Below are 109,966 nucleotides of genomic sequence, written 5' to 3' on the forward strand. Positions count from 1 at the left end.
GGAATGGGGGCAGGGCCGGGGGTGGGGTGGGGGGGGTTGAGCACGCACCGGCGCTGGCAAAAGTTGGCGCCTATGGGAGGAGGGTGGTTTCGAACCTCTCCCTGTGCTGGAGTGCTAGCCGCGGGAGAAAGCCCTGGTGGGCTAGTTCTGGGAGTCTCCCAGGGAAACTGAGGCTGGAGCTGCTGTGGCGCCTTCCCTGGCTATGAGAGGGTAGTGACTCTGTTACAGGGCCCATCTAGGCTTGGACCCCTCCGGTCACACCACTGGAGAATACAGGGGCAGGAAATATATTTGTCTGCTGCCCAGGAAGGCTGAGCTGCTCATGACACTGTGTCCCGAACACTGAGCTAGGAACCGTCTTGCAGGTCGGCTGCCATGTGGGGCTGGGAGGGGGTGGAGGGAACACTGTAGCATCACAGCTCCTCTGCCAAACATGGGGCTTGGGGAGCGGGACACATCTGGCTTCAGGGCCCCTTGCCACACGCTGCGTCCTAGCCGCCAGCCAGCCAATGTCAGGGGGCGCTGGATGGGTCTCTCAGAGCAATGCTTAGAGATACAGAGAGACACCTATGTACCTGTTGTGACGAAGTGGGACTGTTCTTAATGTTTCCTTTGAATAGTGTGGGGTGCCTCAGTTTCCCCTATACAGTCCTTGAGTGTCTGGGTGGTGGGGTAAGGGTGTATGATCATTGCAGAGCCCTAAAGGGCAGGTGTGTGCAGGGGTCTGGACACAGAGAATGGCCAACACCCTGTTTCCTGGCCACTGATGGCCTGGGCCCTTCCCCCCTGCAAGGTGAGAGCTAAAGCGTTGGAGAACAAAGGAATCCGGTGACCTCCTGGCCCGGGAAACGGTCAAAGCCCAGAGGAGGAGGGGCTGGGGGAGGTTTCAGTTTGGGGCTAGCTGGGACATGGAGTGAAGTACAGACCTGGTTGTCTGGCTCACTCTCCCCCAAAATGGACCCAGCTGATGGGTCCTGTTCTCTGCACCTGCAAGCTCTGTGTTAGACCATGTTCCTGTCGTCTAATAAACCTCTGTTTTACTGGCTGGCTGAGAGTCACGTCTGACTGCGAAGTTGGGGGGCAGGACCCTCTGGCTTCCCCAGGAGCCCCACCTGAGTGGACTCGCTGTGGGAAGCGCACGGAAGGGAGAGGATGCTGAATGCCCCGAGATCAGACCCAGGGAGGTGGAAGCTGGGTGAGCTGTGTGTCCTGAAGACAGGCTGCTCACAGAAAGGCGACTGCCCCAGAGTCCAGACTGGCTTCATGGGGAGCAGTTCCAGAGCATCGCCCAGGGACTCCGTGACCACTGGTGGCAGCGGTGGGATCTACTGCACCCCATGGACTTCCTGCAGTAAGTGACTGGGGAGCAGTAAAATGAAGGGGGATTGACGGGGACCAGGCGTGCTGAAGATTCAGAGAGAGATGGTTTCAGGGGGCGGTTAACCCCTGGGAGTGTGTGACCAGAGAGAAGGACTTTTGCAGTAACAGGGTCCCCTGGGGGATTGCAGCGAGCAGTCCCAGGGGCGGAGGAGTCTGCAGCTTGACCCTGGCAAAGAGGTGGTGACCTTGAGAAGGGCTGGCACACTAGGGGTTCTCCCTGGAAAGCGTGGGGAGCTGAGAGCACACAGGCCTGTGAGTCCACAACAACTTGGGAAGAGCGGAGTGATGGCCTGTGACCGTCTCCTGAAGAAGGACGTTGTAACCCTGTGCAGGAAGAGGGGATTGAGCATTGGAAAGTTCACCAAAGCACAGTTAATCGTGCAGCTGGAGGAGGATGACCGCACTAAGGAACAAATTCCTGACCCCAACTGGGGCTATAGCAGGATCTGGGAGCAGCTGGAGTGGGAGCCAGGCATCGCCAAGACTCCTGTCCCCGACCAGACGAGGGTCTTCACGATCGGGTTCCCCATCGGGGGATTGGAGTCGGACGGGATTGGAGCTGAGTCCGAGAGAGCAAGAGGACCGTGGGAGACAGCGAGAGCCCGAGAAAGAGCTGCAGAAGCAGCAGCAGCATGAACTGGCGATGGTGGGGCAGAGAGGCCTAGGGGACCTCCCGGGGGTGCGTGGGGATAGACCCTGGGGGCCAGTTCCGCAGGGAACCTCGAGACTAAATTGCTGCCCCTGGTTAAGGAGCAGGGGGATGTGGATGGCCACCTCACTGCCTTTGAGCAGGCTGGAGATTTGAACCAGGGGGACCCTGCGAAAAAGCCCCGGCGTCTAGCTCCCTTGCTGGGTCCCAAGCCATAGACTCCATCAGCCAGATGGGTGGGGAGGTGGACAGGCTCATACTCCTGACCCCAACCGATATGTCTGTGTGGAGTTTCCTGGGGCCAGGCCCCTCGGACCTCCAGTGGGAGCGGAAGGTGATGGTCAATGGGGAGACATTCCTGGGGTGGCGAGATCCTAGGACAGGGAGAACTGTTGCCAGGCCCCGGGTGGTGCAGCCTCAGATGCTGAGGGGCTGTGTGAGGGTCCCAGGGACGAAGCCCCTCACCCTGCCTATGGCCCAGATCCCTGTGCAGACCCAGGAGGGGTCGGGCTGTCTGGTTGTTGGGGTTTTCCAGGACACCAGCTGCGAGACCCTGTTGTGGGGTGACTGTGTCTCTTTGGGACAGGATCCAGGCCCTGCTCCTGTAACTCCCAAGGGTTTGAATTTGAATCCAGAGAACCAATCGGCAGACAGGGAAATAGTCAGTGAAAATGCAGATGACCTGGCTGGCAGCAGGGAGGAGCTGCTAGGCTCAGGCTACCTGCCTGCCTGTAACTAGGCCCCTGGGGCTCCCCGCCCCCCTGCACACCCGAGAGGGGGCTCACGCTGGCTCTGATGCAGTGAGGAAAGCAGCGAGCTCGCTGCCTACCCCCACTGGGACAGCCAGGGCAGTGCTGAGCACAATGGGAGCTGAGACCCCAGCTGAGTGGGGGGAGACACAGGCAGGGCAGGGGATCTGTTGGGAGTGGCAAGGTGCTGGGTAAGGAAAGTCTGGATGAGCCTAGGCAGCCTTGTGAGCTGATGGCTCTGTCTAGTCAGCAGGGTGGGAAGGCGAGGAGAGTGGAAGATGAGTGTTCCTGGACCTTACCTGTTAGCTGGGTGGAGAAGTGGGACAGTGAAGGAAACATGCCTGTGTCTGTCAGGGGTATTGACTGGCCTATGGAGGGAGCTACCCTGGTCTCCAAGCAGTTGTCTGTGTCTCCAAGCCTTGTGTGCTGGGACCAGGGGAATGAGCTCCCAAGCTGTGGGTCTGGGAAAGGAGAAAGTGTGTCCGGCTCTTCTTTGTCTGTGGGGCGAAAGAAGGGGCCTTTCAGCCTGTGATGGTTGAGGGTCGTGCAGTTGTCTCAGAGCTGGTTCTGGATTCAGCTAAAGCCCAGGAAGGGAAGGGTCCTAAGTTTGTGTCTGCTCGGGAGAATGGCCCTGTAACTAGGTTGCATCCAGTTAGTGTCTATGTAAAATCCCGAGACCAGACAATTCTGGTGCTTGTATTTTGCCTGTTGCTAGTGTGTTGTTGGGAAAGGGTGTAGCAACTCTGACTAATCAGGGTGAGATCCTAGCCAGGACACAAGGAGAGCATGAAGGTGTGTGATTGTGTTACCTACTGAGGGTGTGGAAACCTGTAGCAAGAAGGAAAAGATTCCTGAACTTGTGTGTGGCAAAAGGAAGGAGAATGCTTCTGACTTTTTATCTAGGAAGTCTGTGAGTTTGCCTGAAAGGGGATTGTGTAGGAAACCGCTGGATGGGCCAGAGGTAATTCTGGATGTAAGGGAGACCCAGAAAGAGTCTGTTGTTGCTCAGGAAAGTGTTCCTCTAGAGAAAGCCCTAGGTAAAGAGGGTAAGAGCAGAATTTCTGTGAGGGGTGAATTGTTGCATAGACAAGCCCTAGGGAAAGGAATCCTCATGGAGTCTTTGCAAGCAGTTTACTGCAACTGAAGGGTGTGAAAGTGATTTAATCAAGAAAGTTTCAGTTCCTAACAGCCAGAAATTTTCTGTTGTGAATGGATCCACTGACTTCCCTGTTGAAAGATCCAGTGTGGAGAGCTTTGAGAAGGTCTCAGATGAAGTGAAAGCTGTTAAGAAAGTTAAACAGTCTGATAACCAAGTGGCTGTGTTTGGCCAGCTTGTTGGGGAGAAGACCCAATCCCAGTTTGACCCCCTGGGGTTTTGGGGGTGGCCAAAGGGCACGGGCTGCATAAACCTTCCCACATGCGGCCTGCGAGTGCTATTGACCACCCCCGACCTAAGGGAAGGCGTGAAACTGGAAGGGCCTGGTGTAACTCCTACCAAGGAATGGGAGAGATGCTGGGGCATCCATGGGAACGCTGGTGGCTTCGAACTTCTCCAGGTCACAGGCTAAAGTGACCCCGCTCAGTTCGATCTCGAAGTGGGGAGAGATGTGACGAAGTGGGACTGTTCTTAATGTTTCCTCTGAATAGTGTGGGGTGCCTCAGTTTCCCCTATACAGTTCTTGAGTGTCTGGGTGGTGGGTTAAGGGTGTATGATCACTGCAGAGCCCATAGAGGGCAGGTATGTGCAGGAGTCTGGACACAGAGAATGGCCGACACCCTGTTTCCTGGCCACTGATGGCCTGGCCTTTCCCCCCTGCAAGGTGAGAGCTAAAGGGTTGGAGAACAAAGGAATCCGGTGACCTCCTGGCCGGGGAAAGGGACAAAGCCCAGAGGAGGTGGGGATGGACGGAGTTTCAGTTTGGGGCTAGCTGGGACATGGAGTGAAGTACAGACGTGGTTGTCTGGCTCACTGCCCCCCAAAATGGACCCAGCTAAGGGGTCCTGTTCTCTGCACCTACAAACTCTGTGTTAGACCATGTCCCTGTCGTCTAATAAACCTTCTGTTTTACTGGCTGGCTGAGAGTCCCGTCTGACTGCGGAGTTGGGGGGCAGGACCCTCTGGCTTCCCCAGGACCCCGCCTGAGCGGACTCGCGCACAGAGGGGCAGAGGATGCTGAATGCGCCAAGGTCCGACCCAGGAAGATGGAAGCTGGGTGAGCTGTGTGTCCTGCAGACAGGAAGGCAACTGCCCCAGAGTCCTGCCTGGCTTCATGGGGAGCAGTTCCAGAGCATCGCCCGGGGACTCCGTGACATCTGTACACACACACACACACACGTCTCTCACAACGTGTGCCGGTCTTCATCCAGGGCACTCACTGCCCCGCTAGCAACTCTTGGGGTGGCTGGGGGGGAGACGGGACGATCGCTGAACGAACTCGCACAGAAAAACAACACCCTATCACCCATGGGCGGACACGTCCCACAGCGCGATCACTCCATTGCTCCCCTCTCAGTCCTCATCCTGCCACGAAACCTGCCCCACCCCAGCAAAAGACACGCCCGGGAGCTTAAATTCAGAACTTTGCTAGACACTAAAAATCAGGGACTGAGCAGAGACCCTGGATTTACGGCTTAGTGCAACAATCTGCAACCCACTAAATCAGCGGCTCTCAACCTTCCCAGATGCCTGTGCCCCGTGCAGGAATCATAGAATATCAGGGTTGGAAGGGACCTCAGGAGGTATCTAGTCCAACCCCCTGCTCAAAAGCAGGACAAAAGGAGTCGGATTGGTCTCACGTACCCCAAGTTTCACCTCACTCAAAACCTACTTGCTCATACAATCAGACATAAAAATACCAGAGTGCCGCAGCCCACGATTACTGAACAAATGCTGACTTCCTCATTCTTACCGTATCATTATAAAATAAATCGATCGGAATGGAAATATTGCATTTCTATTTCTGCGTATGGTCTATAGAGTGGTAGAAACAAGTCACTGTCGGGGATTTTAGTGTGTGCTGACTGGGCTAGTGATTGTTATGTCACTGGTTGTAAAACGAGGCAAATCTCTAGATCAGCTGATGGACCCCTGGCAGGCCCGTGGGTTCCCCTGGTTGAGAACCGCTGCACTAAACCCCATAAACTGGGCCTGGACGACAGGGGATGGATCACTCACTAATTGCCCTGTTCTGCTCATTCCCTCTGGGGCACCTGGCATTGGCCACTGTCTGAAGACAGGTTTCAGAGGAACAGCCGTGTTAGTCTGTATTCGCAAAAAGAAAAGGAGTACTTCTATTCAGGGGACACCATCACAGGGCCTAATAACATCAGCCACACTATCAGAGGCTCGTTCACCTGCACATCCACCAATGTGATATATGCCATCATGTGCCAGCAATGCCCCTCTGCCATGTACATTGGTCAAACTGGACAGTCTCTACGTAAAAGAATAAATGGACACAAATCAGAGGTCAAGAATTATAACATTCATAAACCAGTCGGAGAACACTTCAATCTCTCTGGTCACGCAATCACAGACATGAAGGTCGCTATCTTAAAACAAAAAAACTTCAAATCCAGACTCCAGCGAGAAACTGCTGAATTGGAATTCATTTGCAAATTGGATACTATTAATTTAGGCTTAAATAGAGACTGGGAGTGGCTAAGTCATTATGCAAGGTAGCCTGTTTCCTCTTGTTTTTTCCTACCCCCCCCCCCCAGATGTTCTGGTTTAACTTGGATTTAAACTTGGAGAGTGGTCAGTTTAGATGAGCTATTACCAGCAGGAGAGTGAGTTTGTGTGTGTATGGGGGTGGGGGGGATGTGAGAAAACCTTGATCTATGCAGGAAATAGCCCGACTTGATTATGTAAAGAGTTGTCACTTTGGATGGGCTAGCACCAGCAGGAGAGTGAATTTGTGTGGGGGGGTGGAGGGTGAGAAAACCTGGATTTGTGCTGGAAATGGCCCACCTGTTGATCATTTTAGATAAGCTATTACCAGCAGGACAGTGGGGTGGGAGGGGGTATTGTTTCATGATCTCTGTGTGTATATAGACAGGTTTCAGAGGAACAGCCGTGTTAGTCTGTATTCGCAAAAAGAAAAGGAGTACTTGTGGCACCTTAGAGACTAACGAATTTATTTGAGCATGAGCTTTCGTGAGCTACAGCTCACTTCATCAGATGTTTACCGTGGAAACTGCAGCAGACTTTATATACACACAGAGAATATGAAACAATACCTCCTCCCACCCCACTGTCCTGCTGGTAATAGCTTATCTAAAGTGATCAACAGGTGGGCCATTTCCAGCACAAATCCAGGTTTTCTCACCCTCCACCCCCCACACAAATTCACTCTCCTGCTGGTGCTAGCCCATCCAAAGTGACAACTCTTTGCATAATCAAGTCGGGCTATTTCCTGCATAGATCAAGGTTTTCTCACATCCCCCCCACCCCCATACACACACAAACTCACTCTCCTGCTGGTAATAGCTCATCTAAACTGACCACTCTCCAAGTTTAAATCCAAGTTAAACCAGAACATCTGGGGGGGGGTGGGTAGGAAAAACAAGAAGAAACAGGCTACCTTGCATAATGACTTAGCCACTCCCAGTCTCTATTTAAGCCTAAATTAATAGTATCCAATTTGCAAATGAATTCCAATTCAGCAGTTTCTCGCTGGAGTCTGGATTTGAAGTTTTTTTGTTTTAAGATAGCGACCTTCATGTCTGTGATTGCGTGACCAGAGAGATTGAAGTGTTCTCCGACTGGTTTATGAATGTTATAATTCTTGACATCTGATTTGTGTCCATTTATTCTTTTACGTAGAGACTGTCCAGTTTGACCGATGTACATGGCAGAGGGGCATTGCTGGCACATGATGGCATATATCACATTGGTGGATGTGCAGGTGAACGAGCCTCTGATAGTGTGGCTGATGTTATTAGGCCCTGTGATGGTGTCCCCTGAATAGATATGTGGGCACAATTGGCAACGGGCTTTGTTGCAAGGATAAGTTCCTGGGTTAGTGGTTCTGTTGTGTGGTATGTGGTTGTTGGTGAGTATTTGCTTCAGATTGCGGGGCTGTCTGTAGGCAAGGACTGGCCTGTCTCCCAAGACTTGTGAGAGTGTTGGGTCATCCTTTAGGATAGGTTGTAGATCCTTAATAATGCGTTGGAGGGGTTTTAGTTGGGGGCTGAAGGTGACCGCTAGTGGCGTTCTGTTATTTTCTTTATTAGGCCTGTCCTGTAGTAGGTAACTTCTGGGAACTCTTCTGGCTCTATCAATCTGTTTCTTTACTTCTGCAGGTGGGTATTGTAGTTGTAAGAAAGCTTGACAGAGATCTTGTAGGTGTTTGTCTCTGTCTGAGGGGTTGGAGCAAATGCGGTTGTATCGCAGAGCTTGGCTGTAGACGATGGATCGTGTGGTGTGGTCAGGGTGAAAGCTGGAGGCATGCAGGTAGGAATAGCGGTCAGTAGGTTTCCGGTATAGGGTGGTGTTTATGTGGCCATTGTTTATTAGCACTGTAGTGTCCAGGAAGTGGATCTCTTGTGTGGACTGGACCAGGCTGAGGTTGGTGGTGGGATGGAAATTGTTGAAATCGTGGTGGAATTCCTCAAGAGCTTCTTTTCCATGGGTCCAGATGATGAAGATGTCATCAATATAGCGCAAGTAGAGTAGGGGCTTTAGGGGACGAGAGCTGAGGAAGCGTTGTTCTAAATCAGCCATAAAAATGTTGGCATACTGTGGGGCCATGCGGGTACCCATAGCAGTGCCGCTGATCTGAAGGTATACATTGTCCCCAAATGTGAAATAGTTATGGGTAAGGACAAAGTCACAAAGTTCAGCCACCAGGTTAGCCGTGACATTATCGGGGATAGTGTTCTTGACGGCTTGTAGTCCATCTTTGTGTGGAATGTTGGTGTAGAGGGCTTCTACATCCATAGTAGCCAGGATGGTGTTTTCAGGAAGATCACCGATGGATTGAAGTTTCCTCAGGAAGTCAGTGGTGTCTCGAAGGTAGCTGGGAGTGCTGGTAGCGTAGGGCCTGAGGAGGGAGTCTACATAGCCAGACAATCCTGCTGTCAGGGTGCCAATGCCTGAGATGATGGGGCGCCCAGGATTTCCAGGTTTATGGATCTTGGGTAGTAGATAGAATATCCCAGGTCGGGGTTCCAGGGGTGTGTCTGTGCGGATTTGATCTTGTGCTTTTTCAGGAAGTTTCTTGAGCAAATGCTGTAGTTGCTTTTGGTAACTCTCAGTGGGATCATAGGGTAATGGCTTGTAGAAACTCGTGTTGGAGAGCTGCCGAGCAGCCTCTTGTTCATATTCCGACCTATTCATGATGACAACAGCACCTCCTTTGTCAGCCTTTTTGATTATGATGTCAGAGTTGTTTCTGAGGCTGTGGATGGCATTGCGTTCCGCATGGCTGAGGTTATGGGGCAAGTGATGCTGCTTTTCCACAATTTCAGCTCGTGCACGTCGGCGGAAGCACTCTATGTAGAAGTCCAGTCTGCTGTTTCGACCTTCAGGAGGAGTCCATCTAGAATCCCTCTTTCTGTAGTGTTGGCAGGGAGACCTCTGTGGATTAGTATGTTGTTCAGAGGTATTTTGGAAATATTCCTTGAGACGGAGACGTCGAAAATAGGATTCTAGGTCACCACAGAACTGTATCATGTTCGTGGGGGTGGAGGGGCAGAAGGAGAGGCCCCGAGATAGAACAGCTGCTTCTGCTGGGCTGAGAGCATAGTTGGATAGGTTAACAATATTGCTAGGTGGGGTGAGGGAACCATTGCTGTGGCCCCTTGTAGCATGTAGTAGTTTAGAAAGTTTAGTGTCTTTTTTCTTTTGTAGAGAAGCAAAGTGTGCGTTGTAAATGGCTTGTCTAGTTTTAGTAAAATCCAGCCACGAGGAAGTTTGTGTGGAAGGTTGGTTCTTTATGAGAGTATCCATTTTTGAGAGCTCATTCTTAATCTTTCCCTGTTTGCTGTAGAGGATCTTGATCAGGTGATTCCGCAGTTTCTTTGAGAGCGTGAGGCACAAGCTGTCAGCATAGTCTGTGTGGTATGTAGATTGTAATGGATTTTTGACCTTCAGTCCTTTTGGTACGATGTCCATCTGTTTGCATTTGGAAAGGAAGATGATGTCTGTCTGTATCTGTACAAGTTTCTTCATGCAGTTGATAGATTTCCACTCCATACGGCTAAATGCAGTGCCTTGCATAATGACAGGTTTCAGAGGAACAGCCGTGTTAGTCTGTATTCGCAAAAAGAAAAGGAGTACTTGTGGCACCTTAGAGACTAACGAATTTATTTGAGCATGAGCTTTCGTGAGCTACAGCTCACTTCATCAGATGTTTACCGTGGAAACTGCAGCAGACTTTATATACACACAGAGAATATGAAACAATACCTCCTCCCACCCCACTGTCCTGCTGGTAATAGCTTATCTAAAGTGATCAACAGGTGGGCCATTTCCAGCACAAATCCAGGTTTTCTCACCCTCCACCCCCCACACAAATTCACTCTCCTGCTGGTGCTAGCCCATCCAAAGTGACAACTCTTTGCATAATCAAGTCGGGCTATTTCCTGCATAGATCAAGGTTTTCTCACATCCCCCCCACCCCCATACACACACAAACTCACTCTCCTGCTGGTAATAGCTCATCTAAACTGACCACTCTCCAAGTTTAAATCCAAGTTAAACCAGAACATCTGGGGGGGGGTGGGTAGGAAAAACAAGAAGAAACAGGCTACCTTGCATAATGACTTAGCCACTCCCAGTCTCTATTTAAGCCTAAATTAATAGTATCCAATTTGCAAATGAATTCCAATTCAGCAGTTTCTCGCTGGAGTCTGGATTTCACATTTGGGGACAATGTATACCTTCAGATCAGCGGCACTGCTATGGGTACCCGCATGGCCCCACAGTATGCCAACATTTTTATGGCTGATTTAGAACAACGCTTCCTCAGCTCTCGTCCCCTAAAGCCCCTACTCTACTTGCGCTATATTGATGACATCTTCATCATCTGGACCCATGGAAAAGAAGCTCTTGAGGAATTCCACCACGATTTCAACAATTTCCATCCCACCACCAACCTCAGCCTGGTCCAGTCCACACAAGAGATCCACTTCCTGGACACTACAGTGCTAATAAACAATGGCCACATAAACACCACCCTATACCGGAAACCTACTGACCGCTATTCCTACCTGCATGCCTCCAGCTTTCACCCTGACCACACCACACGATCCATCGTCTACAGCCAAGCTCTGCGATACAACCGCATTTGCTCCAACCCCTCAGACAGAGACAAACACCTACAAGATCTCTGTCAAGCTTTCTTACAACTACAATACCCACCTGCAGAAGTAAAGAAACAGATTGATAGAGCCAGAAGAGTTCCCAGAAGTTACCTACTACAGGACAGGCCTAATAAAGAAAATAACAGAACGCCACTAGCGGTCACCTTCAGCCCCCAACTAAAACCCCTCCAACGCATTATTAAGGATCTACAACCTATCCTAAAGGATGACCCAACACTCTCACAAGTCTTGGGAGACAGGCCAGTCCTTGCCTACAGACAGCCCCGCAATCTGAAGCAAATACTCACCAACAACCACATACCACACAACAGAACCACTAACCCAGGAACTTATCCTTGCAACAAAGCCCGTTGCCAATTGTGCCCACATATCTATTCAGGGGACACCATCACAGGGCCTAATAACATCAGCCACACTATCAGAGGCTCGTTCACCTGCACATCCACCAATGTGATATATGCCATCATGTGCCAGCAATGCCCCTCTGCCATGTACATCGGTCAAACTGGACAGTCTCTACGTAAAAGAATAAATGGACACAAATCAGATGTCAAGAATTATAACATTCATAAACCAGTCGGAGAACACTTCAATCTCTCTGGTCACGCAATCACAGACATGAAGGTCGCTATCTTAAAACAAAAAAACTTCAAATCCAGACTCCAGCGAGAAACTGCTGAATTGGAATTCATTTGCAAATTGGATACTATTAATTTAGGCTTAAATAGAGACTGGGAGTGGCTAAGTCATTATGCAAGGTAGCCTGTTTCTTCTTGTTTTTCCTACCCACCCCCCCCCAGATGTTCTGGTTTAACTTGGATTTAAACTTGGAGAGTGGTCAGTTTAGATGAGCTATTACCAGCAGGAGAGTGAGTTTGTGTGTGTATGGGGGTGGGGGGGATGTGAGAAAACCTTGATCTATGCAGGAAATAGCCCGACTTGATTATGCAAAGAGTTGTCACTTTGGATGGGCTAGCACCAGCAGGAGAGTGAATTTGTGTGGGGGGTGGAGGGTGAGAAAACCTGGATTTGTGCTGGAAATGGCCCACCTGTTGATCACTTTAGATAAGCTATTACCAGCAGGACAGTGGGGTGGGAGGAGGTATTGTTTCATATTCTCTGTGTGTATATAAAGTCTGCTGCAGTTTCCACGGTAAACATCTGATGAAGTGAGCTGTAGCTCACGAAAGCTCATGCTCAAATAAATTCGTTAGTCTCTAAGGTGCCACAAGTACTCCTTTTCTTTTTGTGTGTATATAAAGTCTGCTGCAGTTTCCACGGTAAACATCTGATGAAGTGAGCTGTAGCTCACGAAAGCTCATGCTCAAATAAATTGGTTAGTCTCTAAGGTGCCACAAGTCCTCCTTTTCTTTTTGTCTGAAGACAGGGCACTGGGCTCGACGGACTGTTGCTCTGCCCCAGTTTGGCCCTTCTTATCTTCACAAAACTCCCCGCCCCCGCCCCCCCCCCCCGCGCTCCCTTCCCCCCCCCCCCCCGCGCTCCCTTTCCCCCCTAGGACTGGAGAGCTGTTAATGGCCAATCACCTTGAATGATCCCTTGGAATGTTTTGTTCCAGAGGAGTCTGTATCCACAGAAAGAACAGGAGGACTTGTGGCACCTTAGAGACTAACCAATTTATTTGAGCATGAGCTTTCGTGAGCTACAGCTCACTTCATCGGATGCATACCGTGGAAACTGCAGCAGACTTTATATACACACAGAGAATATGAAACAATACCTCCTCCCACCCCACTGTGTATTGTTTCATATTCTCTGTGTGTATATAAAGTCTGCTGCAGTTTCCACGGTATGCATCTGATGAAGTGAGCTGTAGCTCACGAAAGCTCATGCTCAAATAAATTGGTTAGTTACAGACTAACACGGCTGTTCCTCTGAAACCTGTATCCACAGAAAGAACAGGAGGACTCGTGGCACCTTAGAGACTAACCAGTTTATTTGAGCAGAAGCTTTTGTGAGCTACAGCATCCGATGCATCCGATGAAGTGAGCTGGAGCTCCCGAAAGCTTCTGCTCAAATACATTGGTTAGTCTCTAAGGTGCCACGAGTCCTCCTGTTCTTTCTTGGAATGTGTGGGACCCACTTCTGCTAAACAAGCTGTTCCACGTTCTCTGAGCTGCCGTGCTCTGAGCTGGAGAAGAGCTCGGTGACAGCTTGTGTCCCTCCCCGAAGGTATTTATCTCACCCACCTTGTGTGTCTAACAGCCTGGAACCAACTACTCCCCACCTACGCACTCTTTCACCCTGCTGCCACTAGGTGGTGCCCAATTAGACTTTTGCTCCCCACCTTCAGGAAAACCTCCCAGTGTGTTTTCATTCAGCAAGGCGGACGCTGGACGCTTGGGTCCTTTTCTGCCCATCTGCACTGGGAAGTGGTGGGGCCCGAGCGCACAGGGGCCATGGTCCTAATGAACCGGGCACTGGACTCAGCTTCCCTCTAAGACAAGGAAGCTTTTGTCCAGGCCCAGGATCAGTCCCGGAGCCCACTTCCCCAATGCTTGTGACAATGCCACTTCCCTGCACCTCTTTCCTTGGCAGGGCAGGGAGCAAATGCAAAGCGCTCAAAGGAAATGCTCCTTCATGCCCTCTGCAAGGAGCCTGTGGAATTCCCTCCCACGGGACGGTGTGGGGCTGGAGAATCCAACAGGGGTTGGAAGTTTATACTGCTAAGGAGAAGGCCCAGAAGTAGAGCAGTTTGTGCTAACAAAGAGATTTGAAAGAGTTAAAAATACCATGTGCTTCGGGGGTTTAAGGCAGGGGTGTGAGGAGGAGACCTTGATGGGGGCAGATTATCCCATGCCTGCCTGCTTCCGGGGGACACACCCCTATCCCTGAAGAACCTGGCTTTGGCTAAGCCGGGGAGGATGCTAAGCTTGGCTCTGTGTGTGGGCATTCCCGTGTGCCCGGAGACTGAGCCACTCAGAGCTGAAAGCTCAGAGACCCCTAAAACCCGCCTGGATGCTTTCACCTTCAGCCCTGCAGTGCCTGGGTTCTGGTCCCAGCTCCGGGAGGGGGCTGGGGGCTGTTTGTTAGAGACAGGGGGAGGCCTAGGAGCCAGGACACCTGGGTTCTATTCCCCGCTTTGACTCTCCCGTGCTCCAGCTGACCTTGGGCTGCCTTCCCATCTTGTTGTTGCTCCCCTTCCCCACGGTGATTGCGATCTCTCATGGCTGGCAAGGGCAGGCTGGCATGTCCCATGCCCCCCGCGGCCCTGTGTGCCGATCCTGTTTGCTCCGGCCCCGGGGATTTCGACACCCACAAAATGAGAGGCGACCGTACAGATCCCAAACCCTGGGGCTATGCCAGTGACTGTGCCAGGCCCTGCCCGTCCCCCCTCCTTCCTTCAGCTCAGCAGCTGGATCCGGTCCCTGCCAGGCAGCCGAGAGGTTGTGCAAAGCCTTTGAGCCTGATCTGAATTAGCTGAGTCCTTGAGTGTCCTCTAATCCTGTGTAAACAGCTGGGGGGGGAGTACTTAGCACTGATGACCCCACCACCACCACTCCATCCTGGCCCGGCTGCTGTGCCAGGCTAGACTCCAGCTCCAATCCCTCCCCCCACACCTGGATCACATGCCCGGCTGGGTACGCACCTGCCCAAAGTCAGCAGCAAGGTGACTGGAGCCAGGAGGTGCCTTCCCTGGGGTGGGGAAACAGGGGTGTTAAAAGGGAGGGGATACATCGACAATCTGCCTTAGAGGGCTCCCAGTATTCCAAAGGGCACACCCCATATTCCCTGGGGGACCCCAAAGTTAGCCACTCCCCTTTTATGCTCTCCCCCCCACTTAGTGGGATCCCTGACAAACCTCTCCCCGGCCCCCACCATTTCCATTCCCAGCAGCGACCTTTCCATTTTTCTCTTAGGGGGCAATGGGGGAACCCATCAACCTGGGTGGGTTTGGGGTCTCTACCTGCCCCGCTGGCTGAGATGCAGCATCCTTGTTTGACTGGCATGGGTGACCCAGTCCCATCCCGTAACAGTAATGGCCAGAGGCCCCTAACCAAGAGCAAGACCTCCATTGTGATGCCAGGGCGCTGCCCAGACCCCACCCGAAATCAGGGCCCTGTTGTGCCGAGCGCTGCCCAGACCCCAACTGAGATCAAGGCCCCGTTGCGCCGAGTGCTGCCCAGACCCTGACCGAGATCAAGGCCCCGTCGCGCCGGACACTGCCCAGACTCCACCCAAGATCAGGGCCCCGTCGCGCTGGGCCCTGTCCAGACCCCAGCCAAGATCAGGGCCCCGTCGCGCCAGGCACTGCCCAGACCCCAACCAAGATCAAGGCCCCATCGCGCCGGACACTGCCCAGACTCCACCCAAGATCAGGGCCCCGTCGCGCTGGGCCCTGCCCAGACCCCAACCGAGATCAAGGCCCCGTCGCGCCGGACACTGCCCAGACCCCAACCGAGATCAGGGCCCCATCGCACCGGGCGCTGCCCAGGCATTCAGTGAGAACTGGTGCTGCAGAGCTAACAATCCAAACTGACGTGGCGGATGAAGGCAGGATTGTTCTCCCCACAGTAAAGATGGGGAAACTGAGGCCCAGAACTGAGATGTGACATACACCATGTCACGCAGAACTGGAAATAGAACCCAGGTATCCTGCATCCCAGCTGAGCTCCATAACCACAGAATGAACCATCCGCCTTCACCAGGCAGTCCCCCTCCCAGAGCAGCCTTTGCCTCTGTGTGCCATCCATGAGTCAAGAACCCCATACTGCAGTCATCTCCCAACCGCCAAGGCATCTCCCTGTGCCTGGGTGACGGGGAGGGTGATTGGAAAGCTGCTCCAGGAGTGAGAGCTTGTGACTCCCCTGCCCCCCAGGCTGAGACCAGACAACTTGGTACATGTAACCCACACTCAGAACTACACAGCCAGGTGAGCCAAGGGGTGACACCCGCCCCCCGGGGACCAGAAGTGGCATTTTCAGAGGGGGGCAGCTACTCAGAGGTCCTCCCAGAAGTGCTGAGAATGAAGGGAGCTCCTGGGGACTCCAGCCCCGAGCTCTGCCAGCAGGGGGCGCTGCGGGGCGCGGGGCAGGTGCGCTGGCTGGGGGTGGCTCCCGGCTGCTCCCAGCAGGGGGCGCTGCGGGGCGCGGGGCAGGTGCTCTGGCTGGGGGTGGCTCCCGGCTGCTCCCAGCAGGGGGCGCTGCGGGGCGCGGGGCAGGTGCGCTGGCTGGGGGTGGCTCCCGGTTGCTCCCAGCAGGGGGCGCTGCGGGGCGCGGGGCAGGTGCGCTGGCTGGGGGTGGCTCCCGGTTGCTCCCAGCAGGGGGCGCTGCGGGGCGCGGGGCAGGTGCGCTGGCTGGGGGTGGCTCCCGGCTCCTCCCGGCAGGGGGCGCTGCGGGGCGCGGGGCAGGTGCGCTGCCTGGGGGTGGCTCCCGGCTGCTCCCAGCAGGGGGCGCTGCGGGGCGCGGGGCAGGTGCGCTGGCTGGGGGTGGCTCCCGGCTCCTCCCGGCAGGGGGCGCTGCGGGGCGCGGGGCAGGTGCGCTGGCTGGGGGTGGCTCCCGGCTCCTCCCGGCAGGGGGCGCTGCGGGGCGCGGGGCAGGAGCCCTGGCTGGGGGTGGCTCCCGGCTGCTCCCAGCAGGGGGCGCTGCGGGGCGCGGGGCAGGTGCGCTGGCTGGGGGTGGCTCCCGGTTGCTCCCGGCAGGGGGCGCTGCGGGGCGCGGGGCAGGTGCGCTGGCTGGGGGTGGCTCCCGGCTCCTCCCGGCAGGGGGCGCTGCGGGGCGCGGGGCAGGAGCCCTGGCTGGGGGTGGCTCCCGGCTGCTCCCAGCAGGGGGCGCTGCGGGGCGCGGGGCAGGTGCGCTGGCTGGGGGTGGCTCCCGGTTGCTCCCAGCAGGGGGCGCTGCCGGGCGCGGGGCAGGTGCGCTGGCTGGGGGTGGCTCCCGGCTCCTCCCGGCAGGGGGCGCTGCGGGGCGCGGGGCAGGTGCGCTGCCTGGGGGTGGCTCCCGGCTGCTCCCAGCAGGGGGCGCTGCGGGGCGCGGGGCAGGTGCGCTCCCACCTTTCCAGGCTGCCGGTCCCTGCGCATCCCGGCGCGGCGCTGGCCCGGGGCTAATGTTTAATAGCCCCGTGTGTGCTCAGGGCCGGGGAGGGGCGCCGGGGGCCGCGCTCGCCACGGGCAGCTCCCGGCCCTTGGCCGTCCCGGGCTGCGCCGGCTGGAGATTAGCGCAGCGCGTGTCATTGGCTCAGCGGCCGGGGATAAATCGCAGGGACCGCGGGGCACCGCGACCTTCCTGGTGCAGCCGCCCAGGGGTGCGCGGCTGGGGCCAGGTGGGCAGCGAGCGGCTGGCACCGGGAAACGGGGACCCCCCCCCCAACGCCCGCAGAAACGTGAGTGAGGGTCGCGGCTCCAGCTGGGGGGGTCAGCCAAGGAGGGAGGGGCCAGCAGTTAATCTTCTGTGCCGGGGGGCTGGGCAGGCGGACACGTATGTGGGGGGGCCCCTGTGCCAGCAGTAAAGGGGGAGGACGCTGCTGGTGCCCCGGGGCTGCCCTGGTCTGGGAAGCATTTAAGCTCCCTGCGCATCTGTCATGTGTTTGGGGGCCAGACCCCTTTTTTCCCCTGGCCCCCCCACCACCCTGTAGCCCCCCAGGAGCGGGTGCCCAGGTGGGTGCAGAGGGGGAGGGGAAAGCCTGTTGCCTCTCATTGCCCAGAAGCGATTGCCTGCAGGGGGCAATCGGGGCAGGGGGTGGCGATGGGGTGGGGGGAGTGTGAGGTGGCGGGGACCATCCTGGGCTGGGCCTGCGGTGATCAGAGCTCGCCAGCCACCCCGACACCACTGTAGATGGGCGCAGGGATCCTGTTCTGCCCCCGTGACGAGGAGCTGGGGTCTGTGCCCTGTCCCCCCAGGTCCTCTTGCCCTTCCGGGTGCCTGGTAATTAAAGCTAGAAGGAGCCCCCCCTCCCCCCCCTCCGTGATGCCTGGGGGAGCCCTTCACATTGGTGCCAGGCAGGCACCAGCAGCGGGCGCCCTCACGTCATGAGCCTCCGTCCTCAGGGTGACCCTGGCAAGGTGGAAAATCACCCAGGAGAAGGAGTAGTTTGACAGCCTCAGGTTTCTCACGGCACCCACCGGGTTTATGCCCCTCCCAGGCTCCACTCCCCTCTGACCCCAAACCCCTGAGGCTACCCCTGAAATCTAATCCCCCCTCTCCCTCCCTGGTGTGCACTGGCGAGGGGCAGCCCCAGGCACTCACCCTGGCATCTCTTCCTGCCCTAGGTTTCGCTGGAGAGCCCTGGCCTGGCCCTGATGGCAACGGAGGCTGCATCCCTGCCACCCTCTTCCCCAGAGGGGTGCCAGGGGGGTGCCCCCGCTGGCCTGTGCCCAGCTGGAGAGGGCATGGATGTCCCCGGGAAGGGGCACAGGCCAGGGGAAGGTGGCATTGACCCCGTCATTGCACAAGAGAGGGAGCCTGGGGCACCCAAGCCCCCTGGCACCACTGGCCAGGACGAGGCCCCAACACACGGACAGTCCCCTGCTGCCTCAGGGGAGGGGGGCAACCAGGCCGATCACCGCGGCGCCTGCCCCGCTCCCCCGGCGCAGCCAGACCCTGCTGATGCCTCAGGCCGGCCAGCCTGTGGAGGGGAGGGCAGCAAGGATGTCTTTGGTGACCCCCCCGATGCCACCCCCTCCTCGGAGCCACCTCAAGCTGCCAACGCCCACGGCCAAGCGAGCCCTGGGGAGCCAAAGCTGAGTGCCAGCTCCGAGCAGGGCTGCCAGGAGAGCACCGAGGCAGTGGGCACAGAGACGGGCGAGGAGAAGGCCCCCGGCCCGCATGGGGACGAGTCACCAGCCACCGGCCCGGGGTCAGAGCAGCCGGCGGAGGAGTCTGAAAAGGATCCCCGGCTGGCTGGGGAACAGGGACCCCATGCGCTGGGTAGCGCTGGTGCCAAGGGGGGCCAGGATGCCAGCTGCCCACTCAAGCCGGATGGCACGCCGGTGCCAGGGGGACCCTTGCTGGCACCGGGGGACCTTGCCCCTTGCAGCCAGCAGGGGGCAGCAGGCGCCAGGCCTGAGACGGCAGTGCCAAGGTCTCCCGTGGCAACTGGTGACTCCTCTGGGCCTGCCCACCTGGCGCGCGATAGCAGCTGGGAGCCGGGGGGCGGGGAAGGCCAGAGGGAGGGACCAGCTGGCAGCTCAGCAGGTGGAGCCGGTGACAACAATAAACCCCGGGGTGAGGTCGGAGCCGGGGCTGTGGTGGAATCTGAGCCAAACGAGGTGCCACCCAGCGCTGCCGGGCCCCGAGAGACCTTGCCCGGGGGAGACGGTGCCAGGGAGCCAGATGGTGCTGAAGATCTGGGCGATGCCGCAGGTCCAGCGGGTACCAGGGATCTGACTGGTACCAAAGATCCAGCCGGTCCGCCGGAGACAGCCGGTGCCACAGATCTGGCCAGTGAAGATCCAGCTGCTCCCAGCGATTGGGGCAGTGCGGCAGCTCCAGCCGGTGCCGACGGGCAGACCAGTGCCGGGGACCCAGCTGGGGCCAAAGACCCGGGAGCTGCCTTGGAGCAGAAGGGGGAGAGCATGGAGAACGGGGACCCCTCCAGTGACGGCGAAGCCTCTCCAGCCCTGAAGCCGGGCGGCGAGACCCCCATCGAGCGGGAGATCCGCCTGCACCAGGAGAGGGAGGAGACCCTGAGGCGGCAGCGGGGCCTGGCCAGCTCACGGGACACCCAGCAGTACGTGGAGGTGCGGATGAAGCCCATCTTGAGCCAGGCCCAGCCACCCGCCCAGCTGCCCAAGGAGAAGGAGCGCCAGTGGGCCGGGGCCCAGATGCAGCGGGAGATCCAGCGGGAGAGGCTCCGTGAGGAAGACCTAGTGCAGCTGGGCAAGGTGCGGGGCACCTACGACCGGGGCACCGCCCAGGAGCTGCAGGAGAAGAAGATGCTCTTCGAGCAGCAGCCCAGCCCCGAGCCCCCTTTCCCCAGGAAGCCGGTGAGGGTCACCTGCAGCAGCAGTGCCGAGACCCCCCGAGATCAGGGCCCCCGGGGACCATCCTTCGCCAAGGCCAACAGCCGGGCCAACATGGTCATCCTGGAGCCCAGCACCCTGCTGCGCCCCAGCCCTGGCCGCCAGGCCCCCCTGGAGTGGAGCTCCTCGGCCCAGGGCAACCCCTTCTTCAGACTGCGCTCCAGGAGCCCCCAGTCCCGGCTGGAGTTGGAGGTGCAGGAGGCCCAGAAGAGGGAACAGGAGCTGCAGAAACAGAGGCACAGTCTGTACGGCTGGGACCTGCCCGGCGATGCCCAGGGGGCGGCCGATGGGGAGGAGCTGCGCCGCAGTCAGCCAGGTAAGGGGGGCGCAGCGGGGGCTGCACAAACCGGGTCTAGGGGCAGCTGGAGGAAGGCAGTGCTGATGAAAGGTTAGAGCACTGGGCCTAAGAGGCAGGACTCCTAGGTTCTTTCCCTGGAACCAGGTGGGAGCATTGCTTAATACCTAGAACTGGGGTCTGGGAGTCAGGGCGCCTGGGTTCTCTTTCCAACTCCAAGAAGGAACAGGGCCTGAGAGCCTGTGATGGAGGCCTGAGAGCCAGGACTGGGGTCGATGGCCAGCTGTCACTGACTCCCTGTGCGACCTGCACTCTGTGCCTCGGTTTCCCCATCCGTAACATGGAGCTAATGACACTGACCATCTCTGAGGGCCACTGGGAGAGACCATTCCAGCCCAGCCGCCGGCTGTGACAGGGAGCTGTTCCCATGGGATGAGTGCAGTGGGACTCCCTTCCTGGCTGCCTCATGACTGGCATCCCACTCGTGCCCAGTGGGTGTTGCCAACGGGCCAGCAGGGTGTGTCCGGATAGTGGGGGTAACGGGCACCCAGATTTGCCCTCCTGCTGCTCCCCACAAGGGTCCAATGGCGCAGACACGGGGCTGGCAAAGACCGCGACTCCTGGGGCAAGACACCCTGGTTCCGGAGCCGGGCGAGGCCTGGAAGAAGCAGGTGATAGATGTCAGCATGGTGGGGGCGGGAGAGAGGATCTAGGGGTACAGGAGGCAGGGGGCCTCCAGGGGGCCCTGGAGGGCTGTAGAGAGACAGGTGCATCCCACACGGAGATGGGGGCTTTATCTCCCCTAAAAGGCTCTCTGCCTGTCTCAGCAGCACCTCCGTGAGTGCACCAACGTGCCATGTTCTTGGCATGTGTGGGGCACGTCCCAGGGCCAGGGCTGAGAAGTCTCTAGCTGTCCCCAGGGAGAGAGGGAGGGGATCCCAGCAGCCCCTCTCCCCCCTGACCCGAGGCCAGGCCAGGCCAGAGGCTGGGTTCCCAGCCCCAGCCAAGCCGGGAGCTGCTGGCCCTGAGCTGCCCCTGGGGAGCCGGTGTGTGTACCCAGGGGGCGGTGGCTGCATCAGGGCGGGGCGCGGTGCCGACCTTTGGCTAGAACGAAAGGGAAAGCCACTCAGCGGTGGTGGGAAGGGGGCAGGCTGGCGGGGCTGTGCCCGGGGCCCAGGGGGAGCCAGGAGCAGGGCCAGCCTGTGGTTTCAGAGCCAGGGTTCGCCCTGTTTCTGGGGATCACGGCCCTGCTGCAGAGTCGGGAGCTGAATGATCAGTATTTCAAGAGCGCCCGGATGCCACAATCAAGATCAGGACCCCACCACCCACCCCATTGTGCTAGCTGGGTGCTGCACGGACCCCCCTGAACTGACATTGGGCCCCCTTTGTCCCAGGTGCTGCATGGATCCTGACCCAGAACAGGGTCGCATTGCACCCAGTGCCACACAGACACCCCCCCCCCCGCATCCTGAGACTGGGCCCCATTGTGCCAGGGACTGTGCAGACACCTAATGAGAGCCAGCCCCTGCCCCATGGGGCTTGGTCTAAAGAGACACAGGGAGGGAGGGGAAACCGAGGCCCAGAGGGCAGAAGTGGGTCACTGGCAGAGCCGGGAACAGAACCCAGGCATCCCGGGAATTCGGGTCCAGTGCCCTAGCCACTAGGTCACCCTATCTAGATGCATCCTCCACCAGCCCCCGGGGCAGGGTGAATTCCCCTAACCCAGCTGCTAGGGGGGCGTGAGGTGGGGCACAGGGAAACTGAGGCTGAATCTCAGGGGGGCAGGCAGTGTTTCTTGCGGAGGAAGAGGTATTAGGGTACAGAATCTGGGGGGGGCGCGTGGGAGCCCCATTGCTCAGCCTGGCAAAGCCCCAGGAAGGAGGCGGAAGGAGCCTGCAGACCCTGAGCCACTTTCCTCCCCCTTGTTGCAGAGAGACCATCCTGCGGGAAGCTCGATGTGACCTGGCCTCCCCGCGCCCTGTCGGAGAGCCCCCAGGAGAATGGGCTGGACCAGGTAACTGCCCCCCTGGCCCCCCTGCCCCGCCTTGCACCGCTGACCCAGGTCACTGCCAGGCCTGGCCCTGCGCCAGGCAATGAGCCCTGGGAGCCGTGCTCTGCCACTGACAGGCATCAACCCCCATGAACACACGTGTGAGCGTGGACACGTGTGAAGGCGGCAACATGGGGAAGCGCCCACGGAACCTGCCTGGCCACAGACACATGCTCCAACACACAGTCACACGCCAGAGCCCAGAGCCGTTGCTATTCCTTGAGGAGCCCTGTTGGTTGGGGGGGGACATTCAGTCCTAGTGTCCCGACTCCTGGCAGATGCATGCATGTAGCCACACACGGGCTGACATACGGTAACGGCCGTGAGCCCCCTCCTGCGTGCTCACTGCTTTGGGAACAATTGCACACACGCGTACAATGTGCAGTGCGGGCATTCGTGCATCCGCAGAAACACAGCCACCTGAGCCCCCGTACACATACAGACACGCGCGGCCTCCCCACACAAACACGCACGAATCCCCCCGGGAGCGCTGCGCCCATACACAGAACACAGAGACGCACAAAACCACACGGACTCAAACACACACGAGCCTGCACCTGCTCCTCCTCACACGGGCGCCTGCCCACGATCACGCAATAGTCACAACAGACATGTCTGGGCACACGCAACCGTCATCCCCTCTCCTGGGGCCCGGGGCCCTTTCATCCTCTAGTGGCTGGTTCAGGACCTACCACAGCCTGGGACCCCCAGCAGTGGGTGTCATGGCAGCAGCCCCTTATGGTGGAAGGTCAAGGGTTCGATCCCCACCATGGGCATGCAATCCTTGTTCATTCCAGAGCTGCCCCTGCAGTGGGCACATGGACACGTGGCCTGCCTCGCTGCAGGGAAAGGCCTCTCCCCCTTTGCCACGTATTTGCTAGATCTCTGCCTTTGTTGTCCTCAGTGGCTTACGCTGTCCCATCCCCACCACAGGTGGAGAAAAGCCCCCGGAGCCTTCGCCAGAAAAGTGCCTTAATCCAGCGCTGGGAGTCGGGAGCTGTCAGCAACCCGGAGAGCCAGGAGTAGGGAGCAGCACCGCGGAGGGAAGGGAGAGACTATGTGGAGGGTGGGGAACGTCCTAGCACCTCCCATCCTGCTCCAGAACCTACCCCCCACTTGATCCTTCCAGGATCCCACTGCTGGAACCACCATGTGCCCTTCCCACCTACCTGATTGGACAAAGCTTTAATGCATGTGACCACCCAGGCTGGTTTGATTGGGTGATGAACTACTTCGCTTCACCTCCTCCCACCCCAGCTTTCTCCATGGACCAATCAGGAGAGACCTAGGTGAAACGCATTGTAGTTGATTATTTTTTAGAGCAAGCCAAATCCCAAATTTAAGGGATTTTGGAATCCACGGCAGGATGAGGCCTTTAACACTCTGGACTAGGCGCTGATCTGAGCTATCCCGGTGTGACTCCAGAGTCACTCAAATGGGGTGACTCCAGAGTCACACCAGTGTAAAGGCAATCAGAACCTGGTTCTCTATTATACTAAAACACGCAGGCAAGCTTGTAAAACTTGTGGACCAGAATCGCAACCACTTTGAACTCTGGGTTGGGTGGGATTATGATTAGTGTGGCCTTGGGACGCCTGGGTTCTAGGCCCAGCTGTGCCACTGATTTCCTACATGTCCTTGTGCAAGTCACTTCACCACTCTATGCCTCAGTTTCTCTATCTTTTACATAGTGGGAGGATAATGCAACCCGCAGCAGAAATCATGAACATTTGGCCAAAGTACTAGTATAACTTTGATCCCAAACATATTAAGCCTGACATAGTCTCCTCCCCAGAAGCAGTCGCTTCTGAAACAAGCCGACAGAGTAGATTGTACTCAGGCATGAAATCATCTTGGGAAGAAGCTACTGGGCATTTTAAGCGAAAAGGGTTTAAGAAAAAGAATCAATAAACAAAAGCAAAAGCACCAAACGACTTGGCTTATTGCCACAACGATTCCAAGTGGAGTAACGCAAAAGTGGTCGAGAGTATGAGGTCGCAGCAGGGCCCCCCTGTCGGATTCATCAATAATCAAATTGATTAATTGCCAAAAGGTTTTATGTGAGGGCACTGAATGAGCCAGCTTGCAAGTTGAAAAACTCCCAGTGATGTCCATGGCAGTTTTGCCTGAGTGAGGACAGACCGGATCAAGGGGGGAGTGGGGGGGGCAGGGAGCTGGCTGGCTGGGGCAGTTGGTGGGAAGGGCTGGGAGGCCCCATAGCAGACGTTACTCTGGGAATTCACCGCTGCAGAGCACTGAAGAGCAGCCCACACACAGCCCTGTGCTGCTATAAAGTAGAGCCTCTCCCAGCTGCTCTAAGTGACACAGACGTCAGCCACCTGCAGCCACCTGGGACCTGACAGGCCTGAAGGTCCAGCCACTTGCCAGTTGGTCAAGCCCAGGGATGGGCAGAGGTGGCAGCCTCCCCGGTTTGAGCAGCTATCACAGCAGGGTGTCACAGACTCCCCCATCCGCTGTGGCTCCAGCTAGCCGGCAAGTGGTGTCAGCCTGGCTACAGCTCAGCCCCCGAGCTGGGGCCTGTGGGCCTGTTTTCAATGGTTGCTGTCCCCATCCCTTTGTACATTTCACAGTGTATGGAGGTGCGGGAGCTGGGGGAAAAAGTACACACAACCCCTGGCCTCCGTCCGTAGGCAAGTCCCTGCTTCCCTCCTGGCATCAGTTTCCCTAGTCTGACAAAGAGGGATGATCATTCCACCCCGCCTCACTCCGGGGAGTGAACCAGCCCATGGCCGTAACCCCTGTCAAAGTCCAGCGGAGGAGGTACTGATTACTCAATAACCGCTAATAATGAAGGGAACAGCCTTGGACCTAGTGTTGGAGATGGTCCCAGATCCCTGCTGGGTGTAAATCGGCCTGGCTGCCCTGGAGCGATGCAGAGGGTTTATGCCAGCGGGGCCCTCGCGCAGAGAGTGAAAGCAACTGGCTGAGCGCCCCTGCAGCAATTCAAGGGAGCGGCAGACAGATCAAGGTGATATGACAGCTGGCCGGGTTTCGATCACCGTGGGTGATGCCATGTTCACAGGGCTCGGATCCTCCCCTCCCTTACAGAGGTGTAAAGCAGGAGTGACACCATTGACAGCTGTGGAAGTTGGTGTCAGTGAGAGCAGTATTCGGCCGTGGGGTCAATTCTGCATTCGCTCGAGGGCTCCCCTGGGCTGACCCCACCATGTGGCCACGCCTTGCAGCCTGGGCAAACACACCGGGGTGGGGGCTGGGGGAGGGATGCAGACAGGCTCCCTGGAGCCCCGGCTGGTGCCATGTGGTGTCACCATGGGGGTGGTGGCTGCATGACAGGGCTGAGGGGCAGCTGGCTTCCCCGCGGGCGATGGGCAGAGAGCCCACGGCTTCGCTCCACAGAGGAGTGGAGAAAGCAGCCCTACGCCCTATATACTCACAGATAAGCCGCAGCTCTTTAGCTGGGGGGGTCTCAAGCCATGTCTCCAGGGCCGGCTTATACACGGGGCAGCTGTCAGCAAAGGACGGGACCAAGTGGGCCTGTGGCCAGTGTGCTGGCTGGCACCAAGCCCGCCCAGCCCGAGATAAGTCACTGGCCCTGACGCTGAGCTGGGACTTCTGGCGCGTCCCTGAGCCTATCGTGCCGTGGACAGAAGCCACGGGCCATGGCTGAAGCTTGTTCTCCCCGCTGAAAGTGGTGCTGGGCTTGGGGGGGCACCTGGTGCGGCTCCTTTTGGGAGCAAAGACCCCCCTGTAGTTTGGGGCGGGATCTCCCCTAACCTGAGCCAGGCCCCGGTGCCCAGCAAGCCGCAGAGAGCGCTGATTGTGGCTCGCCAGCTCGGGGGCATGCAGGGTCGTGCCAGCTTCTTCCAGAAGCAGAGGCGGATGGTGAAATCCCAGCCGATGGGCTGGGGCAGGGTGCAGAGACGGGGGCGGGAAATCAGTGCGAAATTCACGGGGTCCAGGGGGTGGGAGGCTTCTTTGGCTTCCAATTGGGGGCCCATTCGACTGAAAAAATTGCCCATGTACAGCCGCCTTCTGGGACACTACGGAGGAGCAAATGGTCAGGGCCCATCTAGACCATGGTAATGGCACCAGGCCCTGACTAAGATCAGTGCCCCTCTGTGCCAGGCCGACCGAGATCAGGGCCCCATCACGCCGGGCACTGCCCAGGCCCCGACTGAGATCAGGGCCCCATCGTGCCGGGCGCTGCCCAGACCCCAACCGAGATCAGGGCCCCATCGCACCGGGCGCTGCCCAGACCCTGACCGAGATCAGGTCCCCGTCACGCCAGGCGCTGCCCAGACCCTGACCGAGATCAGGGCCCCGTCGCGCCGGGCACTGCCCAGACCCCGACCGAGATCAGGGCCCCGTCACGCCGGGCGCTGCCCAGACCCCGACCGAGATCAGGGCCCCGTCACGCCGGGCGCTGCCCAGGCCCCGGCCGAGATCAGGGCCCCGTCACGCCGGGCACTGCCCAGACCCCAACCGAGATCAGGGCCCCGTCACGCCGGGCGCTGCCCAGGCCCCGGCCGAGATCAGGGCCCCGTCACGCCGGGCACTGCCCAGGCCCCGGCCGAGATCAGGGCCCCGTCACGCCGGGCACTGCCCAGGTCCCGGCCGAGATCAGTGCGGAGAAAGTGAGAGTCTTGGTACTATCACATGGATCCTGGGGCGGTGGGGGGTGAGCTCGCACAGCGCTGGGGGGCTGGGAGCTGGGCGCTCCAGCCCTGCGAGGGCCGTGCCCATGGGAGGTTGGGGCCGGTGCTGCGCAGCTAATGCTGAACGGGCTCTTTGTTTCTTTTCCTGTCTAGATAAAAACGTTCAGGGAGAAAAGGCGCTGGGAAAGCGGGATGGAAACAGCCGCTAATCTGCCTGTGAACAAAGAGGTGCCCTGGGTGGGGGCAGGGAGCTGAATTCTGTGCCAGAGCCTGGGGTCTAACCACTAGAGCCTGCTTCCTCCCAGCGATGGAGAGAGAACCCAGGAGTCCTGACTCCCTAGACACCGCTGCCATCCCAGGGGGAAGCCCAAGCTGAAGCCGTGGGTGCCTCTGGGTCCTGGGACTCTGGCCTCACAACATTTCCCACATGAACCAGGAGGGGAACCAGGACCCCTGGGTTCTATCCCAGCTCTGGGAGGGGAGTGGGGACTAGTGGTTAGAGCTGGGAGCCCGGACTAGCGTTGGGGGTGGGGAAGTACTTTGGCCGCAATATAACAACTGACTCCAGCAGCTGCCTGGGCTCAGTCCAGGGCCGGGGCTGGAAGCAGCTGGAATGCCTGGCGATTCAGCTCAGAAATTCTCCCACGGTGCCCAGCTGGTCACGGTGCCCAGCTGAGGGCTTCCACCTCAGCCAGCCTGGGCACAGGGGCAGCTCCTGCCCAAAGGGGAACCGAGGGAGCAGCTGCTCTGGCTCCTTGGCCCAGCCGGTCCTGGACATCGCCACTGAGCCTGCCAACGAGCGCTACGGACCCCTGGGCTGAGACACCCCCCCAAACTCATTTCACATCAAGCATCTCAGAGGGGAATGAATTTTGGTCCCTCCTGACTTGGGGCCTGATTGGAGCCAGTGCTCCCTTGAGGAGACAGGCCCCATGCCCCCTGAGCCAGCCAGTCCCCAGCCCTGGGGTCGCTGTTTGAGCCCAGGGAGTGCCGGGAATCAGAGCTGGGAGGTAGCGACTCACGCTCCGTGACTCACAGCACATGGGGTGAGCGGGACACGCCTGGCAGCCGCAGGCGGGGGCCAAACCTTAGCAGTGACCCTTGGCAACCACAGCATCTCCCCAGCAGGTATGGCGCTCGCTCCTCCCACGTGGCATTTCCACCAGGCCAACAGGGGAGGGGGGGAATTCCCCCCAGTTTGCACTACTGTGTACTGGGCACCAGGCCCAGAATCGGCTCCCAAGCCGGGGAGCAGAGCCAAGAAGCCACATCCTCACCTGCTGTAAAGCAAGCCAGCTCCACTGAGTCCCACCACCCGGTTTATACCAGCTGGGGATAGGGTCCCATTGACTCCAGTGCAATCCTGGCTCCCAGCCCCACTACTCTAACCACTAGACCCCGCTCCCCTCCCTGAGCCAGGGATAGAACCCAGGAGTCCTGGCTCCCAGCCCCCCCTGCTCGAACCTCTAGAGCCCACTCCCGTCCCTGAGCCAGGGATAAAACCCAGGCATGCTGGCTCCCAGCCCCCCCTGCTCAAACCACTAGAGCCCACTCCCGTCCCTGAGCCAGGGATAGAACCCAGGAGTCCTGGCTCCCAGCCCCCCCTGCTCAAACCACTAGAGCCCACTCCCGTCCCTGAGCCAGGGATAGAACCCAGGAGTCCTGGCTCCCAGCCCCCCTGCTCGAACCACTAGAGCCCACTCCCGTCCCTGAGCCAGGGATAGAACTCAGGAGTCCTGGCTCCCAGCCCCCCCTGTTCTAACCACACCACCCCAGTCCCCTTTCTGTGGCATGTTCTCCCGGCTGCTCTGGGCGCCTGGTGTTGTCCTTCACCCTGCACTCCCTCCAGCTCCGGATGGTGCTGGGTGGCACCCTCCCACGCCCGGGGGACAGGGAATGACGGTTACACGTGGGAGCGCCCTATCTTGTTTCCCAGCTGCCTTGGGATAGTTACTGCGGGCAGGGGAGGAGGCCGGGTGATCACACTTTGTCCTGCAGTAACATTTCAGATGGACTTGGCCCAAAGGTCTCAGCTCCTGGGGCCCTTCCTGGGAAACTCAGGAAGTGTTCACCCTGGCTACAAAGGGGAAACTGAGGCACCAAGCATGCCTCACCCAAGGACAGACAGCGTGTCAGTGAAGTGCGGAATAGAGCCCCGGAATCCTGCTGTAACCACTAGACCCCATTCCCCTCCCACAGCCAGGGACAGAACCCAGGAGTCCAGGTTCCCTACCCTGCTCCTGCTTTAACGACTGTACCTCATTGCCTAGGGGAGGAGCAGTGTGAAATACAACAGTTAAATCCCAAAGTGAACCTTGGCTTCAAAGACCCCCAAAGTGAGAATTCCCTAAACTTTAGCTGCACTGTTCTAAACAGAGAGACACGCCACTGAGCTCCGAGGAGGACGGGGAGGGAGAGGGGTCTAGTGGTGAGACTGAGCCAGGACTCCTGGGCTCTAGCCTCATTTCCAGCAGGGGCGTGGGGTCCAGGGGGAGACCAGGGGGTGCTCTCTGAGTTGTCTGAGGTTTGCCCCGGCTAGCTGAGACATCTCCGCAATGTAATCACGGCCCGGTTTCACCCTCTGTTATCACACCCTGGGCGCGGGCCCTTTGCTGGGACGGGCACACGCCACCAATTAACACCTCATAAATCCTGGTGCCCTTCCCAAGTGCTATCGCCCAGCTCTGTGGCCTGCCTGCCACTCCCCTCTCGCACCCAGTGAGCCAAGGCTTAGGTCCCCCCCCCCCCCCCCCGGTTTGCCGATTTGACCCCACCCTGCTCTGCCGTCCCTGGGTGTATCAAATTGGGCAGGTCTCAGCCCAATTCCTACAAGCTCCTTTGTGCCTCCAGCACTGAACCGTGAGCCTGGGCACCAACCTGTGAGCCTGGGCTGGAGAGACCCCACCCTGGCCCCCCAGCTTCCAGCTGGCTGCCTGGCTATTCCTCGCTCCTTGCTGCCCCTGTGTGGTGTGTGCGGGGGCTGCAGGCTCCGCCACGTCCCCCAGTGAACTGGGCGATGCAGAACATGGGGTGTGAAATCAAGGTGGGCACTAGAGACCCTGAGGTGGGGGGGCACTTGGCACAAGGCTGCCACACATCGACAGGGGGGTGACAGCCTCTGCCAGGACCCTGAGGAATCATCTGTCTCGCTTCCTCCAGCACGGCCAGGCTGGCTCTGGACACAGAGGGGTGGCACACCTGGCTTCTAGCCCCAGTGCTGGGAGAGCAGTGGGGTCTAGTGGCTAGAACTGGGTCGGGGCTGGGAGTCAGGACTCCTGGGTTCCATCCCCAGCTCTCGGGGGGTGTGGGGCTGGTCAGCAGCTGTGTCCTGGTCACAACGACACCGCGTAAAGCCATTCCACTGGGTCACAACAAAGTCATCATTCTGGGGGGAGAACCCAGGAGTCCTGGCTCCCAGCCCCCTGCTCTAACCACTAGACCCCACTCTCCTCCCAGGGCTGGGGATAGAACCCAGGAGTCCTGGCTTTTAACCCTCCCCGCAGCTCTAACCACTAGACCCCGCTCCACCTTCTCCAATCAGCAGCCCAGGCGCTAGAACTACAATCCCCAGCAATCACTGCAGCCGCGCCATGCATGCTGGGAGCTGTAGTTCCAGCCTGCGGGGCCCTGATCACATGACTCCCACAGGCTCCACCTCCTGAGGGGCGGGGCAGGGCATCACGTCCGGGTCGCGGGAGCAGGGAAGGGGCGGGGCTGGGTTGGAGCGAGAAGATGCTGCTGAGAATAGCAGTGAGTGGGGGGTGGGGCTGGGAGCCAGGACTCCTGGGTTCTCTCCCCGGCGCTGGGAGGGGTCGTGGCTGAGTGGTTAGAGCAGGGGGGGCTGGGAGCTAGGACTCCTGGGTTCTATCCCCCGCCCTGGGAGGGGAGTGGGGGCTGGTGGGTTAGAGGAGGGGGGGCCTGGAGCCAGGACTCCTGGGTTCTATCCCTGGCGCTGGGAGGGGATCGGGGCTCAGTGTTTAGAGCAGGGGGGGCTGGGATCTAGGACTCCTGGGTTCTATCCCCCGCCCTGGGAGGGGAGTGGGGGCTGGTGGGTTAGAGGAGGGGGGGCCTGGAGCCAGGACTCCTGGGTTCTCTCCCCGGCGCTGGGAGGGGTCGTGGCTGAGTGGTTAGAGCAGGGGGGGCTGGGAGCTAGGACTCCTGGGTTCTATCCCCCGCCCTGGGAGGGGAGTGGGGGCTGGTGGGTTAGAGGAGGGGGGGCCTGGAGCCAGGACTCCTGGGTTCTATCCCTGGCGCTGGGAGGGGATCGGGGCTCAGTGTTTAGAGCAGGGGGGGCTGGGATCTAGGACTCCTGGGTTCTATCCCCCGCCCTGGGAGGGGAGTGGGGGCTGGTGGGTTAGAGCAGGGGGGGCTGTGAGCCAGGACTCCTGGGTTCTCTCCCCGGCGCTGGGAGGGGATTGTGGCTGAGTGGTTAGAGCAGGGGGGGCTGGGAGCCGGCGCTGGGAGGGGAGTGGGGGCTGGTGGGTTAGAGCAGGGGGGGCTGTGAGCCAGGACGCCTGGGTTCTATCCCCGGCGCTGGGAGGGGCAGGGGTCTAGTGGTTAGAGCAGGAAGTGAGGATTCCATTGATGTCGCTGGGCTCAGATCCCCCCCTGGGGTGAGGGTGCCGGGGGCAGGCCCCTGTTGGGGTGGAGGGGGGGTCCCTGCCTTGGGCCCTGGTGGTTGCAGGGCAGGGAGGTGCTGCAGTGTGGGGTGGGGGCTGGGCACAGAGCGGATTGGGGGGTGGAGGGGGCAGGAGTGCTAGGAAGTGACCTATGCCCAGGTGGGGGGGCAGCGGTTCATTCTCCCCTAACTGGCTGGGTCTCTGCCCCACAGCGCACCCTCCGGCCCAGCTGCCAGGCAGCGACTGCTCACCGGAGCCTCCACCGGACACCAGTGAGCCACATCCCACTCATCCCCATCGTGGTGGAGCAGACGGTGAGCTGGTGTCCCTCAGTCCCGACCCACAGCCCCCTGCTAGCCCAGCCATCCCAGTGCCCCTCAGTCCTGACCTGCAGCCCCCCTGCCAACCCAGCCCTGGGGTCCCCCCAGCCCTGCCGGTGCCCCTCAGTCCCGACCCGCAGCCCCCTGCTAGCCCAGCCCTGGGGTCCCCCCAGCCCTGCCGGTGCCCCTCAGTTCCGACCCGCAGCCCCCTGCTAGCCCAACCCTGGGTCTCTCTGGACAGGGCCTGGTCAGGTGTTGGCTTTTGGGCTGAGCTGTTAACATTGTCTAGCGGCTGAACTGAGCCCCACCAAACTCATTTCACTTGTGCGCTACGAAACCAGGACTCCCACATGCAATCATGAATCTTGCTCCCTCCCCAGGTGCTCAGGCCCCCTCTGCCCCCCGCACTCCCTCCCTGCCCCTCGAGAGGGTGCTGGCAGTGTTAATTCCCAGCTGGGCTGAACTCCTGGTGTGTGTTGCAGGGCCGCGGCGAGAGAGCCTATGACATTTACTCCCGGCTGCTGCGGGAGAGGATCGTGTGCGTCATGGGGCCGGTGAGTGTCCGGGGCCGCTCGTGGCCCAGCCACCCTGGGCTCGCGCAGCCCCCGCCCAACAGGAGATAAAGAGGGTGGGGTCGCCCTGTCTCTAACGGGGGTGTGGGGTCAGCCACTGCCTGCACCAGCTACTCTAGTGTCCTCCTGGGCCAGAGCCCCACACATACACTGGACCAGGGGGTCAGCAAACCCCTTGCTGTGCTATCAGACAATGGGCCCTTCTACCCCTGTATCCACCCCCCACCCCCCAATAATGCTCTGGACCAGACCAATAGGCGTCAGAGGAGGCGTTCCACCCCACATAGTGGTGAGGAGTGGTTTGAGCTGGCAGAATTCCTTCCTTCCTGACCCCTGCCAGCCCCTAACCCTAACCCTCCTTCTCTGAGCCACGAGAGTTAATGGTCATGAAATGATTCAGCCTTGAGGGGAAAAAACATTTCAAACCGCCCCAGCCGCTACGTTTGTCTCTCCGAGCCCCTGCAGCAGGGAGTTCCCCAGGTTGCTGCCACCTCTCTCTCTCCACCTTCCGCAGATCGACGATGGGGTGGCCAGTCTGGTCATTGCCCAGCTGCTCTTCCTGCAGTCAGAGAGCAACAAGAAGCCGATCCACATGTACATCAACAGCCCCGGTGAGTGGAAGCCCAGACTGTGAGCACCACTATGAGACCAGCCGGCCATCCCCCGAAGTGCCCCCTGCTGGCAGAGGCTGGGACTGGAGCAGCCAGGAGCTCCACAGCCAGTGCTGGGGGCCTGCTCTCTCCAGCCACCCCCCTGCTGGGTGAATCGGAGAGATCCTCCCTCCTGCCTGCGGTCATTCTCCGGTTCTCTCTCCAGGTGGTGCCGTGACCTCGGGGCTGGCCATCTATGACACCATGCAGTACATCCTGAACCCCATCTGCACCTGGTGCGTGGGGCAGGCGGCCAGCATGGGGTCGCTGCTCCTGGCTGCCGGCTCCCAGGGCATGAGGCACTCCCTGCCCAACTCCCGCATCATGATCCACCAGCCTTCGGGAGGGGCGCGGGTGAGTCCGGGCACCGATCGGCCCCCTGGCGGGAGTGGGAGCCCTGGGGCGGGGGACGTATGGGGGCCCCTTTAGCGTCAAGATCAGTCCCAGCAGCCCCCGGCCGGGGGAATCTCCATGCTGCCAGGGCCCACCCCAGCAGGCACTGACCAGCCCCCGATGTTGCGGACGAGGCTGGGGACTGATTGGACCACGGGGGCAGGTTCCCCTCTGGCTGCTGGTCCTGGGGGGTCCCTCCGGGGTAGGGGGAACCTTTGACCCTAAGGTCGCCGTCCCCGAGTGGCTAGAGACCCACTATCGTTCCTGGCCGATGCGGAGTTCAGCACAGCTCTGCTCTGTCCTGCTGCAGTTGGACTAGTGAGGGGCACCCCCTGCTGGGGGCTCCGTGAAGCCAGGCTGCACCTCATGGTGCCTCCCCACAGGGGCAAGCCACGGACATCGCCATCCAAGCCGAGGAGATCCTGAAGCTGAAGAAGCAGATCAATGGGCTGTACGCCAAGCACACCAAGCAGCCCCTGGAGGTGATCGGTGAGTGCCCCTGAAATAGCCCTCTGGGGTCTCCAATGAGGCAGGGGGAGGTGGGGACAGCTGCACTGAGCTTCCCAAAACGTCTCCGTTCTACGGGTGAAGTGGGAGGGACTGGGGCCCGGATCCAGCCTCACACCCCCCTGTATGGAGAGGTCAAAGTTCAGATCCTGAAGGCGGGGTGATCAGCCCTCAAGCTTCAGGGCATCAGCTGCTTGCTACTGCAGGGGTCAGGAAGGAATGGATGCTGATGGGGTGAAATATCTCAAGCAGTGCAGGGGTTTGTTAACTCCAGAGACACCAGTGAGGCTAGAATCTTCTGCTCCAGATGTGGGAACTCCAGGGGGATCTCCAGTGGCTGCTGCAGTGTTCAGGCTTTTATCCCCCCTCTCTCTTTGGGTCAGCCACTAGAGGGTGATGTGCCCTAGGCCAGGGTCTAGAGGCTCCCCCCCCCCCTCCCCCCCAGAGCCCAGGGCACCCCTCACCTTCCCTGTGCTCTTGTCCTGCAGAGTCCACCATGGAGAGAGACCGCTACATGAGCCCCATGGAAGCCCAGGAGTTCGGGATCTTGGACAAGGTGCTGGTCCACCCCCCTCACGACGGAGAGGACGAGCCGGAGCTGGTCCAGAAAGAGCCTTCCCCGCCCTCTTCCTCAGCTGAGCCCTGAGAGACCTCTGGGCTCGGATGGGAACTGACAGAGGTGGCTGGTGCTTTGCCGGGGTGCTGGGGATCGTTCCAGTCAGGAGGGAGGAAGCTAGGAGACACCAACCACTCGAAGCAGAGGGATGGGGGCAGCAAAGCCCCATGCTGGGATTACACCCACACACACCCCACTTGCTGGATGGATGCGAGAGGAAACCACCCCCATACCTCCCACTGGGTGTCCCCCTCTGCTGCCCCACCAGCAGCTGGCGAGCTGGGGTGTGTCTGGCAGGGTGCAATTATTTTGGTACCTTTGGGTCGCACGAACACGCCACCCCTCCTGGTGTAGAGTCATTAGCTGAATGATTGTTATTAAATTGAACTGGCCAAGCTGTTCGCACTCTGTGTTGGGTCCTTTCCCCTGAAACGTCAGCAGGTGAGGATGCGTGAAATAAATATTTCTTGAGATGGGGACATGTCTTTAAGCCTCCTTCATGCTCCCCATGTCCTGGTCCCCTTGTGTCTCTTGAGTTCTGCTTCCTACTGACCCGCAGGGAGCAGAGAATAGCCCAGTGCTGTGTACTTTCTCCCTCTCTTCCCGAGCAGCTGGGACAGTCCCTGCTCGGGAGTGATTCTCAACAGGTCTTTGCTGACCAGTGTGTGCGTTTTTTGCGAAGGACTCTTTGTGGAAAGATCCCAAGCAGGGTTTGCAGCAGCTATTTAACAGCTCACAGCAACGCCGCACAAGGGTCTGGTTCACTCTGGACTGAAATGCGGCCACCTTTAGGGTGGGGCAGGGCAGGTACACGATCGCTCTTGTAGAAAGGTGATGTAATGCATTGGCCTGTGTTGTGCTCTGCCCCTGGGGAGGGGTGGGCGGGGGCGGCCTGAGCCTTTTAAAGCTAGCCCGGGGAAAAGCGCAGGGAATGTCTGACGTGGAGCAATGGGTCATTGGCCCGGGAGGAGGGGTGAGAGGGAAACAAGCGGCTCTCCTGCTGCGTGGTCGTCTAGGCCAGGCGCTGAAGACAAGCCCGTCGCGGGCTGACTGCAGAGGGGATTCTAGGGAAGGCAACTGGACGTTGCGTAAAGGGGGGGGTTGATGTGGACTCCGGTGCAGATTTAATGGGATCTTTTGTGACCACAGGGGGGCCGGGCCTCAGTTTTACCTCTAGGATGTAAAACAGCGCCCCCAGCACCATCCTAGGGCACTGGGATCAGCACTGACTGCGAGGGAGCCCCCAGGCCCCCTCGGCAGAGCCCCTCATGCTGAGCCACTGCCCCAGCGGGGCCAGAGCCCCCGTGTCCTGCAGCACCGGGCCCCTGAGTGCCCAGCGGGGCCGGGGCCAGAGCCCCCCGCGTCCTGCAGCACCGGGCCCCTGAGTGCCCAGCGGGGCCGGGGCCAGAGCCCCCCGCGTCCTGCAGCACCGGGCCCCTGAGTGCCCAGCGGGGCCGGGGCCAGAGCCCCCCGCGTCCTGCAGCACCGGGCCCCTGAGTGCCCAGCGGGGCCGGGGCCAGAGCCCCCCGCGTCCTGCAGCACCGGGCCCCTGAGTGCCCATTGGGGCCGGGGCCAGAGCCCCCGACGTCCTGCAGCACCGGGCCCCTGAGTGCCCAGCGGGGCCAGAGCCCCCCGACGTCCTGCAGCTCCGGGCCCCTGAGTGCCCAGCGGGGCCAGAGCCCCCCGTGTCCTGCAGCACCGGGCCCCTGAGTGCCCAGCGGGGCCAGGGCCAGAGCCCCCCGCGTCCTGCAGCACCGGGCCCCTGAGTGCCCAGCGGGGCCAGGGCCAGAGCCCCCCGCGTCCTGCAGCACCAGGCTCCTGAGTGCCCAGCGGGGCCAGGGCCAGAGCCCCCCGCGTCCTGCAGCACCGGGCCCCTGAGTGCCCAGCGGGGCCAGGGCCAGAGCCCCCCGCGTCCTGCAGCACCGGGCCCCTGAGTGCCCAGTGGGGCCAGAGCTGGAGCTCCCTGGCCCCTGAGTGCCCAGCAAGGGCAGCGCTGCTCCCGTCAGGGCCCTGCTCCGTTTCAAGAGACTCTGCACAAGCTGTGGGTGCAGAGAACGAGAACCAGGCTGCTGCTTTGCACACAAGAAGGAGAAAAAATCTGTCTCTCGCCAGCTCTGTATCCCCATATCCAGTCCTACGGCCCCCCATACACCCTGTATTTCCATCTATGCACCCTGTCCATTCCTCACCTGCTCCTCTCTCCAGATACACACCCGTATCTGTCCCTTCTAGCCACAACATCTGCCCCGTATAACTCTGTATCTGCATCCCTCTAGAACCCTGTATATCTCGCCCAGAGCCACCCTCTGTACCTAGAGCCCCTTCAATCCCCCTCAAGCCCCATCCACTCTCCATGTGGGCTTACACAGCCACAAAGAACTACAATTCCCAGCATGCCCATCTCCCTAGCCACGCCTCTCCCTCCTAAGCAATGCCATTGGCTAGCCCTGCTGCCTTCTCACCCAGTGGAAAGCCACAGAGTGGGGCAGAATGGCCAATGGGAGAGGCGCTGGGAGGCGGGCTGTTTGAAAGGTTCCCGGGGCCAGGGAGGTGGCTTTTGTTTGCAGTTCCCACAGTGAGATCAGCTGGGCTGGGAGCTGGGTAGGTTACAGGGGGCTGGGGCCAGAGGGGGTGGGTTGGGTTGGGTGTGGATATTTGGAAGGTGCTGGGTGTGGGGGGGTTGCTGGGTTTGGCTAATGGAGTGGGCAGTTGGGGCTGGAGGTTGGGGATTTGGGGGGCTTGGGGCTTGGATTGTGGGGGCCTGGGATGGAGGTGGGGGGCTGGTGTCTGGATTGTGGGGGGCTGGGGTTGGGAGAATTGAGCTGGAGTTGGGTGGTTGGGATTGAGAGGAGGTCTGGATTGTGTGGGGCGGGGATTGAGGGTGGTGGGGCTGGAGGTGGGGGCTGGGATTCTGGGGTCTGGGGTCTGGATGGTGGCGGGCTGAGGAGAACTGGGCTGGAGGTGGGGGTTGGAGGTGCTGGGTTGGGGTCAGGGTTATGGGGGGTTGGGATTGAGGGGGCTGGGGCTGGGGTTGGAGTCTGGATGGTGGGGCGCCGGGGGGACTTGGGCTGGAGGTGGGGGTTGGAAGTGCTGGGTTGAGGTCTGGATTGTGGGGGTCTGCGTGCGTGGGCTGCGTTCAGTGGGGGCCAGCTCTCAGGTTGTACTGAGATGTCTGGCAGTAGGAGCCCCTGGGCTCTGAGCTCCTGGAGGGCCAGGAGCCCTGTGGGGGCATCACCAGTGGGTAGGGAGGTCGAGGGGCGCGGAAGCCTGAGCCCCCATTTTTCCTGCCAATCTGGGAAGATTTTTGAGCTTCTCCCCGTTTCCTCTCAGTTCCCATTTGTCTGCAGCGGGGAGCTCTGGAGAACTTGGGGTGCCCCTCGGCACAGGAGGCCGAGCCATCGCCAGGTAACTGCCAGGGCCACGATCTGGCTTTGGGGCTAAGGACCCCAGGGTGCGTTTTCTCACATTAAAGTGCTTTGAAGCCTCGTGGGCCCCTCCCCTCTGTGAAGCTGGTAAGTTGGTGTTGCCCCTTCTTTACTGGAAAGGGAAACTGAGGCACAAACGGGGGGGGACGGGACAGGATGGGACCCAGGCTCCAAGTTAGAGCTGGGAACAGAATTCCGGGGTCCTGACTCCCAAACCTGCTTCTCTAACCCTCTTCCCTTCCTCATTAGACCCTGAACCCCACCTCATCCCAAGACCGGAATAGAACCCAGGAGTCCTGACCCACCTGTCCCTCTCCCTCTAGACCCCACTCTCCTCCCAGAGCTAGAATAGAACCCAGGAGTCCTTGCTTCCGGCCCCCCTGCTCTAACCACTGCACCCCGCACCCATGGGAACTTGGGCCAAACATTTTGGCAGATGTAGGGTCAGGTGGCCGCAGGGATCTGGGTAGTTCCTGGCCCTGACTCAGAGCAGGGAGCGGTTAGTTAGGAGCACCTGGTTCCATATCTGAGAGCCAAGCCCTGTGGGGCAGCATGGGGCAGTGATTAGAGTGGGGTTCTTGGGTGGTTATCTCTGCTTGTCTAAACAGTGTGATCCAGTGCAGGGCTGGCAGCCAGGACTCCTGGATTCTATAGGACTCCTGGGTTCTATTCCCAGCTCTGGGAGGAGTGTGGCGTGTAATGGTTAGAGCAGGGGTGGGGCTGGAAGCCAGGACTCCTGGGTTCTATTCCCAGCTATGTCCCTGACTGACTCTGACCTCTTGGGCTAGCTCCTTCACCCTGGTCTGCCCTGCTGGTGCCCAGATTTCACAGTCTCTTTCCCCCACTGCAGAGACCAGGGGTGCAATGGCCAAGTACATCCCTGAGCCAGGCATCTCTTCACTGGTGGCGACCAGCCTGGCCGACCCCGATGGCCCCCTGGAGCTGCTGGAGGGGGCCAGTGAGCTGAGCGGGGCCTTCTGCTGGAGCACCAACATTGATCACTGCATCTCATACCTCAACGAGGCAGGTGGCGTCCCGGGTGCCAGGCTGGGAGGGGTTAATATGCCCAGGGCAACGGGCTGGTTCCTGCCCTGACTGCGGTGGGCCCCGTTAACCCTCCTCGCTGGCTCCATGGAGGGATCCCACGCTCATCGTGAATTTCCTGGGACAAAGAAAAGGCACCTCTCCAGCCCCAGGGGGATTCCCCTGCCAAACAGCCAGGCTGCAGCCGGCTGGGCCCTGAAATCCAACCCTTCTTGGTACAGATCTCTGGGGACCCGCAGCGTGGGGAGCTGGGTCAAGTCAAATTGGCCAGGGGCTGGAGCTCAGGGGACAGAAGGTGGGGGAGAGGGGTGGAGCTAATGGGGAGAAGCTACAACTGGGCAGGGGGCAGAGCAAACGGGGTGCAACTGGACAGGACTTGGGGTAATCGGGGAGGTGGTGGGGGCATGAGGGAGCTAATTGGGGACATGGCAGGGGATGGGGCTGAGCGGGAGTGGGTGGGGCTAATTGGGGAGGCGGGTCATGAGTGGGGAAGGGCGGGGCTAATTGGGATCCAAACCCTGCCCTGCCATGACCCCCGGTCTGGCCCATCTGCCCCTGCAGGAGGTGAGGGTGCTGGGGCTGGCCCCGCTCTATGCGGAGGGAGGCTTTGACCTCCGGGCCCTGGTGAACGGCACCTACGCCCTGCTGCGGCTCTACCGGGAGGCCTCGGCCAAGCTGGGCGCCATGGAGGCCGAGGAGCTGAGGCGAGCCGGCGAGCTGGGCTACCTGAGGGGCCGGCAGAGCAAGCTCAAGGTGGGTGCTGGGGAGCCGGGGGAGGGGCTGTGGTTTGCACCGGCTCGGAGAAAGGGCCCATCGGGCTCAGAGTGCCCTGGACGAAGGAGACAAGCCGAGTCTTGTGCCCTTTCTCCGGCAGCGGCAGACACCAGAGGGTTCAGCCGAGGGCATGAATTGCCTTGGGCAATCGCCCACCAACAGCCCAGTGCAGGTTTTTGGTGGCAGTGGGACCCCCCCTGCGGTGGTCGTCGCCGTGTGTCCTGAGCCTTGTGGTTGGGCCACCCCTCTCTTAGCTTGCATCGCCGTGGGTCAGGATGCTACCCAACCACGCTACTTTCCTGTGGTGGAGAGTTCCACAGGCTGACGGCCAGCAGGAGAGGAGCGTGTCGGAGTGGGACAAAGACTTGGAGCTGAACGAAGGGGGAACTTGAGGGGTTGGGGGGGTGGGTCCCAGCTGAGCTAAGGGATCGTTTCCCACAGGAAGGGGAGGAGGCCTCGCCGTTAGAATCGGTGATACTCCGAGCGCTGTGCCCAGATGGATTCCGCCCTGCGAGGCGAGCTAGATGCTGCCCCAGGGCGCTTACGGAGGTGGCTCCCCAGCCTCCTGCCCCTCTGGGGGATCGGACACGTCCCTTGCGGGCTTGCTAACTTCTGACAGTCTCCCGGGAGTGGTGCCTGCGGGAGCTGCCAGCCCACCGTCTCTTTTCCCACGCCAGGCGCAAGTGGAGGCCTGCGAGAGAGAGATCGCGGCTGTGCAGAGCGAGGAGCGGCAGCTGCAGAGCAAGAACAAAGAGCTGCTGGCCTTGCTGAAAGGAGAGAAGGACGAGGTGAGGGGGCGCGGGACGGGGGGGATCTTCCCACCCGGCTGCCCCATCCCACAGCGACGTGCCAGACCCCAGTGGAAGGGGTGCATAGGAACTGCCATACTGGATTGGACCTGACTCCCATTTCTGACAGTCAGCCCCAAAGGCTTCAGGCGGGTGGGCGGGTGGGTGGTGGGGGGTAGAAACGTCACAGATGCAGTTAGGGATCATCTGCTCCCCGCATGGAGTCTCATCCTGACCTCTAATGGACACTGGCTCTGGGCATTAACTCTTACAACTCTGGCGGTTGGTATCCGTATCCCGCTTGGAATCTGGCTGAGTTCTCGGCCTCAACAGCTTCCTGTGGCAGGGAGTTCCACAGGCTAGTGACGCACAACAAGCCATTGTGCTGCTGGAGGGTCCTGAAGGCACTTCAGTGACCCTGATCGGAGCCTGGGTTCGAGCGGGGCAAAGCCATCGAGGACAAAGGGGCGGGTGCAGGTGCCAGGGCATCACCCCCTTGCATGCCTTGGAGCGCTACCCCCCGCACTGGCTGCCCACCCAGCACCCCTGCCTACCCAGGGACACCCCCAACACCCACCCACCCAGGGGCATGGCTGAAGCACTGGCCAGCAGCCATCTGTGATCCAGAAGGAAGCGCGGTGCTGAGATCCCCGGTGTAGATGACTGAGGGGGGGGCCCCATCTACGGTTGAGCCAAGCCACGCATTGGGCTGGTTCTTGTGCCCCTTGGGGCAGAGGTTATAGTGACGGGAGGGGGCAGCCTTGGGGTGCCCAACAGGTGATGAAGCTCCTGGCCACCCTTGCCAGCCGTGGGGCGCAACACCGCCACGAGTTGAGGAGGAAGGAGCAGGAGCTGAGCCGGCTGAAGGAGAAGATGAGCCAGCAGCTGACGGACAAGAGGGACAGGCGCGCGGGTGAGTGAGTGGGGAGTGCCGGGGTGACCTCTGTGGATCTACCTTCTGCCTCCCTACATACCCGCTCCCTGCTGCAGTTCCCATCAGATTCAGGCTTCTCCACTTGCTGCGTTCTCTGCGGCGGGTAAATAGCTGCCCTGCTCCGCCCCAGAGGTGGCTGCATTTCAGTGGTGGGTGAGTGGTCCCCACGGAGGGCTCTGGGGATCTTTCTGGTAGAGGCACAAGATTTCAGCACAAAGCTAAAGTTCAGGGGAGATAGCGCAGTACAGTAGCTAGAGAAGGGGACGTTACAGGGCCAGGACTCCTGGGTTCTATCCCTAGCACTGTCAAGGGAGTGGGGCCCAGTGGTTAGAGCAGGGGGCTGGGAGCCAGGACGCCTGGGTTATGTCCCTGGCTCAGGGAGGGGCCTCGTGGTTAGAGCGGTGTGGGGGTTAGCTCGTTAGGGGCTGTCGTTCTGAGAGTCCTTGCTCCCCCCCAGCCATGGAGATTCTCAATAACCTGGGCCGGGCGGACGGCAGAAGGGCAACCTGGAAAACCGGGAAGTCGCTCGGCAAGTAAGAGACGAAGCCTGTCCGTGCTGGGCACCTGGAGTTCTGGGCACTGGGCTGGGCAGAGGCGGCCCCCTGGCCACGGCAGACAAGGGCAGCTGGCATGTGCCTGTGGGTGGGGTCGCATGGCTGGGTCTCAACCCTGCGGTGGGGGGAGGCTGTGCAGGGGGATGGGGGAAGTTCCCCTCGGTGGTGGCTCAGGGAGGACAATGGGTGTGTAGGCAGTTGTGGGGGGGCGGGTCTGACTGGATGATGGGCCATAGGAAGGTGGGGCCCTGGGGAGAGGGTCCTGTGGGGGCTCTGGCTGAGGGAGACCAGTGGAGGGGAGATGGGGCCAGTGGGGGAGGATGGGAAGGTCTGGGTGAATGGGAGCAGTAGGGGTGTCTTGGTGGGCAGGTGCTGGGGTGGGTGGTGCTGGGGTGGCAGAGGTGGTGGGTGGGGGATGCTGGGGGTCACTGGGAGCAGTTGGGGTGGGTGAATGTGATAGGGTGAGGCACTGGGGGGGCACTGGCAGGATCATCGGGGTGTCTCGGTGGGTGGGTCACTGGGGAGGCGGGAGGTGCTGGGGTGGGGCTTTGGGAGATGCTGGGCAGGGGTGGGGTGCTGGTGGGACCATGGGGGTGTCTTGGTGAGTGGATCACTGGGGGGCAGATGGAGTGGGCGGGTGCTGGGCTGGGGGATGCTGAGGGTGGGTGGGTGCTGGGGTGGGGCTCTGGGGGACGCTGAGGGTGGTTGGGTGCTGGGCTGGGGGGGCTCTGGGGGACGCTGGGGTGGGGCTCTGGGGCACGCTGGGGGGCTCAGTGGGTAGCTCCCCGCCCCGGCAGGAAGGAGGAGGAGATGTTCCGCTCCCTGCTGGCGGCCCAGGAGAAGCAGCTGCAGGAGCTGATGCTGGAGAACGCGGAGCTGAAGCAGCTGCTGGACCAGTTGCGCCAGGACACGGGGGGCCTGCTGGGGGCTGCCCAGGTGAGCGCTGCCCTCCGGGGGCCGCTGGCAGGGGGTGCTGCTTCCCTGGCCGCTCATCCCGCCCCGCTGCCCCGTGCAGGGAGGCGAAGGGGAGCCGGAGCCGGCGCCGGAGGGGACCCGTTCGTCCAACGCGACGCAGGGGCAGCTGACGTGCAGCATCCGGGACCAATGGCACAGCTTCAAGAGCCCTGTGGAAAGTCTGGGCAGTCAGGGTATGACCCACCCCGCCCCCCAGCTGCGATCTCATCTGGGGCAGCCCCCCCCTCCCCGGGCAGTGACCTCACGAGGTGCCAGGCTGGGTGTCTGTTACCCCATGGCCCCGTCTCCCCGAGCCCATCCCCCTGCCCTCCCCAAACGTGCCCCAGAGGAACCCCCCAATCCCTTTGGAGAGGGAGCCCAAACCGTTCATGCCCCACCGGTTGCTGTCCCCAAATCCTGCCCTAGACCTTCACCCCTCCTCACATCCTCTCCTCTGTCCCTGCCCTAGAGAGACCCCCCAGTCCCTATGCCGAGGGGGATTCACCTCAGGGTGTCTCCACCAATGGTCCCCCCCCAACCCCACTCTCCTCCTCGCTGGGCCAAGAAGGGGGGCTTGCCCTGCCTGTTTGATCAGCCCTACTGTGGGAAGGATCTCCCCCCAAGCAGCCATACCCTGGCTCCCCTTTGAGAGCCCAGAAACACCCCACCCCACCCCACCCCGCCGCCGTTCCACCTTCCAGAGCTCAGCTGTCCTTGCTCCATCCTTCCAGCAGTGGCCACCGGCTCCCAGGGGTGCGAGGCCGAGGGCGGGGACCATGTGATCAGCGTGACGGACCACGACAAGGAGATCTTGAAGCTGAAGGCGGAGATCGAGGACAGCCAGCAGCTGATTGCCTTTCAGCAGCGATGTTTCCAGGTGAGCACCCTTGCAGGGGGAACTCCCTGCCCTCCCCCGCCCACATGCCCCACAGGTGGGACCCAGGTTCCGGAGCCACAATCAAGAGATGGGCGCATACCATGGCATCAGCTGAGCGGCCGAACCATCCGGCTCAATGCCCGTGGCCCTGGAGCTCATCCGACCCACCTGCTGCTGGGATCCTGGGTCCGGATCTGGTGCCCACCCTTCCAGAAGGATGGTGTAAACAGGAGAGGGGTCAGAGAAGAGCCACGAGAAGGATTAAGAAATTGGAAAACCTGCCTTACAGAGAGCGACTCTGGGTGCTTAACAAAGCGGGGGTGAGGGGGGCGGCTTGGTCACAGACTGGAAGTTCCGACACGTGCTCGTCAGTCTACCAGGCAAAGGTCTAACGAGCCAATGGCTGGAAGATGAAGCTAGATCAGTTCAGACTAGAAATAAGGTGTACATTTTAACGATGAAGGGAATTCGTTAACCACTGGCACAACTTACCAAGGGCTGGGGGTGACTCTCCATCACTAGCAATGGGACATTTCGGTTCTAGTTCACACCGGAACGAATTCAGGGAAGTCCCATGGCCTGTTACCACACCAGCCCAAAGCCGGAGAGAGGACAAAACAGGCTGCTCCCTAAGACAGGGCTATACAATTTACCCCCCCTTACTCCGGGGCGGGGTCCGTCTGCTGACTGCGCTGATGGCCGGCGCCGGCGTCCCTGCGGAGCCCCCGGCTTGCAGGCCGGAGCAAGAAAACCCAGATTTCAAATCCACCACGTTTGGGCAGCTGCTTCCCAGCTTGTCCCGGGCTCTTTGTAGTTGTCGCTCCGACTCCGAGCTCACCCCCACCTGCCGCAGCAGAGGCTGGTGCTGTGTGACCTGAAGGTGGTGGGTTTGATTCCCCGCAAGCCACACCTCCAGGGGATTGCTGCCTCTTCAGGCCCCTGGCTTCTCTCCCCATCCTCCTCCCAGGAGCAACTGATTGCAGCTGCCAACAGCGAGCTGCCGGCCAGCCTGAGGGACTCCTACTTCCTGGAGGAGCAGCAGCGGCTGCAGGAGGAGCAGGAGGTGTTCCAGCAGCAGAAGCGAGTCTTCGAGGAGGAGCGCAAGAACTTCACAGAAGCTGCCATCCGCCTGGGGCATGAGGTAGCTAGCCTCTGCTTCCTCTTCCATGCCAAGCCATGGGGGCTCATGTTTAACTCTTTAGGGACCACGTCCTGTGCATCTATTGGGATGGCAAGCTAGGCCTTCCTCTGCCTTGCGTGGCCGGACCCCAGGGTCTCCTCCGGAGGGGCCGAAGGGTGGGGATCGCTCACTGAACAGCATCTTCCTCCCTGAGTTGGCTTCTGGATTGCTGGCTCTGGGGGTCATTTTGTGGGTGGGCGGGGCCTGTATCCTTGGTTCTCCATGGCATTCAGAAGGCCCCGTCCCTTTAGCCACAGGCAGGCCCAAGGGTCGCTGGTGCAGAGAGATGCCGGGGCGAGGGCCGGGTGGCGGGCACGCCGGAGTACCCAGGGAAGCCCATTGAAAAGTCGCTGGAGTCGGGAGTGTGATAAGTAGGGAGAGGGGGAGGGGGTTGGAAGGAGCCGTCCATGGGGACCTTCCCTCACCCGGCATCCTGGCTCCTTATTTCTCTTCTTCCCCTCTCCTGCTAGAGGAAGCAGTTTGAGGAGGAACGAGCCATCCTCCTGAAGCAGCACTTCCTGAGCACAGTGGCGGGGCTGGGACCCAGAGACCCTGGGCGGAGGCAATCGGCCCCACTTGCTGCCCAAGGTGAGCAGGGCCGGACCAGTAAACAGGCTTCCCATCAAGGCATGCGGATTCCCACCACCGCTGGGAAAGGCTCCGCAGGCTCCCAAGAGGACTCTGGAAGAGGCTCTATGGCCCTGTGGTGGGATCTCTGCACCGTTTACCAGCATCACTGCTCCCTTGCCATGGGCAGGGACTGCGGGTGGGCTCACCGCTTGTATTGCATGCGGAAGGTGTGAACCCTGCTGCTTGCCCCTGGCTCAGATCATGCCCTGAAGCTCTAAGGCGCCCAACTGGAAGCAGAGCTGGTGCAGAGGGTCTGGACTCCTCCTCCAGGTAGTCTTGACCGACGGCCCTCACACACCCAGCATTGGCTGTATCTACTCTCCTGCGTGTGAGCGCTGTGTGTCTGCTGCCATCCCTTTTCACCCCCTCCTCTCCATGGCTAGTCTGAGTCCTAGCCCCATGGCTGCCTCTAACCTCCCTTCCCCTTCCTCCTCAGCTGCAGAACAGGAGATTCTCCCCCAGCCAAAGAAATGGAACAAACCCACCTACACCCCCTACCCGAAGGCCAACACCCCAGTGGTGCTGGTCAGAAGCAGGCACCTCGCCCCCAGTCCCGTCACACCCAGCACGGCGGAGCTGCTCAGGGTGCTGAAGCTCATCCCGGATAACGGGTACGGAGTAGCATGGGAAGGCCGTGCTCTGTGAGGTGGACCAGGCATAACCTAGTAAATCCCAACTGCTATGGCCAGCTGCATCCCTGCAGCCAGACTGAGCGACCTCCCATACAACTGCAACTCTTTCCCACAATGCACCGGGGGAGAGGGTCAGGGACGCCCATGTCGCTCCTTCCCACAATGCACTGGGGGGGGGCGGAGAGCGAGGGCCAGGCCCCTACTTCCTCAGTCTAACCATCGACAGAGCATGGACTGCTGCAGCTATGGGGCTGGGGACTTAGAACAGCCCTGGAGGGTCATGAGCGGCACACAGGTTGGCTGGAAAGCAGGCAATGAGGGCACCCTAGGGCCCAGCACAGGGACTCGTTGAGGAAGGGGAAGGACATGCACAAAAGGCTGGCTGCAAAATGCTAGAGTAACCAGGACTGGGACCTGTGCCAAGGATTGGGGAAGCAGCCGCCGAGGATTTTAGATGGCTGGTGGAGGTGGGAACCCAGGAGAAGCTGGAGGTTGGGTGTGGGGGGGAGGGGGTAGAGAGGGGAGTTCTTTAGCAACTACACCCACCAGTAGGATTCAGGTGTTAAGAGCAGCTGCTGTGACTCCTGCACTGTGTTTGGGACCTTCTCGATGTCCCCATGTGTAAGGGAAAGAAAATGCAATTGGGGACCTAGCAGAACATGATTCTGAATCTCTCACCCTGATCTCCCCACAGACCCCCACCCCCCGCGCAGTCCAGCCAGCAGACTAATGACCAGAAGGAAAGCCACAAAGACACAGCCTGCCAGACAGAGAGCGAGGACTTCTGGCCCGTTAGCAGTGACCTTCTGGACCACTTCTTAGACCGCTCCTTCTAGCCCCTTGCTGCATTTACCTGGAAGAACCTGACCTCTGTGCTACTTGAGCTTGAAGACACTCAGGTTGACCTCACACCACTGTTCCCACCCAGTCCCTCCATTGCTGGAAGAACAGGGTCAGCTCCTCCCAGTGCTGCACAATCTTTGACCACCACTAGTAACATTTGTGTGTGTGTGTGTGGGGGGGGTGTTTCTCCCCCCTCCTTGGAAGATCTAATCCACCCTGATGAGTGCTAACTTCTTGCTCAGACCTCCATAGCTGCAGCCTGTGTGGATGGTGACTCAGTAGATGAGATCTCACTACTGGCTCATGAGTTGGGAATTCTCTGCGGAGAGGAATCCCTGCTCTTTGCCTGTAAGCTTTTTATCCTCCCTGGAGGTCTCTGATATTTTTACTTTTTGACAGTCGTGGTTTTAAATAGTGGGCTGTTCTATAAAAGCCAGTTAAACGCTGCTTGCTTGGTGCCTTTCTCCACTGAAACCTCCTCAAGGCTGGGTGCTAGCAAACTCCCCCACCCGACCCAGGGATTGTGAATGTAAAAAAACTTGCCTTGGAGAATGGAGAAGGGCTTTCCCTTCTGCTGCTGCCTCATCCAAAATGTTATCCCCCTCCCCTGGGTGTTGCTATTCTGTGTCCTGGTGCTGGGGGCTTCTTAGCTACTTTTATATTTATTATAATAAAGAGACATTTAAATGTAATGTTTTTGTCTTTTAAAATTGGGTGACAGCGACGGGGTCTGTTGGGCCAGACGGCGGCGGCAGGGGTGAGGGCAAAAGCAAGCTCCAGCCTTGCCAGGCCAATGTGGGTAAATTTCTGCGGGGGGGGAGAAGCCGTCTCCTGGCTGGAGCTGCCCAAGGAGTTTGCATGGAGCAGGGCGGCCCTTGCTTCTCGGCACTGAGCCAGGGATGGCCAAAGTCCTGCACCTCTGGACACAGGGACTGATGCCCCTTCTTCCTGGCCCGGTCTCTGCTTCCCATCATGCACGGGGGCGGCTGCCCATGGCTGTCCCTCGGTCCCAGAATGCACTGGGGCAGTTGTCAAGTCACTTAATCCTTCCCACAATGCACTGCGGGGGACGCCCATATCGCTCTTTCCCACAATGCACTGGGTGAGAGGGTCAGGGACGCCCATGTCGCTCTTTCCCACAATGCACTGGGTGAGAGGGTCAGGGACGCCCATGTCGCTCTTTCCCACAATGCACCGGGGGGAGGGTCAGGGACGCCCATGTCGCTCTTTCCCACAATGCACCGGGGGGAGGGTCGGGGACGCCCATGTTGCTCCTTCCCACAATGCACCGGGGGGAGGGTCAGGGACGCCCATGTCGCTCTTTCCCACAATGCACCGGGGGAGAGGGTCAGGGACGCCCATGTCGCTCTTTCCCACAATGCACCGGGGGAGAGGGTCAGGGACGCCCATGTCGCTCTTTCCCACAATGCACCGGGGGAGAGGGTCAGGGACGCCCATGTCGCTCCTTCCCACAATGCACTGGGGGGGGGCGGAGAGCGAGGGCCAGGCCCCTACTTCCCACAATGCCCCGGGCGTCGCCCATTTTTCTTCCTTCCGCCAGGCCCCGCCCACAATGCACCGCGCCGCGGCCCGCCTGCCCCCGCCCGGGCCTGGCCCCCTGCGCCGCGCTGCGGCCGCCTGGCCCCGGCGGGCCCTGTGCGGGGAGGCCCCGGCGCTGGTGCGGGCCTCGGGGCCGGGCGTGGCGCGGCGGCTGCGGGGCCAGGCGGGGGTGCGGCCCGGCTTCCTCAGCGGCCCCGAGGAGGCGGCGCTGGGCCGCGAGCTGGAGCCGCAGCTGCGCCGCCGCCGCTACCAGTTCGACCACTGGGACGGGGTGAGCCGGGGGGCGGGGCGGCCGCGGGAGGGGGCGGGGCGCTTGGCGGGGGGCGGGGCAGCCGCCGGGAGGGGGCGGGGCGCTTGGCGGGGGGCGGGGCGGCCGCCGGGAGGGGGCGGGGCGCTTGGCGGGGGGCGGGGCGGCCGCCGGGAGGGGGCGGGGCGCTTGGCGGGGGGCGGGGCGGCCGCCGGGAGGGGGCGGGGCGCTTGGCGGGGGGCGGGGCGGCCTGGGGGGCTGGCAATGGGGAGAACTGGGCGGGTCTGTGGTGGGCAGGGAGCTGAGCTGCAGGAGGGCAGCTGGGAGGAGCTGAATGTTTGGGGAGGGGGCAGGTTGTGAAGTGAGCTCAGTATTGGCGGAGGGGGGGTTAGTTGGGGAGGGAACATGGGGGGTGGGGCTCCCCGGGGTGGGGGAGGGAGCTAGCAGGTGTCAGGTCTGAGTTAGCAGCCTTTGGGCGTTATTGGGGAGATGCGGGACGAAGCGGATTTTGGGGGGTCCCTCGATTGTTTTAAGCTGGGTTCTGGATGCCTGAGCAGCGCTATGTGCTCTGAACAGGGAAACTTGGGGGGCTGCAGTTATTGGGGCTAAGCTGGGCTCCATAGGAGCTTATGGGGGCTGAGCTGCCCTTTTGTGGGGGCTCAGCCTGGGTATCCAGGGGGTTCTCCTTGACTTCTGTGGTCTTAGCGGGTCTAAGTCGAGCATGTGCTTCTTGGGGGCAGGGGAGAGGAGGCTCCTGGTGGAAAAAGGGAAGCAAGCTGGTTATGGGGTGGGAATGGCTCCTCTGGGGGGAGGGTGTCTTGGGGGATGGGCGCAGGGGGCAGGCAGCTGGTGGGCCTTACAGGCGAGTGGCTGGCTAGCAGCCGGCCACCCAGTTATTGAGGTGTCCTGAAGGGTTGGGCATGTGAAGGGTGGATGTTGGCTCGCTGGGCATAGGAGAAGTGGGGAACAGAGCGAATTCCCTACCATAGGGATGGGGGGTGCTGAAGGGAGGTCATGGGAGCCAATGCAGGAGTGGGTTGATACGGCTCAGATTGGCCCCAGGTGCGGTGTGGGGTGTCTTGGATAAAGATGGGCACAGGGAATCATCCCCCAGAGGAGCATCCCTCTGTCAGTCGGGGGTTGGGCTTACCTGGGCACAGGACAAAGCGGAGACGCTCCAATTCGTTACCATGGTGTTCTCTCATCCAGGCTATTCATGGCTTCCGGGAAACAGAGATAGCCCAGTGGAGCGAGGAGAGCCAGGAAATCTTGCAGCGGGTCCGGGGTACGGCCTTCCCGCCAGCAATGTCTCCGCTCTCGCTAGTCCACGTCCTTGACCTGGATAAAAGCGGCTACATCAAACCTCACATAGACAGTGTCAAGGTGAAGCTGCAGGGCTCAGATGCGATCTGGTTGGAGGGAGCTGAGGCTGGAGGATCGAAGGGGCTGGGTGGGGATAGAGAGAACAGAGACATTTGGTTTTATCCTTCAGCCAGAGCACCTCGGGCTTCATTGCTCATCCTGAGCTGCGTACGGTTAAGTCAGCGCTGGGAAGCAAAACCTTTATTCTGTAGGGATCGGGGTGGGTGGCTCAGCAGGCTAGGGGGCAGGCACTCTCTGCTCTGAGCTAGTGCCCCAGCGTGGTGCCAGCATGATATCATGGGTTGCTCTTTTGGGTGAAGAATAAAAAGAAAGGCAGGACTACTTTAGCAGTGATGATCCCAGGGTTTTTTTTTTTTTTTTTCAATGCGAGGGGGTATCCCCACATCCTGGCCTAATTCCAATTTAGGTCAATAGTTGGCTCTTCCTAAATTTCCCTGCAGTTTCATTTTGGATATGTGATTCTTCACTCCCTGTCCTAAAATTGCCATGTGTTGCTGTGCGCTGGTAAGCAGCTGCAGCGTGCCACCCCAGAGGTGGTCGCGATCGCTGGGTGGGAGACCTCCGTGCTGGGTTCCAAAGGGCTAGGATGAACAATGGGATAGAAATGCCTGGCTGCATTACTGGCTTTTATCGTTACTTTTCTTCCTCGCATTAGTTTTGCGGCTGCACGATTGCGGGGCTGTCCTTGCTGTCCTCCAGTGTGATGCGGCTGGTCAGCGAACAGAACCCAGAGGACTGGATGGACCTGTTGCTGCCGCGCCGTTCTCTGTACATCCTCAGGTAACGTGGCCCATCAGGTGGGGGTGTGGCGAGCCCTAGACATGACGGCGCTTTGTCTCTGCTGTCAACTTTGTGAGAGGTGCCAGAGGAGGTGATTTCTGAGAGGAGTTAGTTTTGGAGGGGTGGGGGAGGGAGGAACGTTAATAATCCCTAGGTCCTGAATAGCTCTTACCAGCAGCACATCTCAGAGGGCTTTACCAAGGAGGTCAGTATAATTATCCCTGTTTTACAGATGGGGAAACTGAGGCACAGAGCAGAAAAGTGACGTACCCAAGGTCACCCCGCGGGCCAGTGGCAGAGCCAGAAACAGACCCTACGTCTCCTGACTCCCAGTCTCTACCCACTAGGCCTCAGTGCCTCCCTTAGTGGCAGCTGGGGCTGGAGACTGGGCATCCTGATTTCAGTCTCAGCGCAGAGGCCGAGGACTGAATGTGCCGTGGACACTGGACTCACCCTTAGAGGTTCTACCTAAGGCCCATTTTTGGTCCATCCCCATAGTATCTGAGGACTGTATTTATTCTCACAACCCCCTGTGGAACAGAGCAGGGCTTTTATACCCAGTGTACTGCTGTGGAAACTGAGGCACAAAGACTAAGTGACTTGCCTGTGGTAGTGCATGGAATTGAAGTTGGGTCTCCCTAGTCATATGTTATAGAGTCATAGAGGCCAGTGGCTCTTGGGCTGAGCCAGATTTCCTCTCTTCCCTCCTTTCACAGGGGCCCAGCTCGCTACGAGTTCACCCACGAGATCCTCAAAGACGAGGAGTCCTTTTTTGATGGCCAGAAGATCCCGCGAGAGAGGAGGATTTCTGTCATCTGCAGGAACCTGCCAGTGCCACCAGCCCCAAGCTAGAGCCACGAGTGGAGCTGTGGGATTGGAAACCAGCCTTCCTCCCCTCTCCGGGCTGGAGCAGAGCTGACTGTTTTCAGTTGATCTGGTTGACGCTTTCACTCCATGGAGGTTTGTAGCCAAGACTAAGCCAGGGGACTTCTCCTGTCAACACGCAGCCATGGAGGAGCCTGTGGATGTGTGTACCCTCAACAACCACCCAGGTACCTACTGTGTCATCAGCAGTGCCATTAACAAATGATTTAATGCACCGTATTGGCTACCCACGGGGCAAGGGAAGCTGGCTTGATTGCATAGGCCGTGTTAAACCCAACAAGTAAAATCTAAAATAGAAATATCTCCCCTGTGATCTTTGTGACGGGGCATGGGGTGACTTTAACAACAGCAGGTAAATAGAATTCAGACAGAAGTGTGCTGCTTCTGTTGGTTTTTAAAGAGAACCGCTGGCGCTGGTGAATTTTGGTGAATTTCCCTCATTAAAAATAATTTATTTTAACCTATCTTTTTTAAAGTTATTATTAATCATTTTTGTTCTAGTAGTTCCTAAAGGCCAGCTGCAAACAGGGCCGCATTGTGGTCTGCCTAAGGGACGACCCTGGGCTAGCTCGAAGGAAGTAATCCTTTCCCATCTGTACCACAAAATAGCCACACGTCTTTTGATCAGTTTCACGGCTTTTATTAGTTTGAAACCACCGTACATTTCAGCTGTTCCCAAGACATGCCTGAAAACGAGCAAACAAACACAATCCCGACTCTCTACTAGCGGAAAGAAGCAAATAAATTAAAAAGGGACTCTAAGAAGCTCAGGTAGGGAGGCAGCGGGAATGAGATCCCTAGCCCGCCCTGCCCTTAGTGGAAGAAACCAAATAAATAAATAACTTAGGAATCCATAAATATCTCTTATCGTCCAGCTCTCCCCCTGCACCTGTGTGTACATGAGCCATGCACACCTCCTCCAGACAGGATCTTGGGCTCAGAGCCTCCAAGGTATTTAGGCTCCTAACTCCCATTGTTTTCAGTGGAAGTTAGGAGCCTAAATGCCTTTGAAGTTCCAGGCCTTAGCAAACAAGCTAGCATCTCAGTAATGCAAAGAAACAGGATGGGGTTGGAAGGAGGGGGTGGTGTGAAGTGAATGCCATTGTTGTTTTGATAGCAGTTCCCTTCTCCCACCCCTAGAGGGAGGGCAAAAGTCCCGGCCCCCATCCTGTGGGATCTGTGGCATGGAGTTTGGGCTTCTCTCAGGCTACGGGTTCAAGGGTGTGGGAGGAAGAAACACTGACTGCTTTAACATCGGCACTACACCCACCCTGCTGACGCACCCTCCCGCCAGCGACATCAGCCCACGCAGGAGCAGGCAGAAGCAGAGAGCTTCTCCACCTCATGCCACTGGTGGCTGTTGTCCAGGAAGGCCACGTCCTCGTAGTGTGTTGGCCGGCAGCAGGGGTCGCCAACGATCTTCTCCTCGCCCAGGGCCGGGATCTCGCTCTTCTGGAGCAGCACGGAGAGCGTCAGGTCGTGGTTGGTGCGGGCCTTGGGGCAGCTCCCACTGCAATACTTGAACAGGATGGTCTCCTCGGAGTCGTAGCCCAGGCCCAGGTCCCTGACGCGCAGCAGCAAGCTCCGCAGCCGGCACTCCTGCTCCTCTGGCTGCTCCCACAAGCGTTTCTGACGGCTCTTGGCCGGCTTGGGGGAGGCGTAGGGCAGCAGGTTTCTAGGGTTGTCCGGGACGTGCAGGGAAGGTCCCTTTGGCATGTGCGTCTCTGAAACAGAGAGAGACAGATCACGCCAAACTGGGGAGGGGTGCTGAAGGCACAGCCCAGGCCCGGAATCCCACCCACTACCTCCTTGAGCAGGGAAGAGGGAACCCCTGTATGGCCCAGACTGCCCCTGTGGTGATCTGCCACCACTGGGCAAAGAGGGGAGAATCCTGTCTGCCAATTGTGCTTCTGAACCAAGGACAAACTCGGCACCAGGGAGGTGGAGACGCTTTGCAGGGAGCTCAGAGGAAAGCAGCAGCAGCAGCAGCAATCCAGAGGCTGCAGGGACTGAGAGGCGAAGGCTCCTGGGTGACAGGGTGTAGCTGAATAGCCACTGTGAAGGGACAAGGAGAGTCCCGGGGTGCAGGAGCAAGGGTGACCTCGGATGGCTTTCGGGACGGCTGGCTCTGGGGCTAGAGAGGCTGGCAGAAGCCCCATCAATGGGATCGTTTAAAAGTGAGAAGCGATGCTGAGCTTTTTGCACTGTCAAGTTTTAAGCGACTCAAACCATTGGGGATCCCAGTGATTCTACAGGAGGCTACTCCGATCCTCCACGCAGCGATCCTGCGGTGGACACAGCTGGAGAAGTCAGAGGTTTTGTATTGTTAGGAGGGGAAGACAGGATGTGTTGTACCCACGCTACTAGCTCAATATCCCCCCTGTGCTGTATCAGACTAAACTAGAGGGTCCCATACCCTCCCCTGTTGGGTCTGGTCTCATATCCCCCCTCGTTTGTTCACACCAGTGGGTCCTATCGTCCTGTAGCCCTGCTGCATCCAATCTGGGCAATGGCCCATCCCGTTTGGCCTCTTGACTCCAGCCATGACCTGTACTAGATGCTTCAGAGGAAGAAACTAAATCCCCAGTGGCTGGTCATTTAATAATTGGACTAGGGCGGTGGAGGGGGAAGCAGTACCTTCCTGACCCCTCTGTTGTTGCTCACCTCAAGCCCTGAAGCATGAGGATCGATGGACTTTGTACAGCTAATTGAGTGATGCCATTGACAGTGAACTGAGGGATGGGTTTACCCCTTCCCCCCCCCCCCCCCCCACAGATCTACCCAGACATTTATTCCATGCTCAGCCCTTGCAGTATCTGAGTGCCTAGAGCGTGCAGCCGCCTAGATTTATAGCGGTAATTTCCCTCGTCTCTACCAGCTGATACTGCACATCTAGCGTGTGCATGTCTTTCTGCTGCTCTGCTCTCGGTCTGCCGGTCCGATGGCTGGGGTTAGAGAGCAGAATCGCCCGCTCTAATCCAGTAATTTTATGTACATATACCCTCCCCTGCCGTGCCACTAGCTAGCCTCTTAGCAAGGATTGAGTGGCCCCGAGGACTGAACTGAACTCTTCTCCCTGCCAGCTGGAAAATTCATCCCTCTGCTGTCCACTCTACCTTGTGAGCATAGAGAGTGCACTCCGTCGTTAGGGCACTAAGATCCAGGTGCAATTCCGGGCTCCACCACAGATTCCCTGTGTGACCTTAGCCTCCCCGTGCCTCAGTTTCCTCATGTGTGCAAGGGGGATCATAGCACTGCCTTGCCTCCCAGGCATTTGTGAGGATAAAGCTTGAGGTCAGTTACCCTTAGCCCAGAAATCGCTGGGGTTGGGGAAATAACCGTACAAAATGGGAACATGCCCCCGCCACCCTGGCACTGCCCTGCCTGGGAACAGCACTGAAAGTGTCTCATACCTAGGAGTGCCCAGAGCAGGTCCCTGATGCTGGTACCCGGCTCTTGCTCTTCCATCAGCATGGGCCTCTTGTCTTCCAGTGGCTGGGAGACAGCGGGTCTGACCAGGAGGATGAACGAGATGCTGCAGAGGAGCTGGGATGAATCCATCCTTCCCCAATTAAGCCGGGTTGGCTTCTGAAAGGAAGGTGGCTCATCTCTAATTTATATCCTCCTTGGGATGGCCTGGGGGGTTGGCAGGGCAGGCGTTAACTCTTCGTAATCCTTGAAACATTCCATGCTGGGCCAAATGCAGGGCGGGTTCAGGGGGGCTGGAAGGAGACTCGTTCCCAGCGGAGTCTCTAGCGTTGGTGTCTTGACCCTGCATTCGATCCGGTCTCTCTTTTGCAGTCGGGGTAGAGTCTTTGACTCTGGACGGTAGGATGCTCGCGGCCGAGCTGGCCAGCCGCGAACTGCACTCCAAGGCGGTACATTGCGCCCGCTCACGTCACCCCGGCCCCAGGTTGTTTGACTGAAAGCGACGTTAGAGCGGTGGGGTTTGGGGAGCTGGGATGGGGTTAAATCCTCGTTCTCTCCCCCTCTGAAAGAGTTAACTGAAAATCTTGGGGAAAAAAAAAAAAAAGCCCAGGATACTTGAATGGAAATTCCTGGACTTGATTACACCCAGATCTGCTGTGCAAATACCTTTGGGGGAGAGCGGGGGGAGATGGAAGGGGGATTGTACATAAATTATAGGGTCGCGGCAGGGGTGGGCTAGGGTAACACGTTGAGCCGGCTGGTAACAGACTGTTAGTAGAGCATGAGTGCGCCTGGCCGGACGGGCTGCCCAGGCCTGTGTCTGTCTGGCGAGACGGCCGGAAAGGGGGGACTCCTGGCCCTGGTGGATGGGATGGAGCCGGGATTTACTGGGCTTGACTTGGTTCCACGCTGGAGATCAGGCAGGTTTCCCTCTCCTGGCTCTGCGAGGCAGCAATGCTCAGCTGGCTTGAACTTCCCCCTTTCCCACAATGCAGCTCAGGGGGCAGTTGCCACAGACAACCCTCCAGTTGTAGGCCCAGAGGAGGCAGTGCAGGGCATCAGGTTCACTTCACCCTCCCCCAGCCAGAATTCCTCCCATGAGCACTTTGCCTTCTCCCCCGTCTCTCCCTGATTCGGGGCAGGCCCTGGAAGGCCTCTGACCCAGTCCTGTAGTCACTGCGGTTCCCCTGGAGGGTGCTGGCAGGATCAGGCCCTCAGCTTCCTGGGCTAGATAAAGAGGAGAGGAAGAGATGGGCAGCAGCCCCTGCTATGCACCCAAACCCCTTTGGCCCTAGGAGGTGGGGGTGCCCGATTTAGCTCTCCACATCCAGGCAGCCTGTGGGGCGTTGGGGTAACTGGTAGCCAGAGGTCAGAAGGGGCCTATTTTTCAGGACAGGCCACTATGTGGCCTCTGATCCCAAGCTAGAAGAAGGCTGCCCTGGGCGGCTTGTGGCCAGCCTGCCGGCTGCGTGTGGCACAGACTCCGCCCCTGCTAGACCAGGTGGAGGGCAGGTCACCTCCCCAGAGCTGTGCGCTTCGGGAGGAGCCCGTGCCCTGTTCTACTCGGATGCTTCTTCCATAAACTCGGGAGCCAGCCCAGCCTTGGGGAGCAGGGGCTAGAGGGCTTTCCCATCTGCATCATCCATGCTTCTGTCTCCCCAACTTCCTGCCTCCCACCAGCACAGCCCAGGGATGAACCAGAGAGAAAATCCCCCTTATGTCACCTGCCCCATCCCCTACGCTGCGGCCTGCATGGGGCTCCCCGATACCACAGCCTCTAACCCTTCCTGCCTCAGCCCAATTTCCTTTGCCATCCTCTGCCCCAGGCTTGGCCCTCACACCCCATTACCCCTTGGGGTTCCCACAGCCGTTAGACAGCAGCTTGGATGCCTACTCCAGAGCTTAAATACCTCTGGAGTTAAAGTTCCTTCTCCTATCAAGGGAGATTTCGGTTACCTTTCTAACACTCCGCGAAGCTCCAGAGGCTGCAGGATCCCCGGCATTGGAGGATTTCAAGAACAGGTTGAATGGACACCTGTCAGGGATGGTCTAGGTTTACACAGTCCTGCCTCAGTGCCGGGGGCTGGACTTCTCGAGGTCCCGTCCAGCTCTTTGTTTCTAGGATTCTTGTTTGACCCAAGTAGTCAAACAAGGGAGGTGTCATTAAACCCAAAGGTCTGTCTGGGTCACTCACCCAGCTCTGGGGTGGAGCGACGCTGCAGGGCAGCGGGCAACTGCAGCAGGCAATTATGGGGCTGTAGTGGAATGAGGAGCTAGGATTTTGGCCAGACACCAACTCCACACGAAGGTTCTGGAGCCTTTAATGAGCATGTGTGCTCAGCTGGTCTCTGCTTCCCCACACCCCTGAGCCGTGGGCTGGGCCCTAGGTAAATCCTAGAGGTTTCCTACCACAAGTTCCCCCTTCACTATCAGCCGCAGGCCTCTGTCATCTGTGTGCGCCTTGGGTGGCAGCTTGATGGTCTCCCCTCCAAGTACAGCTCTGACTGGATGCTGCGTAGCGTGAGATCTACCACAGAGCCCAGGGTGAGCTGGTGGCTCGGGGTAGGTCAGTGCCGTGGGGAATCTCCCATCATGCCACTGCTGTGGGGCAGGTAGGACTCCCCGGGGAAGGCGCTCAGCTGCTTCCACTTGTCCTTGCGTTCCGGGAATGCCGAGGGAAAGGTCAGCAAAGGAGGAAGAAGAATTTGGGGGCGGAGGGGAAGAGCAGCCGTCTGGTTCCCGGCTTAGTCCTGCCGTGTATGGAACATCTCCCTGCGCCGGGCCGAGGCAGGGGGATTGCACGCAGCGTCACAGGCCCCGGGGATAAATCAGGGCCGGCGCTGACAGGAGAGGGCTCGGCGCCGTCTGGGACTGGGGCCGGCCGAGCGCATTCCTTCCACTCCCTCCTCCGCCGGCTGTGCCAGTGGCGAGCAGGGTGGTGAAGCCAGGCCCTGCCAGGCTGGAGGGAGATGGCAGGAGTGGAAACACCCCAGAGGGAAGGGAATGGGCTAGACTTCCAAGGGGGTGGTCCAGACACCTGGGTTCTCTTCCTCGCTCTAGGAGGGAGTGAGGGCTAGTTGTTGGAGGAGTGGGAGTCAGGACGCCTGGGTTCTCTTCCCAGCACCAAAGGGAAGTGGGGGTCGAGTGTTTCCTAGTCTGGGACTTCCCTCCTCCTCGGTCTTTTGCAGGGCTCTGGTTTTCAGAGCCCAGCCTTCCCCCCACTGCGTAGGGAAAGATGGCCCGTGCTTGCCCCTCTGTCAAATGGTGATGCTGTCACCCACCAGCGGCTAGGGATGCCATTAACAATAAAGCATTTTGAACCCCTGAAATACTAGACACAGGCTAGTTGAGGCGGGGAAGGAAGCCCTGGTGGGTGAGGCTCTGTTATGTAATGCAGGGATTGTACTTTGACTAGACTTCCCCTCCAGGCTGACTCCAGGGAGACAGAACGTTCCCAGTGGCTGGCCCAAAAGCCTGTGGAACTCACTGCTACTAGATACAGACACATCTGCAGGCCTCACCTTGTACAGCGCCACAAGCAGAATTCAGCTCTTCCCACCTGGGAGCCAGAGATATTTGACTCCCATTAGTCTGGCCCTCAGGGTACCATGTGGAGGGGCTGTAGTGGGTGCTTGCACCAAGAAGTAAATACTCTGTGGGCAAGGGGAGGAGGACCTTTCCAGAGCAAGGCCAGCCCCAGTCCCCCAGCTGTTCAGTAACACCCCCCAACCCGGGCACTCAGTGGCCAACCTCAAAGGTATTTAGACACCTGATTCTGGGAGCTAGGCACCTAAATATCTTCGAGGAGCCAGGTCTCAGCCTTTGAGGCCTGCCTGAGCCAGCCCTGCTGCCAGTATGGGGGGGCTGGGAACTAGCTGCAGAGGCAAAGGGGCTGGGGGGGGCTTCTGGCAGCCAGACACACCAGCTGCCTCTGCCCACCGCTGGGCTCTAGGAACGGAGGCGGCTCAGGTGTTATCTCCTGGCCCATCCCAGCGGGTTATTTTTAGCAGGGAGCTCTGAGAGGCCCGCCAGCACAGCGCCCCCCCCAGCTGGCCGGGCTAACGAGAGCAGCATGTGGGGAAAGGCGAGAGCAATGCGAGGAATGCCAGGGGCTGCGCCAAGGGCAGCCCGACTCCCTGGGGATAAATCACGGCTGGGTTTTCCTTTACGCGGCAGCGTAGCAGGGCCAGGAACTGGCTGCAGCAGGGAGGGCGTTGGCCACATGAGTATGCTCAATGTCACTCCACGATGCTCAGCTGGAGGGGCGCACAGGGGTCCAGGCTGGGGCAGCCTCCTGGTCAGGAGCATCATTGGACAGAATGGGGAAACTGAGGCACCAAGGGGGAAGGGACTTAGCTGCACAGCACCTCATGGCAGAGCCAGGATTGGGACCCTGACTTCCAGCCCTGCCCCCTAGCTGCTGTAACCACTCAACTTCACGCTCCTCCCAGAGCTGGTGACAGAACCCAGGCGTCCCTGCCCCCCCACGCTGACCACCCCGGACCTGTCATAGACATTATGGTGGAGGGCCCCATTCCATGGTACATGGGGCAGGAGTCACTGTGCCCCCCATTCTCCCATTGCTGGCTGGGGATCAAGGAGGCAGCTGGCTTCCCCATAGGCCCAACCCCACTGGGGCTGGCTGGTCACTCCCTTCCCGCAGCACCAGCTGGGCAATCACCTTAGCTCTAGGGCTGCCTGCCCTCTGCTTCTCTGCCTTCCTGGCAAGGCACCTGCTGCCCCCACCCCCACAGGACCCCGGCTTTCAGAGCTGTGCTCCCTGCCACATGGGCTCAGGGTCCCTCCACCCGCAGGCCAGGAACCAGGCAGGGTTCTGTTAACTGCCAGCGCCCCGGGTTCAGCGTGATGGCTGGGCCCAAGCTCATGCTCCTTATCATGGCTCTGCTTTGAGGGAGGCACGGCCCAGCTGACTCCTGCTAGCCCCTGGTGGAACAGACTCTGCTTTCGCCCAGAGCAAGGGGGTGGACTGGAAACGAAACTAGAGGGGCAGTCCAGGCTCCAGCATTGGTTCTGATCCAGCCCCGGGGTGGGTAAGAAAGGAGATCAGGGCAGTGGCTCCAGCCGGCCCCTGGGCAGGGAGAGTGGCTGACTCTAGGGGGCAGGGAATGGGACATGGGGCCTTTCCCAGCTCAGGCGTGACCTGGCTTTGGGGCTAGGGCTACAGTCCCTTAACAGGCCCTGATTCAAGGGGCTTTTGCCCCTTTGGCAGCCAGAACCCACCACTCCACCTTCATCAACCAGGGCAGGTGCCTCTAAGTGTTAATCAGGGCCCGCCGCTGGCCAGTGATGCAACCTGTGGGGTTACACAGCTGAGCAGCCCATGCCGGAGACTTGGGCTGGGAGAGCTCGCCCAGCAGAGATGGGGTGAAGGAGACAATAAATCACCCAGCGCCCCCGCAGGCTCAGCTGGCCTGAACTGTGTGTCCACAGCCTCCCACCTGTGGCAAAGCCTGGAGGTTTTCCTTAGGAGCATTGGAAAAATAATAAATAGCAACCAGGGCAAGGCTGGGGATTTTTCTTTCTTGGGATGATAAATCAAGGCCGGTGGCTCCGAGACTTTTCCATATCGGCTCAGCTCTTAATCCACTGGAAAAACAGCTCAGGCAGGCCACGGCTTGCACTCTGCACCTGGGGGGAGCGGGGGGAGAGAAGGGGGGCTTTAAGAAGATGCCCCCCCTCGTTAGGCCCAGTTCTGTCCACGTGGAGGAGCAGCTGGCTTGGGCTGTTTTGCCCAGATGTCACCAGGTCAAGTCCTGCATGGGTCAGGAGTGAGTAGAAGTTGTACTCACTTGTGAAACAAGTTGGCTGGATCTCACGTGGCTTCCCTGGGGGCGGGTGGCCGGGAAGTGCTCCTGCAGTTGGTTCCCCCTTGTGGGCTGAGAGAGCTGGTGTCCTTTGAGAAGCTGGGCATGCTGGCGGCTGGGGTTTCAGAAATCTGGCTGCCTCTGTGTGGGACTCAGCACAGCAGGTCAAGGGTTAGGGTCAGCCCGGGAGGAAGTCACCGCTGGCGGAGGATGCTCCTCAGCAGAGCCGGCCCACGCAGCCCCTGGGGGATGCATGCACAGGGCCTGGCCCTCCAGGGCGAGGGCTCAGCCCAGGTTGGATGAAGTCACCCCGGGCCTGGATTCCACGCTCGGCTTCACCATAAAAGGTGGCGATGCTGGGCCAGGCTGGTGCCCATGCGTCCCCCCCAGCTGGGGGACGGCGAGCCGCTGGAATGCTCACCCGAACCACACACCATGGCTGGGGAATTAATCCCGGCATCTCAGGCATCCCGCAAAGCAGCCACTTCCGGGGGCAGTGGGGGAGACGGACACAGGGCCGCACCCTGCCGCTCCTCCCCAGGGCAGGCTGAGCAGCAGAGGCCCTGCCCCTGCCAGACTCCAAGCGCGAGGGAATCATCCCCGCTGTGGGGCAGGCAGCGAGCGTAAACCCCTCTCAGAGCAGGGGCCTGCCCCATGCAGGAGTGTCTGGCAGCACGCGCCCTCAGCGAGCAATAAACCATCCCTGATGCAGGTCGGAGGAACGAAGAGACACCCGTTTATTGTAACAAGGGGGCAGGACAGCCACTGGTCCCACCTTGGGAGAAACAGAATCAACCCTCTCAAGGGCACCGTGCAGACACCCTGGGGGCAGGGCCCAGGGAGCGCCCGAGGGAGATCTCTCAGGAAACAAGGCAGGCAGGGGGGTAACAGGGACATTCCCCCAGCCCACCTTGTCCCTACTCACCACGAAGTGGCCACATCTGGGCTGCGGAGGGTATGGGTTGAGTTCCCTTGGGGAACAGGACCCCATGGGCCAGGTCTCCCCACAGCTGCCATGGGGGCCCAGGCCCTTACAGCAGGAAGGTTTTGAACCCAGGAAGGAAGATGAGCTTTGCCCTCTGGGCCTGAGTGGGGGAGGGGATGGGGGTGTGGCCTACCCAGGCCCCACCTCTCACTCCTTCAGGAAGAAGTGCATCTTGTCGTTGATCATTTTGCGCTCGGGGTTGAGGCGCTTGAGGATCTGGGCTAGCACGTTCACCGTCTGCTCGCTGCTCAGCCCCGTCTTCTTGGTCTGGAACTTCTTCAGCAGGTCCTTGGTGGTCATGGGCTTGCGGGTCAGGTAGCGGCGCACGGCCTCTTCCGTCAGCTGCACGTCTCTGCGGGGGCAGAATGGGGCCTGAGCAGGGGGTGCCGAAGGCTGGGCCATAGCCCGGGAGGCTCTGGGCGCCGACAGGGGCCGGCTCTGTCCCCAAACAAGCCAGTCAGAGCCCATGTGCTGGCTCCTGCCCCAAAGGCTCTTCCATCTGCCGCCCCTGGGACCGCTCCCAGCTGATGGCACCAGCCAACCATGGCAGCAGCCCCACCCACCCCCATGGGATTGGCCAATAGGCCCCGCCCCCGGTCACTCACCCGCTGCTGGGGGTGGACTTGCCCGACTGTGGCTGGGGAGTAGACTTGCCCGAGGTTGTCTGGGGTCCCGAGTCCAATTTCAGCCTCTTGGCCGCTGGGAGGTCACCGGATCCCGATTGCCGCTTCCCTACACCAAGACGGAGCAGCTCAGTGTCCTGCCCAGTCCCTGTCCCCAATTCCCACAAACAGGCACCCTGCCCCCCCTGCTAGCGAGGTCAGGAACCAGGCCGCACGGGGTTCTCCCCAGACCTCTGCACGTGGGACCCCTCCTTCCCTGCCTTCAACAGCTGGTGTAAGGGCTGGGTGAGCTGCAGAGGGACGCTGCCCCCTGCTGGCGTTTGTGACTGTTCCAACATCTGGCCTGGAAGCCCCAGGCTGATGCCCCAGCAGCGCCCAATGCGGCCAGCCCGCCCAAGCCCTTACCTTGCTCCAGCTTGCTGGCTGCAGCGCGCAGTGTGGAGGATGTGCTGCCTGGGTCCACGGGGGGCGTCCCTGGGCGGCTGTCCCCCCGGGAGCTGCTGGCCGACCCCTTCCGCTCCTTCTTGGGTGGAGTTTTCCTCTTCTAGGTGTCGGGTGAGAAGAGGAGCCGGCATTGGGCATCGTCCCGAGATGCCTCCTAGTGTACCGCACACCCTGAGCCAAGCCAGGGCATGGGGGGCCGTGCAGAGGAACAACCAGGCACCCTCTGCAACCCGCTTGGGCACCCCTCCTTCCCCAGCATCCTCCACACTTGACATGTCATCTCCGCGATGGCACAGACGCAAGGGGAGATGACTCCCGGCTCCGGGTAAGAACCGAAGGGAGGGCTAGGGAGTCAGAGTGGAATTGGTTCCACAGGGGTGTGGCCAAGGCAGTGGGGTCACTGTCCCCTTATCCCGGAAAGGGAGGGGAGATCAAGGCTGTAGTGGTGGGTCTTAGCCAAAAGGCAGCCTGTCCAGCAGTGCTAGAGGGGTCAGTGCCCCACTCCGCTCCCTGGGAAGGGATTCCCCCGCCAGGTTCCCAGTCTGGGAGCTAACCCCAGTCCAGCCCCCCCTGCCTGAACCAAACCACCAGCCCTTTGCTGCCACAAGGAGCAAAGCACAGCGCCCCCAGCCTGGAAGGGACCCCTCTGGGGCGAAAGGGGAATTGGGGCCTTGGGCTCTCTGCTGAGGCCTCCAGCTGGGAGGTGGTCAGCAAGATGCAGGTCCCCATCCCCCCAGGAGCCAGGCTAAGAACACCCCCAGCTCGGCATACACAAGCCAGAAGGGAAGTTAGCGCTCAGCCGGCCGCTTGGGGAGAAAAGGTTACTCACCCTGTGCAGGAACCTTGTTCTCCGAGATGCGTGTCCCTGCGGGTGCCACGTCCCTGCGCTTAGGGTCAGAGATTTTCCATAGCAGCGCCCGTTTGGGCCGCACGGGTGCTGCCCCATCTCGCGCCCTGTGCGGAGGCTATGTAGCGCTGTGCGGCCCAGCTGCCCTCAGCTCCTTCTCTACCGCAGAGCCCCTGGCTGAACTCTGAAGCAGAGGGAGGAGGGCGAGCAGTGCAGCACCCGCAGGGACACCTGTCTCGAAGAACCTCCGTTACCGCACAGGGCGAGTCGTGTCCCTGCGGGTGCTCCACTTTAGATGACAGGAGAGCAGTGCCCCCCCGCTGGAAGGCCAGGGCTTCAGAGTTGGATTTGTTAGCAACGATCACATGGACAATAATAGTGAGCATCTGCTGTCGAGACTCGCACAATGGCGTAATGCTCTGGGAATGTGCGTGCCAACGCCCAGGTCGCCGCTTTACCAACGTCCGTGATCAGTACATGGGTCGGGAAAACGAGAGAGGTGGAAATCGATCGTGTGGAGTGCCTTCAGGGGCAAATCGGGTTGACAATAGCAAAGGTGAATGCAGTCAGAAACCTGTTTTGAAAGTCTTTGTTTAGATATGGCTGATCTCCGATCTTTCCGAAAGAGTTAGTCCTTTCGAGGTCAGAGGCAAGCACCCATCTAGTGTGTGGAACGTTTAGTTCTATGCGGTTTAAGGACAACGATGGTATTTTAGGAAGGAACTTCGGATGAGGTCTCAACGAAACTATCGTTGAAGATTATATTGGGATGGGGTAACGAGAAACATCTGTCAATGAAGACAGTCTATGAACGAGCAGGTAGGTCATCATGGGCTCCAAGGAGTGTCCAGTCAGGCATCGCATGACTAGGTTAAGGTCCCAAGGTACAGCAGGATCTCTGACTTCAAGGTAGAGATTTCAAATTCCTCTGAGAAACCATCTTGTTACAGAGTGGGCGAACATTGAGGGGCCGGCAACCTTGCGGCGGAAGGCCGGGATGGCTGCAAGATGCATTCTGATTGAACTCGAGGACAGCCCTGGCCTTTTTAGTTCCAAGATGCAGTCCAGTACCAGTGACAAGGGAGAGGTTATAGCTGAAACGTGCTTTTTGTCGCACCAGGTCTGGAATCTTTTCCATTCACACGGGTAAGACTGACTTTGAGAGAGATTTGGTTAAGTTGTGCCTGTGCGGAACGTATACAGTCCGGAGCCACACCTGCGTGGCCTGCCATATGCCCTGGTAGTTGTCTACATGTTCTGGCTGATACCTGCGGACTGGTTTGGTACTGTGGAGATCAAATTGCCAAGGGTGGCAAGTCTGTGTGTTGGTCAGGAGGCTTTGGCCTCCACTGCGGCAGGGTAGGGCCCAATGAACCCCAGATGCGGTAGATGTCAGTGTTGATTTTTGAGTGTTTATTTGAAGGCCTAGTTGTGAGAAAAGGTTCATAGTTCTCTGTGTAGCCAGGACTGCGTCGTCTCAAGGGGGGGCTTTGAGAAGGCAATTAGACGAGTATGGGTATATCAGAATAGCCTGTTGGCGGAGGTGCACCACACCGCAAGGAGCTTCCCTGGGGCCAGAGGCCAAAGGGAAGTACTTTGTACTGGCTGGGATCCAAGCCCAGAACAAATCTGAGGAATCTCTGGGAGATGGTGTATGGTAATGTGACAACATGCATCTAGGAGGTTGAGGGCTAAGATCAATCCCACTGGTCCAGTGTTGGGATTATTGTTGCTAATGTGACCATGCTGAATCATCGTTGTTGAACGAATGAACTTGTTGAGCGTTCTCATGTCTAGACTGGGTCTCCACCCGCTGCTCTTTTTTGGCATGAGGGAATAGTTGGAATAAAAGCTTCTCCTGTGGTGTTGGATCAGAACTGGCTCTACAGCCCCCGAGTGGATTATTTCTTCCTGCAGCAGGTGCCAGGGGGTGGGGTGGGGGGGTGTGACGAAGTGGGACTGTTCTTAATGGTTCCTCTGAATAGTGTGGGGGTGCCTCAGTTTCCCCTGTGCAGTTCTTAAGTATCTAGGTGGTGGGGTAAGGGTGTATGATCACTGCAGAGCCCTAGAGGGCAGGTGTGTGCAGGGGTCTGGACACAGAGAATGGCCGACACCCTGTTTCCTGGAAACTGATGGCCTGGGCCCTTCCCCCCTGCAAGGTGAGAGCTAAAGGGTTGGAGAACAAAGAAATCCGGTGACCTCCTGGCCCGGGAAAGGGACAAAGCCCAGAGGAGCGGGGGCTGGAGAGAGTTTCAGTTTGGGGCTGAGGGGTGGAACGCAGGGAACCCCAGGGCTGGGGTCTAAGCTCCCTGCTCCCCCAGAAGGACTTGACTGAGGGGTCCTGGTTGTACCCAGAAGCTATGTTTGAGACTGTGTTCCTGTGGTCCAATAAGCCTTCCGTTTTACTGGCTGGCGAGTCTCTCAGTGAATCCCAAGAAGAGGGGTGCAGGGCCTGGACTCCCCCACACTCCGTGACACTCTGTTTTACTGGCTGGCTGAGAGTCACGTCTGACTGCGGAGTTGGGGGGCAGGACCCTCTGGCTTCCCCAGGAGCCCCGCCTGGGTGGACTCGCTGTGGGAAGCGCACGGAGGGGCAGAGGATGCTGAATGCTCCGAGGTCAGACCCAGGAAGGTGGAAGTTGTGTGTCCTGCAGACAGGCTGCTCCCAGAAAGGAGACTTCCACAGAGTCCTAAATGGCTTCGTAGGGAGCAGTTCCAGAGCATTGCCCAGAGACTCCGTGACAGGGGGAGAGGGGGAGAGAGAGAGAAATTGCATCAAGTATCCGTTGCTGACCATTTCCAACACCCACTTGTCCAACGTGACACTGGGTAGAACAGGGTCAGGTGGTCGCCAAACTGACGGATGTTTTCTGGTGGTCACAGCACATGGATCCAGGAGGCATCTCGGAGCCTCGATCCCATTTTCAAAACACCTGTTGTGAGGTGGGTTGGTGAGATGCACTTGACCATGTCGGGGGCGGTTACATTTGGGAGGTATCGGTCATTTCCGGGTCGTAGTGTTGTTGAGGTGGGGGAACTGCAGAGGTTCGAGATCTCGAGGTATCATGGTATCTATTCTGCCGCCTTCTTGGTACAGGTGTGGAGACATGTAATGCTCTCAGTGTCTCTCTTGCAGCCCGGATGGAGTGGAAATAGTCATCGGTCTTGTCGGCAAATAAGTTGGAGCCTTCAAAGGGAAAATCCTCCACTGTCGCTTGTATGTACTTTGGGAGTCCCGAAAGACGTAGCCACAAAGCTTGCCTCATGACCGCTGCTGTTGCTATGGAGCGAGCAGCTGTGTCTGCTGCATCTAGGGATGCTTGCAATGCCGTCCTTGCCAGCAGCTGTCCCTCCATCACGATTGCCTGGAATTGTTCTCTCTTGTCCTCTGGGATACACTGAATAAATTTGTTCAGTTTTGAATAGTTCGTGTGATTATACCTTGACATGAACGCCTCATAATTGGCAATTCGGAATTGGAGAGCTGCCAAGGAGTATGCTTTACGGCCCAGCAAATCTAGTTTCTTCCAATCTTTGTCATACGGGTTGGTCAGACGTAGTCTCTCCCTTTCGTTCACCTCCAAGACCACCATTGAATTTGGTGTGGGCAGCGAAGATAGGAACTCCATGTCCTTTGAGGGGACAATATAGTTTTTCTCAGCCCTCTTACAGGTGGGAGGGATCGTGGCTGGAGTTTGCCAGACCGCTTTAGCTGGGTCTAAGAGGGCCTTAAGTATAGGCAACCCGATCTTGGTTGATGTGGGCAGTATATCCAGAAACATGCATCGCGACTCTCTTGGTTCCTCTAATGGGATGTGGAGAGAATCTGCGATCCGTCTGAACAGCTCCTGACGCTGTCGGAAATCATCATCAGCCAACAATGGAGGGGGAGGCACGACTGCTTTGGCCGCTGAGGACGACGGTATATTGGGTGCAGACGCAGCTTCCTGCTTGAGCCTTTCCTCCTGCTCCTTGACAGATTCTTCTTCAGGCTCGGGAGGTCTGGATACTGAAGATGACAGGGAGTGCCTCAGTTTCTCCCTCTGGGTATTGGATGGCCTGGAAAACTGTTGCCGGTGAGCAGCCCACAGATCCCAGCAAGGCCATTGTTGGGGCACAGGCATGAAGGGGGGCATCCATGGGTGTCCATACCAGGGTGTTGGGCCACCTCTGGGCTCCTGGTGCCTATGGCGGGCAGAAGAGTCAAGTTGTGCAGCACCCCGGCGCGAAGGGCAGCTGCGCGAAGGCACAGAATAAGCATCATTTTCCTCCTCGTCTCCACTGGAGAAGGAGGGGGCAGTCCCGGAGGGTGACAGTGAACGGGCGGGTGCCACGTGCGCCCCCGGCGGTTTGGCGTGTACTGCAGCCGTCCCAGTACGGAGCGGTGGAGACTCTGGCGTCTCGGAGACTAATCCGTCTTCTGGGAATCTAAACTCGTGTGGCACCTTCGGCGCCGGGGGAGGCAGTTGTGTCAGTGTCGACTGTCTTGTCAGCGCCAAGGTTGTTCTATGTTCCGCTGAACGCCCAGCAGGCGGCGCCAAAGTGCCCGGTGCCATGGGGCTGGTCGGTTCCGTCTTTGAGGCTTTGGGTTTTTCCTTGCCTCTGTCGTCTTGTCCAGTCTTGCCCTCTTGGGGTCCTTGGACTTACCGGCGTTGACGATACCGGAGGTCCCAGGAGCGTCATAGGTGCTCAGTATTATACCTGTCGGGGCCAAAGCTCCCGATCTCGCTGGGGACCTCTTTCTTTTCCATGGCTCCTTGGTGGGTGGACGTGAGGCTCGCTTTTTAGTGTCTTTTCGCGAGGAATCTGTTGATTTCCTCTTCGTAGCCCGCAGGGAGTACGGAGCAGCTGGTGCTGACGGTGACTGTTGTCCAGGGCGGGTCCCGGGACCAGGGTCTGAGGCTGGCCGCAGCGAGTGCTCCTTCATTTGGGGTTTTGCCTTCAGGTCACGGGCTTTCTGACTGTGAGCCTTAAGGTTAAGGCAATGCGTGCACTTTTGGGGCACGTGTGCCTCTCCCAAACACTGGAGGCAATGGGGGTGCCTGTCCCCAACGGGGATGGCCTCCTGGCAGGAGAGGCACTGTTTGAATCCAGGGGATCCAGGCATAACCCCCTGATTGGAATCAACCTACGGGGGTAATGACAAGGAAATGGGGGGAAAAGAGGGAAAATGGAAACTGACTAAAACTGTAACAAACGCTACGAAACGAGAACCGAGGCACTTGGAGACTCGCTAGGAGTGCTCAGGCCAAGGGCAGCTGGGCCGCACAGAGCTACACAGCTGCCACACAGGGCGCAAAGTGGGGGAGCACAAGTGTGGCCCAAACAGCGCTGCTACCAAAACCCTGTGATCCTAGGCACAGGGATGCACACACACACACCTAACGCAGAGCACCCATGGGGACATTGGTTAAAGAAGAGCTAAAGGTTTGGGATCCTCCCAAGACCCCAAGCATCCAGAGCCCCCAAGCGGGCAACCCAGCCAGCCCCGCCCCCAAAGGACGCGGGTCGGGGTTACCGCCATGAAGAGTGCAGAGGACGCTTCGCTGTCGATGTCGCTCTCCTCTGACGTCTCCGACTCATCACTGCTGTCTGGAACACATGGTACGCGGTCAGAGCAAGTCCCTCCCCTCCGAATCACCTGTCAATCTCGAGCCCCTCTGGGGTGCTCGGGGTCAGAGCTCTCTCTCTCTACGACCTCCCATGGCCCCTGGCTCTAGCCACCCCAGGGCTCTTCACTCAGCATACTCAGTCCAGAGGAAGCTTATTTCTAGGCCAGCCAGAGACCTGAACCAGAAGCCTTGGGCTGTGAAGTGGGCGAGGAGTTCCAGCCACAGCACTCCCCGCAGTGAGGGGGAACTCCCCCTGCCCTGGGGTCAGCTGACACAGCATCAACTGAGGGGTGGGATGTGGGGCAGCACAGGGAAGGGTCCTGTCCCCTCTGCAGCTCCCTTTGGAGGAGGCCGGTTGGTAGATACCAGCGCTGTAAGGGTTAACGAGGAGGGGTTTCTATAGCACCTCCCCAAGGATCTCAAAGTGATTTCATAGCTCCTCCCCCAGACACCCCCATGGGGGATCAGCACCAGCCCTACCTGAGGGGAGGGAAAGTGACCAGGGGCTTGAGTGAGCGAGTGGCAGTTAGAGAAAGAACCCAAGAGTCCTAGTTACCGCCCCAGCTCTATCCCCACTGAGACCCAGTGTAGCTCAGTGCCCATTTGATGACCCAGCAGCAGAGACCGCCACCCTTGGGCCCCCGCGGCACAGCCCCCTCCCTCCCCAAAACATTCACCCTTTTTTTTCTTCTTCTCCTGAGGGGTGGGGGCCTTCTTCTCTTCTTCCTCCTCCTCCTTCTCCTCGGCAGGCTTCTCCTCCTCGCTCTCCTCGCTGCTCTCGCTCGCCTCGTCGATCCCTGGGCAGCCAACCGACAGCCGGCTCAGGGAGCAAGAAGGAGCCGTTTTGCAGCGGTGGAGCCCGGCTTGCGGCCGGCCCACGGGACCATAGCCCACTGCCTATGAGCCACAGTAACCTCCAAGAGAAAGGGCTTCCTGGATTCGATGCCCACAGAGCAGCGAGCTCCCCACTGCCCGACTTACCGAGCCCTCGTGCTGGGCGTTCCCAACCCAGGGCCCCGCAGCCCTCTTCTTACCCCGCAACCCCTCCCGCAAGGGCGCAAGTGCTGAACAGCTCAGCACTGGCTGGGCCTGCCAACAACCTCCCCAAGCCAGTTCAGGAGCAAGGTGCTGCTGAGGTTATGGGGGTGGGAAGCGGGGGCCAGAGGCCCCATGTCCCACAAGGCACTGGGGCAGCACAGCCGAAACCAGCTATTTCACTTGCCGGTTTTCTATTAAAGCAACCGGATTTTTGGGTGGAAAACGGACGCTTTTTGCGGAACATTGCTGAACACCTGATTCTCCACCAGAAAGCAGCCTCGATGGAGAATTTCCAACCAGTCGCGATGTCACCAAGGGCCCCGCTGAGGTCCAACGGGGGCTGCCCCCGCCAGGTCTCAGTAGTACCAACCGTGGCCCCGTATCTGCCACGTACCTTTGGGACCATCCTCTTCCTTCGTCACCTTGGGCTTCCCCACTGTTGCCTCCTCCTGCGAACTGCTGCAAGACACGGGAAGAATTTGAATGGACACAGCCAGGCACAGAGGGGGTGGGGGAGGGAACCTGCCTCTGCCTAGACTACCTGTGCAGGGTACAGCAGAGATCTACGTTCCCAGGACAGGTGGGGAACAGAACAAGCTGCTTAATGGGCACAGGCAGCGCCAGGTAAGGAGCCGAGTGGAGCTGAGCCAGGCACCCCGTTCCGGTGGGGAGGGGTGGAGGAGACCCTGCCCCTAAGGCCCCACCCTTACCTGGACCCGTCTGACATGTAATCTACTTCCTGCCCCTCAAAGTCTCCGTCGTCACTGTCCTCGAAGGCCTCATCATCCGAGCCCTTCTTCTTCTTCTTCTTCTTTTTGGTCAGCGGGGTTTTCTTCTGGGGCTTGGCTGCCTTCTCCCCTGTAGCATTATGGGAAACAGCCAGCGGCTGACTCAGTGGCAAGGTCATGGCAAGAGCTGGCGTGGAGGTGACAGCCACAGGCCCAGCAAGAGAGGGGGAGTGGGATTAGAGGGACGGGCTGAGAACCAGGACCCCAGGTTCTATATGGGGACTCCTGACAGGCTGCAGGCTCTCAGAGGGGTAGCACCATGCTTCGAAGGCACAGGGGTCAGCCTGGGCCCCAAGCTACATGGATGCTGGCGGGGTTCATGACACAGGCCTAGGCAGTAGCCAGCTCACCTGTTAGCCAGGACACAGGGCTACCTCTCCCATGCAATAAGTGAGAAAGGGGTCGCTGTTCTACGCCTGTGACCCCCAGCAGGGGGTAGCACTGGGCTGAAGGCCCAAGCTAGGGTTGTCTCAGTGACCTCAGGGCAACAGAAAGAGGTGCTGGTGGTCCCAGGGCAGCAGGGCTGGCTCAGCCTCCAGGGGCCCCTCACCGTCGGCGTCACTCAGCTCGCTCTCGTCTGAGCTCATCTCCAGGTCGTCCTCCAGGTCGTGGATCTTCAGCTCGCTGCTCTTCTTCTTGGTCTTCTTCTCCTTCTCCTCCTCCTCGTCATCCTGGTCCTTCAGCCGCCGCTGCTGCATGATGGTGAAGTGGTTCAGCACCTTGTTCCGCCTGGGAGGGAGAGGGCAGAGGGTGAGAACACTGGAGGTGGGACCCCCTCCACTGCCTGACCCCACCACAGGGGAGAGGGGCTCTGCCGTGACGGAGTGAAACCCAGCCCTATGAGGCTGTTGTTGGGATTGCAAGGGGGCGTGGGGAGAAGGGACTCCCCAAAGCCTATATGATCCACAGAGAAAGGAGCAGGGCTCCCTGGTACCAGGCTGGAAGGGGGGTGCTGGACCCAGAGAGGCCGGTGCTGAGCTCCACGCCTGCCCTGGTGGAAGCAGCCAGGGAGAGGACCAGGGGAGGCCTCTAGCAGCAGCTGGGCCCGCGCCAGTCACCAGACCAACCTCCTGGCAATGCAGAGTGGACTCCTCACCCTGTGACGCCGTGCAGGCCGCAAGGAGCCCCAGATGCAGCACGGGCCATACCCAGACATTGCACCCCCAGCCCGTCCTCCAGCTCCAATCTGCCAGAAGCACAGCCCTTCCTGTGTCAGCCAATCCCTGGAACAATCTCGGTTTGGGTCTAGTGGGTAGAGCAGGGGAGCTGGCAGCCAGGACTCCTGGGTTCTATTCCCCTTGTAGGGAGGAGAGGGGGGTCCCGCAGGTTAGAGCACTGAGTGGCAGGACTCCTGGTGACAGCAGGGCAGGGGCAGCCCATGCCCTCACTCACCGCTCCCACTCCTCCTCCGCCTCCTCGGCTGTCAGGGTGCGATGCTTGGCCACAGGGGTGAAGTTGTACCAGTTGCTGACCGGGAAGGCCTCAAAGGCGCCGTCGGGGCACTGCGTGAAGATGTAGTAGGAGGCGTTCTCGGTCACGCCGCCCTTCTTCACCCCTTTGAACCTGGGCATGAGGGAAAGGGAGAGCTGGATTCAGGGGGGCACCTGGGATCTGGCCGAATGGCCCAGCAGGTGGGGCTGGAAGCCAGGACCCTGGGTTCTATTGCAGGCTCTGGGAAGGGAGCAGAAACTAGTAGTTAAATCAAGGAGGCTAGGGAGGCAGGACTCCTAGTCTTCACTCCTGGCTCAGAGGGAGTGAGTCTAGTGGCCGGAGCAGGGACACAGCGACCTAGGATTCCTGGGTTCTTTCTGTGCCCCGTGGCATGGCGTTAGTGCCACTCTAACTCTCCCTCTCCAAAGGGGGCTGCTGGCCAACACAGCTGGGGCTTGGAGCGCAAACTGGAGGGGCTTGTGTGTTTGGACCCAGCACTCACAGTTCAGCCCCTGGGACCCCCACTCACTTGCGCCCAGCTTTGCCGTTGACCTTGAGGATCCAGGGCTGGTCCTCGGGCTTGAACTCCCGGAGGACAATGCCGTACTTCTTGCGGCGCGCCTCCTCGCGCAACTTGCGGTTGAACTCGCTGCCAGCCCCCGACTCTGGCATCTCCTCTTCCTGGTAGATCTTCTTGTTGCTGAGATCTCGCTCCATTTTTGCCTAGGAGAGGGAGCAAAGGAGAACGTCACCTCCCCGGCCCTGGGGAGGGAAAAGCCCCCCTGCTTGGTCACCTTGTGTGTCCAGTCCCCCAGCGCTGCATGGCAGTACCCCCACTCAGCTCCCTGCAGCACCAAGCTAGCGATGGCCATGGAGTGACCCGGTCCAGGCCGCCCACAACTCTGCACGCTAAGAGCCAGAGTGAACGCTGGGCTTCAGGGCTGAAACCAAGTCACCTCCTGGGATCCCTCGCCAGGCCCAGAGAACAGCCCTGCACCCGGGGCACCGAGAGAGGACTCGCCGCTGTCTGCGGTATCAGGGATCAATTGGTGCAGGGGGTGGGGCCAGATGGACCCTGATGTGTTCCCCAGCATGGGTGGGTGGGGGGGGGAGCAAGACGCTGCCCTGTGGTCCAGTGCATTATGGGGGATGCTGGGCCCAGTATTTCTAGCCTTGCTGGCAGGCCCAGCGCCAGATGCAGTCACAACTGTTGATCCATCCAGAGTCCAACACCCCGCTCGAGGGGCCAGGCTGTCAGCACAGAGGGAGCTCTGGCACCTGGAAGTGCCTCCAAGCAGCAGACAGGCTGCCCTTGCTATGTGGGGCTAGGGGGCACAGCTATGGCAGCACCCTACCTGGTGCCAGGTGGTGAAGTTGACCTTGTCGGCAGCGTTGAAGGCCATGATGTTGTACTTCTTGGGTGTGTTTCTGCAGCAAGAGGAGGGCAGAAACCTGAGTGGCCAGCGGCTCCAGCTTGAGGAGAGCTGTCCCCCTGCTGCAAGCCTGGCACGATGCTGAGCACTCGCTAGCCACGCAGCGAATCACACCCAGGCACCAGAGCTACCCAACCCCTGCTGCCAAAGTGCCTCAGCCCTGCCCAGCCACCCTCCCTGGGGCGTTTGGCCCCCAGGTCCCATTCAGACTCCCATCTCTGTGTTGAACCCACCACAGGGTCCAGTAGGAGCCAGCAGTTTATACGATACAACAGGCAGCATGGCTCTATTCCCAGCCCTGCCCTACTCGGTGACCGTGGGCAAACCACATTCCTGCTCCATGGCTCAGTTTCTCTTCCCCACCCTTTTGTCTATTTAAACTGCAAGCTCTTCAGGGCAGACGCCGGGAAGGTCTGGGACAAAGGGCCCTGATCTCAGTTGGGGAGTTACTGTAATACGCCAAATATACGTGGCCCCAGGCCCAGCAATAAGCCTGCTGTTTAGATCAAACAAAACAGAGGCTGGACAGCCAGGGAGACAGGCTGAGACCTACAACTCGGTTCATCCATTGCCAGAGAACAGTGACCTGAGCTTGATTTGACCTAGCAATGCAAGGGACTCCCCAATCTCTGCTGTTTTCCCCAGGGAGGTAAGCTTTCAGCAAGGTGCCACATAAGCAGAGAGGGCTGGGAAATCAGAGAGGACTCACTTGGGTACTCGCACCACATACTCTGTAACCGACTGGCTACTCGTGCCCTGGGGAGAGAACAAAGACTGAGGTTTCATTTCAGAGGTGTGCGTTAGCCAAGGGCTAGTTAGGAAGCCGCCCCCACCCCAAGATCACAGCAGGCGACACATGAAATGGCTATAAGAATAGCAGCCAGGCTAGCTGGGGAAAAATTAACAAGGGTTCTCTGTCCTCTTGCTTCAGGGCATTAGCTGGGGTCAGGAAGGGATTTTCACATAAGAGGAGAGCTGGCAGGCGATGAGGGGTTAGCAGCTTCTTCTGAGGCACTCAGGACAAGTCACTTGAAGACTGGATACCAAACTAGATGGGCGTATCAGTCTAGGCCTGGGGCGTATTTCCCAAACCTATGGTGGCTCCAAGTTTGGGAAACTGAGAACTTACCAGGGAGGTCATTTTGGCAGAGATAGGGCTGCGCGTCCACCCGGGCTTCCAGGAAAGGATCTAAGAGAGAAACAAAAAGTCAGGGCTTCTTAGCAGAGCAAGCACTGGTAGGACTACCTTTGTGGGGCTGGGAGGGGGAGCCAGGAGAATCCAAAATCCTATAAGGGGCAGAGGCAAGGAGAAGCTGACACACATGGGGAAGTGTGGGGATAAGATGGTCAGAAACTCTGCTGGAGAAGCCGTGCTAGAGCAGGGGGCTGGGAGCCAGGACTCCTGGGTCCTGTTCCCAGCACTGGGAGCAGAGTGGGGTCTGCTGGTCAGTGCTGGGAATGATATTGGACAAAGATATAAATCCAAGATACACTGTTGAACCAGTGTCTTGTGTGACCAGTTCCACAGGTGAGTCGGCCTTCCCCGGCCCGGCCCGGCCCTCCCCCACGGTGCTTCCTTCCAAGCCCTGCCCCAGACTTCACGCTCCACTCAGAGCCCCTCCCAGTGCCTGCCAACCATCCTCACCAACCCCCTACCCTCAGTGCCCCTTACCCCCTCCCTCACCCACCCACCCCTAGTGACCCTTACCTCAGCCCCCTCCCCCACTGACCCTTACCCCCTCCCCAGTGACCCTCACCCCAGCCCCCTCCCCCACCCCTACTGACCCATACCCCCTCCCTCCTCTCCCACCCCCACTGACCCTTACCCCCTCCCTAGTGACCCTTACCCCAGCCCCCTCCCTCACTGACCCTTACCCCCTCCCTCCTCTCCCACCCCCACTGACCCTTACCCCCTCCCCAGTGACCCTCACCCCAGCCCTACTGACCCATACCCCCTCCCCCACCCCTACTGACCCTTACCCCCACCCCCACCCCTAGTGACCCTCACCCCAGCCCCCTCCCTCACTGACCCTTACCCCCTCCCCAGTGACCCTCACCCCAGCCCTACTGACCCATACCCCCTCCCCCACCCCTACTGACCCTTACCCCCACCCCTAGTGACCCTCACCCCAGCCCCCTCCCTCACTGACCCTTACCCCCTCCCCAGTGACCCTCACCCCAGCCCTACTGACCCATACCCCCTCCCCCACCCCTACTGACCCTTACCCCCTCCCCAGTGACCCTCACCCCAGCCCCCTCCCTCACTGACCCTTACCCCCTCCCCAGTGACCCTCACCCCAGCCCCACCGACCCACACCCCCTCCCCCACCCCTAGTGACCCTCACCCCAGCCCCCTCCCCCACCGACCCTTACCCCCACCCCTAGTGACCCTCACCCCAGCCCCCTCCCTCACTGACCCTTACCCCCTCCCCAGTGACCCTCACCCCAGCCCCACCGACCCACACCCCCTCCCCCAGCCGCCCGCAGTGACCCTTACCCCGCCCCCGGCTCGCGCCCTCTCCGCCGGCCCCGCTGCTCCGCTCCACGCCAATGACGGAGCGGCTGCCTGCGCGTGCGCCGCTCGCCGCGCATGACCGGAAGCCGGAGTCCCCTCGCACCGGAAGAGAGGCCAGCCGCGATGGTTGCCGTGGGAACCTGCACGGCCGTGCCCCGCCCCCTCAGGGAAAAGGGGCGGGGTTACCTCCACGGCGGGGCGGGGCAGCTATCACCGCTTGGGCTGCGGGGGGGGGCTATGGTGCCTCTTGCCCCGGGGTGGGGGATGGGGGGTACGGGCCCCTTGATCCCGGGGGGGGGCTATGGTGCCTCTTGCCCCGGGGTGGGGGATGGGGGGTACGGGCCCCTTGATCCCGGGGGGGGCTATGGTGCCTCTTGCCCCGGGGTGGGGGATGGGGGGGTACGGGCCCCTTGATCCCGGGGGGGGGCTATGGTGCCTCTTGCCCCGGGGTGGGGGATGGGGGGTACGGGCCCCTTGATCCCGGGGGGGGCTATGGTGCCTCTTGCCCCGGGGGTGAGGGATGGGGGGGTACGGGCCCCTTGCCCGGGGGGGGGGCTATGGTTCCTCTTGCCCCGGGGCGGGATGGGGGTAATGCAGCTGCTCTTACGTTGGATCCTGGCCAGTCTGCCCTCAATGCATCTCCCATCTGGAGATCTCAGAGCTGGGGAACTAGCTCCCCTGGGGGAAACTGAGGCCCAGCAAGTGGCGGAGCTGGGAGAGATCCCAGGTGTCCTGGTTCTATCGTTCTGGTCACGAGACCACGTGCTCTGGCTTCCTCGCTGCCTCCCCCACTTCCAGCACCAACTGGAATCGCATCCCAGTGCTGAGCCTGGCCCCGGCGACAGGCCAGCTCATGGCTGCCTTGTGACATCAGAAAGCCCGGCTGGCTAAGCAGCAGGGCCTGGGCTAAAATGGCCAGATTAGTTTTACACGGGAGCTTGAGGGCTGCAGGCCAGGCCAGCACCTTGGGGCCCCTCCCCCAGAAAGGGAGTGAAGAGGGGATCGGTTTGTGCCCTGGAAGATGGGACTCTGCCAGGCCCGGCTTCCTAAAACTGCTAAGCCACTGAAACCTGAACTGCAGGGTAAATGGCAAGCTGGCTCTGGGGGCATGGCGGGGGTGGGGCTTTCTGAGCTTTCAGGGGATATCAAAATGTGTGAATGGGTGAGTCTCTCTTGCTGGTTTGAGCCCAGGGAGCCAGTACTCTCGGTTCCATTCCCAGCTCCGGGAGGGGAGGGGGGTCTAGTGGTCAGAGCTGCAAGAAGGCTGGGAAATAGCCTTTATGGGAAGGGACAAATCCACCCAAGCAATGGAGAGGCTGGGCCATGAGGGAGGATTTAATTTGCTGTCTTGTTACCAAAAAGAAAAGGAGTTCTTGTGGCACCTTAGAGACTAACCAATTTATTTGAGCATGAGCTTTCGTGAGCTACAGCTCACTTCATCAGATGTGTACCGTGGAAACTGCAGCAGACTTTATATACACACAGAGAATATGAAACAATACCTCCTCCCACCCCACTGTCCTGCTGGTAATAGCTTATCTAAAGTGATCAACAGGTGGGCCATTTCCAGCACAAATCCAGGTTTTCTCACCCTCCACCCCCCCACACAAATTCACTCTCCTGCTGGTGCTAGCCCATCCAAAGTGACAACTCTTTACATAATCAAGTCGGGCTATTTCCTGCATAGATCCAGGTTTTCTCACATCCCCCCCACCCCCATACACACACAAACTCACTCTCCTGCTGGTAATAGCTCATCTAAACTGACCACTCTCCAAGTTTAAATCCAAATTAAACCAGAACATCTGGGGGGGGGGGTAGGAAAAAACAAGAGGAAACAGGCTACCTTACCTGGATTTGTGCTGGAAATGGCCCACCTGTTGATCACTTTAGATAAGCTATTACCAGCAGGACAGTGGGGTGGGAGGAGGTATTGTTTCATATTCTCTGTGTGTATATAAAGTCTGCTGCAGTTTCCACGGTATACATCTGATGAAGTGAGCTGTAGCTCACGAAAGCTCATGCTCAAATAAATTGGTTAGTCTCTAAGGTGCCACAAGAACTCCTTTTCTTTTTGCGAATACAGACTAACACGGCTGCTCCTCTGAAACCTGTCTTGTTACCGTATGACTCTTCCGGGAACTCCTGCTTCCCCCAGCAGGTCAACAGAAGGGTGGTTGGCTCCCGGTGGAAAACAGTGCCTATTTCCTAGCAGCACTTTAGCTTGGCTGGGATTTAGGGGGAAGATGCTGGTCCAGGGTGTACCCTGATCCAGAAGCACGCCTACTGCAGCGAGATGTTGGCTTGGAGGGAGCATGGGGTGTGAAACCCACCAGTCCGGCCTCGCCCTCTGGAATCCAGCTCCCATGGGTGATGGTCAAAACTCATTCCCTGCTTGGCGCAGAAAGTCAGAGGGAGGAGAAGGGATTCTTCCTGATCCCAGAGAACAACCGATCCCATCAAAGTCACAGCCTGGACCAACCTCCTCTGGGGGATGGAGGCCCAGCTCTCTTGTCCCACCATGGCAGGGATGGATGCATGTGGAGTGGCAGCGTGTGTGTCCATCTGTGCCCGGGAAGGGGGTGTGCACATGGCAGCGAGTGCCAGCAGCGCAGCGTGTCCGCATAAGGGAGAGCGAGTCGGTCTCAATTCTGGAGATAAATGCAGAACGCCGGGCCCCGGAGTTACCAGCCCCCGCCTCTTACAGCACGAAATTCCTCTGGAGGAAGAACAACGCTCAGTCGCATCTGCCTGCACTGGAGCGACTGGGCTGGGCTGGGTTTTTTCAGGGCTCTCTACGCAGGTTTAAGCCCATCTGCTACCACAGGGTCAGGCCCGGCTCTTCCACCAATTTATCCCAGCTAGAAATGAACAGAGCTCAGGTTCGCCCATCTGTGTTCGTATCTGGCCCTTTGTGGTGTCTGAGGGGCATCACATAGCCCACAACTGCCCCGGCTGCTTGCTCATCGTACAGAGTAGAGATGTCGCTAGGGGATGATTGCGATTTATGGGGTGGCTGGTTCACACCAAGGCCCCTTGGCTTTTCTAAACAGCTCAGTGGGCACTTTAACCCTGGCTGACTCCGAGGCCTTGTTCACGGGGGCAGGTCCTCGCGAGACGGCTGCTTGGTAACAGCTGGCAGTGACTGAAAGGCCTTGGCCCAAACTCTGCTTCTGGTTCGACAATTGCCACTTCCTGGGCACTGACACCAGAGGGGCTCAGGCTGCGACTCCCAACAGCCAGCGCGGTGACTCTAGTCCCTAATGGGGACAGCCCAGAATCCACCAGCTCATGGGCCCCTTTTGGGGGTGGGAGGTGGGCCACGGACAGCGAGCTTCCCACAAGAGGGATCTCTCCAGGGCAGGACTGAGGCACATTGGTGTTAAGAGTGGGATACTTGCCTAGGGGGTCGAGGGCTGTCAATTTAGTGGGGGGGGTTAACGAGGGTTTTCAGGAGCTGATGTCTACTGCATGGTTGAGATGGGGGAGTTGCCGCACTGGACCGGAGCGGACGTCCATCTAACTCAGCACCCAGTGCTAGGCCCTCCTGGTCCCTTCCCCTTAGCTTATTTTCCCCATCGGGCTACAGCAATTTTTGTGCCTATTTTGTGCTCACAACCAACCCGCTCTGGGCTGGGATCTCATCAAACTGAGCAGCATCAGGCCTGTCCAATGCGCCTTGGGAGATCCTTGTCTCACCCCTTCTCCCTGCCCCATCTCTGTCTCTCGCCACAGAGAAGCTGAAGTCGCAAGTCATCATCTTCGTGATAGGAGGCCCGGGCTGTGGCAAAGGGACACAGTGTGAGAGGCTGGCTGCCAAGTACCAGTTCCAGCACCTGGGCCTGGGGAGCCTCCTGCGGGCGGAAGCCAGCCAGCCCACGCGCCAGGGGCGACAAATCAAGGACATCCTGATGAAAGGAGCGCTCGTGCCTTCAGTGAGGCTCCCCCTCCCCACTTCCCTCGCGGATTGCAGCAGCCCCAGCTTCCCTGGGGGAATGATCCCCCCAGTCAGCTCCGTGCCTGACACTTCCTAAGGGCCCCAAGTAATGTTCCAAGGCTGCAAAAGAGCCACCCTCTGCAAGCACCAGCCTGCCAGCTCTGCCACCGCCCTGGCTCCCCCTCTGCTGCTCCCTGCCCTGCTCATCCCTCTCACACCCCCTTTCCCAGTCTGGATCCAGCCCCACCGCCCCACTAGCCGGCCCAAGGGAGAGGCCAGGAGCTGTGTGGGGCGGTGGGGCTGTGCCTTAGTCTTGTGGGCAAGGGGACGTGGGGCACTTGCTCACGCAACCAGGGGTGGCTCCGGACAAAGCCCTTCTTCCTTAGCGCTGAGGGGGCTTCTGTCTCCCTAGGGCTTCATCCTTGACCTGCTGAACGACAACCTGCTGCAGAGAGAGGAGGCGAAGGGCTTCCTGGTCAATGGCTTCCCCCGGGAGCTCAAGCAGGCCAAGGACTTCGAGCGTGTGGTAAGCGCCGCAGGGGAGGAAGGACCAGCAGGCCCCTGGCCAGGGCGGGGGGCAGGCGCCGTGCTGATAGCCAGGAGGTAGAGGAGGGAGGCAGCGTGAGGCATTCAGAGGGGCTGAGCGCATGCTGGAGCTGTGGCCATTCTTCCCCCTTCCCGAACTCAGACCCAGCAGGGCTCAGTCACGGCCCGGCTCCCCCTGCTCCAGGGCGTCGGCCCCCCCCCCATCCTCTCACCTTGCGCAGGAACGGCCTGGTGCCCATTTCTCAGCTGGCCCTGGGGCTGCTGCACCCCACCCCTTGGTGGCTGGCCAGGGGGCAGTCGGCCAGGGTGGTGCTGCGCCCCTGAGCGGGGGTTTACCATGCCGCAGGTGGGGCGTCCTCCCAACATCGTGATCGTCTTGGACTGCTCGACAGAGACCATGATCCAGCGGCTGCTGCTGCGGGGCCAGACCGGCCATCGGGCCGACGACCACGAGGCCTGTATCCGCCAGCGGCTGGAGACTCACTACTCACTGTGCGAGCCCGTCATCAGCTACTACCAGCAGCAGAACCTGCTCAGAAACGTAGGGGGGGCATCACAAGAGACTTCCTGGGCATTAACCCCTCCCCTTTCCTTCTCCCCTCACAGCCCAGCGGAGCCCATTGCAGGCTGCCCGGGTGGGCCCTCCTGGGTTAGCAGGATCGTGGGTACCACTCACCAGGCGCATGGAAACATCATCCAGGGGCTGAGCCAGTGGGCAGGCCCCTTGGGCCCGAGAGGGGAGGAGGAACTCGGTGGCAGCTGGAGCCCCCCTGCCCACAGCACTGGGGGTGGGAGAGAATGGGCCTGGGCTGCACAAAAGCTCAGTGGTTTTGAGCAGGGCCTAGGGCTGCATTCCCCCCCCCCCCAAGCACAGGGACACCCAAGGGTTTCCCAGGGGGTGGGTACTAATGCCAGGCGCTCAGTGAGGCCCAGCGGGAGGGAACTAGAGCCAGGTGCCTGCAGGGCCCATGGCAGGTGCGGCTCCAGCCCAGCTGCTCTGTTGTGTCCTGCAGATTCTAGGCGAGGAGCCGGAAGACGCCATCTACACAAAGTGCTGCTTCGTCATCGACAGCCTCGTTTAGGCCACGGGCCTGCTGCTGCCCTGCCTGGGGCCACCCCGTAGCTGGCGGTGTTCAAATAAAGGCTCAGCTTCTGGCCCTGGTCCTACACTTGCCCCAGAGACGTCCCTCAGCGCCTGCCCCATCATATGGGGCTTATGAGTGCCAGCTGGTGGCCTAGAGCTGACACCACATGCTTATGTGGATGATCCAGGGCCCTTTCCCAGTCCGGGCCCTTCGCCTCCCCCCTCAGAGGCAGCATCATGCTGCTGGAGCTAGTTATACCAGCAGCCAAGGTACCTCAGAGCTAGCGAGGCAGTGGCCCAGGTGCACAGAAACGGCCAGCAGGGATCCAGGGGCTTGCGGACACAGAAAGTATTTGACACATGAAAGGGAGCCAGGCAAGGTGGGTGAAGCCTATGGCAAAGAGCAAACGCCCAGGTCCCAGCGGAGGGGAGATGGCCACAGCTCCACCACACTGGCTACTTTGAGTTAGGCAGATATCGCAGGGCAAAATTCCCTGCTCTGCCTTCTGGAGCAGCCAATTAGCTCACCAGCCTCCTGGCCTAACCCTTAACTCCCTACTCATCAGGGCAGTAGCTGCAGGAACCTTTTACGGCACCCCCCCGAATCAGACCTACGCAATTCCAAATCAGCCCCCCCTTCGGGGAGCAGGACTGCATGAAAGGAGAACGGCTGTGACAAGACAGCCAGGCTGGAGCATGGGGAGGGTTCTTCTGAGGGGACAAGTAGCAGCCAAGACAAGACCACATCCATCAAAACACTGAGTTTACCACCAAAAGTCCTTTTGTTTTTTCAATACATGAGTTCAAGCTCAGCTACACATGAGTGAAGAGAGCTCCAGCTGGGCACCAGCTTTTCTAGAGGTCAGCCCCACACCTGTCATCTGAAAGTGAGCTTTGTGCCAAGCTCTGCCCTCAGCTGCCCGGGCAGCTCAGGGCAGAACAGCAGGCTAGCACAGGAAGCGGTTCCAGGGAAGGCTTCCCCCTGCATCACCCCAAGCCAGGGAGTGTCCAGCAGGTGGATAGGGAAGAACCTTTCCAAAGGTGCTTTCTGATAGCCTGCACTCGCTGTATGGGAGAAGCATCTTACCCGCACCCTCCAGAGCGAGTTGGGGGAAGTACCAGGTCCCCCACATCTGCTTGGACAACCTCCTGCCCCAGCTGGAGAGGCCAAGCTGAGGGAGGCTCATCTGTCCATAAGCAGAGGAGAGTTCAGTGCTTAGGGCATCAGCCTAGGACTGGGGAAACCAGGTGTAAGGTCTGACCCCAGAGGAATCTGGGCAAGTCACAGTCTGGGCCTCCAGTTCTTCATCTGTCCAGTGGGGATCAGAGCTCTGCCCTGCCGTCCAGGGGGGTGCAGGGACAAACATGGATGAGTAGGAGGCATTCAGGTACTACAGAGACAGGGCCAGCTAAGGCCTTACAGTGGGAATGGACTTGCCTAGGTATCAGTGAAATTACAGTCCCTTGGGATTGCTCAGCAAAAGACCGGAGGTATTGAATGGGCCGAGCACAGCTCCACTTGCTCCTCAACTGTCAAGAGAAGCAATTCCTTACCCCACATGGGTAACCTCAGCTCACCAGGCCAGATATGCCGCTGAGGGGCAGTGGCATAAAGCCCCTCCTAACAAGCAGTATCCGGGGGCATACCTTATCGCCAGTTGCTCGGTTCGGAAATAGTGCAGCAGAGTTGGTTTCAAAACAAAAAGAGCATTTTATTTAACAAAGCACAATTGCCTGCTCAAACTATAAAAAAACCACAGGAGCTCTTAGTTCATCAGGTTTTACAACAGCTATATCATGAGAACAATCCGCTTCAAAACCCTATGGACAGACAGACGCCACCCAGCAGACACAGGGAGGTTTTGTTATCATTTATTTGTGAAGTTAAAAACAAGCGGTAAAAAGTAAAAACTGAGCGTACAATTGTTTGTTTCAGTCTCCTCTTGAACAGACGAAATACATGACAGACCAGTCCCAATTGTGGGAAAATGGGAGGGGGAAAGGGGTTGTTTTATCTGAAACACCGACACCTTATTCGAGGAATGTTCCAACTCTAACTAAAAAGCAGAGTGATTTTTTTTTCTCCTTGTAAAGTTTTTTAATTTTTTTTTAAAAACAAAACGAAAAGAAAAAACATGTTACCCTGAAATCGACGTGTGTTTCAGGAGGGCTGAGTTCTTGCAGCAGTTTTAGTTCACTATCTTCTACAGCTGGCTCAACATGAAGGATTCAGATATTTTTATTTTTATTTTATTTTATTTTAAAGGACTTGAAGGAGGAGCAGCTGAGGTTCCGCTAAGAAACCCAGCAATCAGACCCAGCTCCCTTCCCCAACAGCGGCCATCTCTTTCCAAAAACAAAAAGGGTTTCACAGGTGGGAAGTTCACATTCAATTCACTGAGCCTGCAAGGATCGGGGAGAGAGACAGGAGTCAGTTACCCCTGACAGACACCGCTACGGACGGAAGAGTCCGAAAGCAACACAGGGCCGCCCTCTGCTGCAACAGCACTGGCAATGTGCTGCCAAGTTGGAGTGGAGCGAAAACTGGCCTCGGCTCCCAACTCCCCTGCACACTAGGAAATCCCACCACTGAAGCAGGGTGTTTGAAAAGGAAATTGGCAGGTCAAGTCTGGAAGAGAATCTAGGTTTCGGAAGCAGCAGCTTTGGTCAGTCCTGAAGATCAGATGAAAGTCTTGGCCTGGGGAAAGCATTTCTAAAGGGGGCTGCTTGAAATTCGGCATATTTAGGCAGCTAAGTAAGTGGCACGGAGCCCCTAGCAAGACCAAGTGAAGTCTCCAGGTGCTGCTGGAAAAAAAGTCACTTAGTCAGGTGCCTAAATGTAGCTGAAACCTGATTTTTAGGCTTCTGTTTCTGAAAAACGTGGCCCTAGAATGTAACCACTAAGCCTGGCCCACTGCAGGGTTGACAGCCCAAGAGCTGCAGCAGGACAGGCTAGAGGCTGGAGCGAATCTAGTTCCCTGGGTCAGCGAACAGCACCTTTCAGGTCAGCGCTGCCGAGCGTGCTCTCACCTTACGGAGGAGAAGCTGGTCAGAAATGTAGGAATCTGCACCCAGGTTCTCTTTGAAGGAGTTTCCCTGGTTTGAAGCTCGCTATATTCCAACAGCTCTACAGACCGATCCCCTTGAACTACCAGGGCTAACAAAGTGATCCCCCCACATCCCCAATGGATAAGACAACCCCTAACCCTACGAAGAAGTCCTAGCCCCTGAAAATGGACCTATGAGCCAGAGCTAAGAGCCCAGGGGAAAACTGGAGAATCTTTTACCAGTTCTGTCCATTTCCCTGAGCTCCCATCTCCTCCGACCACCCCCCAGGTGTCTATGCATCAACGTAAATCCACATTAACAGCGTGGGTCTGTGTTGCCACCTAGTGGCGGATCCATAGAAGAGGTTTACGAGTCTGCTACTGCCTCCAGCTAATGGACTGGGTCCTTTAGCTCAAGCAGTAGGAGCTCAGGCTTGTAGGTCGAGGTGTCCTGGGTTGAATCCCCGTCGACGACCGATGTGGGAGCCGGTGCACGAGCACAAAGATGCCGCTCAGGAAGCGCTTCCTGTGGGACCGAGGGTCTCGCCCAGGCAGGGGGAGCTACAGCTGGGGGTTGAAGGCAGGCAGCGGGGCACATGGCCGATCACTCACCTGCTGTCCCTGCTGTGTTGGTGGCGGCACTGGGCCCCCAGCCCCTGGTGTCTGTCCGTAGTAGGCAGCCTGCTGTCTGTAGTACTCTGCCCAGGCTGCGCTGTAGTCTGGCTGAGGTCCCGGTGGTGCCCCTGGTCCTCCACCAGTAGCCACTTGAGCTGCTACGATGGGGCAGGGGAGAGAAGAGGGGGGTGAGTCAGTGACTCCAGGGGCATTGGACTCCCTCCCCCAGGGCTCCCACCCCCACCCCCCAATATGTCTCCAATGGTCAGCAGACAGGAGCTGGACTTTCCTTGCTGATTCACACACACGCATGCACACGCTCCAGGCCTCGCTCACCTTGTTTCTTATAATATTCCTCCCAGGCTTTCGTGTAGTCCTGCTGTGGGGGTGCCCCAGGCTGCTGGGGCTGCTGGCCTGTGGGCAGAGACACATGCATCAGGGACCCCGGACAGGTGGGCGAGGGAATGAGCAGCTGGGGAGGGAGGAGGAGCCTGGCAGTATTACTGCCCCCTTTGCCCACTGGGTTTGAGACCAACACGAACTGGCTTTGCCAAGTGGCATTTCTGGTTGGAGTGAAGACTGGGGATGTTCACATGGATTCTGCAGGGCACACGGCTCACTTGCTGGGTCTGCCCCACGGGCCTACATCTCCTGAACTAGACAAGCTGCTGAACCCCTTTCTCCACCTGACCCTCAGTGACTTTCCCTCTCAGAACAGGTCTGACTGCTCAGTGCTGGGGAAATCAGCCCATGGCCTGTCACTAGAACAACCCTCTGCCCACATATGCGGCCAGGCCAGTCTGCTTCAGAGGCAGGTACCTCTTGCTCAGGGCTGGAGTTCAGTCTCAATGTTCAGCCTTTGCACTAGGGCCAGTTAATGTCAGTCCTGAGGTCACAAGGAGCTGGACCAAGACCCTCGATTCACTGCTGCCATCCAGCACAGCGCTCTTCACCTGGGGCTGTGTCTGCATTGGCTCTAAGCCACCCCACCCCGCTAGAGGCAGACCGAGTCCCCTGGGCCGCCCAGGGCATTACCTAGTTTTTTGTAATACTCCTCCCACGCTTTAGTGTAGTCGGACTGCCCGGCCGGGGGTGGCTGCGGCGGCTCTCCCTGAACCGGGGGCGCTGTGGGAGCTGGTGGCTGCCCGGGCACGGGGCCAGGTGGCTGCTGGTAGTAGTGCGAGTAGTACGCTGCCCAGGCTGCGTTGGGATCTGCTGCCGCTGCTGCTTTGCCTGGAAAGGAGACACATGAGAACAGACACCAGCTCCTGCCCCGCCCACCGGCTCCGCGGGGGGTGGCTCTAGGTACTTACTTGGGTCATGAGGAGCCGGAGGCTGCCACTGCGGGTAGGTGTTCCCCCAGCCTTGGGGTGGGTATGGGTGGGGGGGAGGAGCCCCAGGGCTGAAAGAGGAGAGCAAGAGACACTGATGAGGAGGGAGCAGAACCCGGCTGGGACATGCTGACTGGGAGGGTGGGCATGTCCCTGCACATCTCCCCAAAGCATGGTTCTCAGATCCCTGCTGCAGCACCAGTGGGGACAGGCAGCCCACCAGAGCCAAATGGGCAGACAGAGGCTTTACTGTGCTCCCTTCGGTTTGTGTTTGTACAGGGCCTGGCACTATGGGCTCCAGGGTAGTGACCGGGCTCCTCTGTGCCACCCCAGTATAAAGTACCAACTGCACAGCACTCAGGGCGGATAGGAAGAGGCCAGCTGACTCTGAAGATCTGGTGGGGTTAATCCACCTATTTTACAGGCTACTTCTTAGCATCCACCTCCATCAAAGAGCAAGCTCAAGACTAATCTTCCCTGGTGCAGAATAACTCCCTGCAGCCCTGCTTCTGGTCCATCAAGATCCAGAACCGGGTCTCTGCAGTCTTATCCATTCTCCCATCTTCCCCGAGGAGGGGAGGATTTGGCCAGGAGCTTCCCCAGCAGAACTTAGGGCTGTTTTTTTTCTTGCTCCTAGACTGGAAGGATGGTCCAAAGTTTGGGCACTAGACATTATAGGGGATTCCCTAGACACTAGGGGAGCAGCCCCTGCCTCCAAAACTAGGCCACCAGATGCCCCTGGATTCATTGCTCATTCCACCCCCTTAAAGACCCAGCATCATCCACAAACACCTTTTTGCAGCATGTCATGCACTCCCTCCCCTGTCCCCAAAAGAGGCAGGAGATTCCAATACTCACTGAGGGGGAGCTCCTGGTGGCCCTGGATTGAAAGGTCCTGGGTTGAAAGGGCCCATTGGGCCAGCAGGGCCCGGGGGCCCTCCAGGCCCAGGCCCAGGTCCAACTGGGCAGAGGGGGCCCTGGAGAGAGGAAATAATCCGTAAGTGCTGAGAGCCACGATGCCCCAGGTCAGCCTCCAGTGCTCTGCTGCCCCCTCGCTGTGGGGGTAGGTGGAAGCTGGGGGCACTCCCTGCACCCACCTCGATCTTCTCCTCGATGAGCTGCTTGGCGTGGTCGATCTGCTGCGGGGAGCCTCGGATGATGAACAGTTTGAAGTTGGGGTCTCCGTTGGGAGGCAGCTGCCGGGAGATCTCGACGAACGCCCCCGTCTGCTGGTTTATGGCTTTGACGTTCTCCCCGCCTGGAAGAGAGGGTGGAGCTGTGAGCTCTGGCTCTGCTGGAGCGGTGGCGATGCTGGGAACCGCTGTATGAAGAGCCGATGGCAAAGGGCACTCACCTCTGCCAATAACCAGCCCACACTTGTGAGTAGGGATAGAGAAGGTCATTTCTCCTCCAGGAGGCCCCCAGTTACCCTGCCCTCGGCCACGACCTCTGCCTCCAGGGGGCATTCCTGGGCCAGGGGGGCCCGGCGGGCCACTCTGCAAGACAACAGCAGAAACAGCTTCAGGGATGGGTCACTGGCAGCCAGCTGCAGTGCGGAACATCTTGGCACCTCGCGCCGGCAGGGGGGAAATCAGTCTTGGGATTCAGGTGCTTTGTGCTTTAAAAGCGACCCGCTGAGGGAGGAAAAAGTGGGCGTGTGCCAGGTCACAAGCCCCAGAGAGCACAAAGAGCAATCACTTGGGGGCAGGCTGCGAGCATGTACTGAAAGCCAAGACAACCTCACTCCCTCTCCCTTCCAGGTCAGGTATTCTCAGTCGGCCTCTCACACACACACATTCTATAAGGTTCTCACTGATACCGTGTTTTTTTTTTTGTTTTTTGTTTTTTTACCACACACACTCAGAGAGTCAGTTTAGAGGGTGGTCATGAAAATCTGACCTCTAGGTAGGGGCCACTATCCGGGAAGGGTTCAGAAATGCCCCGTCAGAAAGTATTTTTCTGCGTTACTTAGGTTCTAAAATTCAGGTCCAGTCTGCTGGGAGGCTGGGAACAGAGCTAGCGTTAATGACGACCCAAGAACAAAAGCTACTTGTTAAGAGGGACAGATTTTTAGGAGTGGGCTAACCATTTTTGTAAAGCTTTTTCTATCATTTGCCCTGGTACCGTTAAAGTGGCACCACCCCCTACTGTGGGCAGTTCTCCAGATACTGCTATTCCCTTATGGGAAAGGGACCAAGCCATACTGGAATAAGGCACAGATAAGAGGAGACAGTGTGGTCTAGTGGAGAGTGCACTGGCCAGGGACTCGGGAGTTCTGGATTCTCTCCCAGCTCTGCCCTGCTGGGTGACCTTGGGCAAGTCCTCCTTGTGCCTCACTTTTCCTATCTGTATAATGGGGATAATATCGACCTCCTTTTTGATCTACTGATAAGAACTAAAGATTATCCTAACAGCATCCACCTTATGGGCTGCACTGGGGTAACTATTTCAGTAAGAAATAATCACACCTGAAATAGTTAAAATCAGTATAAAGCCTACAGACCACGCCTTGGCCCCCCTCTACACTTATAATTTAGATCAACCTAGCTATGCAGACCTAACCCTCAGCACAGGAGCAGCTAGGTCAACAGAAAATTCTTCATTTGACCCAGCTCCTGCTCTCCGATTACCTACAGGGACAGAAACCTTTCCACTGTAGGAAGCGTCCACACTAAGATGCTTCAGCTGTGACACTGTAGCTCCCCTAGCATGGACATGCCCTGAGTCACCACTTAAATGTTTGTTAACACCTAATTAACATTTTGATTAAAAAGAAACCCTAATTTGCAACACTCAGCTTTTCAATTAAGGTGTTAAGAGCTTGCAACAAACAGAGCTTCTATCTCCCACTGGTCTGCCAAAGCCAGGGAAGATCACAGTCCTGATTTTTTTTTTTTTTAAACTTAAAAATAAGTAGGAAGAAATCTGACTTTTCAGGCTCCCTTATACATCATGCAGCAGAAAAGAAGTGGTATAGGTTCTATTTTTAGGACTCCTTTGTTGGTTAAAGAAACATCTGGACAGCCAGACTGGATCAGACCTGAGGCCAGTCTAGCCCAGTATTCCAGCAGATGCCACCCCTGAGGTTTTGGAAGAAGGTGTAAAAACCCTGCAGGAGCAGAGTAACCTGTCCCATGGTAGGTCTCATTCTGATCTACCAGGTCGCTCTGAGACCCAGGTCTTCCTGACTCACTCTATTCACCAGCTAATAAGGATGAATTTTCTGCTAAGGAACATGCACTGGGCGGGGAGTCGGCCCCTCCTAGGGCAGTAGGCTGGAGCGGGGCACCCCAGTGTTACCTACCCGAAGGCTCTGCAGGAGGTCATTTATAATCCGGGCAGCATGCTCGCACCTGTCTGGGGGCCCCATAATATGGGCGATCTTCTCAGGACCCGTCCCATCATCTGAAACAAGCACAGGAGCCAGCTCAACAAGCGAGGTACCCATTGCCATGCCCGACTCAAGACAAGCGCCAGGCCCCAGAACACTTCGCATTAGCAGCGGACAAGGTTTACCATTGTGTTTGCAGCAGTAAAAGGAAGTAGTAGCGTTCCCTTGTACCTATCCTCAGCCGTGGCACTTGGACCATGGTGAAGAGGGCTGTATAGATGGGGTACAAGTACCAGGAGCCAACCTCCTGGCTTAAGTCTATCTGGACAGCATAGACTATGCTAAAATGCGCTTCCTCTGCCTTACAAGCTTGCACGGTACCTGTTTTGTTAACATAGGATCAGCAGGTGGAAGAGCAGGTCACACATCCAATCAGCCTGAAGAAGCAGATTGCTACAGTGGTACGTTTAAGCTATGTGGGGAAATTAACCTCTTGGAAGCTGGAGTGAAATCTGCTCTATGCTTAAATGTTCTCTCCATTAAAGAGTGCCCAGAGCACAGAACTTCCCAGCCAGGGCCAACCACTGGTTCCCCAAGCCAGGTTATCCACCTCTGGAAGTGGCGGATACCTGTTGCTTCAGAAGGAGGCCACCATCCCATCCCACTTTGCATAATGCACTGGGCTATTTGCACTCATGTACGGAGGGAAGACTATTCCTTCCTGATCCCTTAACCCACAAGGCATGAGATTGGATAGGCAATTCTTGGGATTTTTTCCAAGGAAAAAAAAACAAACAATCTGTCTTATTGGTTTACAGGAAAAATACCCTCCCCCACCCCCAAAAAAAGTTAGTGTGGTGCGGCTATGAATGAGGAACTTTGAAGTGATCACTGAATGATGCGAGTTACAATATCAATGCCCCAGGGAACGTGTGTGCAGAAGAGCCCAGGCTGAGTCTCTGGTCGAGGAGAATCTTGATGCTTAGCCATGCAGGAGATGGGTTTGGAGGGATTCTCTGGTGAAGGGGAAGGGGAGAGCTATTTAGGCTTCTGACCTTGCTTGAACTGTATCCGAACTCCAGCATCATTTTGTATTTTCTTAATCATCTCTCCGCTACGGCCAATAACCACACCGACAGAATGCCTGGGCACAGGGACCTGAGGAAGGGTCAAGAGCAAAATTAACTGGAGAACAGGAAACACGGCTAAGACCTAGGAAGTAATTTCCTAGGACACTAGGCCTAAGGTGTTTTTTTTGGTGACTGCTGCCCCCTACTGTCAGACTACATAACATTCTCCTTTGACAGAACCAGCAGCAGGCAGACTGTTCAGCAAGGAAAGATTGTGCCCCAAACTAATGCGCTAAATCGGTCTTACATCTATTCCTCCACCAATCCTGGAACCGTATTCATTTCGGTCACCAAAGCCTCCCTGGTCACGTTCTCGCAGGATGTCCATCACCATCTCACATGCTTGCTGCAAACAAGAAACAGCAACATGAGCCCAGGGAACCAGTGACTCCCATGCTGCAGGCCTGGCTCCCAGAGTAAGCAGGACTGAGGCTTGCATGGACCACTGGGCACCCAGCCAAGAATTCCTTCTTTAAATACATGGGGACCATTAGCTAGGTTAAGTGACTTTAATCCCAGGGGCCCCCCACACAAAGGATCCCAGTGGTCCAGAAAAGCCACAGTAAAAAGTCACAACTGCTACCAAGTGACTGGGAACAATGCAGCTCAAGGGAAGATCCAAGAGTGACACGCACATCCCCAGCCATGTTTCACAGTTCAGGCATACACAGCTCTGTTCTCAAGTCTCCTGGCCAAGGCTGGGCAGTTCCTAAATTCGCCCCAGTGGCAGGTACGATAAGACCACTGTAGTAGAGCGCCTGGTTCACACTTGTCCAGCACTTTCATAGAGGATCTCAGTGATCTATATATAGCAGAACATCCACTGCAGCTGTGTGTCAGGTATATTCAACCTCCTTTTACCGAGGTACAAGCAGACAGAGGTCAAACTGCCCAAGGATACACAGTGTTTATGATACCACCACTGGCAGATTCCCTAGCTGCTTAATTTAATCATTTCAATACATGTTTATACCTGTACCGTGCCCACCATCTGAAGAGCTCAGAAGTTTACATCAAATTCACTTCCACACCCTATTTAAGTGTAATTTTGGGGAAATAGGGAACAAACGACATGTCCACGTTCTCGCAAGATGTCCAGCACCATCTCACATGCTTGTCCAAGGTGTCACAGCAAGTGAGAGGCGGAGCTAGGACTAGAAGCCAAGCCTCCAGACTCCTAGCCTGGTGCTTTAACCACAAGCCCATCCTTCCTCTCAGGTGGACGCTATTCAGTATTCACTTCCTGTCCTAAACAAAGTTGTGCTGTCGGACTGAGCGGTTTCACAAGGGGAGGCGTGTACGTGAAGCAATTCTGAATGTGTAAAGTGTTCTGGAGAGATCAAAGTGACTCAGTAGGACGGGGTCCCAACACGGTGCCCACGGGCACCATGGAGCCCACTGGGGCATTTTTGTGCAGTCGCAGGACACCCCGCCGCTGAAAGGCTGCTGAGAAGCGTTGCTGTTTCTCGGCGGCAATTCTTCCCACTACTGCTTCTCGGCAGCAGCATTGCGGTGGCGGGGTGTCCGGCACCCGCCACAGTCTTCTGTGAATAGCAATATGCTATTCCCACAAGAAAGGTTGGGGACCACTGCATTAGAACACTTATAAGGTTTGAGCCAAAGTAGTTAGCTTCAGAATGGCCCTAAGGCAGGTAACCACTGACAAGGAAAGCAGTGGTTCTCAACCAGGGGTACATGTATCCTGTGGGGTACATCAACTCATCTAGAGATTTGCCTTGTTTTACAACAGGCGACATAAAAAGCACTAGCCCAGTCAGTACAAACGAACATTTCATCCAGACAATGACTTGTGTATACTGCTCTATAGACTATCCACTGAAATGAAAGTACAATATTTATATTCCAATTGATGTCATAATTATATAGTACCATGAGAAAGTAACCAACTTTTCAATAATAGCAGGCTGTGACACTTGCCATTTTTGTCTGGTTTTGTAAGCAAGTGGTTAAGCAAGGTGAAACTTGGGGTATGCAAGACAAATCAGCCTCCTGAAAGGGGTACAATAGTCAAAGGTTGAGAGCCACTGCAATAAAGGGACCACAAAACGGGAACCACTTTATACCATCCACAACAAGCCCTCTCCACAGGCAAATAGGGCAACAGTGCAGTCAACCTCCTGCCCTCGCTCTCCACACAGACAGCTACATACACAAACACTCTCACTAGGGCAAGTCAGCCTGACCTACCTGTACTTTGTAGGGGTCTCCAATTATCCGAAGGGGCTTGTCTACATTGGTGTTTTGGGAACCGTCTTGAATTAAAATCATTTTCACTCCAGCTCGCTCCTGCATTGGGGTGAAAGGAGACTGGAAGTCAGCCAGAGGTTGAGCAAGCCTGGAGAGTTCCAGCCATCAAGGTTCTATAGCATAAACCTGCCATAACTTACGCTGACTGGAGCTCTGATAGGGGGAAGTAGAAGGGACCAGACTTCCCCACTAACATCAGGACCTTCACCATGGTCTCTAGAGAGACTCACCCAAGAATTCAGCTTGTGTCGTGAACCATAGTTCCAATACAGACACGGCAGTTGGCAGTAGAAACCAGACCTGGAACCATCACTGCCAAGGGCACAAGCCCCTACCTGTAGATTTTGGGATCTCCAGGGTTTTAGGTTTCCATTGAGTCACACTCCTAGTCTTTCCAGTGATGAAGCTTTCTGAACATGTGCCGACTTAGGCAGGATTCCCTGCGCCCTGACTGATGCCCGGGTGACTCAGTGTCCCTCTGTTCCTGCTGCACTTTTCCAGAGATGCCAGGGAGGCAGCTAAGCAAAACTGCCTTGGGGCTTATCTAGACTAGGGAAGTCTGCACAGGGTTGCTCCAGGGGAGGGGCTTGCACAAGTGACTTATCCTGGTAAGTTAGATGGGTGCCAACCCCAGCTTATATTGGTGGAGCGACACCAACATAACCCGTTGCATAGACAGGGCCTTAGGGGCATTATATGGACTTTGCCAAGCCCCCTGAGGAAAAGATGGCCATGCACCCCACCTGAGCTAACAGGGCACAGCTGGACACACCACATTAGCGAGTGACCCAGAATTTCAGAAGGAATCAGAGTGGGCCCAGGGCACAAGCCTTTCACTGCTCAAGATGAAGAGGCCACCAAAGGCACCATGCTAGAGCGGGCTGAGCCGCAAGGCAGGTAGAGCTAATGAGACAGGAAAGAGGAGGAAATTGCTAAGTGATGGGAAAAGGGGCAGCTCTGGTGCACTGCCCCCTGCTCTAACCACAGGCAGTTCTCAGTCCACCTGCCCCACAGGCTGGGTGGCTCCCAGCCCTTACCTGTAACTGTTTAATGGTCTCTCCCCCTTTGCCGATCACCAGCCCTGCCTTCCCAGCCGGGATCATGATTTCCTGCACTGTGCCATTCTGCCCGTTGGCATTGTCATGGAACTGGCCAGGCGGCCCCCCACGACCCCGCGACACGATATCATCCAGCATCATTTTTGCCTTCCTGTAAGGGGAAAGAAAACCAGCAATGGTGGTGAGCAGTGGGGGGGGGAGCGGGGGAGGGAACTGACACCCAGCCACCATTCATACACCCCAGACTAATGCCGCAATACACAGGACAGGCCCTTGGCACTGCAGTGGCCCATCCAGCCCCCTTCCAGGATGACCCTCTCTCCGGGAGCTCCCATCCCACCATGCCAAGTCTCAAGATTTGGACAGCCCAGATAACCCGTACAGCGTGTTTCTGCCTAGCCCTGCATGTTCCAGAGGGGGGTTGTTCAGTCAAGGACAGTGAGACCTTGCCAAGAAGGCAGGCCCAGTTGCCACGCTGCCCAGGGCTGACATTTGCTACACGCTAACCCCATGATTACAAACCAAAGTGGACATTGCTGTTCTGTCATCAAGAGCCCTGAGCAGTAAGGTCAGGAGATTCCTACTGCTGCACCTATACCTGGGCATTTTGGTTCTACAGCCTATAGCCAAACCCTTTCACAACCGCCCAGCTCAAGACAAGAGGCTACGGTCCCTTCTAATGATGGGGCAGGAGACCCTATGCTTGCAAATCGCCCACTCAGAATTCTGCTCTTTGGAAAGGGGAGGGGAAGGGTTATGAATTTTCTTCAGGGTCTCTCTTCCCACTAACTTTATACAGCTCTTGTCCTCCCTGAAGACTGCGAAAGTTCCCAAGAAGAAAACCACCAAACAGCAGCAGAACCTCCAGGACAGCACAGCAGAAGGCAGGTGACAGGGAGAACCTTTGGCAGTGGTTTGATAGTGAGGGAGGAGAGGCAGCAAACACAAAGCAAGTTCTGAAGATTTGAGCTTAAAGTTCAGCAACAAGGCCCTGCCTGACAGACAGCTGATTACAATATGTACCAGGACCCATGGCTGAATAAAGGGTGTACTCACTGGACAGATTCTGGGGATCCAGTCAGAGAGACGCTCCGCTCTGGTAATCCGCCACTGTCTGTAGGAGAAGACCGTTTTAAATGATATGCTCCTAGGGCACTTTGCTTATGCTTTCTCTCCCTACAAACTAAGGCAGAATGGTGCTATGAAGGAGCTGGAATAACGGCAGAGATCTGAAGGGGGAAATGCTCTGTGGTGGCTGAGTTCACACTGTGCCACGTGGCTCGTAATTCCATTATGCCTGCTGGTGCTGATGGCCTTTGCCATTTTATATCAGTGACCCCTGGTATTTATAAGGCATCACTACAGTAGCTAGGCACTACTCTATAGATGAGTGAACTCACTGCGTCCCAGGAAAGACATGGCCAGAGCGGTCTAACACACTATTAAACCACACTCCCGGGGAACACATTAGAATATTTCTGGGGAATACTCGATGCCAGGGGCATTCTTTGCTTCAGAGATTTAAGGCCAGAAAGGACCACTATGATCATTTAGTCTGACCTGCATAGAACTCCACCCAGGAATTGCCACGGAGCCCAACAATATACTAGCAACAGAGGACTGAGAATCGACCACATCCATTGCTTAAAGGGGTAATTATGTTCACTGCTATAAATTTACACCTCAAATGAAGGGGCCCAGGAAGACAAGTCTAGCTGGGCATTGATGAGCACTCTGCAGAGTTCTTGCACCGTGAAGGATTCCCAAGAAGCACCAGTCCATACCTGGTGATATCTGTACTTTGCAGCCCGAGTCTTGCTGGATTTTGTTGATCTGTTCACCTCCTCTGCCTATAACTGGAAAAAAAAGGAAAGGAGAAGAACTGCTAAGGAACACTGGCTTACTACAGGGAAAGGAAATGTCACTAGCAGACAGGTCTCAAAGCAAAATGCTTCACATGATTCAGTTATAGACTATTAATCTGCAACCACTTTAAAAAGAAAACAATCCAATATCCATCTATCTCCATGCAGAAGATAGAAGCCTTACATTCTACTGGAGGAATAGTAAAAATAATGTTCAAATATAATGTAGTGGGAGGGTCCCTCCCCCCCCACACTGCAGGTTGTAGGATGATCTTCGCTCTCACAGCTACTAACATATGGCACTTTTCAGCCATGAATCTCAAAGCACTCTACAAAGGCGAGTGGGTTTCATTATCCCCTTTCTAGAGAAGGGGAAACTGAAGCAGCAGCGAACAGAACCCAGGGCTTGAGTCCAGTGCCCCATGTGAGTCTATGGGGGTCAGAAGGGGGAAGAGAAGCAACAGATTCAAATATTAAATCTAGTTAAACAAGACTCTCAGAAGGGCCTTGTTCACCACAGGGCCTGGGCAGCCTAAAGGAATCAGTAGCCTCTGAAGGAGAGTTTGGGGCACCCAAACTCAGTCAACTCCTCCTCTAGCCTCAAAAAGCTCAGAAAACCAAGCCAACTGAAACCGCATCTTGCAAACCAACTGTTTCCTGGGCTCAGATCTTGTATGCAATGGAGCCCAGTTTTCTCCTGCTTAGCATCACGCTGAAGCCAGTGTTACAGCCACCATTCCTTCTGGCAAAGGTCTAGATTGGACTCCCTTCAGAGCCAGTCACTGCTTCTCAGATCAGCGAGACAAGACTGAAAGTCCCCTCTTCCCTGGGAGAGGAACACTGAGCCCTTCACAACACTCCTGTGAATCCATGCCACTGCCCACAGATCACAATCTCAGTGCACAATGGAAGTGCCAACAACCACAGTGACAACACACCCGGCTAGGAAGTTCCCCTCGGTATCTAATCCCTACCATTTAAAGCAGGGAGTCCGAGCCCGTGCAACCAATAAAACAAAATGCTCCACCCTGCATCTTTCCTGGCTGGCACAAGTGCCACACCAGAGTTGCCAGAGTGTTAGCATAAGACTCAAATGCTAGTCAGATCTCGGATAGCTGTAACCCAACAGCGAAGGGGATCAGAGCAAAGAACAACTGAGTTTTTCTGCAAAAAGCTCAGCAACTGGCCCTGAGAAGCCAGGAAGGTATTTGCGAGTAAAAGTAACAGTGAAAGCCTTTCACTAAAGCAACAGCAAGGCTGCTCCCTCCCTGTCTAATACTCACTGAGTCCCACCATGCCATCAGGTACTCTGTACTCTTCAGTCACTGTAGACCTGCAAAGGGAAACGGTCAGCGGCTTAAAGTGAGGAGTGGGAGGGTAACAAAATAGGAACCGATAGTCACCTGCATCGATCAGAAACAAAAGAAAAGGACTTTCCTTCTCCTGGGAGGACAGACCGATTGGAAGGTGACAGAGCTATTGGCACCAGGCTAGGGGATGCGGGTGTGTCAGGGTTATGCATGGCAAACTAGCTACATGTCCTGGAGTCCACTGTATCAGCATTTGCACACAGTGCTCTGGTTTTTACAGAAGCCAAAGCTATGAAACCTAAAGCAAAGGCTGCACAAGAGCTAGAAATACCACGCTGGTGGCCAAGAAGCACGTCCCTCACTACCAACACGGCACACTCATGCCAGGAGCGACCAGTCTCCCCAATGGCATGTCACACGACTCCAAGTGCAAGCCTCACATCTGAGCAAAGCAGCTTGTTAAGTTTTGGGGCATCACAATGTTGCCCCTCCTGCAGACATCTGAAGTACAAGAGACGTGTCGCTAATCTGGTTCTGAATGTTCGGTTCAAACTCACAAGCCTCATGACTTTGGGGTGGGGGAGAAGGGTGACGGTGGAGTTTACCTGGGAGGAGGATGGATCGGTCCAAGTTGAGCTGACATTGCTGAAAAGGAAAACCATGAGAGGTTTTGGGTTATGAATTCACATACCAGAATGCAGAACAATGCCACAAAGCCAACAACAAATCAGTCACTATCCAGGCAGACTATGGAAGATAAAAATCCCAGCAGGTTAAAAACAGGTTCCTGCACATTTCTAACCCAAATCTTCCCCCTTCCCTCATCTTTCACCCAATCCATTATTATTTTCTCAGCCTCAACATGAAATGCCCACTCCAGGTGAGCAACAGCTATCAGAGGGTTTTATATGTGGTTAACAGCACCTCCCCAGGCACCGGCTATAATCCCTTTTAATGTATGTTGTACTTACAATCACCTTGAGCAGCCAGTTTCTTGCTCTCTGGCTGGTCTGTTTAAAAGAGAAGGGAGTAGATTAGATGCAAGCCAACCTCTTTCCAGTACTTACAGGTGGCCTCCTTTCTCCACATGCTGACATGTGACATAGGAGACCAACTCTCGAAGTATGATGGTCTAGATGTGAGCTATGTACATCTTCATTAAGGAAACCATTAGAACATTTAAACAATGGAAACTTATCCAAATAAAAATTAATATTCTAAATCCAAGCGCCTATGACAACAACTAGCATTTATGTAGTACTTTCCATCCTGTGCTTAGACAATACCCAGGAATCTTTCACCCATGCTGAAAGGCCCTGGCACTTCTACAGGTGTTGGAATCAGAGATGGCAATGGATTGGGCAGAGAGGGTACTGAACTAGAAGTGCAGAGACATGGGGGGTTACTCCCAGCTTGGCCAGTGGCTGTGTGAGAGCTTGAGCAAGTCATTTCTCATCTGTGTATGTCAGCTGTGTTAGTTGTACAATAGGGATATACTGAAAAGCTCCCCCCCACCCCGCCCCCCAGCTACAGATGAAAAGCACTAGGTAAGTCATAAGTATCACCAAGGCCCAGCACTCATCACATAATGGTGCTGTTCAAATATAGACAACGAACACCCTGCAGTACCTCCGTCTTCCAGTTGCCTCTTCTGACCCCCAAACCCAAAGTCTGGAGTGTTGTTGTTCACCGTGGTAGCTGCATCACCCCCAATTTTAGCCGCTATCTGAAAAGAAAGCAGTTGGCATTGTACAGTTACTACCAAAGGGAAAATCCTTCCAGAAATTAGCAACAATGGGGAAGTAAAAGCAACTGGATTAGCAAAAACAAAATTCTCAAGCCCTAGGACCTTCAGTCCATTAAATATACCACACAATAACTGCAATGCCATTTAAAAAGTCCTAGGCTAGGCTACACAGTTCAGATGACATTAAACAACCACGCTTAAGCTAAGCAAGGGCTAGCATGTTATTACAGCACTAAAAAATATACTCTAACTTAGGTCTATATAAAGAGAGTTAATGACATAGTATTTGCATGTAGCAAACACTATTAAAGCTGAAAAATTGCAGCTACTTAACGCATGTGCTTAAACTTCCTGAAAAACATTTTCTGGGGCTGAAAGATTTGTACTTTATTTCAGCCAAAATGCGACTTATGCAAAAAACCTTACTTAAAAACACATTATAAATGTCCCTTCCTATGTTTGTTCACTGATGTAACTCAAAAGTGGCAGTACCTTCGATCTTTATACCTACCAGACACAACTCTCAGCCAAGAGACCTGTACCACATTAACGCCAAATAATTTGAGAGCGTGGAAGCAGAATGTGCAGCAGCAAATTTCACTAGCTAAGAGTCCACTTTTGAACGCCAGTTGAGAGACTTTGTCCCATTCCTACCTCTCAGGTAGGATGTGTGGTCACAACAGTGTTTCTTGTATGTAGAACTGTTAGCTCACGCTCATTTCAAATTCTCACACTCCAGCTAGCTCTCTGGAAGCATCAGTATACACTCGTGTCTCTTAGGTGTGCGCATGCATTAATTTTGTATTTACATGAGTGTACACAACTCAGACAGATTTCCCTCTTTCATTAAACTTAGGAAATTAAATGCAAAAAAATTGTTAATACAACATTAAGGTTGCAAATTTTAATTAAGAAGTCAAGCATTGCAATAGTTAGTGTTTTTATGAGAATCTGAATTTGTGCACACAGGACAAATGTGTAACTTGAGTATATTCATTAATAATTGGAACCGACAAATATTCATTATTTCAATTACTGATTAGATTAATGTGTACAGTTAAGATCCAATAGGACAGAAGTAAGACTATCAGATGACATTTTGTATTTCCCATTTAAATTCACAACCTTAACCCTGCATTAACATCGGTTTTCAACTGATTTTTAGAAGTAGCTCCCTTGTTTATTTACCTGCTGCAACTCAAGTTTAGGATTCTGCTCAACAGGAGCTGACACCACCACAGGCACCTGAAGACAGTAGAGGACATGGTGATGTGCTCAGCTGTTGCAGGACAGAGAAAATCCCGTGCTTGGGTATTGGCAGATAAGTCATTTTTATAGTGTTCATAAAAGGTGCAAGACTGACAGCACTGAAGGTCAAAGTTCTCTACCTAGCCAAATCAAGTACAGCCAGGCAGTCCAACAGCAAGGCGAGATTCCCTGCAATGCCCGCAGCAATGTGTGTCACCCACGACGACTAGTAATTATTGTTAAGTGCTGACAGTGAGCTTGCTGCTGTACAATTCACAAAAGGCTATCCCTGCCCGGAAGAACTGCAATTCTCAAGTGACCTGGAGGGACTCCTCTTTGGGGCAGAGGACAGCTCAGTTTCCATGGCCCATTCAATCCTTTGCCCCTTTGGTGAGGAAGCCAACTGAACTCTGGTGATGTGTGTTGTGGAGACCTGTTCACTGAGAAGCGGACTGAAGCTTAGTCATTACCAGAAAAGGTTTGCTGGGATAACTACAAGATACCGATCCTGGCAAACAGAGCCCTGCAGTGGGACTGGAATCCTGTGGTTCCGCAGGACCTGTTGCCCTAATAGTGGGAACAGGTAAAATGTACTTTGTTGCAGATGCAATTGGGTGGGCAAACAAAATAAAATAAAAATACCCCAGACTGCAGTAATTTGTGGGAAAACTGTAAATGGTTAAAGATTTGTTTTATTCTTTTAATGATAAAAATGGTCTGAATTCTGTTTTTTCAGAGAGAAAAACTGATGGGATTGTTTTGAGGTTTTGGTTTTAGTGGCATGGGGGGAATCTGTTTCTCTTGTAGGATCTAAGGTTTTTGTGGGTGGGAGCGGGATAAAATGCAAGAAACAATGCAGGAGCAGATATTGCAGTGCAGGACTGGAGCAGGATTAAAAACAAAAAAAAGAGTCCCACGCAGGGCTCTCCTTGCAAACTCTTCTAGTGGCAATGCAGATTAAGAGTGTTTGTGCTGGGTCAGTTTACACAGTTCCCCAAAGGACAGACGCTATTCTGGAAAAGTATTTCTTTGCTGACATAACCGGGTTTACACTAGGCTTTTGTCCATATAAAAGTGTCATTAAAAAAATCACACCTTAAATTGACATTATTATTGACAAAAGTTAACTCCCCAGCCCAGCCACACCATTCAATGGTGAGCACTTTTGGTAGCTATCAAGCTGGACTGGATTCCAATCAGTGACACAGAAGTGAAAAGCTTTGTACACCCCATTATTAGGCCACTAAACCATCCCACCCATCCCTTCATTTTATTAAAAACAAACTTATCCCTGATTTAAGGTTGCATATTTGTTTCACTTTGGGATCCTTCACTTTTTAACGAAGTGAGCTTTGCCCCTTGATCCCCTAAAAACAAAAAAATAATCTTCTCATTTTAAAAGTCAAATTTCAAATTGGGGCAGCTACAAAGCATTCAAGAGGTTAAAAATTTAGAAATACATTTCCCAAACTTAAGTTGTCAGTTTTATACTGAAGCATCCATCTGACATACAGATGCATTAATATTCCAAGATTTTAGCACTGCAGAAAAATTTACCTAAAAGTTTGGAAGAAAATTAGCATAAAACATCACCAAACCACCAGCATCTCAGTACTTCCTTGCAGTGAGAAGACTAGTGCAGAATTTCCCTGCATGTTAGCAGAGCCCACATTTCAGCGCTATGTCCAACCACCAGTGCCCACGAGTCATAGCAGGATACAGACATTTTCAACGTAGAGAAATTCCTTCTGCAAATGCAATTGTTCATCTGAATTGTGACTGACTTGTCAGTATTTACGCTGCTTCCTCTGTAGTCTGAGGAAATGAAGCCATGAGTTGCAGTGGCTTGCCTAGCTGATAAAGATGCTAATCTGCTCCACAATTTCAGTGGGAAGCATCACCCTCATCTCCCAAATGTTGGGTATCTATTTTTTGTAGACTGTGTGTTGGAGACAAGCTTGTTTGAACAGTTGGGTTAGCAGCCCATGGCTCTGCGGTTTTATAGCATTCTGCTAGTCTTGCAAAGTCAGAAAAATAAGGGACACCTGCAGAAGTTGGGATGTATGGGGACATCAAGCCCTACCGCCCATTAAGTTAGATAAACCACCAACCACCTGAGGACAAGGTTAACACTGCCAACCTTCTTCTTTTGGGACAGTCATATTGCAACAAGAACGGAAAGAACCCCAGAATTAAGGAGGGTCATCCCAAACATGTCCCTATTTAATGTGGGACTAGGGATGAGGCCCCAATGGGTGCTGCAGGCAGAAATAGGGGAGGGCTGAGCAGAGCTCTCTGCTGGCCATATGTGAGGGAACAGACCCAGGAGCCTGGCCAACCCCCTCTTCCACATGCATGAAGCAAGAAGTGAGACCCAGGCTAAGAATAAGCTGAATATGGACCATTAAATCCTGAAGCTGAATGCAGATGAACAACTCTGACCTTCCCCCTCCCCAAACTGGTGATAGAAGGGAGTGTCCTACCGCCGTGGGGGAACAGGAGTAGGCCACCTTGGGGGATCCCTTCACCTTCCTGCCCCCCTTCACTCAGCCTATCCTCTCCTCCAGCTCTCTCCAACCCTTTACCTCCCCTTCCACTCTTAAGAGCCCAGCCCCTCTGTTCCCAACACCTACCGCATACAGTCCCTAATTCCTCTTCTCCCCACATCCTGCTCTCCATCCCATTACCCCCAGCCCTGTTACCAACCCACCCCGCCTCCCTCCTCCCACAGCTTATACCCATCCCCCACACTCCAGGCCCCTCCCCCAGGCCCCCTCTCCTCTGCTCCCAGCCCCCACAACCCATACCCCTTCCCTCCCATCCTACCTCCCCCACTCCCATACCCCCTCCTCCGCCCCAGGCCCATTCTAGCCCCCCTCCCCCCATAACCTATACCCCTTTCTCCGCCCCTCCTAGTCCCTCCCCTCTGCTCCCAGCCCCCATAACCCGTCCCTCCCCCACCCCCATAACCCGGACCCCATACCTGTCCCTGCCCCCACCCCCCGTTCCCAGCCCCCAGCCCCCCCCGCCCCGCCCCCCCATTCTACCCCCCCTCCCCTCTGCTCCCAGCCCTCGCGGCCCATCCCCTTTCCTCCGCCCCCCCTTCACTTTCCTCCGCCCATCCCCTCTAACCCTCATAGCTCCGGCCCCCCCCACCTCGCGCCTCAGGCCCAAGCCCCCCCCGGCTCCCGGCCCGGCCCCGCCGCCCCCTCACCTGTCGGGCCCGCTGCACGGCGTCGGCGAAGGCGTCCTTGCGGATCCCCCCGGGCGGCCCCCCCGCTCCGCCCGGGCCGGGCCCCCCCGCGCCTCCCGCGCCCGCTCCTCCCGGCGGCGGCCCCCCAGCTCCGGCTCCGCCGGCTCCCCCACCGGGGGGCCCTCCGGAGGGCGGGGGCCCGGCCGGGCTATAGTCCGACATGGCGGCGGCTGAGGCCGGCGAGAGACGCTGAGGAGGCGGCGGCGGCGGCGAGGGCTCAACGCGGGAACCAGGCCGAGCTCTCCACACACCCCCGCAAAGCACGGTGGGATCGGGGGGCGGGGACTCCGCCGATATCCCCGCCCCCCGCGAGGCTCGAAGGCCAGTCACACACGCGGAGCGCTCTGAGTGACAACGATATACAACCAATCCCGATAAGGAAGGAGCCGGCTTACCTGACTGGCCTATTAAAGGGATAGGAGGCGGGTGTTAAAACTGAGTGTCAGAGGACTCATCCAATCGCACCGGCAAAGATCCCTGAATTTGCTTTATTATTGGAGAACAAGTAGGCGAGTGTCTGTATTGATTGACACGGGATTAAGCCAGTCAGAGATGAAATGTTGCTCGTTTTTGGACTTCCATTGGAGAAGATTAAGGATGGGCTGATATTATAATTGATTGACATTTTTATGGACCAATCAAAGATGGCAAGTGCCCAGGACAGGCCTATCCGGCCCACCTATTGAATGATGAAAAGGCAGGAGCGAATTTAATTGACAGGTATTTGAGCCATTCACAGGGAAGGGATTCCACACGCTACTTCTTTATTGGAAGGTGCAATGCATGGGCGGTTCTTATTAGTGAGTGACAGGTATGCAAACCAATCAGAAATGTAGAGTGCCCAAGAGCTCTCCTTATTGGTGCATGGATGGGTGGGTCTAATATTGATTGACAGGCAGCTAAGCCAATAAAAAGTAATATATCCCATCTACCTCCCTATTGGAGGATGAGCCAATACGACTTTGAAGGGAAAGAAGTGGAGAGTGATTGAAGCTCTGGCCAGATTGACAGCTACATCGGCCAATCACATTGGAAGTGAGCTGGGCTTCACCAGTGTATATTGCCCAGGCGGGGTGACAGCTTAGAGAGCGCTTTACCCATAATCCTTTGGGCGCGTGGTTTCTCTTGTGCATGTCCCATGTGGCCTCGCTCTCGCCGGTGCGCTCTGGGACATTAGCCAGCCCCTGGCCTTTGCCTCAGTGCGGCCTTTCCGGCCTGTGACCTCTGACCCGGCTCGAAAGATGTGACCTTTGCCCCCTACCTGAGCCTGTGACCTCTGACCCGGCTCGAAAGGTGTGACCTTTGCCCCCTACCTGAGCCTGTGACCTCTGACCCGTCTCTAAAGGTGTGACCTTTGCCCCCTACCTGAGCCTGTGACCTCTGACCCGGTTCTAAAGGTGTGACCTTTGCCCCCTACCTGAGCCTGTGACCTCTGACCCAAACACGAGGCCGGGACCTTTGCTCCCCATCTCAAAGGCAGAGATTTCCGGCTCCTTCCCCGCAGCTCCCACCCCTGCCCCGGTGGTGGTCGTCCCCCGGAGGCTCGGAGCTCTGCCCTGTGGTTGTTGGGTCCCCCCCCAGTTACAGAATCACAGTACTGGAAGGTTTCAGAGGAGCAGCCGCGTTAGTCTGTATCTGCAGAAAGAACAGGAGGACTTGTGGCACCTTAGAGACTAACCAATTTATTTGAGCAGAAGCTTTCGGGAGCTACAGCTCACTTCGTTGGATTCATCGGGCTGAGGGACGTGCTGGCTGCCACTTCCCTCAGCCCCCATTGGCTCGGAGCGGCGAACCGCAGCCAGTGGGAGCCGCGATCACCTGAACCTGCGGACACGGCAGGTAAACAAACCGGCCTGGCCCGCCAGGGGCTTTCCCTGCACAAGCCACGGAACAAGTTTGGGAACCACTGATCTAGACCATCCCTGACAGGGGTTTGTCCAACCTGCTCTTAAAAATCCCCTGTGATGGAGATTCCACAACCTCCTGGGCAACTTATTCCAGTGCTTCACCACCCTCACAGGAAGTTTTTCCTAATGTCCAACCTAGACCTCCCTTGCTGCAATTTAAGCCCATCGCTTCTTGTCCTAGCGTCGGAGGTTAGGAAGAACAAATTTTCTCCCTCCTCCTTGTAACAACCTTTTATGTACTTGAAAACTGTTCTCATGTCCCCTCTCAGTCTTCTCTTGTCTTCTCTTCTCCACACTAAACAAACCCAATGTTTTCAATCTTCCCTCATAGGTCCAAACTTCATAGATTTTCCAGACTTTTAATCATTTTTGTTGCTCTTCTCTGGATTTTCTCCAATTTGTCCACATCTTTCCTAAAATGTGGTACCCAGAACTGGACACAATACTCCAGTTGAGGCCTAATCAGCGCAGAGTACAGCGGAAGAATTACTTCTTATGTCTTGCTTACAACACTCCGGCTAATACATCCCAGAATGATGTTTGCTTTTTTTGTAACAGCGTTACACTGTTGACTCATATTTAGCTTGTGATCCACTATGACCCCTGTGATGGTCAGGTGGCGAATGGACGTCACAACCCATCTCGTGGCGAATTTAAGTTATTCTAGAGGAGGGGCTGGCATGGGGGTATAAAACCACAACTGATTTTCATAAAGGGGGTGATATACGCGGGTGCCTAAGGGAGGAAGTCGTCTAGTTCCTGATGCAGAAGCTGCCCTTGCTCATTCAGTTGTGTGACATAGGGTCCAGGTGCAGGTCGGGGGACATACTGGACTCACCAAACCCAACCGGGGGATTGTACCAACAATGGGCCTAAGGCAGTGCTCTGCAGAGCTGTAATTGGGGCTCCGTTACCTGAAAAATACACGGTATCCCAATCGTCCTCTGGGACGGGGTCCACAGCGGGTGCAGAGATAATTGCTAGTTTGGTTCTGTTAGGGCTCCAACCAAAGGCGATGTACATTTACAGGTAATATGCCACAGCCAAAGCGTAAAAGAGGAATAATAATCCGAATAAGGTGACAGTAACGGTAACACCACCCAAAAATCCCTACCACCAAAGGAAACCTCCCCAGAGAAAGCTTGGGTCCCAGTTGTCCCCTGTAGCCTCTGTTTGGGACTCTACGTCAAATGACTCTGAACAGTCAATAACCAGAGAGCTTTTAATAGCAGGCTTTATTTTCATTTCTCAGTTTCAGTTTCCTAACACGTTGCACTTCCTTGCGCAAGGTGAAAACACCGGCTAGTTCCCTACAGGCGTCCCTATACTCAAGCAAGCAAGTTAATACATTACCAGTCCGTTGCGCTGAGCCTCTTCCGAGGTGGAACAAGTCAGCACGACCTTTTACCTTCTTCCCAGGTCTGCAATATCGGTGGAAGCACACTTTGTGCTGAACCTGGTATCCTTATATACCCTTTTACTTGTTTTGGTCTGTGCCTTTTGCCCATCTCTGACTGGCCCAGCGTGTAGACTGTGTTAAGCGCTTGCATCTATTATAAGCATTTTTGCTGCTAACGTCTTTTTGCTGCTTGCAAACTTTATATTGCTTGTTACATTTTGTTCTTGTTAATTTGTTCGTCACCGTACATAAAACGCACCGCTCCCGCAGGACTTCCTCTTTGCAAGCTGGCATCTTTGCCTTGCTGTTTGCATCAGCTCGTCCCTTTAACTTGCTGTTTCTGCCTTCTGTCTTTGCTGTGTCCTGGGGTCATCTGAGGGCTTCTGGCGGAATCCTTACAACCCCCAGGTCTCTTTAGGCAGGACTCCTTCCGAGGCAGTCATTTCCCATTTTGCCCTTATTGAATTTGATCCTATTTACCTCAGACCATTTCTCCAGTTTGTCCAGATCATTTTGAATTTTAATCCTATCCTCCAAAGCACTTGCAACCCCTCCCAGGTTGGTATCGTCTGCAAACTTTATAAGTGGACTCTCTATGCTATTATTTAAACCATTGATGAAGACATTGAACAGAATCAGACCCAGAACTGATCCCTGTGGGACCCCACTCGTTATGCCCTTCCAGCTTGATTGTGAACCACTGTTAACTACTTTCTGGGAACGATTTTCCAACCAGTTATGCACCCACCTTATAGTAGCTCCATCTAGGTTGATTTTCCCTAGTTTGTTTATGAGAAGGACATGTGAGACAGTACCAAAAGCCTTACTAAAGTCAAGATATACCACATCTACCGCTTCCCCCCTATCCACAAGGCTTGTTACCCTGTCAAAGAAAGCTATCAGGTTGGTTTGACACGATTTGTTCTTGACCAATCCATACTGACTGTTATTCATCACCTTATTATCTTCCAGGTGTTTGCAAATTGATTGCTTAATTATTTGCTCCATTATCTTTCCGGGTACAGAAGTTAAGCTGACTGGTTTGTAATTCCCTGGATTGTCCTTATGTCCCTTTTTATAGATGGGCACTATATTTGCCCTTTTCCAGTCTTCTGGAATGTCTCCCGTCTTCCATGACTTTTCAAAGACAATTGCTAATGACTCAGATATCTCCTCAGTCAGCTCCTTGAGTAGTCTCGGATACATTTCATCAGGCCTTGGTGATTCGAAGACATCTAACTTGTCTAAGTAATTTTTGACTTGTTCTTTCCCTATTTTAGACTCTGATCCTACCTCATTTTCACTGGCATTCACTATGTTAGATGTCCAATCCACACCAACCTTCTTGGTGAAAACCGAAACAAAGAAGTCATGAAGCACCTCTGCCATTTCCACATTTTCTGTTATTGTCTTTCCCCCATCATTGAGTAATGGGCCTGCTCTGTCCTTGGTCTTCCTCTTGCTTCTAATGTATTTGTAGAATGTTTTCTTGTTTCCTTTTATGTCCCTAGCTAGTTTGATCTCATTTTGTGCCTTGGCTTTTCTAATTTTGTCCCTACGTACTTGTGTTATTTGTTTATATTCATCCTTTGTCATTTGACTGAGTTTCCACTTTTTGCAGGACTCTTTTTTGAGTTTCAGATCATTGAAGATCTCCTGGGTAAGCCAGGGTGGTCTCCTGCCATATT

General features: G+C 57.2%; 8 protein-coding genes across 12 annotated transcripts; 5 read left to right on the top strand and 3 right to left on the bottom strand.

Annotated features, from left to right (window-relative positions):
- The first annotated feature begins 17,136 nt into the window (after positions 1-17,136).
- On the top strand, positions 17,137-24,359 carry MISP3 (MISP family member 3). The gene is made up of 4 exons (XM_048832133.2): positions 17,137-17,445; positions 18,332-20,399; positions 22,310-22,392; positions 23,362-24,359. Exons 1-4 carry the CDS (start codon positions 17,170-17,172, stop codon positions 23,452-23,454), a joined length of 2,520 nt encoding a protein of 839 aa, XP_048688090.2. The 5' UTR covers positions 17,137-17,169; the 3' UTR covers positions 23,455-24,359.
- A 6,358-nt stretch (positions 24,360-30,717) lies between these two features.
- CLPP (caseinolytic mitochondrial matrix peptidase proteolytic subunit) lies at positions 30,718-35,139 on the top strand. Its single transcript, XM_048832049.2, has 7 exons — positions 30,718-30,815; positions 31,897-31,998; positions 32,487-32,558; positions 33,091-33,187; positions 33,393-33,580; positions 34,003-34,108; positions 34,615-35,139. The coding sequence occupies exons 1-7, from the start codon at positions 30,798-30,800 to the stop codon at positions 34,770-34,772; spliced, it is 741 nt and encodes a 246-aa protein (XP_048688006.2). The 5' UTR covers positions 30,718-30,797; the 3' UTR covers positions 34,773-35,139.
- Positions 35,140-36,789: 1,650 nt separating this feature from the next.
- On the top strand, positions 36,790-48,069 carry LOC125627548 (afadin- and alpha-actinin-binding protein-like). The gene is made up of 14 exons (XM_048831755.2): positions 36,790-37,343; positions 38,073-38,254; positions 39,018-39,190; positions 39,773-39,964; positions 40,663-40,773; positions 41,551-41,686; positions 42,165-42,240; positions 43,059-43,197; positions 43,277-43,409; positions 43,947-44,092; positions 45,060-45,233; positions 45,743-45,860; positions 46,339-46,513; positions 47,229-48,069. The coding sequence occupies exons 3-14, from the start codon at positions 39,032-39,034 to the stop codon at positions 47,368-47,370; spliced, it is 1,701 nt and encodes a 566-aa protein (XP_048687712.2). The 5' UTR covers positions 36,790-37,343; positions 38,073-38,254; positions 39,018-39,031; the 3' UTR covers positions 47,371-48,069.
- Positions 48,070-48,818: 749 nt separating this feature from the next.
- ALKBH7 (alkB homolog 7) lies at positions 48,819-52,696 on the top strand. Its single transcript, XM_048831630.2, has 4 exons — positions 48,819-49,208; positions 50,394-50,567; positions 51,223-51,347; positions 52,064-52,696. Exons 1-4 carry the CDS (start codon positions 48,834-48,836, stop codon positions 52,197-52,199), a joined length of 810 nt encoding a protein of 269 aa, XP_048687587.2. The 5' UTR covers positions 48,819-48,833; the 3' UTR covers positions 52,200-52,696.
- Positions 52,697-52,850: 154 nt separating this feature from the next.
- On the bottom strand, positions 52,851-62,098 carry PSPN (persephin). 2 transcript variants are annotated; one of them, XM_075121688.1, is made up of 3 exons: positions 61,472-62,098; positions 55,646-55,820; positions 52,851-53,956 (listed from the first exon to the last, which is right to left on the bottom strand). In XM_075121688.1, the coding sequence occupies exons 2-3, from the start codon at positions 55,791-55,793 to the stop codon at positions 53,532-53,534; spliced, it is 573 nt and encodes a 190-aa protein (XP_074977789.1). In that variant the 5' UTR covers positions 55,794-55,820; positions 61,472-62,098; the 3' UTR covers positions 52,851-53,531. The 2 variants fall into 2 exon arrangements, with proteins under 2 accessions (XP_074977789.1, XP_048687588.1); XM_048831631.2 differs by having other exon boundaries at positions 55,646-61,310.
- Positions 62,099-62,201: 103 nt separating this feature from the next.
- GTF2F1 (general transcription factor IIF subunit 1) lies at positions 62,202-77,312 on the bottom strand. Of its 2 annotated transcripts, XM_048831628.2 has the most exons (14): positions 77,184-77,312; positions 75,817-75,876; positions 75,397-75,443; positions 74,610-74,682; positions 73,784-73,977; positions 73,216-73,386; positions 72,374-72,552; positions 71,746-71,893; positions 71,430-71,494; positions 70,675-70,794; positions 69,904-69,977; positions 63,500-63,638; positions 63,077-63,203; positions 62,202-62,823 (listed from the first exon to the last, which is right to left on the bottom strand). In XM_048831628.2, the coding sequence occupies exons 1-14, from the start codon at positions 77,277-77,279 to the stop codon at positions 62,619-62,621; spliced, it is 1,698 nt and encodes a 565-aa protein (XP_048687585.1). In that variant the 5' UTR covers positions 77,280-77,312; the 3' UTR covers positions 62,202-62,618. The 2 variants fall into 2 exon arrangements, with proteins under 2 accessions (XP_048687585.1, XP_048687586.1); XM_048831629.2 differs by lacking the exons at positions 75,397-75,443; positions 77,184-77,312.
- Positions 77,313-77,823: 511 nt separating this feature from the next.
- LOC125627810 (adenylate kinase isoenzyme 1) lies at positions 77,824-84,518 on the top strand. Its single transcript, XM_048832322.2, has 5 exons — positions 77,824-78,284; positions 80,938-81,137; positions 81,552-81,665; positions 82,032-82,226; positions 82,699-84,518. Exons 1-5 carry the CDS (start codon positions 78,224-78,226, stop codon positions 82,765-82,767), a joined length of 639 nt encoding a protein of 212 aa, XP_048688279.1. The 5' UTR covers positions 77,824-78,223; the 3' UTR covers positions 82,768-84,518.
- A 107-nt stretch (positions 84,519-84,625) lies between these two features.
- On the bottom strand, positions 84,626-105,241 carry KHSRP (KH-type splicing regulatory protein). Of its 3 annotated transcripts, XM_048831778.2 has the most exons (21): positions 104,934-105,240; positions 101,660-101,716; positions 100,354-100,450; positions 99,696-99,734; positions 99,330-99,369; positions 98,698-98,747; positions 97,334-97,405; positions 96,606-96,663; positions 95,529-95,700; positions 94,432-94,530; positions 92,471-92,569; positions 92,149-92,251; positions 91,067-91,167; positions 89,117-89,258; positions 88,860-89,020; positions 88,621-88,739; positions 87,745-87,833; positions 87,467-87,664; positions 86,768-86,845; positions 86,429-86,589; positions 84,626-85,172 (listed from the first exon to the last, which is right to left on the bottom strand). In XM_048831778.2, the coding sequence occupies exons 1-21, from the start codon at positions 105,132-105,134 to the stop codon at positions 85,164-85,166; spliced, it is 2,145 nt and encodes a 714-aa protein (XP_048687735.1). In that variant the 5' UTR covers positions 105,135-105,240; the 3' UTR covers positions 84,626-85,163. The 3 variants fall into 3 exon arrangements, with proteins under 3 accessions (XP_048687735.1, XP_048687734.1, XP_048687736.1); XM_048831777.2 differs by having other exon boundaries at positions 84,626-86,589; positions 104,934-105,241; XM_048831779.2 differs by lacking the exon at positions 101,660-101,716 and having other exon boundaries at positions 84,626-86,589.
- Positions 105,242-109,966: the final 4,725 nt, after the last annotated feature.

Source organism: Caretta caretta, chromosome 20 (assembly GCF_965140235.1).
Source record: "Caretta caretta isolate rCarCar2 chromosome 20, rCarCar1.hap1, whole genome shotgun sequence".
Lineage (NCBI taxonomy): Eukaryota > Metazoa > Chordata > Testudines > Cheloniidae > Caretta > Caretta caretta.

Bases quoted from the DNA above. Each gene is read 5' to 3' on its own strand.
- CLPP (XM_048832049.2), top strand. The intron at 32,559-33,090 runs GTGAGTGTCCGG...CACCTTCCGCAG, and splicing joins TCGTGTGCGTCATGGGGCCG to ATCGACGATGGGGTGGCCAG. The intron at 33,188-33,392 runs GTGAGTGGAAGC...TTCTCTCTCCAG, and splicing joins CATGTACATCAACAGCCCCG to GTGGTGCCGTGACCTCGGGG.
- MISP3 (XM_048832133.2), top strand. From the start codon at position 17,170: ATGTTTAATAGCCCCGTGTGTGCTCAGGGCCGGGGAGGGGCGCCGGGG. The intron at 17,446-18,331 runs GTGAGTGAGGGT...TTCCTGCCCTAG, and splicing joins CCCCCAACGCCCGCAGAAAC to GTTTCGCTGGAGAGCCCTGG. The intron at 20,400-22,309 runs GTAAGGGGGGCG...CCCTTGTTGCAG, and splicing joins GCTGCGCCGCAGTCAGCCAG to AGAGACCATCCTGCGGGAAG.
- GTF2F1 (XM_048831628.2), bottom strand. From the start codon at position 77,279: ATGCGCGGCGAGCGGCGCACGCGCAGGCAGCCGCTCCGTCATTGGCGT. The intron at 72,553-73,215 runs GTGAGTGAGGGC...TCTCCCTCCCAG, and splicing joins GCGGAGGAGGAGTGGGAGCG to GCGGAACAAGGTGCTGAACC. The intron at 62,824-63,076 runs GTGAGTGACCGG...CTGCCCCCGCAG, and splicing joins AAGTCCACCCCCAGCAGCGG to AGACGTGCAGCTGACGGAAG.
- ALKBH7 (XM_048831630.2), top strand. From the start codon at position 48,834: ATGTCGCTCCTTCCCACAATGCACTGGGGGGGGGCGGAGAGCGAGGGC. The intron at 50,568-51,222 runs GTGAAGCTGCAG...TCCTCGCATTAG, and splicing joins CTCACATAGACAGTGTCAAG to TTTTGCGGCTGCACGATTGC. The intron at 51,348-52,063 runs GTAACGTGGCCC...CTCCTTTCACAG, and splicing joins CGTTCTCTGTACATCCTCAG to GGGCCCAGCTCGCTACGAGT.
- KHSRP (XM_048831777.2), bottom strand. From the start codon at position 105,134: ATGTCGGACTATAGCCCGGCCGGGCCCCCGCCCTCCGGAGGGCCCCCC. The intron at 92,252-92,470 runs GTAAGACCGATT...ACCCTTCCTCAG, and splicing joins GGATTGGTGGAGGAATAGAT to GTCCCTGTGCCCAGGCATTC. The intron at 88,740-88,859 runs GTGGGTGCAGGG...TCCTCTCTCCAG, and splicing joins TCATCGAGGAGAAGATCGAG to GGCCCCCTCTGCCCAGTTGG.
- LOC125627810 (XM_048832322.2), top strand. From the start codon at position 78,224: ATGGGACTCTGCCAGGCCCGGCTTCCTAAAACTGCTAAGCCACTGAAA. The intron at 81,138-81,551 runs GTGAGGCTCCCC...CTGTCTCCCTAG, and splicing joins AAGGAGCGCTCGTGCCTTCA to GGCTTCATCCTTGACCTGCT. The intron at 82,227-82,698 runs GTAGGGGGGGCA...TGTGTCCTGCAG, and splicing joins AGCAGAACCTGCTCAGAAAC to ATTCTAGGCGAGGAGCCGGA.
- PSPN (XM_075121688.1), bottom strand. From the start codon at position 55,793: ATGGATTCATCCCAGCTCCTCTGCAGCATCTCGTTCATCCTCCTGGTC. The intron at 53,957-55,645 runs GTATGAGACACT...TCTCTGTTTCAG, and splicing joins CCTGCTCTGGGCACTCCTAG to AGACGCACATGCCAAAGGGA.
- LOC125627548 (XM_048831755.2), top strand. From the start codon at position 39,032: ATGGCCAAGTACATCCCTGAGCCAGGCATCTCTTCACTGGTGGCGACC. The intron at 39,191-39,772 runs GCAGGTGGCGTC...CTGCCCCTGCAG, and splicing joins GCATCTCATACCTCAACGAG to GAGGTGAGGGTGCTGGGGCT. The intron at 43,198-43,276 runs GTGAGCGCTGCC...TGCCCCGTGCAG, and splicing joins GCCTGCTGGGGGCTGCCCAG to GGAGGCGAAGGGGAGCCGGA.